The 144,179-nt window shown below is 40.8% G+C and overlaps 1 protein-coding gene across 1 annotated transcript; it reads left to right on the top strand.

The window, feature by feature from the left end:
• The first annotated feature begins 27,031 nt into the window (after nt 1–27,031).
• On the top strand, nt 27,032–83,717 carry LOC117742753 (polypeptide N-acetylgalactosaminyltransferase 10-like). Its single transcript, XM_034550373.1, has 12 exons — nt 27,032–27,190; nt 41,055–41,157; nt 44,840–44,978; nt 47,714–47,880; nt 65,992–66,177; nt 67,526–67,709; nt 71,250–71,367; nt 75,718–75,825; nt 78,664–78,885; nt 81,081–81,197; nt 82,571–82,720; nt 83,553–83,717. The coding sequence occupies exons 1-12, from the start codon at nt 27,032–27,034 to the stop codon at nt 83,715–83,717; spliced, it is 1,818 nt and encodes a 605-aa protein (XP_034406264.1).
• The last annotated feature ends 60,462 nt before the right edge of the window (nt 83,718–144,179 follow it).

Below are 144,179 nucleotides of genomic sequence, written 5' to 3'. Positions count from 1 at the left end.
TTGCCATCTGCGTTTCATTAGGCGCCACAAAGCCTTTTCTCTTTGACTGCAATATGTACAAGATGAAAGAAAGTTATATCAACATGTGGTCATGTGATGTGTAGAGTGGAAGGCAGCTGTTTCCACGGTGCCTCTTATTCACGGTGGCTTGGAAATTGATTGAATTTGCAATGCAACATGTTGTTGAAACAAAGCTGCTAGTTGCCCGGGGACGCACTGGGCTTTCTAACATCAATCAGTGACAAACATGCAGAGACGCTTTAATCTAGTGAACTATAGCACTGACTGAAACCAGACTACAGCACTGTTTTTCAAAAATAATCAAATGTAATTGACGTGTCCAGCTGGCAACTACTGGGAAATGGAAGTCCTCATATGACCTGCAAATAGGTGAAGTATAATCAAACCTAATTTTCTTTTGGAAGTTTGGCTTAACTGGAGATTAAAAAGTACACAGAGAACGAAATTTCAGGGGCCCAAAAAGATAGGATGGCCCAAAGCCAAGCTTTACAAGGTTCAGTCGCTCTGAGAAGCTGAAGGAAGAGCCTTCACATCCATATCAAAAACGTTCACAACAAAGAGAAACATCGTGAAACCTTCAAAGTCAGTCGATATTCTCAGGATGTTGAAGCACTGTGCGTTTTACAGTCTCCATGCAAAATTGGCCCTTCAACTCTTCAAGAAAGGAAGCTTTTTAGGACATCGGTGCCCACATTCTGATTGTGTAATCCATGCAGTGATTTTGCAACTAATCTGCAGCTATAATTGCCTCCACTCTTCAGGTTTCAGACTTTTGACTAGATTTTGGAGCCTAGCTGTGAGGTTTTTCTCCCACTGAACCCCAAGAACATTTACATATATGTTTGATGGCAGTTAACGCAGTTAAAGGTGTTGGATGGGGTTGAAGTCAGGGCTCTGTTCAGGCAAGTCCTCCATACCAAACTGGTATTACCATTTCTTATTGGGCCTGTCTTTGGGCAAGGGGGCATTGTCACATTGAAACAGGAAAGAATCTTTTGCCGCAAAGTTGAAAGGACTTTATTTATATTGTCTAAACTATCATAAGCCAAGTTTCCATTTGCATATTCTTTAACACACTTTGAAGTATTGCATGAGGAAAGTTTTATGGAAACGTGAAAGAAATCTTGCCCAATTGAAACAAGTTCCTGAAGATCTTTCTACATTTTTCAATCGTAGATGGGAGAGATGGACAATCTGACTTGAGGTGCATCCCAAGTCTCTTTATTGCATCAGCGTTTCCCTCATTTGCGTCTTTTCCTTGGGTCCTAGTCCAGAGATGCATTGAGAGACCCGAGTAAAACCATGTGAGGGGAGAGGAAACGAGGAAATATGCTTTAAAGATATGAGACATCTTTTTCTCTGAAGCATCATGTGAAGCAACGTCCGTTTCTGATGACTGTACTTACTAATAAAGACACAGTTATCATCCCTGTATGAATACTAATACAGACAGTTATCATCCCTGCCACAGTAGAGATGTTTTGTCTGTAGCCTGTTATTATTATAGATTATCTTTAACACTGGAATTAATTTATTAGGCTCAATGTTTCGAGGGAAATTGATATGACATAACTTATCAAACCCGACACTCAGGAATTCTGAGCTTCACGTGACTGAATGTAAATGATGATGAATAATGTCAACAACAACAAAAAAGTAGTCTCTCCCGCTTCTCCGACCTTCAGTCCGATCGGCTGCAGTGTCCATTAAAATAACTGATGAACAATAAGGTGGCGTGTCGGTCCATAAAACACTTCCTGGAAGGCTGCTCTTGTGCACTCTCCTCAGAGATCCCTCATCCGTCCTCGTTCCTTGGAGCAGAAATAAGAGCTTTGGGACGGCCGTCAATACGGCGGCGCAGAGCGACTTCAGGTTCGAGCGAGGAAACAACAAATAAGAGACTTTGGAGTGTACCCTTGTTTTGTTTCCTGTTTGCAACCTCCTTTTCTTCTTCCACTCTGTTTTCTGGCAGATTGCATAGCCTACAACCCCAACTTCTGACCAAACCACGATTTCGCTGTGTTTATTGGCTCCAAACAATGAATGGAAACACGCCTATTACACGCGACATTTCAAAAGTTTGCCTCAATGTCTCTTGACGATTGAATGGCAACACATCTATTGTTACTTACTTTCAGGTTCAAGCCCAAACCATGAATAACAGCCCAACCAAAAGTGCATGAATGTGTGTGTGAATAGGGATATCATATGGTCCACTGCTGCTAGTAGATGTGTTATGTTCGGAAGAAAGGGTTTGGCTAAAACATGGGCAGGCTAGCTTTATTGAAGCGGCGATAGCCACTTCATGTTAGATCAAAAGGAAATGTATTAAATTAATAACTTTACTGTAATTTGCATTATCACATCATCTCCTGGGATACACCAGGAACATTACCCATTAAGAATATGTCAGAGAGTCTTCTCACCTACATAAATCCCATATGAAGTCCCATTTCTACCACCTGCGTTTAGACACACAGTCAGTCACACACCACTACAATCACAGCTCACATCTCTGCCAATTTTTACTTCTGCTCTTTTCCCTTTTCTTCCTACTCATGCACTGTCTGTCCTTCCGTCTGTCGGTCTCCCCGAAAGCAGCTTCATCACAAGTTCTGTCCTCCCCCAAATCTGTTGTGATGGTGCAATTTATCATCCCACACACACACTAATGCAGCGAGAGAGATAGACTGGATCCAATTAGCATCACTGTGGCAGACTTAAACCCCAGAGAGTCTCGGGTCGTCTCAGGGTTTCCATTATGCAAGTCGGTCTTGTTCTTTTTCATGGAACTTGATTTAGCGCAATTCATGACAACTCAAAACTTCTTGAAAGAAGAGAAAAATACTGAGAAACTGCAATTTCATACTTTTTCAGTAATGGAGCTTCACTTCACTTCAGTTGTCAATCAGTGCTAGCAAGCTTGAAATGTGTGGTGAATATTTAAAAGTAATGTAAAAGTTTACCAATTGTGTTCCTTTTCAAGGACATTTCATTTGTGTGGGATTTGCTTAGCAACTTTTTAAAATATAAAACGACCATGTTTACTTGCTTGTGTTCAAGGTTCAACTTTCTGACAATATACGATGGAAGAGCAATGCTTTTCAGAAGCAAACTCCTTATTATTGGATGTCGCGGTGTACTTGAACTGAAGTGCAAAGTCTTGCAAGTTGATTTTCAAAGAAATTAAGTAAAATACATGTCTTTCTGTAAAATGCATTGAAATAGTTGGCAATAATGTACAGAAATCTGCTTTAACGTGCAGGAACAACAGATATGGTGAGATTGAAGTTCCTCAGCCAATTTAGCAAATCCTTTTTGCGTTTCTAAACATACAACATGGCAGTTTAAAAAATAATTCAATTCATATTAATTCCCATGAAAGGAACTGCTCATTTAGCCCTCTATAAAAGGGAATCTTGAATTAAATTTGTCAGGTAAGGCTTTTGTCGACACATCTGTGATATATATAAAAAAACATACTGTTGAAATATCTGCAGACTAAAAGTCCTAGAGTGTGCAGCTGAATGTTTCTTACATGATGAGAATAACTTCATGAATAATAACACAAAGCAAGGCAGGTAAACCAGCTGAGCCCCAGCTGCTGACGCTGTTTACATAGAATTGTTGAAAAGATTACAGGGTTGTTTATCAGACCGCCACTGACTGAAAAATAATCCACAATCTTTCCTTCTCCCTGTGGTGAGAAGGGAGGCAGAACACTCCCGCTAGTATCGACTCGAGGAATTAAGCAAAATGTAACGTCCCACAACTAAGTTCATATTTAGCAATCGATGTCTCAATCATAATGCACTTGTTATATATATATATATATATATATATATATATATATATATATATATATATATCATATAAAGAACACATTTTATCATTTAGTTCGAAGGACTTGTTGGCCAGATTTAGGCCTTCATCAGTTTCAAAGTAGATTCGCTGGTGGTGGACCACAGAATTAGCACTGAAGGCAGAAAAAAACAACAACAACAAATCAACAACTGTGGAGAACATTTGTATCAAAGCTGTTGAACTGCGGCTTAACTGCACACAAATAATTGACAGATTGCATATGTAACGACCTCCGGCATCCATCAGAAATAAATAACCCTACACAGCCTGCAAACACAGGCCCGGAGCATTTCATAATCCTTTCATTCTCTCTCAAGCTGTGAAAAGGAAAGAGTTGAATTAATGAAAAACAGCAACAGAGCTAAAAATGGAACGTGACGCACGTGCGAACACTAAGACAGGACGTAACCCTCACAACGAAGTTAACGGGAATATAAAGATCAAAATGAAATGTGCTGGGCTGCAGCCGAGCACATGTTTCTCATGGGCCCGATCTCCCTTTTTTCATTTTACAAATCTTCCCTTCCTCTCAGTTTTGTCCTTTGTTCTAACTTCCGTTCTATTCCCACCCTTTTTCCTTCTTCCTCTCACATTCATTCCTCTCGAGTCTTTTGAATACATTAAATGTTTGCACATTCATGTGTGGTAAAAGTGATTACAAAAATGAAAGCACGCGCTCCAAAACATGTATCTTGTGCACTTGAATCCACCAAAACAACAGCATAAGATATATCTTGCAGACGCCACGATCTCATAAAATAAGTCATGGCTTTGACATTTTTTATGACTTGGAAACCGCCATTCATTTAGCACCTTTCGACTGTTTTAGTGGCTGCGTTTCTACTCCTGTTGCAGTTTATTTTAATGTGGGACACAACTGTCTTTCTTTAGATTCATCTAAAGTGCAGGAAAGTATAGAGACATGTCAGTAAAGTATGAAAGGGTTGACTAATTAAAGTGCTTTGTGCTACATGCATATTTCTTTTTGTCGTTTTTTTTCGGCATTAATGTTATCGTAAACTAAACCAAATATTAAACATGCTGTAAAACCCAAACTATGAACTAAAAATGGCAAAAATACAAATCATTTCTTTTTAACGCTCACCTTGACTCAGTTTAAGAACAGTTTCTCCTTGACACTCTTTTGAAAACTGTCTCCATGCACGATGGTGAAGACTTCAAAGAAAGCTTTTCTCGTTGGCTCCCCGGAAAGCTGAAGCATTTCCGCCCTCGAGGACAACTCCGTTATTTGTATGCAGACCCGAAGGTGACATTGTTTCCACGGTAGAGATAACTCACCAGACCTTATTCTGCCTTTTTAAAAGAGTCGTATACACGTTTGAGAAGGAGAGGAATGGACACAGTGAGGATGTTCTATAACTCTCGCCTGTCGACTCTGTTGATTGTGATTTTTCTAGCCCCAATCCTCCTCTTTCGCTTTCCCCTCTCTCTGCCCCCCCCCCCCCCCACCCCCCACCATCTGTTATTCAGATGAAAAATTGGAGAAACATTGTTCTCACCATTTCCCATAACCCGAAATAGACCTGGCCTACTAAAAATGGCCCGTCTTCACCTTCCCATTGGAATTGAGAAGATAATATCTCCTTGGGAAAAAGTAAATCTCCTTTTCTTTGGGTATTCTTTTTCTTATATATAATTAAATTACTTGTACTTATTCAATTAACTGGAAAATTGTTTAATATTTTCTACGTACGTTTTCACAGGTTTTTCAACCAACTCAATCCATTCTATATACAAAGCCATTAATATTAATAGTCAGTAATCACTGCCACATGGACAATAGACACATTATTATATGTAATAATACATAGCCCTGTAGACAGCTGGGTTTATTAAAGTAGAAGCATATCTGTTCCATCAGAGATAAATGACTTAAATGCACACCTCTTTGTAGGTTTGTTCATGTCCAACTAAACATTATGCCAAAATAATAAAATTCAAGTCAAGTGAAAACATGCAGAAAAACATAATAAGAAAAGAAATGAGGCAACAACTGGCTTGCTGAAAGCAATTAGATAACTCATATAAAATTCCCAAAAAGTAGAAAATTTTGAAAACACAATACCAGCAGCAGATATCACCAACCTCAAGCTAACCACATCCTCAAAAACTGTGTATAAAATCAGCGTTGAATGGAAATAAAACCATACTTTCAAATATTCAATAAAGAAAGTGTCATTTAAATTATTCAATAAATTCTTCTTGAGAACAAGGAGGTAGAATGCCCTCTTAAAAAGTTAATTCCTTACTGTGTCAGACACACATAGACGCACACATATACATGCCCACTCTGGCATACACTCATACATATTCACCACCTGCAGTCGAGAAGCGGCGGACCTAATCTCTGCCACATAGTGTTGGGTTTAACACGGCATGAAAGATGCATGCACGACATTTTGGGGAGAGGTTACACCCCACGAGGGAATGACTTTCATTCTGTTCACTTTGGATTGGTTCGTCATTCTTTCTTTTTCTGAGGTAGGAGGAGGTGTCTCTCTGCAGGGCTGCAGAGTTTGAGTGCGAAGTGAAGGTTGTTCTGTCGGTCCAGAACTGAGCCCTGTGCGGTTTTTAAAAGAACCGAGTCCCATCAGCCGAGCTCTGATGGGTTTTACTGTAGAGGGAAGGTTATTTTGTGGTTTCTAACTAGGTTTTGCAGAGTAATGAAGGTTATTCTATATCTTCTCTGTGTGAAAAGGCAGGGAGCTTTATCTCTGAATGCCAAATGGGAACGACTGCGGAATTAAGGTCACCCTGTGGGTCCGTAATAATGTGCCGTAATGTTAAATTGAGTACTGCTCGGCGGTTGAATCAAGTCCATTGCTTATTTCTAACAGACACGTATCAAAATCAGTCCAAACGTATTTATATGCCAACAGCTGTAAGGAAGATGCTTAACTGTTTTTAGGAGTTTTCCTCTTTTTTTTTTTTTATAATCACAGCTCAGATAAAATGGTCTCAAAATGTATGATGGGGATCACTTACGGCAATGGAGCCCACTTTTTACACCCAGAACTCAATAGGTGGTGTCGTGTTTCACGAATAATTGTCACTTGCAAATTGGTAGATTTTCTGCGACACATTGTAATTGGACCCTGATGAAGACCTGTGTGGGTCGTAACGTGTTTGTCATTTCAAATACATTTTGCCTCACATAGAATAAAAAGTATTATTATTTTGCACAAATGCTCGATGATCCTTGGAAGACATTTATTGAGATCATATTTCACCCTTGCAGTGAGCCCTTCAAAAGAATAAATAAGCACAGTGCACCTGGAGGATCCAAAGAGCACCTTTATGTGATTACAACAAAAACCCAACAGCGCCTCTACTCACTTGTCTTCACATGCTTTTGTTATTCCATTATTTCAGGTATGAACTCAGGTTGACTCTTTTTTTTTTTTACATTAGATTCTCACGCTAGCTAACACGGTAAAAAAACAAAAAAACTTGAAATCTCCTACAGTTCATGCCGTAAGTTCAGGGAATTGGTCGCTGTTATCACTCCTCTTCCTTATAGCCATAAACAATCCATTATCTGCTGTAAGAAATGAGGTACAAAATGTACAGCCCTTGTTGCATGCAAAAATGCTTTCTAAAAAAGGTGAGCCAAAAAAGGTATGAGGATGTTACATTTTTCTTTTATAAAAAAGGTTTTATGATCCGATTCATTCCATAACATTTTACACAAAGGGGCTTTAATAGATTACAATCAAAAGGGTTATTCTCTCTATATATACTGTATATGGTTACATTCAGGTGGTCAGCTGGAAGCCTTACGAAGCATGATCTGCAGTATGTGTTGCCTTTTTAAATTATGCAATAGTTTTCTTTAAAATATTTAAGAATTTGTATTGACATACAAAATGTTTAAAACATGTACAAGTCATTTTAAACCTACTGCAAGACCCATGAGACTTGCCCGAGTAGTAACATGATCACATTACCAGAGGTGATTCTACAATGACAGCAAATATTGAAAATTGACAGTGCAAACTCTCACAGTTCAAAAACCGGCTCAAACTGGCTCATACTAGCAGGTTATTGTGTAATCACAGGTGAAGCACAGGAGGAAATGAATACTCAGCAGTACATTGCTTTTGTGTCCATCAGTTAAATTAACCTTTCTACATGGAAGCTAACATCAGCCATAATTTAGCAGCCACTTGAAACCTGCTCTGAAAAGATGATTCCATCCCATTATTGCAATGGCCAACAGACAAACACGCCCACTCATAGATCTCACTACGATGGTCCAATTAAAGTAATGCTCTCTGGCATAATATGCTTCCCCTACTCTATTGCTAAATTAAACAATAAAACAAGAATAATGTTTTTGCCCAAGACAAACAAATCTCTTGCTTGGCTGTAAAACGCCTTAGCTCGGCCAAGTACTTGTTGACTGCCAGTGAATCTGTAGCTTGAAGGCCAACGTAAACATAACACTTGAAAAACAGAGTCCACCGGCTTGTAACATTTATAGGCCAGTAACCTGGATACCAAAAAAAAAGGTAATGAATAACAAATTCTTGAACAGAGGTACCCTTTGTCCCACGTTTTTACTGCAAGCCTGCAGAGCTGCAGCTGAACTTTCACTCAACACTCAGAGGAGATTGAGACAGTCATCACTGGCCTTCTTTAAGATGTAATACAGTTGATTTGTTCACTACTGACCTGGACACTATGAGTTTTCTTTTACTGTATAGATTTTTTAATTTAAACAATTGCATCTTTGAAAAGGCCTCAAAGATTGGCTTGACATTTTTTTCCTCCTTTCAGCTGTATTACATATTAGCAAACACTTAAGCCTTAGATTTAAGAGGGATGGGTAAGTGTCCTCATAAAAGTGTTTACTGAAAGCAGAAATGCCCATGACTTCCTTACAGCTCATTGCGTGGTGGCGGCACGTAATGTGTTAAAATGACGTGTCAGCACCGGCAGAACAACGGCAATGTAAAGTCAATCAGCATCATATGTGACAGGGTGGACACATAAATGAAACGCATCCACGTGAATATGCAATGCTAAGAGCTAGTGACGTAGAATAAACAGTGAGAACAACTACTTATGGTAGGCAGGAAGGGAGGTTGAGGAGTCAAACAATTACAGGACAAGATCTGTGATCGTGGCCCAAAGGGTTGTTGAGTTAGTGATGAATCATTACGCTTTCATGTAATTTTACATATCGTGTGCCGCCATCATTTTACGTATTTGTGTGAGAACAAACACTGACTGCAAGACATATAAAAACACAGATTAAAGGAAGATATTACCAAAATAATGACGGGTTGGAGGACTGAGTCTCTGAGTGCGTCATTATATCCAGGAGCTATTTTTAATAATTGCAAAAAAATACCTTCAAACTTCAAATAAATGGACTGAAACCTTCAATGAAAAGCTTCCCTGGAATACTTACACAAAGAAATATAAAATGAGTTGGAACATAAATTGCAGTTCACAGTGACCTTCTCTATCTACATAAATCACAAAACAACAAACTTGTGACAGATCTTTCTGTATGTTATCCATCTATACCTCTTGAAACAATCAATGTAAAGATACACAACCACAGAGACCTGCATGGGGATAATAATGTATGGATATCGCAGTGAACAGTATCCATAGCAACAAGCGTCATCATGTTCCCATTAACAGGGCACTAATGATCTATATACGACTTTATATCTGTTGCAAGGTGAAGGCAGGGGAGAGGAAGGGCTGCTACATGTGCTAACACCACACATTTTGGAAAGCAGAAGCTAATAAGCTTAAGAAATCTATAATTTAACTGAAAAGCAAAGCTATTTAAAGCAGGATGATTTGAAGTTATATGACTTTGTTGTTCCAGTGTCCAGTCGTGTGAGTGCGAGTACATTCACGTAAATAAATAACATGGATGGAAGAAGAAGAAATTATCAAACCATTGGGATCTTCTTGTTGAGTGGTCACTCAGGCAATAATACAATTAGCTATGGAGAAAATGTTAATAGATATGAATAGATTGGATGGAAATGATTGACTCACGCTGCCTTCAAATGTAACTGAGGTAAAATTGTATTTTCCAAATGGAAAGTACAATTTTACATAAAAACTGACCTTGCACCTGCAACATTATGAATACTTAAATCAAATGGTGGCTTTATTACTATGATGGTTTAAAACAGGATTTCTTTGAGTGCTGCTAATTGGCACTTCCTTCATCACAGCATGCCACTATGAATAAATTGCAACAGTATATACACCAGTACTTATATATAGGAGCTCCAATTCCAGTCGCTCAGCAAAGAAGGCAGCTGAAAGATATGTTTAGACTGAACCCAATGCCCTTGTTTTTTTCTCATGCCATAGACTTTAATGGCTTTCTGACGATTTAGAAAGTACCATTAGAACATTCTGTGCCCTCCAGTTAAAGAGCCTTTTATACCATTTCTTTTACAAGAACATTGTGGACAATTCTGAATGTTTGAGTTCCTTCTGATGTCCTTAAAGATTGGCTTGTTTGACGTGTTTCAAGTTTATTTGTAGAGCAGATTTACAGAAGGTGACCAAAGTGCTGTACTTATAAGAAATTCTATTTAAAAAGGAGGGCAAAATCCAGGTTAATACAAATGCTAAAGAATAATAGAGAGCTATAAAAACAAACAGGAGGTATAAAAACAAAACTGGAGGTGTCAGAATCGGTAGGCAAAAAGTCGTTGTTGCCCTTCAGAGTTTGGAGGGCGACAACTGGTCAGCTGACCTGAGTTACCTTGATGGGACATGAGGTTGTAAAAGGTCAGTGAGACAGCTTGGAACCAGCCCATTGAATGATCTGTATAGGTAAACAATAAAAATCTTTAAAAACAATCCTAAAATTGCCAGTACGGGGAAAATGTGCTGCCTGCGTGTTGCTGTTAATGAAAGAAGCGTAAGAGGGAACATAAAGGCCATGGTGCATCTCCAAATGATGAAAAGGACTTGAACATAAACAGCCTCTCCTGTAAAAAAAAAAACTGCATGTTTTGGCTGCTCCAATTTACAAATCGCTTGAATATGTCTTCAACTCAGGTAAAATATGTTCCCATTTGAAACCTCCGTCAGCGAATGGAAATGGTAGCGGAGTCAGTGAACATAGCTGTTGCATCAGTCACTCTTTCTGACATCAAAAAGGTTTTTTAGGTTACAGTTGCTGATTGTATTTTTCTTTAAACTATTTATTTACCCAATCTCAAATATTCACTCTGCAGAGTCTGGATTCAGAGTTCCATGAACGCAAATAATGAATCCATTTTCTTGGGTGATCTGGTCTAAATTATTTTTTTTCACACCTGTGTGTAACATGCTATCAAAATTAATTAAGCGATGTTGATTTGACACACAAAAAATGTGCAGGAATCCAGCCACCGTATGCATAATTATGTACTCACAATGCAGTTTTGCTGATGCAATGCGGTCGCAATCGCTGCCTGTCAATTACCTCTCCACTTCTACCTATTTCTCTCTTCAGAGGCTGCGGGTTGTGATTCGCCTCTCTGCTCTCTGAGCCTCTCTGGCTCCCAGTAATCAGTCATTTATTCTCTAATCTCCCTGTCCAGGAGCAGCATTGGTCTGACTCCATATGGCAGAAAGCGGAGGTGGCAGCTGGCCTTTTATCACAGCACAGAACCCGGCCAGGTTACACACAACACACACCAGGGAAACACACACACGCCTGCACACAGAGACAGTGCATCAGCTCCTGCGGGCCCGAGCCAGATTACACACTGCGTGACACACACACACACAAACACACACGCAGCAGTATAAGACGTACATGGAGATGAACATGCAGTGGAATAAAAACACAGGTTGTGCAGGGCGAACACGAGCATTAGTGCACAGACGGATCGACCAGAACCCTGGACTGTAATCAAGATGTAAGCAGAGAGCACACCGGGACATAATTGTACATTTGGACCACAGAATCCTGATTTCATGCACAGTCAGTTCAAAATTTAGATTTCACTCTTCCCCTCCTTCGAAAAAAAAAGGTTTATTTTTTTCGCATTTTGTTGAAGAGGGGCTTCAGCTGTTGAAAGTCGAGTGCCTTCTGTGGTTTAACCCTGCCGTGATTTTGAACAGCTCCACATTGTTCATTCGAAGTGATGCACTGCTCTTGTTGTCTTGGTAAGGAGGCCTAGTTCCTTTGTCAGTCCTGCGCAGCTTGTTGGATCCTACAATGGACATTGTATTCAGGCCCCAAAATACAGCCAATACACGATGCTTAAAATGACCTTGTGACAAAATCCACCTATACGAAGCACCTCTACAACTCAGCAATCAACATATCATCTTTTTTTTTTTTTAATAAAGAAAGAAACTGAGGCGTAAAATCTGACAATTAGCTGATTTACCGGCGGTTGTGTGCGGACTATTTCTTGGCTGTGAGCAGTTGCTAGGCGACCATCGGAGGCTCCAGGAAATTAAGAGAAGAATATATTGTATTGCATGGAAAATCCCAACCCTGCTTTTTAACAGACAAAACAAAAGGGGAAACACATTTCACAAACTCTAACCCATATAAAAATGATTTTACAGTTACATTATTTATTCCAATGCCTCTTTTTGGGGTGTTTCAGCAACTTTTATTTGGACAAGTGCACTTGATATTTATGCTTTTCACTGATAAAAGGTGACAGAGGAATATAACTTTTATAATCATTTAACTTTGTGTGACCTTGAACATTGAAACACTCGTGTGGATACGCCCCCCAACAGTCCATGACAGCTGGTAAAATAGCTCAATGCTGAGGTGTCTACATCCACATCCTCCTGTAGGCTGACATGAATTTTTTCTCCAAGGTGTCAGCTCGCATTAATAATCAATTATCTCGTGAATCTGGCTTGGCCACTGGCTTGGCCCAGTCTTGTCACATTGACTGCTTTGAATAATGGATGGGGCAGAAGCTGAATCATCCTGCGGTCTAATGTATTACCAATTACTTGATTTCTGCCCTGCTCTCCGTCAGATGCATTCATACAGTGTTGGTTGACAGTGAAAGCTCTATAGTCCAGACTGTCAATAAAGCTCAGCCAGAGGCCAGCCGGGCATCACTCATCTACATGATGCATGTGACGAGTTAGGACTGAAGACACACTGTGTAATCATTAATCAGCTCCAATAATCTGCTGTGTTATCAATGAGTTGATAGAGGAATGGCTCGAGCCGAATCGATTGTTACGGCAGTGAGTTTCTTATCCAATGTGTAATATTTGGGGAGCGAGTGCATGTTTACTGGAGCACGAGTAGTCCATATTTGTGCTCATTTGTAACACTGCTCTGGATGTATGCTTAAAAAGGTGATACCGGGAAAAAAGTGTCAAATTGCTTACATTTGACTTAGTTAATGTTTTTCATTTTAAGTCTAACCATGATGCCTTTCCTCAACCCTGACTTAATTTTTTTGTTGGAACTCACAACATTAACCGTTATCTTATTGTTACAATCAAATTTGATTCTGTTTCAAATAATACTCGTGATTGAATAGACCATACGCATTCATTACATGGACCATTAACAATTAAGACCGACAAAAGAAGACAAAACATTCTCGTTCTCTCTTTTTAAAACACAGCATCATAAAATTGGAGCTTTGGAGCTTTGGAGTAAGACATTTTTTTTGCACTGTTCAAAAGCACTGCTTCCTCTCAAATGTCACTGTAGAGTTGGCAGCATTGAAGCTCATTTTAATATGCACAGACAAAAAGGTATCAAAGTAGATACATACATACAAGTTTTAACATGAGTCACACAACAGGATGCATCAACATTCACAGCAAAGGTTATTATAGGGTATTTTAAAAACAGAAGGCATTGTGAAAACGCTTCCACTGGATTCTTGTTTCTACATAAACCATAATGTCGGCTTATCACTCGCACATTAAAAAAAAGGCACTGGAACAAGTAAAAGGAGCAAACTGTATATCTTTCCCTATAATCTTTCCCTATATGGAAAGAGAAATGAAGAGAAATCGCAAAAAGATGGAATGGGTAACAAAATCCACCATTCATGAATTAATATTTACCATATCTCCCCGCGCCTGACTGGTTTATATATCTGCTTAATGTGGTTTCATGCAGGTGAGGATCTGAAGCTGTTAAATGCAAAAAAGAAGCTGCACGACGACAGATACGTTGAGAGTCATTCACAGCCTCAATCTGGAGGAGAAAGGAAATATGTAAAGTCGTCATCTGGAGGGGAATAAAGAAGAAAGAAAGAAGTACTGAACTACTAAATGTCTGAGGATGTCCAACTGAAATCGCCATCCTTTTTTTCCTGCCATTCGTATTAATGGAAACACGTGATTTATGATGATAATTGATGGCCAAGTGAATTTCTTTTGTTCAAATGCACCAGTTTGGATCGATTCAAGCAGCTTTATCTGTAGCTCCCGGAATCCCGGCTGAACCTCGTATTTATTTTACTTTCTAAAAATGTCACAATATCTGTTTTTTTTGTTGTCTGCGAGCCTGTGAGCTCATCGCTGTCGCTTTCATCCGCCCACCGAGGGTTCGCATCATGCGCACAACCGCCTGCCATTTAAAAGCTGTGTTGTCCCAGTTGTTTTGTCAAAACCGTTGACAGCTGGAGAGCAAACATGTGCTCACACCTGCATCCTTAAATCAATATCACTTTGGGTTTTTAAAACGGAGTTGGGAAGTTGAAAGTGTGACAGTGAGGAAATACTTCCCGAGCAGCATTAATAAGGGATATTATATAATATATTAGACAGCAGACTCACTGCGGGGAGAGAGTCTATCTGATCCTTGCTTCTCCTCCTCCCCTGCAGCCACAGGTGGTGATGATTAAAGGTTTAATGATGTTCCTCCCTTCACTTACAGCTCTGCACCTTCGTGATCCGTTATTGGATTAAATGCACAGCGTAGAGAGACGAGGTGTCATTGATCTGAGTTTATTAATTAATTATCGTTGAAAGGCCGACATTCAAAAAGGGGCACTCTGGCTCTTTTACTCTTGAATATCAGACATTAAAAATACCACTCACCACCACAGAATACACGTAAAGCCTTCTTTAAAGCCTGTATCTGCTTCTTGCAAATCTACAGATGTACAAAAGTGCGACACTGAGCAAAACTAAGTTGAGGTGCAGAAGACTGTAACATTTACAACAACCAACCAATCTTTTTTTTCTTCACACACACACACACACACACACACGCACACTACTAATTTGTTGTATCAGCTACGTTTTGCAAGGACACATAATTGCTACTTGAATTATGCACCGTGGCGGTGTGTTCTCATGTGTTCGGAAGTGCATATTTTTTTGCACACCTACAAGGAGAGGGTAGATGGGAAGAATATAAAGTGCATGACAATTGTTGATTCTGAAACAAAACCTCCTCTGCTATCAGAAGTAAAGATAAAGAAAACTTCATGGTTAAAAATCGGCTTTTTAAATGCTTTTCCTTGGAAAAAAAAGTTCTCAAATATCAAACCACGTCTCCGGAATGAATGAGACGGCCTTCTTGTGCAATATAGATGCACTCATTTGCCTCATCTTGATTAAAGCCCAAAAGTAAGCAGCAACAACATTCTATTTACCCTGTTAATGTGTTAGTTTTTTACAGTAATGCAGTTAATTTGATTTAGATAAGCTCACAATTACATTCAGTTCATGTTTTACAGCGTTTCTGCTTACATTTTGTTTGATAGTTGGATGAAATCATAGCTGCTGTACAATAATTCGGCCCCATCGGCACCCTGAGTGTTGGACGAGGTTCTGCATTATTTGACTTTAATGAATAACAGATAGAAGCTCAGGCTGATAACACTCAATTCTCTTTGATTTGAAATATCTAGTATGTCTTTTCGATCAGAAAGACAAGGCACTTGTTGGAAGAGAGGAGCAAGAAGGCACTGAAGCGAAGCTGTATGATCTCATTCATCTCATCTTTTTATTCCCTCAGTCTGCCCCGTCTCACATTCAGACTTTATAACTCATCACGTGGCGAGGCATATGGACACAAAGATGTGGTTGTTTTTTTTAAAAGTGAAATGTACTGTTTTAAAATAAAGCAGGAAGTCAAACAGCTTATGTATTCCCTCAGTCTACCCCGTCTCACATTAAGACTTTATAACTCATCACGTGGCGAGGCATACGGACACAAAGATGAATGAAATGTACTGTTTTAAAATAAAGCAGGAAGTCAAAGAGCTTATGTTGGAACTAATGATCCTTGTCATACACTCCGACTAATCTCCACACCAGTACCGTCTTCTACAGATCATCCGCAAGTGAGGATGTCGACATATAGCTTGGGACGTGCAGTTTCAGCCTCAGTGTTTTAGCACCTTTCGCAGGTTTGTCGTTATAAAATAGGTTAGCTTTCAACAAGCACATGGAGGAATCCTCGATTATCGAGCTAGCTAGAGCTGAATAAATCTAGTCGCGACTGTTGTCATTGCAACTCGCAAAATTGACGTTCACCAGACGGAGAAATGAGAGGTCTGCATTTCTACACCCGTTGTTTTCGAGTGGTGAATCTGCCACTGCAAAAATGCTATGAAATGCATATCTACAATAACTGATTTGTATATCCCGAGTATTGACATTATTAGATTGGCTGTACTGACACCAGAAATACAAAAAAAACTCTTACAGAGTCTAACCGAACTTCCCGATGGCCAATCTGCCCCTGTGCACGGTCAATAAATCTTCAAATGTTTTCTTTCTTTGGAAAAGGGTTGGCAATATGAAATGGTTGGCATAGTCTGTACTAATTTGATCAAATGTTTAAAACCACCGGTTTGGTCGTTAAAATGCTGCATTTTTCTTATTTGAAGGTTGAACTGTTATTCCTGCTTTCATCGCTCCATCTTGGGGGGAAATTCATTTACCATAAGTAGATACATAGGCAGCACCATCTGCCTGACTCATCAAGGCTGCTGTTAGTTAGAGGCTGATCAAAGCTATCAAGGCGGCAGTGGGAAGAAAATAAGTTAGAAAATGAGAAGAAAAGTGGATGGGCGGGCTATGTTGATGAAGGTGGGTATGATGCTCAGAGTGACTGATGAAGCATCAGGAAGATACGACCCGAGAAGACAGAGATGGACAAACAGTGGCAGAGAGATACAGACAAATACTGTAGATGTTAGGGTTGCTGGATAGAAAATACTATATTCTTTTGAATGCATATAATCTTGTAAATGGAGATGGATGGCTGGAGGTGGATCAGCTTGTGGATACTACCAGATACTGAAGAGGAAAGCTGCAAAATGACTGTGAAGAATTATATTGTTAAATGCAGATATTTTCATTTTTGTTCCTATTGGAGGAAGATGAAACTCAACTTTGCCTTGTCAAAGCGTACATATGAGACCCTCATAATGTCAACATTGTGTACATAGCAGTGCATGTGTGAGAAAGCAGGAAAAGCTCTTTGTGTTGCCAGGAGCATGAAATTGCAATGCTGTACCAGAAAGCTCTCAGACACCACTCAGAATTACCTTTTGATGATGATGATGATTATGATGTTTGGTGAGCTCTTTTCTCCCTTCTCATATATCAATGTTATAGGTTTGGAGCACAGCTTACACATAATTCAAACACTCAGAAGGATGATGGTGTTTGAAGCCAACAGTGGCTGTGGATACGTTTTAACAAAACAAAATAGTGAGCAAGTTTACACATAATATTAACAACGCAGCTACAGTATGACCACCATTCATTATCCTGAGATGAAGTGAACTTGATTGGATGTATTAAAATGACAATATATATATATATATAAATATATACGACATTAAAGGGGAAAGCCAGTACACATACTCATCTGTCATTTCTTAATTTCTCTGCATTTAGCATTTACCAGACTCACTCTTTTGTTGAGAAATTACTGTCTAATTTTAGCATGAACACAGGCATTGTTGGATGGATTTTCCAATTTCCGGTAAATAGACCCCGCCATGTTGGGGTGAAGAGCACCGTGTCTGATTTGCATCATTCTTCCCTTTGGTCGCCACAGGGCCTGAAAGAGGGGAGTAATTCTGGTCATGGTCCAGCGGTTGATGATTATTTTCAGTGGTGTGATGGTGTTAAAAATGGTGTCAAGAATCAGAAATGGCTTATTGCAAGTATTATTGCACGTACAAGGACTTTGAAAGGAAAAAAGGAAAATATACCTTTTAGAATATAAAAAAAAAAAAAAAAAAATGTATGAGAGTATGTTAAAATATGTCTGTTATTTAGCAAAGGAAAGAGATTATCCGTTAAGATTTGTCCTGTTTTACACCTAGTGTACAGGCGAGTTAATCTCCAATCAACAATCAACATCAAACTTGTGTATCCAGACAATGAACCAACTCTGAAGAAAACCAGGATATTTGTGCAACTTGTGCAACAGAACATGCATCTGAGGGACATACTGAGCCTCTGGTGTACAGAAGAAAGAATAGAGCAAAAAGTCGACACACTCTCATGCAAGCAAACAACACTTCTTCCAGAAAATCGGAGGTCAACAATTTCACATCAATGGAAGAAAGAGAGGCACATTATGAAGTGCTCGAGACCAGAATTGAAACATTGGGAGAGCAACAAAAAAACAACAAGCAACAAAAGGTCTGACAATGGGTACAGCAGACAATAAACTGGAATGATGGAGCCTATCTATTGTCCCACAGCTGGGAGTTCGTCCCAGACGAGCGTCTCGGCAATGACAGAAATTACTCGGGGAAAGATATGACCACCTGGTTGTCCTTGTGATATTTCTAAGAAAAGGTAGAACATCTACAATGAAAGCTGCCAGAGTATCCAAACAAATACAGAGTTACTATAATAAAATGTGCCAAACACCACAAAATGGAGTGATTGTGTTTTTAAGACGGGTGATACCAGTTCCCCGGAGAGATTGAATGGTGATATCCACTTCTATAACGTTATGCTTCTCCGTAAAAACCTTTAGAGATAACATTAGCACAACAATTATATGCTCCGCTAGCTACTGGAAGTACACTGAATGTAAAAACGTCCTGCTTTTGCTTTTTAATGATTGTAACAGTGAATACAGAACCACTGATGTTCCTTAACGTCGTTGCCAAGTGATGCGGCGGTTCACCGGGATCTGTCGGCTTTAGCTTCACAAAGCCTGTGGAAAGTCAATGAGGAGCTTTTGTTGTGAAGATCACAGAAATGAAATGCGTCCACGTGAAACGCTCAGAACTAGTGACATGGTAAAAAATAAAAGAGTACCTCGAATGGTCGGAAGAGAAAGGTCGATCGGTGAAACAAACACGGGACTTTCATCCAGGAGACCGGTGTTTGTGTCGTCTGTGGCATATGTACGTATTTTACTTAGTTTACATACTTATTTTAAGCCCACCCATGATGTTTTTCCTTTACCTATCTTTGCTTAAGTTGTGATATTGCCAACACTTAACATTAGTTTTGCTGACTAAACCTAACGTTACATTATTTCTGTGGCAGTGGCACGTACTCTTGACACAGAAGTTGTGGTCATTTCGTCCTTTAAATTGAATGGTAACTCTCGCTTAATTGGAAAAGCAATTGCTGATAAAAGCATTGATGAACACTTGTTTTTTTCCCATATTTTAATCTCTTGGCTCTTTAATGACTGTATTTGATTGTATTTGATAATGCATTTATTCAACACTTTGTTTCAATGCTTTTTTTCGTTTATGTAAATCCCTTTGAATGGCCTTGTTGTTGAGATGTGCTACATAACTTCCTAAACTCTCCTGTGCCACATGACAGAATGCGCTGTTACAGATTTAGCCAGAAAAGCTGTGCAATTATAAAGAAAGTGTCAGATGAATATAGTGGCTGCATGAAACAAATCTCTTCCACTCGTCCACTCTGCCCGTGCCTTACATTATTTTGTTCCGTCTTTGCATGCGCGACTGTAATTTCTCCGATGAATTACCACTTCTTGACCTTCCGTGGCATTAAGAAAGGGCACTTTCGCCCATAAATTGTCATGTTCCTCCAGCCTCTTCATCACCAACAGAAAGAGAGCACGGCACACATGGTTCCAGACATATAGGCTATATTAGTGCACTGCCATTCATGTGCTTACCACCAAAAGTAACACATCATTCATTGAAACATAACTGTGTGTGCTGGAAGATTTACACACATCCCAGGCTGCAAATAATGATCAATCAGTAGCACATCCTGCTGACTCAGTGGGTGCTGGTGCATATTAAGTCCTTTTTTAAAAAAACATCCATGACGTGACGCCTTTACTTAATATATTGCTTGCTCTAACTACATACATCCAACCACATTATCTAATCAATAATAGATTAGATTAGATATTACTTTATTCATCCCCAGGGGCTGAATAAAGTGAAGCAGCAGCAAACATGGTTATAAATATACAATACAATAAAATATAATAGCATTTAAGCATTTAAATAATAAAGGAAATGAAAATGTAAAAATAAAATGTATAGTAAAATGTATAGTACTGCTTTATCTGCTGCAATGGTTTTCACTAATAAATTACGGATTGTTTTTTGATTTGTATTAATTGCACGTTCTTTAAATTGGTGAATGATGTCTATTACGATCTCCTAAAGCCCAAAGTAATGTCTCGTTTTGTCCGACCAACGCTCCGAATGTAAAAGGCATCCAGTTTACTATCACATAAGTAAATGCAGCAAAACCTCACAAACGAGCTTGATCAGAGGAACATCTTTGCTTGCAAAGAAATCGATTTTCAATATTTGCTGATTCGCTTTCCATCCTTGATGTGGATCTTCATCCTCCTGTCTATCTCCGTCTGTGTGAATCACATGTTGCCTCTTTTGTATGTGTCGTGTACCATCTTTCCAAGGATTGTGTGGACCCTTTACCTATTTTCCTTTCATTAGATGCAATCCTACCTCATAGATTTGTGCTGAACAGCTGACAAAACGGACAGAGTGTGCAAGCTAAACATTGATGTTGAAATGCCGATGACTCGTCACCCGGAGAAGCAGCTCTTGGAGACATTGGTATTGAGCATTATCCCCCTTATCAAATCCCCACAGATTGTGTGTATTACAGTCATTTTGTGCGACCGCAAGATTCTTGCGTAATTATCCAAAAGGGAGAATTTCAGTTTCTCACTCACAGAAAAGGTGAGATAGGCTAAATTTGCAGAAATAATTGCCCACATTTATCTGTTGTGTCTCCAGGAAAATAGTGCCAACCGTAATGCTTAGCTAATCACAGTTAATCTAAATTAACAGGTTAAGAGCAATATTCTGTTAATAAGGTGTTACGATGATCTCACACACACGGCTATTACACAAAACTGTGTTTGTTGTCTTGTGATGATGTAAACAGCACATACGTCTATTTTAGGGTTTTGTATTATTTTTTTGCTGCAACTCTGCCAGTAAACACTTGTGAATGTTTTAGTCACGCTTATACAAAAAGGAGCTTCTTCATTCTTTGATTACATGCCAGCTTTCAGTCACAGACCTTCAGTAATTCAGGGCAAACAGAAGGAAAGAACACCAGCTGCATCTATAGGCAGTCCAATTGCACCCAATGCAACACATATGTGTACACACACATGCCAATATAATTGTCCAATAATATTTTGGGCTGTATGGACTACAGAAATGTAAAATAATGGATACAATGACACCAGAAACACATTTCTTAATTTAGAGACATTTGAAAGCGTGGACACCACACATGCAGCTTGTTACTTGGCCAAATAAACGACTCCTCATGTGTACAAATCTTATGTTATATTTTCATCTCTTATTGCCACGACAATACACTCTAAACTAAACTTCAAAGAGTGCACTTTTGTTCTGTTATCTCCACTGAAAGGGAAGCCAAGAAGGCATTTCATCATGTTTTCACCCATGGAAGGGCATTGCAGAGGGAACTTTATAATGTTATATCTATCACAGGGATATCCAAGAAGCAAATAAATCACATTGTCTCCACATATTGCATCCGAGATGGCACTTTGTCACATTTGATCTACCTCAGGGGCATCCAAGAAGGCACTTGATCATCTTTTCTCTTCTGGAAAGGCAAGGCACTTCATCATGTTTTCTCCACTGGAAGGACAGCCTAAGTGTCGAGTGTAGGCTCATCCCGAGGACCCGTCACCATGTTTTCTCCACTGGCAGAGGGCACTTTGTCAAGTTTTATCTACCACAGGGGCATCCAAGAGGGCACTTGAGTTCACCAAATTGGGCTAGTACTTTTTCCATAATCCTCACTATTGTCATATTTCTTGTTTCGTTTGTCTTTACCATGTAAAGTGTCTCGAGTACCTTTTTTAAAGCGCTATACAAATACAATGTATTATTATTACAGAACCTCTTTAACAGGTGTAACAAATTGTGGAAACACTTTGCCTTGTTGAATCTATATGTGTGAACACAGCATAAGAGCTGGTGTCGGGAATACGCAACCATTTTTCACTGAGAATGATAGGATAATAATTACTGTAATGTCAACATATACCCTTAAGTGTTCCTTTCCATTCGGTTTGTGCTGTATGTTTAGTTATATATTCCCATGTGAATGTCATTTAGCCAAAGCGTGCTGGACACTTGCACCATCATCATGGCCAAGGCATCATTCGGTTTTGCTTGCTCAGTTAATTTGCTTTATTTAAATGAATTGAATTTTGGAGACACAATTCTCAATTACTTTCCTTGACTGTCACTGATAGCACAGCAGAAATGCTGACCTCCTCTTCTTGACCTCGAACTGCCCCCTGATTCATTATATTCTTCAAGTGGCAGCGGGATCTGCCTGCTCCCTGTAACCTCTGACACACGATGAACAAATCCTGGTTTCTAAACCAGTCTCTCTAATCTCTTCCAACCCTTGCATTTGACACGCATGCATACACAGGAGAAAGAATGAGTGTGGGTTAACTCCAGATTTGACACTGTTTGACAGAGCAGACTTGAACCCAGGATGTGTTGGAGTCTCTCCCTCTGCTAATCCTGATCTGGACACTGAGAGAGAGAGAGAGAGAGATAGAGAGAGAGAGAGAAAGAGAGAGAGAGAGAGAGAACAGCTCATTCCTCTCTTGTTCTCCCTTCATCTGTACCAGCCTGAGTTGTGACAATTCAATCTGTTCAGAGTCTTCCCGCATGAATTATGGATGAACCCTGCAACCTCTGAATGGGGTGGGGATTTACGCTTTATAACTCTTCCTGCTCATGTCACAGGCTCAGTGTGGATTTGGAAGAGTTTCGGGCCGGGGTGGGGGGGGGGGGTGAAACAACAAATAAAATCCAGGTAATTGTCAGTGCATCAAAGCAGAGGAAATGACAGTATTATTGTCCCCTGATGGCAAAGCACTGATTGACTCTTCTCTGCTGAAAGCCATTAGCAGAGCTCATTCAGAAACGGCCGTGCCACGACTTCCCTGAGGAGCATTTACTCAAGCATCATTCTGTTTCAATGAACTGAGCTGTAGAGATCCTGCAGTTCAAATAAACATTAATAACAACGGAAAGACAGTCATGTGAAAATATAAGTTAATGTGTCAGTTGCTTTGTAACTTTACCCCTTATAATATACTGTAGTCTGCAGATGGAAACTTCAGGCTATCAAACTGTGTGAAAAAGTTAAAGTTTCAAAGCGCTTCCAACACAATCACCAAACAGAAGCTCATCACCATTTTGCTTTGCCTCTAACTCTGTCAGGATCCCTGCCTGACCCATTGTGTAACCCCAATCTCCTCTCCTCATGTGTCTGTCATTCCCCTTTGTGTTTTGTGAAGCCATGGGCTCGGTGTTTGTTGTTTGTTGTTTTCTCGGGCCCGCCTCTAGATGACTCCCGTGGCTACATCCCTGGTTGGTGCACAGCTGTGGACAATCTGGCTCGTTACCACCGGCAGCAAATCAACCCTGGTCCTGCAGGCCCGGATCGTCTTCTGCCTCGGTAGTCTGCAAACAGCGTTCCATAAGTTCTTCCTTTTGACTATTCGTGGACCTCTCCGGGTGTAGAGTACCAGTTTCGATCTGCTCGCCTCCAGTGTCGGACCACGGGCTCCACACATTCCTGCCCTCTCGTTTGGGTATCAATAAAATCTGTATAGCAGTAGCATGCTCAAGGTTATAAAACATATTGCAGATGGCCTTTTTTAATGTTATTCTTTCTCTGATTAGGAATGAAGCAAACCACCACTTGAAACAACAGTCTGACGGCAGTGATACACCTTGGTTGCTCGGTGAAAAGAGAAGATCATTCATTCATCGACTCACAATAGCTGTGTTCACTATCTGTAATGCATACACTAAATAGGATAAGAGGCTACAGATAATGGATGGCAAGTGCAATTGGAGTACTCCATTCAAAAGCCTGAATGTGGTATTCACATACATCTTTTCTGAATAACGTTTCAGATGCAGGTGTTCAGATATGTAGTCGGTCATCTGTGCATGTGGGAGAATGAATGTGCTTTGAGGGGCACTGACCCACTGAGACCATGATAGGCCCCTTGCGTTATCAGGGATCAAGTTTTTTGCTCAAGGGCAGAACAGCGGGGCAGACACTTGCTGATGTTTTCACAAGTCACTTGGCAAAAGGACATTCTCACCCGTTGAGCTGACACCTGCTCTGCTCCTTCCACACGCTATTCAGATAGGATGGTATTTCGCAAAAGCTCTGATACGGAGTATCGAGTCGAGCATGGCTGCTGTTAATTAAGTAAGGAGCAACACAGTGACAGTGCATTATAATGCCGTCGTTGTATCCACTGTGTCTGCAAGTGCAGTCTTGAGAAAAAAAATGCTTTAGATATAAGGGAGGCAGTAAAAAAGAGGGCTGCGAGAAATGTAACAAGATTCCTCACATGTAAGCATGAACTGAGAGTATTCAGATGCGTTCTGGCTTTCTATTACGGCACCAAAAAGGAACGGGAGAATTCAACATGACTGTGAGATGAGGACAGAGACAAATACTGGAAAGCTTCAGCAATGAAATGACACAAAGGAACGGTCTCTACTGGTCGGTTTCAGTTTACCTTTCACTGAACACTAGGCAGGGAAGCAGTGTTTCACAGTCCTCTCTGCTTGGAAGTTTACAGTATTTTATTTTTCATTTGTCTCTGTTGGGTGTAGTCGGAAGTTTTATTCATTGAAGTTGACACCACAACAGGCCAACAGTGAAGTTACCGGTACATCGCTGCAAAAAAAAGAAGAAAAAGCAATACTTCAGCTGCTGTTTAACTTTATTGAATGTTCATGTTCTTTTCTTGCTGATTTGTGTCCCGCATGAAAAAAGTCGATGTCGACTTGTTTTTAGTCACCTGGCTCATTAGTTACAGGTTAGTCATGTGACTCACTCTCTAGTCACATGAGCCTGTAGTCTCTAGAGTTCATCACTCAAGTTAAAGTCAACCCCACTCTTTTACTAACCCTAAGTAAGTGGTTTTGTTGCCCAACTCTAACTTCCTGTGAAGGCGGAAGTTTATTTTGAAAGGACAGAATGTCAGAATGTCAATAATGAGAGCACATTGACATGATGACGCTGTGAAGAGTTACATAAAGCATCATAGTTTGAACCTTATGGCCACTGACTGTTGGGAGTGAAAATGTGTTTGGTTTTATTCATAAAAAAGATAAATTCTTCACATTTTGACTTGTGGTTTCATCAAAACCTGACACGTTTTTCATCATGAAGACCTCTAATTTAATGCTGATAAAACATTATTTTACTATACGTAGTAGTAAGTGGGGACTCATTTGAAATGTCTGCAGAGCATTGCAAAATGTATGTAACGTTGGCAGAAATTCACCTGGATGGTAGGAAGTGGCACCTAGCTTTGGAAAAAGGTCAGCAGTCCTCATCTTGAAGGTATTACTGAGCCCAACATAAAGGTGATTGTCTATCCTCTTGTGTTCTGTTGGGATTATCTGATATGCGAGCAGAAAGTAACACTAGACGTCTGTTACTGTCTTTCGTTTCCCTCCTTTTGTTCAGGCTTAAGAACTACATTAGGAGAAGTTTGTCAAGGGTGTTTCTCTATTGATCATTTCTTCAAGTCTTCTTAAAAAATGAACTGGATAAAGTTTGATAGAGCAAATCAGGAAAAACACGGAAGTTATGTGATCTACCCTTCAAAATAAAAGCATCAATGCACAGTTTCAAAATAGATTCAGAATGACAGCTGTGAAAAACCTGGATGGTCTATTCAAATTGTTAGACATACTTCATAACAGCATAACTACACATAGTGCACAGGAGACCGCACAGCTTTGTTTAATGACATGTTGGTCATAGATACGTGGCTCACAAGCGGCCCAGTATATTGTATGTTCATTTATTATGTAGTTGTACATAAATAACTTCCAGAAGTCGACAGGAATTAAGCTTTTTTTCTATACAACAGATGCATAAATATTTTTTGCAAAACTTAAACAATAGTGCCTCTGGTCCGAAATTGATGTACCTTTTTAACAAAGCATCATGTGCACAATGTCAATATCTATATGCATTTTTGTTCCTCTTTGATTTGATATTGAGTGGCATTTTTCTTGTGGCATGTGTTTCCTATGAATATTAGGGGACCATGAACATTATCAATACTATTGGCTTTGCAGACAGGCAATTGAATACAGAATTACTGAAATGAATTAGATTTAATCATGTGCAACTTTAGAGTGACATTATGAAAGAACAAACAATGTTGGGGACATTTTATATTCCTACATGTATTCTCTGCATATTTTTAATGGGTGAGGATATCTATTCCACCAGTTTGAGCTTTTTGATACTTTCAGCGCCTTTATTTAATATAATGATAATAATATTTTTTATCGTGAAACTTAAATCTTCAACCTCACACATACTGGTATTTTACATGTACCGCAGATGCTGATTTCACAGGGAACATAACGAGTCTGTCCTCCTGTTTACATTTTTTTTTTACAGAAAAGTCATAGCAACCTTTTATTGTGAAAGTCACAACAGGACGTTGCGTCCGTCGGGTTTTTTCAACAAGCTTGAAAAGCAGCCCGTCTCCCCGCCCCCCCACTCAGTCAGAGTGAAAGTTGTCTCGGCTTGAAAACCTAAGGGAGTCGGGGACTCGCTAGTTTTTCCCAACGCCGCCGCCGCCGCCGCTGCTTCACTCGCGCTTCCTCCCGGAGAGATGAGGCGGAAGGAGAAGAGGCTGCTGCAGTTCGCCGGGCTGCTCATAGCGGCTCTCCTTTTCCTCCCCAACGTCGGGCTGTGGTCCCTCTACAGGGACCGAGTGTTCGACAACTCGCCCGGCACGGCGGCCGGTCCGGGCGGCACCCTCCGGATACAGGTCGGTGGATTTTCGCTTAGAATACTTCACGTGTTGTTTTCTCAAACTGGGGAGTCTTGAGAAAACACAAGTGCCTGCCATTTGTCTCCACGTTGTCTCTTTTTTCGTTGATCTACTAAATTCAAGGAACATTGCTTAGGACCCGACGAACCGAAACAAAGACCTCACTGATGAAGGCGACTTTGGAAGTGGCTGTGATTGTCAGCTCAGAGCGGTGGAGAGTCGCTGGAAAGGTTCAGTTGCCGACTGCCGGAGTCAGAACCTCGGAGAGCGCGTTGGCACCTCCAGCGCCGCTTGGGTTCAGCACCACGGAGAGCGCGTTGGCACCTCCAGCGCCGCTTGGGTTCAGCACCACGGAGAGCGCGTTGGCACCTCCAGCGCCGCTTGGGTTCAGCACCACGGAGAGCGCCCATAGTTTACGTGTGAATAGTATATATCCAATCCGTCCACACAGTTTAAGATTGCGGTGGTTTTCTTGAGCTTGTGGTGTAATTCTGCACTGATTTTTTTTTTTAAAGCAGTCATTTTCTAGAGACTTTCCAGCAGCCCCTTAAGGCAGCTGCTTAGTTAGGACTGGCACAAGTGGTTTAGGCTGCAAAGTCACTCGTGCTGTCAGTCTTGTTTGCTGCCTGGTGTTATTGATCTTTGCTCAAGACCGGCTGATTTGCTGCAGTTGAATGTCCTGCATTTAAAGGGTGTCATTTCTGATGTCCCTCTTTTTGGTACGAGAAACGACCTTAGATCATGTTTTAATTGCTTCGACATCTTATCCTTAGCTCTTGCCGTGGGGGACAACTATAAGATCACCGCTGGCTATTTGCATTATTGATTAATGTAAGGATTAATGTAAGGATTAATGGATTATGAAGAATAATGAGAAACAGTCACATAATTAAGATTCACGACTCAATTTGGATGTAACAAGTTGGTTGCTCTCTTTTTTTTCTTTTGAAAAGGGTTCTTGGAAACATCCCTCACTTATGCTGTGATAAATCACACATATGTTTTGGTTTGGTTTGTTTTACCCTCAATTGATTTTTATTTAACTCTCCAGTATGAGAGTTCTCAGTCATTCATCCCTCAGTTTGCCTTGTAAAGACTCAATGCAATGCTTTTAAACTATAGTTCTCAGTTGCTTTGTGAGGTGGAACTGATTGCATTTGATATCATCCTGAGAGAACATTTAACACAGATTGCCTTTAATATCCTCCCTGAATTCAACGACATGAAGGCTAATCATACAATATCTTCATTTTGGAGTTGTTTTGAAAACTGCGTTTCAGGCTAAATACTCAGAGTGAGATCATACTTATATTCATTATGTTTCCTAATGACTCCCAAGGCTTTCTAGTTGTCGACTAAAAGAGAAAGAAAAAGTGTGAACCTCATACAATTGTTTTTTAACCCCAGTGAGTAGTTAATTGTTGTTTTTTTTAGCCATATAATGGATAGTGTACACTCATCGTGATAGTTGCCAAACACATTGTCGGAATCCGAAGCTTTAATGCTGCTCTTTGCCGATGTTACGAACCAACAACATCTGCAGTCGAGGTATAGGAGGTAGAGCGAGTCGTCCAGGAATCAAAGGGTTTGCCGTTCGATCCCCGGCTGTGTGCTAATGAGTGAATCAAGGGGGAACATTGTAAAGGGCTTTGGATAAAAGCTTGGTTTTTAAAGTTTTTGTTGGCACCAATTTGTGACAATCCTCCGCTAATGGCATCAGATCTGTAAAATATGTGCCATGAAAATATAATACTTGTTCAGGACATGGTTTAATATCGCTCTCGTCACTCAGGGTTGCATTGCCTCTCGTGTTGCTATGCCTCCACCTCATGCCGATGGCTGTGCGATGGGCTAGTGAGGAAAATGGGATCACACCTGCATAAATTGGTTTCTATGATGATTTTTGCCTGTCCGGGTAACTTTTTGTAGTTCAAAGACATATTGGAGTTGGACTTGGCTGTGAGGTGGCGCACTGATTTAACTCTGACACTAATGAGCCATTATTTCAGTGCCACGTGGGTACTGGTGGCTTTTCTAGCAATCGTCGTGTGAGAAGCGGGGAAACGCATATGCTGCCACATTTACATCAGGCAGCGCTAACATTTGTCTTATTTGAGCTTTTAATACAACACATAACCTCTTTTACACTGCTGGAATGCTGGCTGCAAGCATTCATCTTCCTTTTCTTATTTTTTGGCAAACTTAATAGCAAAAGACAAATGGAACAAATAACAAATGAGGGAAAAGAAAGGAACAATATGTGTTTGAGTGCTCCCTGTGGGCTGGAATGGCTTCACTGAAGTAGATCAAAATCAATACCCTTATCCCGTTCAGCCTTTTCCCACATAAGTCTTGTTAGAGACATCTGTAGAGGATATTTCCTTCCCCTTTGTTGGTTTCCTTCCGCCTTACTTAGATGACATTGTGCTTAAACCATCAGAATAAGAGCAGAGTGAATTACATATATAAAGAATGAGCTGCAGTCTGATTCAGACACGATCTTCCCCCACTGATGTATCCGATAAGATAGAATAGAAATGAACTACATTCCAACATATAGTTTTTACAAAGACTCATTTAACCAGAGAGGAGGAGAAAACTGCTTTTTTCCTTCAGCTGAATACTCGTTTATTTGGTTGCACTTTTTCACGACTAGTTTTATTTCCCCCCTCTTTGCCCTGGAGCATTCCCAGTTTGAGGATTTCACAGTTTGTGATTCTTTCCTGCTCCTCCAAGGGAAACCACAGCAGCAGTGAGCTTGGATTCACAGCAGGTACAATGGATCCCTGGGGGCAACACCCATCCACATCCCTCCTGTAGCTTAATCCCCATTGACCCATGACACGCAGGTTCCGTATTTTTCAGAACCTAATAGTCCATCCATCATTATTGAATACGTCACATCCTTGAAGCTCTAAAGCTACGAGGAGGCCCAACGTATTTGGAAACGTATCGAGGGAGCAGCAGTCGTTTTGACAGCAGATGCCGACCTCTGCGAAGGAGCTTTTCAGAGTCCCTTTAAAGCCTACGGTGGGATCGAACTAGAGATCATGTTACAACGGGATCACAGCCGCCACACCTGGACGCTATTGCATTGACAACATACTGTATATCCACAGGCTATATACAGAAATATAAGAACCTGGGAAAGTAAAGCTTCTGTGTGTGTGGTGGTTCTGTGTCTACAAGACCACATTTGGCCATGATGACACACACACACACACACACACACACACACACTGATTGGCGTATTCCTTTCAGGGCACTGTAGTAGCAGCAGTTGAGGCTGAGCGTGACTGCCTGACACAAAGCTGCTATGTGGAGATTGAAAGTGCAGCGGCAACTCGCTGCGACCAGTTTTCATTGGAACGACTTGCTGCAGAAATGTGTTTCTGTGGATTATCCGGAGTAAAAGGGACACAAGAGGGTTTCCGGAGGTTGCTGATACATTTTTCAAATGCTATTTTCTTTCAATATTTGAAAAATCGTATTTGGGCAAATACAAGCAAACCTATATCTGTGTGGCTGGATACCACAAGGGTTGAATGAGGAATTCCTCCACACTGACTTCCACACGTTATTAAAATCCTGCTTTAATTTTTCTCTGCACTTTGAACATGGCTCCTTTCATAATGTGGCTCCCCATAATTTGCGTCCCTTCATTTGGTCGCGACTCCATCTAACAGGGATACATTTTCTAAACGAGGCATCCTCGCACAGCCCAGCGTCATGTTCCAGATGCACAGCATCTCTACCGACCTAAACTGTTCGAAATAATTAAGTACTGACTGCCGTTCCTGTAGTGATTATAGATATATTCACTGTTTTGGAAGAGTCGGGTGTATTCCATTTGCTGTCCCATCGGATCGCACCGATGACCTCCTTCTTCTTCGTTCCTCATCTCCTGTGACATCCATCGCGTCCTCGATGATGGTGGACCTCAATTGATTTGCGGGTCTCGCTGGAGGACCGAGGAGCGAGGATGGCAGGGAAGAATAATTAGCCGAATGAAAAGCGCCCATTGTAGAGCATGTTGAACACAAACTGTCGGCGATTAAGTTCCTGCCAGAAGAGCAATATGGTTGAATGTTTCAGTCCCAACTGAGCCAAGAAGCAGCAATCTATGTACTGTGTTTGTGAGTTGAGTTTCCATTTTAGTATTAGATTGTAAATGTTAGATATTTTCCTTTTAAATTTTTTTTTTTTACTGTGAAACGAGTTGAAAAGGAAAGAAGCAGTTTTCTGTTATTTGGTCTCGGGGTCGCAGTGTTCACAGGCACACTGACAGGTCCGTGTGTGCAACCAATTTATCTGTGCCTCTTCACCACACTGAGCCTTGATCACTGCAGTGGAGGGAGGGAGGGAGGGAGGGAGGCTCAGCAACACACAGTGCCACTCAGCAGAACAGTGTAAGTTGGCTTCACATGGGGAGTTGCACAGCGGGGCAGTCACATCTGTCCTTTTTAGTAGCCCCGTGTTGATTGGAGCCCAGCACACAAGCAACACGCACAGAGGAAAAAGTCATCCGTTTGGATTCTGCTGACGGAGAGAACATTCACACAGACGGGGAGAGAAAAAGATGCGCAGCTTCATTTGCAGCTCTTGCAGAACGTTGCGCCGAGAGAGGGATGCCTTCATCGCCACAGCAGGGCTCTCGCCTCCAATGACAAACACCACTGCACTGCAGGTTCCGCTGTGTATCTTGGCAGCGACATTACTTTTTAATTTGAACAAATGAGCACGGAGAACGCTGCTTAATGTGAGGTCAAGCACCGAGTCTTCACGACAACAACAAAAACACACAAAATAGGTTGCGCGCTTTTTAGACCTGATCATCTCTTTTTTTTGACATGTAAGCAACAGTCAGTCTGCTGTTAGTCAATGTGAACAAATATAAGCATCCTCTTTTGAACTGAAAGCATTTGGTAGAAGTTTCTTTTTTTCGCCTCTGGCTGAAAAGGGGGGTCAGGGAGATGCTCTTTGAGCTGGCAACACCGCGCGGCTCGGCACTTAATGGCCACCGTTCTGTATTTGTTTGCCGTTATTCCCCTGCCTTCCTCTCCCTCAGACATGATAATAAGGAGCTTATTTGAACGGCTGAAATGTGTTTGGACTGGAGCCAATGGAGGCAGAACCAACACAGCTGTAAATTACCACTGAACCCCACAGCGGGTCCATCGCACCGTGCTTAAAGCTCGCGATGTGTTTTTTTCTTTTTTTGTTGCCACGTTTTCCTCCCATGGCTGTTCACCCAAAGAAAAAAAAAAATATATATTCTAACTTAGCAGTGTAACACACAGCTGTTTTCCTTTTCACGTGCCAAGGTTTTGAGATACGCATCAGTGAAACATCTGCCGCCATCCCAGCACAATAGAGGGGAATTGAATTCTGTGTGTCCCCCTTTCATCTATCAAACATGTAAAAACAAAAACATCATCCTGGTCTCTCTGAATTAGGCTTGGCACAATATCAGATTTTCACAACAAGATTATCATGGCCAAAAGAATTCACAATAATAATATTATTGCATTTTCAAATTCAGTCAAATGCATACAATATATACATGTATATAATAATTGAAGGAGGCTGGACTATTTACACGATGTGTATATATGTGTACTATTAACTAATTCATAATTTTTTTTTATATCTCGGTTATCAATACCGAATGCGACACCACGACTCTGAATAATCCACAATTAGAAGTTTTCATACAGGGTACTACTTCTTTGGTAGAAAGTTGTCCCAATGAAAACTGTTCACGTCGACTATTTACTCAACAAATTGTACATGAAACATAAATATGTGGCTGCAGGCTTATGCCAACATTCGACAACTTGAGTTCCTCTCGGCCCTCCTTGAAGTTCCACAGAGCACCTTGGGAACCAAGAAACCTGCAGCGTTGAGTTTGATCAGCCAGGCCATTCTTATTGTATGTGCTTTAAAACTTTAATTTAGATATTTGTATGTTTCCCAGCTGTATCCGCCAACAGCTGTTAATAATATCCTTTAAGCTGTTTAGAAGACCCTCTGTAGTCGGCTGATAGCAGGGCTGCTTTCAGCTGGAGGTGTTTGTGTACAGTTAAACGTCTGGTCCTTTTCTTTGTGTACGTGCACGTACACAACTGGCTGTGAAGTGTATACCTCTTGAGTGTGTTCTGTCCGAGTGTTTTTTGCTGCTGTTTGTTTACTGTGCGTGTATGTACACGCAGATGTGTACAATTACAAGGCTGCAAGCTTAAAACCGATGATTCTCTATTCCTTGCACGATATGTTGGAACGTGGTTTTCTGGTTGCCCCTCATTACCATTTTTCGTTAAGTTTTTTATTTCTCATTCCTGACTAAATTGTTTTGTATTGCTCAAGGCAAACGTACAAATTGTACAAATGATTTATGTATTTTGACCTTTACACACCGAGGGGGTTTCTTTTTGTGCACATCAATATATATATGTTTTGTTTTCTCAAGAAAATGTTCACACAGAAAGTGAATACAGGCTTCAACCACTCATGTTGTGCTTAATGGACTTTTTCAAAACACACAAAGGCAGCACTTACCACCAGATCCACTCCTTAAATTCTCACCTTTCACAATAAAAGCAGATTGTGTAACTGGAAAGGAACTCAAATTGACTGTCTAAGAAGAAGTATCTTACAGTATAGCTCAGGCTGTACAGCACATTTGTAGTCACCAGCTATAATTTCTTTTTCCGTGAACAGAAAATGAGAGACTGACGGGGTGAGGAAGAAACTGCTTGTGGCTGCCGGTGCTCTTTGTATGAACACACCCGTTTGCAGAATCCCATGTTCCTTGTTCTTTATCCTCCACCTGATCTTTACTTTGATTCAGGAGCGAGAGACGACATTTAGCGGTGCAGGTGATGGAAGCCTTTTGGAAGACCAGTGTTCACATCACAATCCATCAATATCTAAGCAGAATGTCTTAGACCGCGGGGGGGCGGAGGACTCTGTGAGTCCTTGCATCTCTCTGGTCTTCTTCCTGATCTTTCCTGCTCTGCGGGACTCTGGATAATGACTCTTCAGGAGACAACGGACTGTGCTGTGGCCTTCTCTTTGAGGGGGTTTGGAGGGTCTCGCTGCAGGGTCCTCCGACTGAAGGTCCTGTGCCTCAGACTAATGTCTTGCTGTGCCGGCACAGGCAACGGACGTCGAGAGACATTTGCATGTGTATCAAAACCCAAACACCTAATCTACATTTTAATGGTGTCTTTCAAAACTCAAGTGGGATGATAATGTTGCGCTTTCTTTTAGCCAGTGTTACGACTTGTGAAAGGACTTATTTATCTCCCTCTAGCCTGGCCTCTCATTGAACTAAAGCAGGAGTAGGTCAGTTAGTACACGCAGAAGTTTCATGTTCTTAGAAGAGGTAACGGGGGATTTGTGAGCCTCCAGCACAGATTGACTTGCCTATGAAGTGGCTGGAGGTGGAGGAGGAAGAGCAGACAGGTAATTGTGTCTCTGGGGGTCGAGTCAGATCTGTTTCTGATAGAACCGGAAGGGAAGGAAAAAAAAGAGAACAGAAAAGCTTCCTCCTCTCACTCGGGAGAGGAAACAGAAAAAGGAACTATTGACCCAAGGTGGTCGGATTCATCCTCCAGAGAACAAATGGGCAGCTCTGTTCTTATCAGACTTTCTGCTCTGCTGGTAATACCAGCTTTTCCTCTGCGCCAAACAAAGGAAGTTCAATAGCAGTCCTCAATCTCTCCTTGTTTACTTGTGTCTTTGTTCAGTACAACAGACCTGGAAGCAGCTGAAAATGAGCAAAGCTTCAAAAGGGACTGCTCGAAATAACAAAACGTGCAACAACTTTCAAGATCAAGACCGATATTACATTTGAGTCATCAGCTGCTATCATAAAAAAATGATAATAATGGTTGTGAAACTGTCAAAATTCCCACCAATGTGGAGCTTGAACTCCAGGAACACAAATGGTCAATAACTAAATGAATTGAATGTGAACTATGACTGTGATATTCTTAAATCCGAACCATTTGCGGGACAAAAAAATACAAGCAATACGTTTTTTTCCTGTCTTTCGTTTTTGTTCTTTTCTTTCGCTAGTCTTTGCAAATGGAGATGATGCCCTGATGCGTGGTTCAGGTGAGATGGTCAGGGTGTTAAAAGATAATCTGTGTATTCCTCTTTTCACATGCTGGGGGCATGTCATGTATGAAATACATAGCTATATGGAGCGAGAGCAGTACAAACAATACCCCTATTTCAGATTTATTCAGAATAACCACATCATGATGTTTTTTTTTTATACAGAGAAAAAGCATTTACTGCATGTGCTAAAAACCTGACATTCCTTTTCAAAGCAAAGTTTTCCAGTGTGCTGTCAGAGAAAGTTTAGAGGGTGCAAGTGAGACGTCGCTGGCATTTTCTTCCGATTTTGCTGTCGCATATGTCAGGAGAAAAGGTTCTCCCTTGTGCCATAATACTGTACATCCACTGAAGATTAAAGCCACTGCCACAAAGCACGATGAGGTAATGCCTCAGAGGTTAGCGTGGCATTTCCATTCCTTGTGGTGCACCTTTCATTGTTTTTTTTTTGAGGTGTTGAAGACCTTTTCAAGTCTGGTCAGGTGCGACGTGTAAGGCCTTTTCAAAAGCCAGTGGGAGATGGCACAAAATAGTTGGCGGATATCTCAAGAATGGGAGGTAATGTAGAACGATAAAGGGTAAAATAGAGAAGAGTAGAAAAGCTGAAAGACCACTTCGCCCCACCTCAGTTAGCTCTCCATCCTAGAAGGACACGTGTGTAGTTTTACTGGATTTACTTCTCAGACGTTTTGACACAATGGGTCTTTCATTTGACACTGAAGTAAACTAAAGCTGTATGTGTGTGTGCATCCACGAGTGAGTGTACACCTCTGTCTTTCCAAGGCTAATCTTGCATTCTGCTGAAGCAAACTGCATAATGTTTTGGCAGGCCAGGCGGCGACCTCCGGTTCTGCTGAGGAGAGCCGATGCGGAAGTGTCTTAATACCTGCATTCTCTCTCCTGACCAGCGGGCGGCGACTCCTCTGGTGGCAAAAGGAATACAGATTGTATGGAAGTCACTTGATTTATTGCCTGAGTAAACAATGTGAACATGAGTTTATGGTCTCAAACTACGTCCACTTCCTTATATACAGACTATGGTTAAGGTGTATGCTCACTTCTACAATGTTTTGGACACTGCTCACTAGCACTAGTACACACTGCTGAGTACATCACCTCCGGTCAGCCGCTGCTAGGTGGGCAGACAATTTGGTGAACTTTAATTTAGTTTTTGGCAAGATTTGATTTTGCATACATACATGACGTTTTTATGGACAGGCATTATTATTATAGATCTATTGTCTACTGTATGCACCCTTCTAGTTGGAAGTGTGTTTAGCTGACTTTTATAGCTGTGTGTAAAAAGAAAGAAAAGAAAAAAGCTATCATTGAGTGGGGGGTGGTTTCAGTCAATGCTCTACTGCACTGTGAAAATAGAGTATGTATATATTCTTTTTTAATTTTTCATATATATATATGAACTCATAATGTTTATCCCAACCCAGGGACGGATACTTTTGTAAGCCACAAACATTAGATGAACAGTAGACTATTAAGAGGCTACATGAAAGTCAATTAGTGATCACTCAGGCGAAATTGGCCATTTTCTTTCTCTCGCTGCGTTCAACCTGAATGTTTTGCTTGATAAAGTTTGAATTCCATTGCAGCGTGTGCCTTATTCGACACAGTGCTTTGTAATTAATGATTGAATAGTCAGTGGAGATAAAACATGGGCTGCGTGGCTTTTGGCGTAGCTCCTGTCATGCCCTATTAGTCAGTTTGTGCAACACCTTGAATATTGATGGAGTCGAAAAGTGCCCATAGCAAAAAGTGTGTTTGAGTCAGCGTGAAGCCTCGTCCCTGTGATGACGGCCATTAGGGAGGTATCAGCGGAGCACGCAGCAGGTAGGGAGAACACCAGCAGAATACCAATGACGGTTTACTGTTTAATTGTCTTTTTGTGCATTGTGAATGCCATTTGCATCAGCTTTCTATGAAGTGGTGATGTGGTTGATACGACACAATACAGACCCACAGCAGTGTAGGTTTTCACTCCTTTATTGGAAATCCTTCACCCATCTGCCTCACCAGTTGAATTGGATTCATTTTTTTCAAGTGTTGGAGTGGACGAGAAAGGGGACGGGCTGTTTAGTGAGGCTGTGGGAGTGAGACGGAAGAGCAATGATGGTTAAGCCTGCTGTGAGGCTTGCTTGTATCTTTTTGGAAAATGGATTCACAGATTTTTTTGTTGTATATTTAGCCTTGTTATTTTTTAAATTAATATCCAATTGAGACTAAACTAGTGACAATGCCGATTGACCTGGCCTGGTTTTGCAACCTTCCTCGAAATTTAAGAAGAATGCTGGTGAAGAGGCGTTTCTATCGCTGAACAGAATTGCGTAATTTATGTGTTTTTTTTTAGTTAACTAAATGTTAACTAAGTTAGCATTAACTGGTCACTGGGGAGCAGGAATTTGCGATGTGACCACCGTCTCGTGATATGGCCAAAATAATGGCAGAGAAAAACATTACTTCATATTTGTGTGTAGTTACTGAACGCATTCATCGTCTTTTCAGCTCTAGTTTGGTCTCCACCAACTCCTGAGAAAAGAATACCTGGCTAGATGTTCACTCTTTTCATCAGCTAGTTGTTAACTTTGTTTGTCTGCTGTGAGACCAGGTTCAATAAACCCACTTTATTCTACCTGCACGGTATAATAAAGTGGGTTTATTCAACCTGGTCTCACTCCCAACTCTTCAAATGCCTCCGCTTGGTCGGTGAACTTTAAACACATCTGCGACACTATCGGATGGGCAGAGTGAAAATGTTACATAGGCTCAGCAGGAGGGTAGGTTGGATGTCTTAAACAAACACAGGACTTTCACTCTGGTGACCTTCGTTTAACTAAGTCAACGTTTACTTATTTTTCTGTATATACTGTAACTTCTTTACTTTACTGAGTTATTTTACAATGTTTTAACCCCATGCATGATCTTTTTCCTCAACACGTGGTTTTGTTGCGTGAGTAAAAAAAAACTATTTCTTTTAAAGACTGCACGCATGTTGATTGAAAGTGAAAAACTGCAGACCGAAAGGAAACGAGCATCACTGATTGAAGCGCAGGACCACTGACCGAGCTGCGGTACTTGACAAGTGGGGAGTGAGAATATGTTTTTGTTTCGTGTTTGTTGAAAACAGCTGCTGCTGGAAATGATGTTGACGCGATTGCTGAGGAAAAAACTCTGTTGAGCTGCAGAGTTGTGGTTCTGTGCCAGGGATCCACCGGGTTCCTTCTAACCACAGTACTCACTTTGTGCTTTTTCACCACGTTGATTTCCTTTAGTAGAACACTGAAGAGCAAAACTGATGACCAAAAAGTGAGAAGCACGGCTTACTCGTCTCAATCATTCGCAGTACGTTCTTGTCTGTTGGCCTCACTGTGGATGTTGAAATTAATTAATTAATGGCTCTTCTTCAATGGATATTTTCCTTCTCGTAGCTCTTCGAATTCTGAGGGACTGGCACCAAAATTCATCCATCCATCCATCCATTTTCAATACCGCTTATCCTCATTAGGGTCGCGGGGCTCAAATTGCAATATACTATTGCTTGTATTTTACTTTTTTTGTATGGATTTATTAAACTGTATTTATCTATTTATTTTTGTTTGTCATTCATTGACTCTAGTATGGTTTCCACTGTAAACTCAAGAGAAAAGGGAACCCCCTAAACTCTGCACTGGTGTAATGCATTCTCTCAAACTGAAATTAATTAAATTAAAATTAATATGTCTCAAGTGAGGACCGAATGGATGTTCCACGAGAATACTTAGTTAGTGGCGTGTCCAGTTTAATTTCATGTATATTATTGTTATTATATTAGTGTTGAGTGACTTCATTCAGCTTCTCTGGGAGTTAGATTCTCTTGTTTGTTTGCTCTCTGCAAAGTCCTTCATGTCAGGTGACACAATGCATCTCATTCAAGAATATTTGGCCTAACTTTAGATACCTGTGTAAATGACCAGCATGAACATGAATCCCACCGTGCAAAACTGTTCATTATTCAATTAACTCCCAAATATATCCTATATGCATCATGCTCCATAAGTCCTAAATTAAAGTTGTACTATAAAACAAATGAAATATTTGTAATCTGCTAACGGGAATGTTAACGCCATGCCACCCGAAGGTCGTACTGTCACTGTAATAATGAGGACATGGTAAATGATATGAAAAACGTCTTTTTACTGCAAGGCGAACAACCACTGCAATGAATTAAATATACGTATTATGTATACAACGTTGACGTAATTAAGGTGACTCACACTTTTGCCGTGATACAAGTCAAACCATACTGAATAAGCCTCCGTCTTCCTCCTGCAGAATGGGAGCGGTGGGTGCTCCAGTTCAACGACCTCCTCATACAAATCAATCAGAATTCATCGCATCGGTAACGCCACCAATCAGAATAATTAGTCTGTAATTATACTTCAAAGAGGTTGCACTGAACAATGGATGGAGATACTGATTTTACACAATTAATTCAACTTGCCTGCTCTGGTGCCGAGACAAGTCCGAGACAGTTTGTCATTTAATTACACTAATACTAACACAAATATACATAAATAGTAAGTTCTAATTGATTTGAAGTGGAAAAGATTTAGACTTTAGCGATGTCCCAAATCCACACTACATACTAACTCTAGGCATGTTTTCAGAACAGTGTGTTCTTGCTGTAAAAGCGACAGAATTATGTACGCATACTAAACAGGGCTTTATTTCTATTTTATTGACACTATTCTCCCACAATGCAATGCACAGATGCAGTAGACGACGTACACGCAGCGGCAAGCAAATTAAAATGAAATATTTACGATAAGATTTGTGTTCGCTCTAAAGCCGCAGGTTTGACTGACTAACACGTGCATACTGTGCAAAATGTTATTTTAATTTATTGCATACAACAACAAAAAAGTATATTGTTAAGATGAGAATACGGTGTGAGTTTTAATTATGTTTTATACAGTATATCCGCCACCTTGGATAACTCTGAAATGGCGAGCAGACTGGAAGCAGCTGCTGGAGGCACATTTCACTCAACACACACTCCCATTACACCCAGAGCGGTTTGTTTGCCTGTGCTGTGGCATCAGCTAACAGCCTGCTTAATACTATTCCGTGCAGTCAGACGTGTCGTTTGTATTAACAACATTTACTAATTGCATCCTCCCATGGAGCTAATTGATTTATCATTGTGCTGTGATCCTATAATGTCCTCAGAGTCGCGCAAAAGTAATTTCTAAAGCGGAGAACATTTCACAAATGGCTGTGTTGAATTTTAATGCAGAGTAAGAATGATGGCTTCGGTGACGAGGGTGTGTACCGCATGTGTGTGTCTGTCGAATGTCATTTTCTAGGCGTTATAGAAAATGGAAAGAGATTGCCCACCCTGTGTGCAAACTGCCAGCTACCAGCCGCACACTGTAGGGAGAAAAATAAAACTTATAGAGATGTTGGCGTACAGCAAGGAGGAAAATGAAGTAGACAGGAAGTGGGTTCCTTTGTGGAAAAAAAATGGATGTTGCTGTACTTTCTTTTATTCAGGCATACTTTGTTGTTCTTCTTCTTCCTTCTTCACCACCACCAGAACTCCGTTAAAAGTTTCCCAGAAACACTTCTCGGGTTTTTTCAAGGGAACATCTTTCATTTCTAGATCATGGGAATTCATGTGATCCGACTAACTTCAGAAACCGACCAAATGATGGATGTCTAAATGGTTTTCTGTGTGCCCTTGCAGGGGTTGAACCAGATGAGGAAGGTTGCTCAGCTGGGACTCGACGGTGTGCGGCGAACCGACTGGCACGACTACGAAGCAATGAGGAGAGACGCTGCTCGCTCAGGTCGGAGGCCACACACACACACACACACACACACACACAGTAGCAATCTATTTTGACTTCTTTTCTTCCAAGTGTATTATTCTCTCTTAGAGGTGTGAATCAATGCTGCGAGTACAGTTCTGAGTTCGTAAATAAACACCGTTAATCTTCTACGACAAGCATCGATTCAGTCTCAAGTATTAAGTGGAAAACACAACTTATTTTTTTACAAATGTAACAGATAGAATTGGCTTTTATATATTATTAGGTGGTACGCCGACAGGATTATATTTCATCGAACCCACAAGAACTGCCCGTCCGCTTATAGGCTACCTTTAATGTCTAGGTTCCCACGCATGCACATATGCATTCTAGTCAATGAGTGTGTGAGCAAGCATGAGAGAGAGAGAGATTGATTAATCTGTGTTTGCACTAATGTTACCGATCCAGCATACAACACTGATTACCACACGCATTTCAAATAACCGGCCAAGAGGAATGAAAAACAGCCAGCTGACTAACAGGAAGCCTGAAGCACCTCAATATTTACTTTAGGCCGTCTGGCTGCCAAAGCTTTGGAGGCCCTTCCCTCCCTTTCACAATAGCCACGACAACATTAATTCAGCACCCTCCTCAGCATTGTTTTCTTACTTGTGTGATCCAAACCTTTCTAGTAGCTGCAAAGCATTGTTAGGTCCAAAAGACCACATTTACTCAGAAGAAGTTACCATTTCCAAAATTCACAAAATGTTGCTAAATATTCTGCTTCAATCCACAGTTTTTGGCATGTATCCTTTCAAAAACCACATTTTCACTGCTGGGTAAGCCCATTTATTAAGAAGCATGAATATAGCCGTAACGTTATCTCACATTACAGCGGATTGTGTGGAGGTAGCACTGAACAAAACATCTGATGGATTTAGGAAAATAACGTCACAACCCTTGGCACAAATATAACCATATCATCCTGCTTTTTCTGGCTTCTTACGCCCAGCCGAGTAAACGGGCCAAACCATCGGAAAACAATGTGAAAGGGTGGATGGAAGAAGCTACAGCTTCTCTACACGACGTCACCCAGGAGGATTACATCTATCCTGCGGAATATACATCAATATTGAGATCATATATCAGCAAATGTGTTGATGATGTGGTGATCACAAAGACAATAAAACAATTCCTCGACCGGAAAGAACGCATGGATGAATGGAGAGATTAGCGCACGTGTCAGCTGTCAAGTCTGCCCCGCCTCCAGTGGACCGGCCACTGTCAGTATCCACAGTAGACGTGAGGGAAAAAAACCTTGATGAGGGTAAATATGAGTAAAGCTGCTGGTTGTGTGATAACGTCACATAAGAACACGTGCCAATCAGCTAACAGATGTCATCGCTGAGATTTTCAACATGCGACTAGGAAGTGTTCCCAGTTCAGAATGGTAGCCGCATCGTCCTCCTCTAGTGAACACCAGAGCTTCCCGGGACCGTGTGTTCAACCCCCTCCTTTTCACACTGTACACCACCGACTGCTGCCAGGGAGAGAACTCTGTCGGGAAGTTTTTCAAACGACAATACCGGACGGATTACAAACAAAGATGAGACCGCAGAATGGTTCTCAGCAATAACAATCTTTAGAAAATTAAAGAGAAAAAAAAAAGGAGATGAAGACCCCCCCCCCCCCCCCCCCCCCCCCACACCTCTATCTACACCAATGAAGCTGAGGTAGTTTTATGTATCTGGGAATCAGCATCACAAACAACCTGACATGGTCAGCACACATCTCCATCCTGGTAAAAAAAAAAAAGCATTCGAAGGCTGAGTGGAAACATTACTAACTGGCACGGGATGTGCACGGCCCTGGACAGGAGGGCTCTACGGCGGGTAATTCAAACTGCCCAGAACATCCTTGTACCCATCGACTGAGCATCAGCGATATTGGTGACACGAAGTGCCTGCAAAGAGCTCAAAGGATAATAAAAGACAATACCCAATCTAGCCATATAGCCGGTTCACCCTGTTGCTGTCTGGCACAAGTCACAGAAGTATCTTCCATAGCTATTTCCATAGCTATTTCATTTTATCATGTAACAAAATGTTGCGCAACCCCGTAGTATAACGCCTATAAATAAACCTTGCACCTTCTGACACAGAACCTGCAGAGAAATAGGGAGAATGAATGTGGGACACACAGCTTGCATTTGAACATCTCTCAGTGTGCGGTAATGGAGAAAGTCAAATTTGAGAGACTGGGTTTGAATGCCACCGCTGCCTAGAGAGAGATGGAGACACACAGAAAGATAGACAGTGGATGTGTCAATACTCAAACCGGTCTGGAGCACTTCGCATGCCGCCAGCTAAGTGGGAACGTGTGTCGAGTGGAAGTAAAAGCATCGGCGAGTTTGAGTTTGAAGAAAAAGCAGTGAAAGAATCTGAAATTCAATCAAAGGGAATCTTATCGGAAAAATATTTCTCCGGGTTCATATTTGCCCGACGCGGACCTCGAAATAAGTGATGTATGCGAGCGTGTTATGCGAGGAAAAGAAGGGTCGGAAGAGTTTATCTCTGAAATGAGCCGATAAAGTAAGGGGGTTATTTTTCACAGTTATTACCTTCAGGAATGTAGACGGATCATTTCTTCCTAATGAAACAAGGCATCTCACTATTTAATTTGATGCTCTCCTCTGACTATATAGATAAGCCTCCGTGCCATGCGTCGTTGTGTGTGTGGAGCGCATTGATGAGCGGCTAATGAAACGTGCAGCGCAGTGTAATTTGATGCACTCTTGAAAATGAGCGTGAATGTTTGTGTGTGGAGACGCGTTGTACAGGTCGGAGTTCTATACAGTGTATGTATATATTGACTGCCTCAGTCTTGACCTGAAACGATAGGTTGATTATTTAATTACTCAATGGACTGAAAACGTATTGGTACATTTAGTTATTTAAGTCATTTTCCCCCAGCCGGTTCCAGTGTCTCGAATCTGAATATTATATATATGTCTCACTCTTTTATGAGATTATTTTTGGACAAAACAAGCCACTTCCAATTAGGAAAACTTTTTCTTGACTATGTGTAGAACAGACATAGATTCTTTAGGAAAAAAACCAGCAGATTAATCAATCGTGAAAATAATTGTTATTACAGCCCTAAAATAACGTCCTGTGTGCTTGAATGCTTTGATGCCTTGCATGCAGCTAGTTTTCTCCAGATTTCTCTTATGAAAGAAATAGCATCTCAAGAGACTTCCTCTTTCTATGAAGGATACACAAATTAATAAGTTCAGCTTGCTTAAATAACCTGTGGAACAGAAACAGATTGTAATGTTTAATGTGAGTTATCAAATTGAGAACATTTATGAAGCTGACATTTTATTGCTGTATTCATAACTCTCAATCCAACCTTTGTTGCATATTGTATCTGCCTTTTCATCTATATATATATGTCACAAAGGAGGTATCATAAAGGTAATTAAAGATATTTTCCTTGAGTTATGCACAAACATCTGGTCTCCTCCAGCTAGAAACCTTCAACCAAAGTTAATAGATTTTTGGCCACCATGAGCCTCGACTTATTTAAATATTGAGCGGCCACGGAGAAAAATAAGCTTACGTAGTGTCTAAGTCCAAATGTGTGTCTGAGATTTATACAAAGTCTCGGGGGTTCATGGGGAGTCACTGACCTGTACTGCATGTGTGTGTGTTGGATTCAGGTAACGGTGAACAGGGGAAACCGTTTCCTCTGTCAGAAACTGACCAGGTCGACCAGGCTTACAGGGAGAACGGCTTCAACATTTACATCAGCAACCGGATCTCCCTAAATCGCTCCATCCCTGACATCCGGCATGCAAAGTAAGTCCTGTATGTGTGTGTGTGTGGGTGTTTTGTTTACTTGTCTTGGGGGGGACCTAATTATGTTTACACAGTCACATTTTGGGGACTCACCTTCCTTATGGGGACATATTGCACGTCCCTAGGTTTGGTTTAGGTTAAGGTAAGGAAAGGGTTAAGATTAGGCTGGTAGCGGTTATGGTTCGGGTTCGGGTATGTCCTCAAAATGCATAAAAAGACGACTCTGCGTGTGTGCGTTTTCCTCCCGGTAAATGTATGAAAGCACACCTCAAAGTCAGACACGGTCTGCTTGTGAAATGCCAAGATAAAGATCATTCGTAGGAGGAGCACCAATGGACGGACATTGCCTTGAATCGTTTGTGTATTCTATTCTTCATGGGAGCTTTTTTTTTTGGTGTCAATGATTACAGCCACATCAGAAAATGGAGAATAAAAACATGATCTTTAAAGTGATAGAATTTAGAGACCAGGGCCTATTGAGACTCCTGTGTCTCCCCTTCAATCCAAGAGTTTTTTCTTTTGCATGCTTTACTCATGCTTTCTCATTGCCAGTTTTCTGACAAGGACTGATTCTTTTTTTTTAACAAAAGCAGGTCTTCCTTGATCGTACACATCTCTTGTCATGAGTCGTCTGTGCGAACAGGTCCTCTGGAATAAATGCCTCAAACCTCAAATCAACCATGTATTTTTATTTTTTATTTTTTAAAGAGTCAGGCAAATTAGTTGACAGTCAACTGACTGATGTAGATGCATGAGAAAATGTGAATCCTGTTTTTAGAATACGGTAGGCGGCTTAAGCTGCTTACCCATGTTGACCACTCGTACATACTGCAGACAGAGCTGTTTTAAGAAGGGGCAAAAGTGAAAGTCAAGTCTGGAGTTCTTTTTGGTCCATGATAAACCTTCATTAGCAGATAGCAAGTCAAGATGCAAGACAATGACCCAGCATTTCAATACTCAATTTTCAAAGCTGTTAGTAGTGTCATTTTTTCCCATAAATATATATATATATATATATATATATATATATATATATATATATATATATATATATATATATATATTTATTTATTTGTATATATATATATATATATATATATATATATATATATATATGTATATTTATTTATTTATTTGTATTATTTATTTTGCACTTAAAACAAAATCAAAGGAGAATACAAAAATAGGTTTCATCATGTAGTCATTTAATTACGACTATTTAATTGCTGAAATACCAGAAAATGTAAAAAACTTGTGTTATATATCGAGATATGAAATGACCTACCGTGTCGCCCGGCCCTTCAGTCTGGATTAGTGTTCCAGGATTTCAGCCAAAACAAAAGACTTGAACATGTCTGCTGTTACGTCTCAAGTCTCAAGTAAGTCGAGTCCTTCCCTCCATCAATTATCTGCCCCGTGGCTGCCAGACACTTGTCTCCTGTGACCAATCCCATGGACACACCTGCTCCCCCCACACCGACCAGCCGCTGCTCCCCCTGGCTTCATTCACTTTGTCTGCCTTACAGGTAGCGTCTCCCTCTTGGTGATTGGCATGTTGTCGCTGCCTCAGAGGCAGCCGGTCCCAGACCTGCGACTGACACATTCGATTCCTACACGCTGACAAGATTTAATTGAAGCGCACACACACACACACACACACACACACTCACACACACACACACACACACACACACACACACACACACACACACACACACACACACACATATCCCCTGTGGATTTGGACAGGGTTTGTTAAGAGTCACCAGCCGACCGCCTGCCTATCACTCCACCTGCCTGTCTCCCAGCGTTCATATTTGAATAAATAACATGCAGGCTGATGTTCAACATGGACATTGATCGACTGACACAGTTTCTCTCTCTTGCGCACTCTCTCTCTCTCTTTCTCTTTCTCTTTCTCTCTCTCTCTCCCCCTCCTCCCCACCCCCATCACAGAGGAGCCATAACTCTCTTCCCGTGATTAGCTCCTATGCAGGGGTCATGCAGCTCGCTGTGATGATCATGTACGAGGTGATCGCTGTCACCCGTCATCGGAGCACAACGTTAACAGCTGTATGTGCTGCAAATAATCCAATTAAAGCGGTCTCTGATGTCAGTGCTGCACTGACCTCAGAACAGGAAGGACGCAGTAACTATTTTAACCACACCCTGATCACGCACCAAGCTTTTTTTGTACCTAACCTCACCAAATCGTATCCGTATCAGTTCAAAAAACACTAAAATGGTGATTTGTTAGATTGTTGTTGCTAACAATGTTGTCTTGGCAAAAGGGCCTCAGATCAGAAAACAGTATATAATACAAATACGTGGTCGTTTTATGTGGTTGTATTCATTGCTAAGAATTATTTTTTCTTTGTCTTTTTTTTGCCCACTGCAGCCAACAACAGAAATATTTTGTATTTGACGGATGATTTCGATCTGTTTATAGTTCTTCACTGAAAACAGCATATTTTCAAGAATATGATCATCTCTTTTTCATTTTTATTATTGCTATCTTTCTGTAATATGTTGTGCAACACAGACACTTTGGTATGTATATGCAATATAATGGCCTCTTTAGAACCTCTCTCTCTCAGAGGCAAATAAAGGCATTTTTCACAAGATGCTTTCTTCCTTCCCTCAATTCGGTGGATGGAGGAAAACACGAAATGTCCAATGGCCACCCTACATGCATTAAGTGTCATATTTCTGTATTTCATTTTGCCTGTTTGCAGCTGCAAACTGAAGCTGTATGCAGAGCAGCTGCCCAACACCAGCGTCATCATCCCGTTCCACAACGAGGGCTGGTCGTCGCTGCTGAGGACCGTTCACAGCGTGCTCAACCGCTCGCCCCCACAGCTCATCGCCGAGATCATCCTGGTCGACGACTTCAGCGACAAAGGTACAGAGGACACACACTCAGCAGAACACACACCTGCACAGATAACACACCTGTGTGTGTGATTAGTGTGTCTAAATCCTGGAAGGGCGTTTTGAACAGTTAGGACATAGTTTGTCTGATTCCAAACTTATATATATATATATATATATATATATATATATATATATATATATATATATATATATATATATATATATATATATATATATATATATATATTACATAGGCGTTCTAAACTATATTGGTTTACTTTGTGCAGATACTTTTCCTTGTTTTTGTTATTATTTTACAATTTCCCGATCCCCAAATATATGGCAGATATGGGTAAATGTACATATCAAATGTAAAGTTTGAAGTCAGAAGTAAGGGTAAATCCGAAATTTCTATCCACAATGCTGTGCATATTCCTTATTTATTTCGATGGGACGAAAATTCACTTGATGATAAAACTGTGAAGACAGAACGAGTAGGATTTCCCTAAATTAAAACAATCTATGGACTCTCAATCATCATCTATGAACCACTGGGTTTTCTGAAAAGGGAAACACTCTTAACCCTAACCTTAAGCGAAACCTTTATGTATATTCCCTTCTGGTAATACAGAGAGAAATGTGCAGAGAGTTGCGTGAGACTAACCTATGAAAGCCCAGTATTATGTTAAGTGATGTGTTCACGTATCATTGGGCCCAATGAGCCTGCTGACGGGCGACTCAATTTTCTATCTCTGACCTATCGTACTTTTTTAAGATGCCTGTAAATCTCTCCCCCGAGCAAAGAGAAGACACTGAACACTAAACTAAATTAGATGTCAACACTTGCTCGACAGCCTGAGTAGTCAAACCACAGTCTCTGTCTTTTCATGAATCATGCCTTGACCTACGGTCTTAAAAAAGAAAAGAGCATGATCTCAATATTAAGATACAAGTTAAGATTCAAGAGACGTTCATTTCCTCAAGTACACCTATCTGAGTGAGTGTGTGTGTGTGTGTGTGTGTGTGTGTGTGTGTGTTTTGCTGCGGCTCACTTACAAGTACCCCGAAAAACCTTTTGTGCAATCTGTATTTATTGCATTAAGAAGGTCTATGGATATGATACAATATTCAGTAGATACTGTATGTTGAATGCAAAATAAAGATAAAAACTTAATGAATGAAAAGTGCAGATATTTTCCAATAAATAAACATTCGGGGAAAAATAACAAACCTACCTGGTAGCAGAGGACGGCACTATAATTGATCATTTTGCTGCCCACTTATCCACATAAATGATGACGGTATTATCATATCTTACTGAACAAAAGCCTTCTCTACTTCAGTGTGTAGTATTCTGGTCAAATATATTCAGCCCTTGTGGCTTTGCTTTTGTTTGTGTGAAGCATCTCTTTGCCATTTTTCAATTCAGTTTATTTTGTACAGCCCAAAATCACAAATTTGCCTCAGAGGGCTTTACAATCTGTACACATACGACATCCTTACGACATTGTTATATAGCATTGATGTCTCTCTCTCTCTGTGTGTGTGTGTGTGTGTGTGTGTGTGTGTGTGTGTGTGTGCACCTGTCTGTGTGTTGTTTTGTCTCTCACTGTCCCTTCACCAGCCCTCTTAAGAAAGTGTTTAATTCCTTGTTAATTAGTGCTCTCTGTCACGGTGCCTCGTTGAAGGATGTGTTTACCTCCTGTCTCCACTGTAATGAGATGTTCCCGCTGCCTCAGACTCATTTAGAGGTTAACACCCATCAGTGCTCGGAGACCAAACCCTCCCACTGCTGCTGCAGAGCGGAGAGGAACCACAACGTGTCAAAAGTGTGGAGTGCTTTTGGAAGAAATGGCTTGAGGCAGAGTGATCTCTGACAATTTTGCAAAGCGAGTAATCAATTTAATGTCCCACTCCATCGTATAAATAAGCAATTTATCCATGTGACTTCAGAACCTATATAATAACTAGCCGTGTGACCATCTAAACAACCTCATTGGTGCTGGACACAAAAGAAAAATCTATAAGTATGAAACAACAAGTACCCGCACACTGGAATTACAGCTCCCTTTTTAATTGTGTTCTACCAAGGGAAAGGAAACAAGGGATATATTTGGGAAAGTGACATCATAATAATCTATTTGCATTCACATATGTGTCAAGAAATTATTGTCAAAAGGAAATGAAAAAACAAAAAATAGACAAACGAGGACAAATGAGTCTTGTGTAAGCATCCAATCAATAAGTCTCAAGAGATGTAAAGATACAACTATCAACCTCAACTCATGAGCTATTCTTTAGAAAATTAGAATTCAGACCGAGGAAATAGGAAACCTTCTTTACTCACATCATCCCTTCCCCTCCACCGTCACACATCCCAGCGGGTGGGAGGTGAAGAGCGAGTCAGTTGTGTGAAAATAGCCCGGAACCCGCGATGGCTCTGGGCCTTCTGTCGTCGGGACGGACGGGAGAACATTGCAAAGGAGTTGACCTCTGCAGGCCGTCTGCTCCAACGCTCCCTCTCTGCCGCTGCCCTTTGATAAGAAATGAGTCAGGCTGTAATTAAGGCTTTAGAGACACAAGGACAAAGTCAACTTCAATTGGTTCTGGTTACTTGTCAAGTGGCTGCTGTTACAATGTCAGAGAGAATAATCCCAGAATACAACAAATCTATTCTCAGCATTAGTACATTAGGGAGCAAGTGCATTACAGAGGAGATAAAGAGTCACCTGTTTATGAAGTGTGGTTCAGACATCCAGTCGGGTGCTTTCATTTCTGGTCCACACCATTAATTTACAGAGCTGATGAAGAATTCTCCGCGAGAATGTGGAAAAAGCATGATGTGCCCGTGTATTTGCATTTGTGGAGCGAACTTCATTCACTCCTAAAGTATATATTTATTTCCGAAGCTAAAATAAATGTTGGCTTCTAGCTGGGAACAAGGCCCATAACAAGTAACCAAAATGGATTTTTAGTCCGTACACTTAACAAATATCTAGAGAAAACAAAATAAATCCCCAAAACATCAATCGCTTAAACATGAGGAAAACACACTGTCGACAAACAGCTTCCCAATCTGCAGCGTGTTTGTGGTTCCCCGAATCAGGTGATTTGACTTTGTCTGATTAGACCTCATCTCGGGTCTGCTCCGGCGGGTACGAACTGCATTTAATGGACATGTCCCAAACTCTTTTGTTGGATTGTGTGATTCCTGTTAGCGCGGGACCAAGAACACCTTCGTCGTTCAAAAATGATTTCAAGGACTCCCGAGAGAGAGCCCACGTGTAACGCAGCACAGTTTATTTCCCCCCACCTTTATGAAACCTGAGCAGAATTGTTATCGGCTAAAATAAGTGAAATCACCTGTGGGGAGTGCGGTGCATTTAAAGCGTCGCAACAGGAACCACCGAGGCAATAGCTCAAACACAACAACATGTCCACGGGGAGACGGAGGGCAAGAGAGTTGTTTTTAAATGAATTGATAGACAGTGTTAACGTTAGCTCCATTTAGATATTTTGTGGTCTTTTTCAATAGCAATGTGTGTGAACACCAAACTGTCTCAGGCCTTTCTTACTAGCTCGCTACACAATGCTTTAAATCCTCATGAGGTCCCTCCTTGGGTCAGTACACCGTACACCACCTGGCACACTGTCCTAAAATAAACATGCAAGGTAGACACATTCTAATAACGGAGCCAGTCCCTCTATTGAAATGGACAAGGAACACAAGGAACCCTCTAGCGTCAGAATGAGACGCAACAGGCTTTCAATCAATTCTGATGTCAACCAAGCGAGGAGCTGGGGAAGAACAATGGGTTGGGAAGTCCAGATGGTTCATTTAAAAAGGCACAGTTTCTGAATATGAGATGTGTGCGTTTCATCTTGGATGGTTTTGATCAACAAAAGGTGATGAACATGGACGCATAGCTTTTTACACAACCCCACATTTTAATGAGAAATTTAACATTTTACCCTTTGACAACTCATCAAGTCAGGGACGAAGGATATCGATCGCGTTGCCACATGGTCGAACGTCTCGCACACCAGGGGTGGAAGGTCTAAGTGGAGCAATAGAAACATTTAATCCTGCTGTTTCTTTTTTGGCGAACAAGAACACATGTTAGTCATCCAGATCCAGGTTAAAAGCTACCTCGTCAACCTTCCATTGGGTTTGAGCAGTCTTAATTCAATCCTTTTCGTCCAGTTGTACGGGACTTTACAGTTAAAATACGAGCCTATTATTCTCAAGCAGTGTGTGATCTAATTCTCATTCACAAAACAGAATAAATCTGTGTGAATCATTAGCGGCCCGGCCCACCCTGACAAAGGTACTTCTCCTTTCATTACACACACACAGACGGAAAGAAACCCTCCCATTCAGTTCTGCTGACGCTGAGCCACCTCGCTGTGCTTAACAGAGCCTACAGTCATACTAATGCCCTGTTATATTTATAACTTCATTATGCGCCATAACTGCTTGTTGCGGTCACCCTGGGGCAAGTTAACTCACGATGAGGCCGTTTTTTTTTTTTTTTAAACATTGTGAAGTTTGGCTGTAAGTTGAATTACATTACACATGTTGTAATTATAAAAATTACCTCCCAGTTCTATTAATATTAATCTGTCAGCATCTTCACAATTATCCCCATGACACGTGGATGCACGTCTTCATCTCTGGACAGCATGAAGCACGGCCAATCTTCTCATTTTTTTCATCTTCATTTTTTCTTCTTCTTCTTCTTCTTTTTTTTTCTTTTCTTTTCTTTCTTCATTTTTTCTTCTTCTTTTATTTTCTTTCTTCATTTATTATTCTTCTTTTTTTCTCCTTCAAATCTAGATGGATTCGAAGGCCAAGCCGACTAGTTTTCTTTCTTGTTCTCATCCTTTACTTCTACTCTGTTTAGTAGTCGACAACAGCCATGTGTAGCATATAACGCCAACTTCTGACCGAATTACATGGACCCCAGTTTATTCCCTCCAAACCAGTTGATGGAAAAGCACATCGATTGCATTTATTTTGCACGACAATTTAATGAAAACATGGCTACCGTATCGAAATATGAGCTTTGCACAAGAAAAAATTAATCTCATAAATTGATGTTTGCTCTCAGAGTTAATAGTGGCTTTTGGGACATCATCCAACCTTCAGCCGTAACATCCTTCAGTTGAGGCTCAAGAGGCTCTCGATGCTCCATGCCTCATCCTGTGAGCTACATCTTTCTTTCCCTTTATGCCGATGCCAAAAGGTGTCGGCAATCACCATACTGATGCTGCAGTCGACGTCTGTGGGTAACCGCCACGCTTGTTATCCTTTATCTATGCAGTCTTGCACCAGAGGGCAAAGCTTTGAGGCTTGACAACCCTTGTCCCACGGCTCAGTAAGCTCCACCAGAATGTTTGAGGATCACGACACTTAGATCATAGAGACTTGTGGACCACGATGGAAAAAGCTGCATCCTTCTCTTGCTACCATCTGGCTAATGGCAAAAGGACCACATTTTGTTTTTGGATAATTCACCTTCTGCAAGAAAATCCTTTCATGCATGTGTTTACAATATTGAAAGTGACCTTCAAAATCCAAAAGATAACGATGCTGACAACAATAAGTCTTGGTGTCACCACTCAGCGACAACGTTTTCAACAGATTTCTAAAAAATAAACCAGACGTCCAAGTGGCTCTCAGGAGATATGTGCTAACCCAATATTTAGCTGTCATTGCACCACAGATGTTGAATGCTATTTGTCAAGTGGCAGTGATTTTTGGAGAGGTATCATAGCAACAAGAGCGCTGGAGGTATGGTGGGGAAAAATGTCTGTGTGAGAAATCTCTTGGCCACTGAAGAAACGGCTAAGTTTCACAGTTTCCCCCAGGGAATTATTTAGTGAGAGGTGATGAATAAATCCCCTCCTGGACTGAATCAGACCCATCCTTAGGTATCTCATCTCCTCAATTAGTTTATTATCAATTTAATTACTAGATGAGGTTTAAAAAATCTGCCTCACTAAATAAATAAGCACCCCTTTGCTGTCTTGTGTAGGGACACTGCTCATTCTTCTTAAAGCGTAATGTTATGTTTCAAGTGCATTCATTTCTTTCGATGTTACATTTATTTCATCTATTTATTCATAGAGACAACACACACAATCAACGTTTCCTCAGCCCGCTTTTCGACTGCAGTCCATTGGCGAGATGTTTTAAAAAAAACAAAAACAATGAGGTGACGTTAGCAGCAGCGGTGCTCCACACTCAAGGCGATTGTTGGTTGTGTGCAATTTTTGTTCAGGACATCGTAATTCGATTCCCTTCTTTATTTCCCTTTTTTAAATTAAAGAACCATCTTGCAAATGTGTGAGAGAAGCCCACTTTTAAAAATAGTTTGGCCAATAAAATAAAAACCCTTATTCAACCCCACCAGAGATCCTTCCTGCAGGAAGAACTTCAAGCAACTCAGATTTTTAGCATCAGACTTTAATGAAGCATGGTGGAGTTGTCTTTCTCTCATGCACCAGTTCCCTTTTGGTAAGAACATTCAAAGGATTACATCATGATCAGTCTCAATGAAGACTTGGTTGGCTCATGCTTCATTAGTTTTCAATGAACTAATCAAGCAGATGTTTAGCTGGTTATTCTCCATCTTGCATCACCACCATTTCCTGTCCTTGATTGTTTTTGTTTTTTTTAGTGCGATGTGGACCGGAGATTGTCCCATTGGACTTATTACAAGTTTGAATGGTGGAATGGTTTTTCTCGCCTTTTCAAATGACCCAAAAGAAGATTTCCATGTAATTACCCCCTGCTGTCACATAGTCCCATCTTCATTTTCTTTTTATTCTCTCAATTTTCACACGGATTCCACATTTTTCACTAGAGCGTCAGACCTCTCACTCCCATATGTCATTACCCTTCAGTCTTGTCATGTAGTTAATGATAAAACCAACTTATTGCTTCACTACACTGTCTCCTTTTCTCCAGATTTGTACACTTTTTTTCATATTTCCTTTAGTTACATGTTTCAGTTAAAAACATGATCCTATCTATACTTTGCTGCTTAGGTCTAAGCCAGGAACAGCATTTGCATTTGGTTAACATTGTAACACGTGGCTGTAACTAGAGATGCACTGCGACCAATACTGATATCAATCTCTCAAATAGCTAGATTGGGTATCAGTGACAATAGGCGGATCTTGTATCATTATTTTTAAAATAACGACTCAGTATTTGTATATCAAGATATTTTTCTTTGTTCATTTTTGTTTTAGCATACCCCCAAACACTATGTTAAATACTTTGCTGGCTGCTGTTACGCTGGATCTGTCCATCTGTCCCTCAGTAACTCCCTACAAAAACAACAGCAGAAAACAATGGAGAGAATCACATGGTGTTTGCCCAAATTTGACTTAAATTACGTACATCTCATTGAAATTGTCTTCATAGCACTTTATAGTGCATTTTAACGCACTGCTAATTTACCGTAACCTGATCCGCCAGATGGTTTGTTACACAGAACCATCATAGAAGGCGTCATTGGAAACTATTTGGAAAAGCCAGTGGGAAGAAGAGCAAACACATCTTTTACATCGAGAAAAAACCCTTCTGTGCTGTTCTTTTCTGTTCATTCAATGGAGAAATACTATTACAGCATCTACGCTAACTTTTTCAGGAGCCGCCATTGTTGTTTCGAACGAAAAGATGCCTCTGTGTTGTAATACTTTTTTTTTTAAGTGACAATGTGTGTCCCTGTAGACAAAAACAATAGATTGCTAGCCTACATTTCACAAACTGTGTTGTGTGGTGAGGCAGATACTGAATGTACTCTCCAGATTCGCTCGTATAGAGGACCATTGTTTTCATACGGCCTTCAGCAAATTCTTCTTTGGATTAAATATCCTATGAGGTGGTTGCCTTTTAAAGAGATTACCCTAACCCTAACCCTAATATCATCACATTATCATCTACGGTATTGGGTCAATACTTATTGTCATATATGATTATGCCAAGTTTCAAGTGTCCCTGCTGTTTTTGTTAATACTGTCACACTGGATAAATAGCGGCGTGTGTGTCTGGCAGCTTATCGTTGGGGTGTGAGCAAGAACTATGAATTCTGCTGGCGGAGCCCAAGTCATTTCACGGATTTTTGGTCAGACGTGGCAGGAAAAAGTAGCTTTTACTTTTCTCAGAAAGAGTTGAAAGCTGTCTCTAAAAACAAGCGGAAATCGAATATAATTTAAAGTGCACCAGAAGAAATGTATGATTATTTGGTTTGAAAGGCAACAAGAAATAGGAAAGTCTTTTGCCTTTCATTTGAAAAAAAAAAAAAAAAAAAAAAAAAATTGCAATTTATTGCTAGTTTGTTCCAGATGGTGCATAAAAAATCAACACTGATTCTCCATATTCAGTTTTTTCCAGACAACCTAAGGTTCATATTGTAGCAGAAGATAAACATGTTATTTCGCCATAAACCAGTCAGTGCTTTATAAATCAAAGATGGTATTTTGAAACAACTTCGTTGACAAACAGGAAGCCAGTGTAAAGGCCTTAGAAGTGACGTGATACACTTTCTTGGTCTTAGTGAGGACTCGAGCAGCAGCTGTCTAGTGGTTTCTTTTGGGAAAGCTGTAGTCTAGTCGACCGAAGATAACTGGATGTTCACGAAGTTGCAAATGCTTATCACCTTCCCAATCAATTGTTTAATGATACTTTTTCCATACAGTCTGTATATTTGGTCATATAATTGAGTACAATTATATGACCAAATACACAGCTTGCATTTGCCACTGTAATGCAGTTAGTTGTTTATATTTGTTGTTTGCAACCGATAGAAGTAAACACAGTTGCGTTTAGGTAAACAGATGACCAAGATGTGTACAATGTAGCCATATTTCTAACATATTGAATAAAAAAAGAGAACGGATAATTAATGATGTTTAAACATTGCTTATATTGAAAGTATCTGCAAAGTGCCTGGTTCAAAATGTTCACACCAAATTTATAGCAACATTTTCAGCATGGTATAATGTGTAGTATGGTAAAGATTTTCTTTTCCCCAGATACATTACAACCACTCTGACCGAGGTAGTACAGAAAATAGGTGCCGGGAAGAGGCCTAATTGGTCTCAGCTGCAGGGGATCAAGTTATGAGTGGCGCTGGCCTATATGAGGTGGATACGGATGGAGGCACGGGAGGGGAGAGCAGAGGCACAGTCTGCAGTCGAATAAAGAATATTTCGAAATATGCTCATCCTTTGGTGCTGGGGAGGGGAGAAACCCGCATGTGACAGCCAGGAACCTGTTACAACCACAGATTAATTATCCATTTAAACACTGTAATAACGTGAGCCTCCGAAGCAGCCGGCTAATCAGGGTATTAAAGACATCTCTCTCTCTTCCAAACGAACTCTAAGGACATAATTCACCATCATCTGTAACGGTTGAGCTCAAAGGCTAGTTTAGTGATGGGAAACAAAAGACATGTACTTTTGAGTGTTGTCAATGGTAGACGTAGTTTGTCACTACATACTTCTAACTTCTACAATATTAGTATTTATCTTCCTTTCAGGACGTTCTGACCGCTACATTGTCACATCCGGGGTTTTTAAACTGCATAAACACTCAATTTGGAACTTTAAAGGTTTAATGAAATTATCTATCATTAAATCAAGTTGCTTGAAAAAATTCAAAAGTATTCACAGCCATAGTTGTGGCGTGATCCTTGTACATATTCACACCCTGACACCTGGGGGCCGGCCAGTACCAACACAGCCCGTACAAACAGCACCGGTGGAGCTTTGAGCTTTAACAGGAGTTAATGATGCAGGGAAAGGTGTTATTCATTTATTTCCCATGGCCACGTCACAGTGGCGTTGCAAAGGGGTGAAGTGAGTTCCAAAGTATTTGGTTGGTGTTTTGTGTTGAAACGTTTATTCTCTGAAATCTATGGAGCGATGAAAACATTGCTTCACTGTTTTATTTTCTGAATTCTTTACGAAAAAGATCACACTGGTGTGTTTTTGCATTCTTCATCCCTTTTACCGTTGGATTTGCTTCAGATTGTTGGCTACGTGGTCAGCTGACATATGGTATTGGTCTGTGGTGCGTTTACATGCGATTTAGAAACTACGAAATCTTTGCACCATTCTGATCGCTGATGTGTTTTTCTTCTCTTGGTCCTAGTTTTTTTTAATAGTTCTAAAACAAAGTGATGTCTTCACATGACTCGTACGACAGGACTAGACCGTTCTAGGAATCGTACTGCAACCGTACTTAAGATGAACACAAATGGAAATCTCTTAAATCACATGCAAGTGCGAGTTACTAATTAATTAATTTGTAAAAGTGGTTCCTAAATTAGGTCTAATTTTCCCTCGGGAGACATTACCATGAATCTCCCACCAATGCTTTATAATGCATAAGCCCTTTCCTTTTAAAACTACCATGTTAAAACAATTGTTCTCCCATATGATATAAAATTGACAACCTTTTTTTGTAAACGTCATCACTGCAACAGCAATGAATGTATGCTGATCAAACAGTTGCTTCAGTGGAAAGCTCCTCAGTCAAACTGTGCTAAACTGTTCAATCCAGGTTATTTTTTAACCATGGTATTAAAGTGTGGATAATGTTGGATTTGGATGAAAACTCTCCAACTTTATTTTGTTAAATTTGTCAATAACATCAATTTTCTTTTTCTTCTACAAAAGAAAAGACTGTTTTCATAGCCAGTAACAAAGCCTGTATTTACTTAGTAAATCAGACCGCATAGACACACTTTACTAACCGCTACTGTGATTTTAAACTTGCCATTGGCAGCTTGATTTATTGCTTTCCTATTTTCTGCTCCCCATTTGGGATCAGTTGGGCAAATGGCTGCCATACTTCATTTCAAATAAGGAGGTGCAGAGTCACTTTTGATGTATTTCCAGTCAGATGTACGTAGAGGCTGTTTGGCGGTCGGACAGCCCGGCTCCCAGCAGGTGTCGGCACAGCCTCCAAACCTGACGCAACCGCAGGGTCTGCTGCTAATTGTGCAGAAATAATGTCCCACATTCTGTAAGAATTTTTCCATTATGTTGTGAAAGAGAATGATTGTAACCTCGGCCAGTGCTGGTGCACAGTGCTGTTAACCCCATGTGCCTGTGCTGGCGATAGCAATGGCTGGAGGCATTACGCTTTTTAAAGTTTTTATTCGTCAGGCCATTCAATTGTGACAATTTCACAAGGGTAATTCTAGTTCTCAGTGAATATCATTGCAATTTGTCATATTGGAGAGATGTGAGATATACCGTGTGCAAATGTAATACATTGGCTTTACAGAAAAGATCATGGAGTGACTACATTGTTAACGGGTCAACACTGGGGATAACTATTGAATTGGAAATGTTGTCCCAATAAGAAAAGGTAATAAAAATACCAAAAGCATTAGGGTGCCCTCTCTGGAGACCAAGAATGACCAAGGCAAGATATCTTGATAAATTAAATATCTGGAGTCACATCATAAGGAGTCATCCCCCCCTGTGGTTCAATAATCACGGCAAATGTCAAAGCAGTCTGAGCCAGCAGTTGTCCAGATAGATAATCTTGCTCTGGGGCAAAGTGTTTGTGATTGATGGACGACATGACTGACATGCCTATTGACCAAGTCCCATCACTATCTGTTGGTAATTCCCATTAGCAGACAAAAACCGAGGCATCTGCTCGGGGGCCGTAAACACAGTTTCAAATTGGTACTTAATGGAATGATTTAAATGTAAGAAAGTTTTAATAATGATTGAGTTGCTCTGGCTGTCAGCAGTGTAGAGCTACTTTGAAAAAATCTTATCAACACAGGCAGCCTAACCATCTGCATGATGGATAGGTTTAGGGAGGATGCGGCGTTTATGAGGAGATGAGAGACAATTTGTGGATCGGAATACGAGAGAGGAAGCTATGCGGAAAGAGACTGAACAAAGTTCAGCATGTTTATTCATTAATGCCTGTGTGTGTGTGTGTGTGTGTGTGTGTGTGTGTGTGTGTGTGTTTGTGTATGTGACTGAGGGTGTAGCGAGATAATGAGATGATGGCGCTCGGTGAAGTGTGACGGAGAGAGACGAGGGAGAGAGTGATATGAAGAGGGAGGTTGAGAGGGAGACAGAAGACAAGAGGACAAAAGGAGCTAATTAAGTGTTTCCCATTTAGAGATGTTGAGCCATCAGTGGGAGCTGGCTGATCGATCCAAACTCGTTCTGAGGAGGAGAGCACTAGATGAGTCACGTTTACTGTGTGAGGACAAGGTAAACGTTGTCTTCCGTAGCCTTGGCGATGCATTTAGTAGCCTCTGCATCGAGCTATAAACCAGAACAATTTAGCGATGGAGGTTCATTTAAAAGCAACTGAGCAAATTCACTAGTCTCTGATTCGGACTGATTTGTGTTTATCTTTTAATGTATTTGTGACGAGCTAATCGGCCCCCACGTCGGGCCCAAAGGCTCTTTGCCGGTGCCCAGAAACGTCCCGAACACAGCAAAATCAGGAAAGAGGAAATACAGCACAGAGAGCAGAGCCTCTGTGGATACAGACAATGAGTGATGATTCAGAGGGATTCTTTTTGTATTAGTCTTGTTTCGCATATCATACATTTCTAATAAACCTCGCAGCAATTCTTCTGAATTTAATGAACACATTTTTGCTAAACTAGGGTCACAAAGAAAACTTCCTTTGTCAGACAGCGCAGACCACAACTAAGACTCCATCATCTGTTCCTTTTTTTAAATGTTTCGACACAATGTTTTTGAAATCATCTGCAATAACAAGTTCTCACTCATACGAGGATGATGTTTCTGTACGTTTATTTCTGGTTGCGCAACTAACTCTTTAATATTAAACTCCAGCCACAAGAGCATGTCTCAATCATATGCCACGAAAAAAAACATCCAAGCCAGAAAAAAATGAGATGTATATCTGGTTACAGTCTGCCCAAAACATTTGCACAGCTATCAAAACAACATTGGCCCACACTACCACAACATTTGTGGCGTCCAACACAAAAAAAACAAGCACACAAGGTTATGAAAGAAATAACAAACTACACAATTGTCACAGAAACCAACGTATTCTCATACAACGGTTCGTATGATATTTAAGTTATTCCTAATTCTTCGTGCGATTTCCAGAAGAAAAGCCAGCAACACGCACTTTCCGCTCGTTAAAATGCAAACAGTCTTTTCAAAAATAAATTTCATGTCTTCACAGGAAACAACTCCGTTAGGTTAATGCAACACAAAAAACTACTTAGTGAGTTTTTGGAGAAGATCGTAAGTAAGCTACTAGACAAAAAAAAAATCTACATTGACTTCTCCTGAGGAACAAACAGCCTGACAGAAAAACTGTAATAACAAAAACAGTCTAACCCATGTTGGGGAAAAATTAAGAAATTTAATCAAAAACTCAAAGACCGGCCTTTTCACACACAAAGACCTCCTCCGCCTCCTTCTCCCTGATGATTCACTCCTCTCAGGTGCTCCTCTCCTAAAGACAAAAGTAGGTATGGAGGATGGAGAGCACCAAAAGGAGAGAAGGAAAAGAGAGAGAGAGAGAGAGAGATACAACCTAAAACATGCAGCGGTGTCCATTTATGCATCGGCATTACCTTATTTTCCAAAAGTAACCCGTGGATATTTTCTCAGCTTCATCCCCTGAAAGCACAGCATCAAAGAGAGAAGTCAGAGACAGATCACGCATCCTGAGCTTCGACAGTAAACACACACTGGAGAAGCAAAGGCCATACATTCTCGGGGGCATCTTAAGTGCTTTTATCCAAGTCCACCACATACATATATATAAATATTTGTTGTGCAGTTTTAGAAGGAGATTATATTTAGAAAACCTGCAAAAAATAGGGATTTAATTCTCCCTACTGGTCTGCACTTTCGTCTCAGTAAAACTCTGTAATAGACGTGCTAAAAGACACACTATCCAGGTGGCACAACTGGTGTTCATCACACAACAGGAGAGCTCAGTGGAAACCTTTTTGAAAGGTGGAGAACACAATCTGACCGACTGCCTTCACAGGCCGTCAGGGCCTGCAGCTCTATGGAGTTTAAAGCCCGCAGGAGACACCCTCCCTCTGCCGTAAGTGTGATGTTGAATATGTCGAGGTTGTGGCCGCAAACGCCTTTTCAAACAGAACTGGATCCTCCAAATCAGACCCAAATCTACTTTTGTTTCCTTTTTCCATCTTCCCAACCAACTGCTTAGTTTAGACGTTCACATGCATCAAGACATATTTTAATATTTAGCGTTTCTTTTTTCCTCAACCCGGGTTTCTCAGTTCCTCTCCTTTGCAATATATAATCCATAATGACAGCATTTTCACGTTGAAACAGAGGTTTAATTTCGATCTGATGAACCACAAAACATGACATGTCTCATTGTGCACCACCATAGTGTCCCAGGTTGTGCCCTTGAACGTGTCTCTTGTCTCCTGTTGGTTCCGTTGTTGGTTTTCTTTTTTTAAATTTTAAACCTATTGGCAGTTTTTAATGTGAGAAAAGTCTACATATTTCTGGATATTAATGTCAAAAAGGTGTCCTATTTAATCAGATGATGGGATTCTACTGTCTTCATCAACCAGTAACCTCGAGGACAGACTGGGTTGTTTTTGCCGCAAGGGGAGCTTGAGTATCTCAGGGTCTTGGTCATGACAAGACGATGTGACACTGATCAAATGCAACATTCGCAGTGATGCAATGCTACTGGGCTGCATGTGGTGAAGGAATGAACAATATAAAAATTGAGATTGATGTACAAGAATGCTAACGCTTGTCATTATTGGTTCGTCATGTCCTTCCCTGACCCTCCCCGCGTTTCCTGTTGCTCACAAAGCAGCAAACACTGACTCGCAACACGCTCAGTCACTTCCCCTGAAAAGCCTTTTTTTTAACGAAGAATGAATGCAAGCTGCTGCAGGAGTTGACAGAGTGGGATGGAGTTCACAAGGGCATTGGAATATTTTGCTGAGGGAATAAACGAGCGGCTCCAGTCTTTGGTGGTGTGCCAACGCATCATGGGATTAATCCACCACCCTGGAAACAAAACACAGAACTCAGTGGGCCACGTTGGAGCCATTAACATTTTTTTTTTTAAAGCATTTTGGAGGATGTATTTTTTTGTGTTGGAAATATGTGGACACTCATTTGATGGTGTGTTGACCTTAATTCATAACGTTGAAAGCGTTTCATACATTCGCCCATGTAAAGGATTATTTTGAAATGTACTTACAGATATCACAATTCAAAAATATATATACAGAAAACGTAGTAGTACAGCATGGAAGAACAGAATATGCAAAAAAATAATTTCTAGAAAATAATAACCATTATTATTAAACCACAACGGTACTTCAATTTGGGCTTTACATGTGTTGGGTAGCCATTTTTCTTTGGGCACTCTGAAGGGGTTTAAACTGTGATTTGTCAGTCAATCGTATGTTTAGTTCAATAGTGCAAGACATTCTATTTCTATTGGGACATTAGGAAAAAAGGGCTTTTCTAAAGCAACACACCTGTTAATATTCCATATTGTTATAGGCATAAATGTGCACTTGACACTGAAACAGCAACGTGTTCATATTTCATTCTCCACGTTTTTTATGCTTAGCTTCCAGTTTCTTTTCTCAATGACTGGTGATTTATTCTATTATTATGCAACTGTTGCTCCGAGAAATCTTTGTCTGTCTGCCCTTTTCAATTTCAGTCTGGTTTAAACCATTGTGGAGCCTTTTGTTGTCCATGTACAAGACCAACTAACTGTAAAAAAGAACCTATTTGTAACGTCAAAGCATGAAAGACAACGGTTGGTAAAGAATCAAGTTTTCTTTCAACCTATGAACAGCTGACTATGACACCTTTGGAGCTTTCAACCACTGTTTTTCTTTTAGGTAAGAGGACTTGCTTTTTCCAAAAGGGTCGCGTTGTTGTAGCGATGCCTACAGATGACCCTGAATGACATTAACGTTGAGTCGTGAGTTTTAAAATGAATTTTTCTTTTGCAACTGGAAAACACAAGTGTGGCGTCAGCTGGCGTGATTTCAGTTCACGTGACATGCATAAGCTAAAATCACATTTTATCAATGACATTCTTTAGAAGGAACACAGACAATTTGACAAACTGCCTTGCCTTTCATCCGCGAACCGGTTCGAGTAATTCCCGTGTGAGCAGATGAAAGAAGGCCGCGAACGCACCGTCCACGAGGGGGATGGATGGGATGCTGGGAGTTAAGGTGGAGTCTGAATACATTTAGCTTGACGTTTTATCACTGACCTGGTGTGTGATGAGCGATTCATCCCTCTGATCCACGCTGGGAAATGACCTCGACATCCACGACGCCTCAACCCCCCAATCTCCTCCGCTTCACGTTCTAATAAAGACTAATGTGTTTGCCGACATCAGCTCGCTCTCATTAGCGTGATTAATTGCCTCCTTGCTTTTGGTAAACATTGTGAGCGGTATTCCAATTTATTCAGCGAAAATTAAACCAATCATAATTAAATGCTCTGATCTCTTTCGCTCACCTCTCCGTACAAGCTCTCTTCACACGCGGGGTGAATTCCCGTTGATTAAGTCTGCCTCGCTTCTTGCCATTAGCCGGATGATGTAAGCGTCGCCCGTGTGTAGGGTGAGCGTTAACAAAGAGCCGGAGTCAGGCTCGTAATGGTCAGTTTTTAATAGGTTGATTTATTGCACACGGGAAGGAAGGCTCGCCTTTTCCACACAGTTTGGTGCCGACCTTTCCGTGCCCCCCCCCCACCCACGTTTCAATGTCACACTTTACAGCGTGTAGGTCAGCTGCTGTGCAACACAAAGAAACACGGCAATGGAAAATAAAGATGGTTGACCTTCACAGGACTCAGTGGAAATATGTGAGGGAGAGACAGGGCTCACATATCAGACAATTGGCAATGGAGGGCTTAGATGTGGGATTCGTTTTTTGATGGAGTTGCCATAGAAAATAGTGAAAACTGCATCATAAACACTCAAGGTTAGAGTTGGTTATTTGCAGAACTGATTGCTGTTTTTGAGGCCTTGTTTTTGTGTCCAACACTGAACCGGCATGCAGTATCGGTGCCACAGCCCAACCAGAGAAGAAAAAAAGACAATTGAACAACTGAGACAAGCGCAGTGTCAATACATGGGAAAAGAAAGGCTTACATCATCACTTCTTAACTGAGGTAAAGCAGAGAAATATGGACAAGAGAAGGAATGATTCATCTCACATCCTCCCTTTTGCCCTTGTAGATCCTCCCTCGTCTCTGAAGATGCTTTATGTTTCTCTGAGACAAAAACTAGAGCTGTATTCGTATAGTGGGTTAAGTCAGAAAGGTGAAACAGAGAAAAACAAAGGGGGAAGAAATCAGGAAGGATACACAGGAAGTCATGGCTCTGTGGGGTTTGGAGAATAATCATTTGTGTCAGTCTCTTTCCTGCAATTCTTTAAACAATTTTCATCTATTTTTTTGGCAGTGGCTTGGTGTTAATGGGTCAATAAGTGCCACTTCCACAGGGGGCACAACCCTCTGCTAACTGCCGCAAAGTTTCATTTGATGTAAATGCATGTAAAATAGAAATAGCTACTTTGCTTATATTGGGCTATTTACAGGGCTTTTCTTTACAGCCATGCTCACTTTATGCTAATCCCATGCAGTCTGGGGCATGCAGTATCCTGAATCTGTCCTTCACTTTTACTGCGGTATACATCCATCTTGTTGCAGAGGGCTGGAGCCTCTCCCAACTGTCAGCATGCAGTGGGCAAGAACCAAGGTACACCCTGGACAAGTTGCCAGTCTACCACAGGGAACTGCAGTAACCACCGCACATGAACATATATGCAGTGAATACAACATCCCTATAACAACAATTGGGAAATCACCGAAAACAAGAGAATGAATCAGTCAAAAACTGTGGAAGTGGCACTTATTGGCCCATTAACGCCAAGCCACTGTCAAAAAAATAGATGAAAATTGTTTAATGAATTGCAGGAAAGAGACTGAAAAAAATGATATATACCGTATATACATACATATATCTCTACATCTACCAAACATGACACTGGTGATGATCCCACCCTCTTCCTGTATCCCCCTCCTTCCTCCCCTCCCCTCTGTGCAGAGCACCTGAAGGTGGCACTGGAGGAGTACATGAAGCGGATGCCAAAGGTCCGCATCCTGAGGACCAAGAAGAGGGAGGGGCTGATCAGGACTCGCCTGCTGGGCGCCGCCTCGGCCAAAGGAGAGGTCATCACCTTCCTGGACTCCCACTGCGAGGCCAACGTCAACTGGCTGCCTCCGCTGCTGGGTGAGGAACACGAAAGGACGCACTGAAACACGCATGTACATTTCCTGTCAAGCTATGTAACAATGTAAAGCTTATCCATGCCTCACAAAAACCGCAAAAGAATCTCCTCCACCTGTTGTCACAAAGGTATTTTCCTGTAAATGGATGAAACATCATGGATGTGGTTCACCTCCTTCTCTGCTACCAGGCCCCTAAATGTCCTCTCTTTTTCCCAACAAATGTCAATATCTTAGAAAGCTTTAATTATCATTAGTCATTTGCCACGCAATTAAATTTCTTCTTTCAAAAAATGTCAATTGTCTTTTAAAATCTCTTGCAAAAATGTCCTCACTTTTCCAAACGCTTTCCTCTTCGTATGTGTCCTCTCTTTAAGAATAATGTCCAATTTTAAGGTCCCCGCCGCAGATTGAAGTAACCAACACACATACACACACACACTCACTCACACACACCACCCCCACTGTGAGACTAAACGCTTCCTCTTCTGCTTGATGGACCTGCTCACAAACACTCTCTTTCTCAATTACCTTTTTTCTTTTTCTTTTTTACATTAATGACGCATGTTTGGCTCCGTTTCCCAGCACGGCGCCGTCCCACATCAAACCTTTTTAACAACAAACGTTATGACCCGCGCCACCTCCGTGTCACGCTGTTACTACAATACTCGAGGAAAGGAATGCGTGTCTGCCAGTGTGTGACGTAAACAGGCGGCCGTTTGTGCTCGTTTACAGACATTGGATAATGGAGGGAGAGGGTAAAGGAGGCTGTGACAAAATGACGAGTACAATTTCCTTTTACGTGCACCGTGTGTGGCAACCGTATACTAGTTGGTAATGGTTTATAATTATGAGGTGAGAAAAACAAAACCACGTTACAGGACCACTCACCTAAAGTACTGCACTTAATCCAAATTTCATCCAGTCAAAACCCTCACTCACGAGTTACCTTCTTAAAAAGTTGACACGTTGTCACAGATGAGCTTAGAAATGGGACTTGATGAAATAAATGATTCAAATAGATTTAAAGCTGTACTTTTCCAAATTATATATATTATTTCTTGACTGAGTCAACACCCTGGAGACCCTTTTCCAGTGGCCATCGATGTGCATCTGACGCGTCGAGAGCTCAGTGGTAAAAAGGAGCATTGCACAAACGAACAACACACACATTATTTCTTCTCTGGCTTCCTCCTTTACCACTGTGGATGAAGGACCCACAATACTCAAACACAGACAGACACGTAAACACAGCTCTAAACACCAAGACCTTGTTTCTGGTTTGCTTCACTGAAAAGTGGTGGAACAACTTCTTTTGGACTGAACCGTCCGCCTGCGTCTGTGTCTCTCAGATCGAATCGCCCAGAACAGGAAGACCATCGTGTGTCCGATGATCGACGTCATCGACCACGACAACTTTGGCTACGACACGCAGGCGGGGGACGCCATGCGAGGGGCGTTCGACTGGGAAATGTACTACAAACGGATCCCCATCCCTCCGGAGCTGCAGAGCGACGACCCCAGCGAGTCCTTCGAGTGAGTGACAGCACACTCTAAAACACCATGGTGTCTTTGTTTTCATACTCCTGGAACAACCTTTACTCCTGATTATGGGATGTTTCATACATCATCCATCCTTGGACTACTCGGCACTTATCTACTCAAAAGTCAGGTAAACATTGCTGCCCTGTGGGCATCATCACTCTCAGTCGGTACAGATTTTGAAATGCTGATTTTTGCATATAGTTCTGCTGTTAAACCTTGACCACATTTATTTAAATCAATCAATTTAAATACATTTTTCAGACTCTCCGCTTTCCTCAAGAATTCAATGTACTGCGTGCCGATTGACATCGAGAGCACTTATATGATAAACTGTATAGAGGAAGTTGTCAAGTAATACCCCACCTCATTTAGATTAGATGTTTTTGATTTATAGGCGCTGTGCACCGGCTGAAAGCCAGTCTTTCATTTTCTCATTTTCTTTTGTTTGACTGTTCTACTGGCCGAGCAGGAGGGGGGGGATCCATGTGTTCGTACAACAAGGCAGTACAGTGGAAGTCAAACACCCCCTGAGCAGCCACTTTACTGGTGCACTGCAGACACTGTCAACACATGAATTAAACATTGTGCTCCGTGGTTATCCTACTCACAGCCACACTGTTGTACCACATCCCTTCACACGAGGAACACAGGCGAACAGGTGCCAAATGCCCATTCGTGAATCTATTTTTTTCACATCAATATTGGATAAGCTACATCCTAGACTTGGGTCACTTTATTATCAACATCAGACCGTTGCTTTGCTGCAGACAGCTAATTAAATCCATGTGGCGTTCTGCCCCTTATTGCCTCTGGGGGGGGGGGGGCACGCTTACTCTAAAAAACAAAGTATCATCAGTTGAGTGTGAATTCGATTTTCTCCATGCACAATGGAGAATAATATAATAATTATAGTAATTATAGCTGCCCAATGTGTCCTTTTTTGTAACTGCAATATCAGCTTTCTTAATCAACACACAAAAGCTGGAGTTTCTAAAGCTGTTTGCTTCATCTACTCCTTTGCTTCACTGTGTCTCAGCGGTAATTAAGTCCATTCCCCTGCAATGATTCAAACTGGTCCCTTTGTGCTCAAATCTATACTAATATAGATTAAGACCAATTTTTAGAGTGATGGTTTATTATTCCAGGCAAAATCAAACAGTTTCATAAAAAAATCAAACAGTTTCATACTACTTTCTTTCAGCCAGTGGGAATCAGGCTCACTGTCCACACACTTAAATTAGTATTAATACAAAGTTAATTTTCCTCGAATTCAATTATTTTACTTATAACTTGTTGCTTGCCCAAAGTATGTGGACATTGTGTTCAATATAGTCAATGGTATTTGATTAAAATGCGTAACTGCTATACCCCATCCTGCACCTTCAGAATAAATTGGAACACCCCCTGAGACCCGGGCCGTATCGTTCGATCATTGTTTAAACTCATTACTTTCCCTGCGGCTGAATGGGAACAATATTTGGTGGAAAGCGATTTTCCAAAAGACATCGAATAATTTCCCCACAATATTTATAATGATTTTGGAAAATGCCTGTAAACATGGCAATATTGAATAAAGGACATTATTGTCATTGAATGTAATTGGAGAAATTACGCAGCAAACAAACTTAAATCCAACAAATAGCAGGCACGACTATTCTCACCAATAGTCTTTACATCTATGAAATAGAACAAGGCGGTTTGGCCCGAGTGACACAGATATGTAAAAAGATGTCAGAGGGAAGTAAAGAGGTGTTTGTTCAGTTATCGCCGCGAGTAGATTTGTTTCATCCTTTTCACCCTTGGAGAAGAACAACTGCTGAAACCTGTCTGTTATCACCACGGGACTCGTGTCTGTGCTCACAGCTCATGAGGCGTGGGAAGCCCCGGAGTGTTTCTCACTGCTGACAGTACAGTAGCCGCCCCGTTTGCCATTTAATTGATCCTCCTCGGGGACGACTTTGGCGAGAGCAGAACACCTGCTGGCTGCCTGCCTCCTCCGTGATGAAAAGCGTCTAACTATGACAACCCTGTGTATCTGCAAGCACGCATTGTGATAGGTCTGCACCAAAGATGAGGTATTTGTGGGGGTGGATGAAGGTGATTGTTAACATCATGACATGAATTGGCTTAAAGGAAGGCACGCGGTGTCGGGGATTCCTAACGAGAAATCAAATATAGCCGTGTTTCTGCACCTGCCGCCCCAATTTGTCTGCCTCAGGTGTGCTGCCGCTACAATCAAGTGCTGTGCAGCGGCAATGCCACGCGGCTAACAAGCCTCGCACTCGGCAGTGCAGAGCTTGTCACGGCAGACAGAAGCCACGGTGCTCTGCAGCGGGTTAATTGGTTCCGCACTCTTCAGCGCATCTTCATTATCTGCTGAGAAATAGTGCCACCGGAAATAACATGAACTCTGACTGGTCGGGCCGCGACTCGTCGGGCCACGACTCGTCTCGCCGCGTTGCTTTCTCGCTCTCGGACGGCAGCTGCAGTCAGCTTGGATTTCGAGCGGTTACAGTGGATTCCAACTGAGAGCCGGGGTCACAGTGAAGAACACGCACGCGTGCAGAGATACCAAAAAAAAAACACCAAACAAACACTCAAACAAACACCTGCAGCACAATCTGCTGTTGTGCCAGCCATCCGTAGGTTCAGTTGGTTTCAAGCTCTCAGCGCTTCGCCATTATATTGCTCATGCAGCTTCAGGTGAACATATTGATAACATATTGAACTTATTAATCTCACAGGAATAGATTTTTCTGCCACAGTGATTTGAAAAATCTCTGCCAATTCATTTTTGACCCTTTTCTTGCTGCTGGTTTTGTTTGCTGTCGGCTTTCAGTTTAAATTCGGTACATGATGGGATATGGAATCTAGTTACGGTGAAACCTGCACATTGGAGGAGAAGATATTGGATATCATGTTTCATTGTCATCTGGAAAACATCCATAGCTCCCCGCCCATTTATATTCATATGTTCAAACAAAAGACCACAACATTTATTTGATTTTGATTTTGAACACAACAAGACTTTTCTAGACATTTTCTTTTTAACTGATTGTTAGACATAACTTTCAGCAAAATAATCCCTTTTGATGTCACAATAATTATCCATGCAGTTTTGGTTTATTCATCAGCTGTCAGTCTGATGACAGATAAGCGTCTGGAGGTGAGAGGCTGTAATTCTGGTTTCCGTGCAGCCGGCAGATATTCCAGCAAAGACTTCCTTCTAGCATTAAGGGAAAAAGTTTTTAAAGTGCATTACAAATCAATATGCATCCGCTCATGTCTGCCTCTATTTTGTTTCTCTTGAGAAGTTCCACTTGTAGACATCTTGATATTTCAGTTGTTAGAAGTGATGCTTTCTGATATTCTCCTCTCTTTCTCTGCCCATTTTGTTCCTTTGACTCAAAAGAAGTGCTGAGTTCAAGGATCTGCCGCTCTGCATTCAAATGTTGTGGTTTTTGGCTGCAGCTGTTAGTACAAAATGTACGGCAAGTCGTGAGTGTGTGTTGTGTGTTGTGTGTCCCGCAGGTCACCGGTGATGGCAGGTGGACTTTTTGCTGTAGACAGGAAGTGGTTCTGGGAGCTGGGAGGATACGACACCGGTCTGGAGATCTGGGGAGGAGAACAGTACGAGATCTCCTTCAAGGTAAAAAAAAAATGATGATGTGAATTCCAGTTAAAGACAGTGTTCCTCGTTTTGTGGACGGGATGGTGAAATAATTGTCTTTAATGTTCATAAACCACTGGCTAATTGAATGCACATTTATTGTGCACATTGACAGATGATATTTGGGGAATTTACACTGCATCCCTTTCTGCCATCAGGGTCATACACGTCATTTTAATGAAACATGTCTTTTTGGAAATGAATGCCATCACCCTCTTTTGTTTTGTTTTCTGTCACATATTTGATGAAAGCTTCAGTTCACTTTGGACTTAATTTGCTTCAAAACCTTGTGTCTTTGAGAGCCCCCCTCTATTTATAATGTTCCCCCTCAAATTCAGTAGAATTGATCCGTGGCCGCTCTTTTTTCCACATTTTATTCTTTTCACCTCCCCTTTTGTAATCATGTTTTCTCTATCAAACTAAATCAATAGCACAACTAAAAGAAGAACAATATGTGTTGAAAAACTGCTAAAAAGCACTTAACATCACTTTTTGGTTATGCTGAAGACGAGTAAAGAAAGCAGAGATTTGTCCACGCATTTATAAGATTGGCAGTGTTTCCATGACATCCCACTCCAACTTAAAGCGTGCTCATTGGAGCGTGTTATGTTGCTGACCTCTGACATTCATGTTTTGGGGTGCAGGAGAGAAGAACATTCCCCAATGTCCATCATAAACATTTATATTCTTATTGGTACAAGAGAGCCTATTGGTACATGATATCTGTTTCATTTCCTGTTTCCTACCAGTTCTTTTTAATCATGATAACAATCTTTTCCTAACTTTTCACCAATTTGTTTTTGGGCCATACCCCAACCAAACCGTTGCCAAAGCAGTGGACATTCATATGAATTATATTTAAACAGACGCTTGTAACCGTAACATTGACATATTTTGCATTTGTCCTTTCGCTGTACATGTTCAGATGCCAGTGGTGGATGTTTCTAGTCCAGACATCATTGAGTTATCTGAAGAATTTAGGACTCTTCTTTTCAGCGACACAATTTCTTGGAGGTATAGAATGTAACTACACAGCCTCTTGTGTGAGGCCGGTGGCGGTTTCAACATTGGAAATCTGAGTCTAAATTCCCCAAACCTGATGCACCTACAGTTTGACCACTGTGCACCTTGACGCAGGATTATAATTCCAATGTAAAGGATAACTCTGCGCTTGAGCAAAAGGTGAGGATTTCCTTCATTTAAAGCTGGAACGATAGGCCTCAACTAACAGCATCCGTGACCCAGGGCTGAGCCTTATGTGAAAAGCTCTTACATTTTAATACTGTTATGAAGCTTTTCATCATATTTAAGTAATTACTGAGATAATATCCTCAAACCAAGGTTATTATTTTGGCCAAGATTATCATACCATTCCTAGCTGTGCCTCTTACCCTACTTTGTGCCCACAGATATTCAATTTGGTATCCTTTTTTAATAAGATCCCCATTAGCTGATACGGAGCGGACAGCCCATCTCCTGAGTAGCAGGCTCTCATACTAATCCTTACAACCACACTGCTGCTCCCAAAGACTGCCCGGCCCAGCTCTCATGTGGAACACAATCACTTCATTCACTGGTACAGTTAATCTAAAGCTTCATCTTGGTCACACAAGCATGGGAATATCAAGCATTTCCAACTCACACAGGGAAATAATCTCAACACACACAGGCACACGGTGCACAGAGGCAACATGACCTCACATGCCAAACAAGAAGATGGAGCCAGGCACATAACTGAGGTTGGATTTTTTTTAATACCGCTCCCGGTAGATTGGAGTTTCAGTTATGCTAACATTTCTCAGAGGCAGCTGCTCTGGTGGCGGAAATAATTACACACAAAGTAGGTATGCTGTGTAAAATGTAAGCTAACTGGCAAACAGTTGGCAGAGGAAAACCTACAAATCATAGATTTTTATTTATTTTTTTAGCAATATGGATTTTGGATGGGTAGTAGGCTACTTACATACACTTCCACATATACAATCATAATATAATGCACCAGCTTTTTGGGGCTTGATCCCAAAAATCAACACCACTAAAAAACAGTCCTTGCTTGCCAAAGAAAACATCAACTTAATTATTCATGACATGAAATATGTTTGCATCAAGTTAATGACCGACTGTCGTTATTGCCATCTGGACCAGATGTCAAACCAGGCAAACACACACAAAACAATGTAAAGCATCTGTTATCTAAAACAGCATATAGAGTCAGTCATTCAGATTGGTGTGGCAGCCGGTACTAGACAGTTTTGTCTTCTTCTTTTTCTTCTGACTTTTCATTTATTACTGCCAGCCTTGGTTAGGTCATCATTATTCATGCAGTGGAAGGAAACGTAAAACAAGAGCCACTGACATGCAGTATATACTGAACTTATGTTTTATTTATCCAAAGACACCAACAGAGACAACGCAAGTTTTAGTTGCACTTTTAGTCAATGCTGGATTTTTGTCTTGCGGCAATATGTTTTATTCATGCGGTCGGAGTGAATTATGTTGTTCTGTCGATCAACTGATCTGGTTCACTGGTAGTTGAACTTTATTAGACCAGAGAGAGAGACTGGTCGGGCTGCAGTGACAACGATGTCCACACGGGGCAATGAGGACTCCTGTTATATCGGTATGGTTCAATGTCAGTTTGGGTTTAAAATCATTCCCAGGTGGTAATTCAAACTCAATCCAAGTTAGAAACAATGAAATTACAGTTTGAGTTAGAAAGCGTGTTTTATAGGTTGAACATGTTATTAGTATTACACTACTAATAACATTGGTGTAGACTGATCTTTATTTGCTGCTCAGAAACTGTGTTTCAAATGTTGATTTGGATTGTCAATGTTATGAATGAAGCTTTATTATGTACAGGCCTGGATAGTTTCTCATTTTTTATTTCGAGATTCATTATTCCGGAAGGACATTGTTGTACCAGAAATTGCTCAGAAATTACAACAACATACGAATAAAGAGAGTAACAATAATACGTGTATTAGAAATAATACTAATAAAAGTGTCCAATGGGATAACAATAAACAAAGAAATATGATGAATAAGATGCGCATATTAAAATGATATACTGTATATTTCTTTACCCCATATCATTTTTATACCTAAGGCTGCCATCCGATTAGATTAGGCCACATTTTTAAATGCACATCTTTTTCATATGAGTTTTGCTCTGCCGTCAGGTTAATCTTTTTAAATGTACAGCAGGAACACAGTGGGCGAGGCCATCTGTTCTCAGCTATAAATGCACTGGACAGGAGTTTGACGACTGCCTTTACACCCTCTCTGAACGAGCGTAACACCTTGAAATCATATGTAAAATATGTATATTTCATGTTCCATTATTCCTGTCCATGTTCTTGAACTCCCAGTAGTTTCAACCCGCCTCTAGCCTTCAAATAGCATACATCTTAACATATTAAAGGACTTTACTCTGCAGAAACAATTTGGGCGCCCTACACGCTCGTACTTAGCTTGTTTGTTTTCATGTTTTAAATCCAGCTTTTCAATTCCCTACTTTTCATTTTGCTATTGTCGTTAAAACAAAACCCTTTTTCCATCGTCCCTGCTGTCGCTAAGTCTCCCTTTCATCGTGATCCTCTCTTCATTGCCTCCCTTTATTTCTCAAGGTTTATTTTCAACGTTGCAAGCCAAGACAGAGAAATCATGGCTGTTGTCTTCATTATAGTTGGAGGATTAAAATGCGGGAGCCGCTGCTGGATGTGTCGGTTATGGGAGACAGACAAGGGAAAGGAAAATAAAAGAGATAAAATAACACTAAAGAAAGGTTTTTTTTTTCAAGGTGCATGTGGAAATCTCATTGTATGATTTCAATATTTCAAAGAAACAGCACGCCTTCTTTACCTGGAAAGCCTTTGCAGGCAACAGTTTTTGCAACCGCCATTGTTTCCCCCGTATCAGCTAATTTTAAACATTGTCATCGCATACTGCACCAATGAGTCTTTCTCTAATCTGAACCTGCTGCTCAGGTGATTTCAGGTCACCATCACATTTATAATTTAGTTTTGGCGTCTTCTCTTCTTCCTCCGTTATCCTGCAATTTCATCTTTATTGCCCTCCCTCCGAATACCCTCCTCTCTCCTCTTGGTCTCCCAGGATTTATAAGCCTGTTAGAATCACTGTACTTCATGCCTCCTTTATTCTTAGCCATCACTCTCCTGCTCATCTCCTTGATCGTCTCCTTCCTTCACCTTCCTCCTACCTTTCCACAACTTTCTGTCTTTGAAACTTAGGTATGGACAAAGCTTCTATACACAATCGAGATCTGTCTGATGAAAGAGATTCCTCTCTTTCTGTGTGTCTCTGTAGGTGTGGATGTGTGGTGGTCGAATGGAGGACATTCCTTGCTCCAGGGTAGGACACATCTATAGGAAGTACGTCCCCTACAAGGTCCCCGGTGGGATCAGCTTGGCGAAGGTAATTCTTCACACTGTGCCCACAGTTCATAAGAACATACAATTCAGCAGATCAGACTTTCTGTGTACCATAAAAGTCTGATGCAGGGGTCGCATCACCTCTTTTACATCTGAGACACAACACAACAATGGAGTACATTATAGTTTAAGTAGGATTGCAGGGCTAATCAAAGCAAAATGGATCAGGGTTGGCTGTTGACAGGCTGATCCACTCCAGGTAGCATAACCCACAGGGTACACTAGATGTTAAACAGGCATGTGGACAGACAGACAGGCAGGCATGTAGAAAGACAGGCAGGCATGTAAACAGACAGGCAGACATGTAAACAGACAGGCATGCATGTAGACAGACAGGCAGACATGTAGACAGACAGGCAGACATGTAGACAGGCAGGCATGCATGTAGACAGACAGGCATGCATGTAGACAGACAGGCAGACATGTAGACAGACAGGCAGACATGTAGACAGACAGGCAGACATGTAGACAGGCAGGCATGCATGTAGACAGACATGCAGACATGTAGACAGACAGGCAGACATGTAGACAGGCAGACATGTAGACAGACAGGCAGACATGTAGACAGACAGGCAGGTAGGTAGACAGACAGGCAGGCATGCATGTAGACAGGCACATGTAGACTGTAGACAGATTGCAAGAGTATTTGATTCAATGATTGTTGACGGGATGTAATGATAATTTTGACAAATGTTTTTGAAGAGGACAAACCAACCATTCCTTTTAATTAAGTTCACAAAACTGTGGGCGGGGGGGGGGGGTGGGGGGGGATTGCTTTCTGCTGGCATATGTTATGTGCACATGCATGATGGCATATGTTATGTGCACATGCAGGCATGCATGTAGACAGACAGGCAGACATGTAGACAGACAGGCAGACATGTAGACAGGCAGGCATGCATGTAGACAGACAGGCATGCATGTAGACAGACAGGCAGACATGTAGACAGACAGGCATGCATGTAGACAGGCAGGCATGCATGTAGACAGACAGGCAGACATGTAGACAGACAGGCAGACATGTAGACAGGCAGGCAGACATGTAGACAGACAGGCAGACATGTAGACAGGCAGGCAGACATGTAGACAGACAGGCAGACATGTAGACAGACAGGCAGACATGTAGACAGGCAGGCATGCATGTAGACAGACAGGCAGACATGTAGACAGGCAGGCAGACATGTAGACAGACAGGCATGCATGTAGACAGACAGGCAGACATGTAGACAGACAGGCATGCATGTAGACAGGCAGGCATGCATGTAGACAGACAGGCAGACATGTAGACAGACAGGCATGCATGTAGACAGGCAGGCATGCATGTAGACAGACAGGCAGACATGTAGACAGACAGGCATGCATGTAGACAGGCAGGCATGCATGTAGACAGACAGGCAGACATGTAGACAGACAGGCAGGTAGGTAGACAGACAGGCAGGCATGCATGTAGACAGGCACATGTAGACTGTAGACAGATTGCAAGAGTATTTGATTCAATGATTGTTGACGGGATGTAATGAGAATTTTGACAAATGTTTTTGAAGAGGACAAACCAACCATTCCTTTTAATTAAGTTCACAAAACTGTGGGCGGGGGGGGTGGGGGGGGGATTGCTTTCTGCTGGCATATGTTATGTGCACATACATTTCAGTATAGGAACTATTGGAGTACAGGGATTTGGAAATGTAATCTTTTCTCAAGCAAATACACCCATTACAAGAACAATATGTGTCCTTGAACTGCTCGGAACAGTGAAGCTGGACTAAAGTTCTGCATAACTGAAATCGCAAGCTTACGAAAAGGGCAAAGGAACCTTTGTCTAATTAGGTCCAAGTGCAAAAACATGAACAAACACCATAATGTGAGCTTGTCTTTAGGCTGGTTAGGGTATGTTTTACGTTCATATGTCCTCCACTAAGTAGTCTCCTCCTTCCCTTGCCAAAAGCACTTAAAAGTCAGCTCAGCATCTACGACCAAAAGACCACCAGATGAGAGGTAGCAGTATGCCGTGTATCCACTATCTACGGCTTATAGCGTTTGCAGGTGTTGCTGTGAAGAATGAGCTTACGTTTCTTTGTTCCTTGTACGCTTCTTAGTACCTCCACAGAATGAGAAACTGTCTAAAAGCGAGTGTTGCCTAAAACTGTTCATTACGTATGCGTCAGCTGCAGCTTGGAACTTGGCTCAGTATGCAACACAAAAGGCACCGGCCTTTGTTTTGACATTTTATTCTGACCAGCAGCCTTTAAACTGAGTCCTCCGGGGAGCGCTGATGGTCCTAAATGTGCCTGACCTTGCAGATGAAGGAGAAAATGTATATAAAAGGTACTCAGAAAATGAACTCGCTGCTTGCCTGAATCTCAATTTGATCATCAGTTTTTTCCCCTCCTTAAATTCTGATCATACTTCAAAACGGCTTCTTTTTTTATTTATTGATGTGCTACAATATTTCAACTTAAACTGCATTCACGGAGACCGACGTATCGGGTGAGCTTTAACTCAGTTGGCCCAAAGTGGTATTCAATGGATGACGGTTTTAAAAAGCTACAGCAAGGTATCAAAATGTTGCCATTGAATAAACGGATGCCATTGGCGGAGACTCCCTGAGAGCAATCTGCAGTACTAACAGCAAACATTTATGTTCACAAAACAGTCCAATGTGGTTCCACAAGATCATCCTCACTGCCAAGGACTGTGGGATTTGGTGTTTATTTGTGAGAGGCTCATAGCCATTCTGGCATACTTGAGATGCCTGCTAAGAAAAGCAGGCTGCTTAGCGAAAGAATTTCCCCGCCTGAGTCTCTCTATGATTTGATTTCAGAACCTCAAACGCGTGGCAGAGGTGTGGATGGACGAATACGCAGAGTACGTCTACCAGCGCCGGCCCGAGTACCGCCACCTGTCCGCGGGCAACATGACGGCCCAGAAGGACCTGAGGAACCGGCTCAACTGCAAGAGCTTCAAGTGGTTCATGAGCAAGGTGGCCTGGGATTTACCCAAGCACTACCCGATGGTGGAGCCTCCTGCCGCCGCATGGGGGGAGGTGAGGGTTACGCCGCGACGTTGCTTTGATACGTGTGGTCCGAGACAGATGTTTCACAGAATGCGTGGAGAAGCAAACGTACAGAGAAATACACAACATTGGAAATGTTTACGCTTGCACGCCCGCCAACAATACACCAGCAGAGCACAAAGTTATCCTCTTATCTTAACTCATTATCTAAACTCACTCTTAATGTATCAATACAAAAAATGCAACAACTCTAGTTCTTCAGTAAATCAAAATGTATCAATATTTTCAGAGATGTACTATATATGCTCTAATACACACATGGCCGACAGGTAGATGGGAGAAAGAAGTCATCTGACGTCGAGGTGGTGCACTGCCTTCCAGCCCTAATTGTTGACGTGTGCCACCTGCTCTGAGCACCCGAGTTTAAAAGCCCCCCTTCCCCCCACTAGCCTCTCTCTCAGCTCTACAGGAGCAGAGTCTCACCTCAAAACCTAATTGAGTTCTTTATTTTCTTTCAAATTTCACCCTTTTATATAGCTTCCCTTGGCCCGAGGGACATACACATACATGCAATGGTCTCAGCCAGGCGAGTAAATAAAGAGAGGAACAATGCGTAATCCGTAGAAGATACAAAAATCATCAGTCAACGAAACACGTGTGAATCACAACAGCACTCGGAGGTCCTTAAGCAACATGAGTGAGCACAGAAAAATAAGGCTGATGGGTCCAGAGCAATATGCGAGATTAGCCTTGAAAAGACAGACAGGCACACAGCTATACAGACACACACACACACACCCACACACACACACACACACACACACACACACACACACACACACACACACACACACACACAAATACATAATCTCCCGGTGGGGATAGTAATAAGGCAATTAGCTCCCACCCACTGTCAGCATTAACAACCTTATTTAAAGTTGGTACATGACTGGTGAAGGTCCTCTCCCTTCCTTTATTTCAGATATAAAAAGACAATCTGCAGTAACAAAAGTAGGAGGAATAACAATATCAAAGGAATGAGGACATGAGTATAAACCGCTCCATAGCTAAAAGCAAAGTTAAAGCAGTGTTTTTATCTCTTGGTTTGAAAATGTCAGCTGTTTCTACCTTTCGTTAAATCATCTTTAGATAAAAGAAAAAAAACGTTTTTTAATGCCTCGAGGCTCGTCCCCAACTACGGTTCTCAGAAAGAAAGTTATTGAATTCATCGTGACAATACTTTTTGAGCTCATCATTTATACATTCAGAATCAGGTCATGGAAGTACAATGTTTACACATCTGTGAATCCCTTCCCTTAGTCGTGGTGTTGACTAAAACAGAGATAGACTTCATACATTGTTGTTCAACTGAGGTAGGCGGAGGCATGCACCTCATGCTGGAGACGCATGCAAGAGAACAATGAATATATTAATTATAATGTTGCAGAATTACATTAATTGCTGTGTGGTTGGAGTGGGCTATAGAGTAATCTTAATCATAAACACTGCATGATGCCATAAAGTGTGGTGGAGAGGCAAATGTCATGTTCAATTCAACACAGGAGCTTTTACTTACCTGGAATGTAACACTAGTGGGAGTTGTCTGAGTTAAAAGAGCTGGAGATAGCGATGGTAATAATTCCCAGTGGTAACAACAGACAAGAAACAGTGATGAAACATTTTTGCAATCAAACCAGATGGTTTCTTTCTCTTCCTGCCTGATGCAACTATCAACAGAGCATCGTGGGTCCACACCAAGGGGCCAAACATGCCTTTAGGCCCTTCCAAGTGTTAAAGAAAACAAAAAAAAAATTGCATTTATGTGGGCACAAATGGCAACCCAACGAACGGCACAGTCCCTCTGGAATGGAGGTACATGTTAAGATGTGTATACAAAAAGTGTGATCAAAACAAAAAGAAAGCAAAACTGAAATAGTATGAAATTATTTTAGGCAGATCCAAAGTCAGTATTGCCAACATGTGTTTTTTGTAAGTTGTACAAGAAATGTGTGATGAAATACAGTGATCCATGTTCACCAAATAAAGCCACAACACAGGCTTGGACCTAAAAAACCCAGGGGCCCATGAAGGCCTAAATCCAGACCTGACTTTGCTGGATTAAAAACAATATCTGATGGGATCTCTGCTGTGAAATTCCATAACTAAAGATCAAGCAGTGCCTGTTCCTTTGACTGTGACCGCGTTTGTCTGTGTGTGTTTCGTAGATACGGAACGTGGGCAGCGGCATGTGCATGGAGATCAAACACTTTGTGTCGGGGAGCCCCATCCGCCTGGAGAGCTGCGTGAAAGGGCGGGGCGAGGTGGCCTGGAGTCACGGACAGGTGAGGGTCGTTTGTCACACCTTGGTCTAGTAAAACATCTCATGAGGTCTCTTGACCTCGGACCGTGACCATCATGCAGGGGTTACTGAGGAGGTGACCTCATTGGCCAGTTGTTTCACAATCGAACGGAGGCACACAAGCTTGTGTGTCCTCGTTAATTTATTGTATATTTAGCCGCTCAAGCGTGGCTCTAAAGATGGCAATGTCGTTCTGTTGGTGTGACGCTTTGTTTAAAATGGAAAATGCAGAGTATATGGACTGTTCACAAATTCATGGGCCAGCAGACGCATCCTAATTAATTGTTATGTAGCTGCTAATGTTAGCATGCCAATATGCTAGCAAGCTAACATGCTAAACAATACTGTACATGGGCGATTTAACATCCCTGCAAATGTTAGCATGCCAATATGCTAGCAAGCTAACATGCTAAACATAACTGTACATGGGCGACTTATAATCCCTGCAAATGTTAGCATGCCAATATGCTAGCAAGCTAACATGCTAAACATTACTGTACATGGGCGACTTAACATCCCTGCTAATGTTTGCATGGGCATATGCTAATATGTTCAGGCTGTTCTCATCCAGCATAGCTATGCCTAGAAACAACGATGTGTTGTAACTCGTAGATATCCCACAAAGACAAATTGTATGTAGTCCATGTAATCATGAACCACATCATAAAAGCCCACCATGAGTGGGCAGGAGAGGAGGTGGATGGGCAATCTTTCCCCCAGGAGACCACTGTTCATGCCCCATGTGAAACAAGAACTTTGATTTATTTGTCCCATACCTTGCAGTAACTTCAGTAACGGCACTTCTGTTGTTATTTTATCACCAAAGAACGATCTTTTCCTAAACCTGACGTTTCCTGTGAAGACGGAAGTTGATTTTGAAAAGACTGTAACGATTGGAATGAGGGGAAAATGACATGTTTCTTCTGGCTTTTTGTAGGAAAACATTTTGAAAAATGAGAAACGGGAAAATATCACGTTACATGCTTCATCTGGGGTTGCAAGTGATGACGTGCATATCATACAAAGTCTAAAATACTTATTAATAAAAAAATTAAATAGCCCCATAATTTCATCCCAACATCAAAGCCCCCTTGAGACTGCAGCCTCATTCACCTTCTGTCTCCTTTTGAACAGAGATGCACAAACAGGATGATCTGAATGAATCATATTCTGAACCCCGTAATCACAGGTTTGATTCAGATGGACACTCTCCTCATCCATTTAATTCCAACCTGGTAAACTCCACATAGAAACACTCTCATAGAGTAGTAAAAAAACACAAAAACCTCCGGAAGAGCAACAGAGGAGCGAAACGGTGTGCTGTTTATTTACAGTTGAGGTGTTGTTCCCTCCCAGGTGTTAACGTTTGGTTGGAGGGAGGATATTCGCGTGGGTGACCCCGTTCACACGAGGAAGGTCTGCTTCGACGCCGTTTCCCACAACAGCCCCGTCACCCTGTACGACTGTCACGGCATGAAGGGCAACCAGCTGTGGCGCTACAGAGAGGTAACGGCAGAAGAAAATGGAACGTGGAAGTTTTGAGTTTGTTGGTTTTCACAGCTGGATCCTCTTTTTGGGCCTTCCGACTGTGCTGCTGCAGCAATTTCTTTGGTCAGCTACGCATCACTTAAGTCAATTAATGAATAATTTCAACATAATGATGACCATCTGTTAAACATCTAATTAAATGGATCTGAAGGATGCATAAACAACAGATGTTACACTTAGCTTGATAATGTTTCTTGAAAGTCACAATGTGACGTGAGTCTCGCATCCTTCGGCTCAACGAGAACAATCCTGAAGGATGTGTTGCTTTTCAGCCACAGTGGCACTTTCTTTTGATTGGGCCTAGAATTGTCGGTCATTTTCAAAACACAGAGTGGCTTTTAAAGCTTCAATAGACCATATATGTTATTATACGGTAACATTTAGAGAACATATCAAAGAGACAATTATTTACCTGAGGAGTTGATGGAGATCAAATTAAAAGCTAAAGGAAGTGGAACGTATCGAGTCATTTCATGTCATGTCTTTCTGGTCAAATTTGAAATAATCCGTAAAGTTAAATATTAGTCATTATAATTATTTTTCCGTCTGTTTTATTTGTTGAACCATCTCAAGGAGCACCATGGGGCAACCAGTTGGAGAAAAAAAAACGATAACATTCTGTTTAAGAGATAAGTCTGGGCTGAGTGGTAGATCATGTTTTGGTGGGAATGTAATGCAAAGTATGTTATTTCATCTTTCACCAAAATGCCGCCAAAGTCATGTCAGGAAGGGAATAAACGCCTTGTGGGAATGTTTAGGACTGACATGAATATGTTCCCTTTCCTTCCAGGATAAGAGTCTGTATCACCCCGTCAGCAACAGCTGCATCGACAGCAGCCCCAGCGAGCGGCGAGTCTTCATGAACACGTGCGACCCATCTTCTCTCAGCCAGCAGTGGATGTTTGAGAAAACCAACGCCACCGTGCTGGAGCGCTTCAACCGGGGCCCCAACTGAGGCCCCTGGACGCTGAGATGAGGCGTCTTCTGCAGGGAAAAAGACCACGAAACAGCGATCGCATTTGATCAGGTGAATATCTTCCGTTTCCCTCAGGAACCCCCAAAAAAATGGCGCTCTCGTTCAAGTCACATATTGGTGCCATTTGTTGACGATAAGAAAAACAGAGTAACGCCGGCGTCGTTCTTTGAACTGTCTCCCTGTTGTCCAGAAAAGAATGGAAGCTACATGTGAATACCGCGCTGCTTTCGGAAAAATCGCCCCGCGGCACAGAAGCGATCCAGTGTGGCGGCTGAGAGCAGATGAGCTGCTCGGACCACACACACACAACAACAACATCAACAAAAAACAACAACAGCAGGATACAATCATACAGCATGAGCTTGTGAAGGGGAGGAAGGTAAAAGAATGTCACACTTGCCTGAGCACCATTGACACAATTCATCATTCACTGCACTTACTTAAAAATACAGATAAAAACTGATTAAAAAAACTAATTTAATTCCCTGTTTGTATTCTGGTCTTCCCCAGGGTGGAAGAACCACGGTGGAACGTGATTGTCCTGTGGAAACACGGAAAACACAGATCTTACTCTGACCTTTTTTTCGTGTTTCCGAGAGTCAAAAACACAAACGGGAACTCTGCTGGATTTATTGGATCGTCTAATCTCTTTTCCCCTCGTCTTTTTTCAAATGTTGCCTTAACACTTTCAGCGATGGGGAAAACCTTCTTCCCATGTTTTCATCCGAGGTACCACAACAGCATTTTCGGGAAGCATGTGGGACTTTTGCGAGCCAAAACTCTACAAAGGAAACTGAACAATTTGAAACTGGTATATGTATATGAACTGCCAGAATCTCTTTGATAGAAGGAACACCATCATGTACAGACTCATCTTTGAAGTGCAATTTTTTTTATATGCTGAGCAATAAAGCAAAAAAAAAATTACATCCATTTCTGCAATGTATTTTTTTTAAATTTAAATCCTTATAATATTCTGTGCTGTCTGGCTGTTTACCGCATGTCTCATAAATGCATATGTGAAATACCTATTGGATATATTTCAGCTCATCAATAAGCTGTCAGGCTCACAACTTTACTGTGTTGGTTCACTCTCCTTGCTCTGATGGTATTTTCAGCTTCAGAAGACAGCTGTTTTGGCCAAAATGCAATCTCGTAACCTGACTACTTTCATCTGACGGTGCTTTAGCTCCTTATTGGTTTACAATTAACTGGTAAGTTATTAACCAGACTGTAAACAATCAACATGAATGATCACATAGAAGAGGAGGTCTTGGCCTGGATATCCGCTGGCTACACCAGAACTCCAGAAATGTAGCCCCTTTCCCCCAAAGGTTTATCCGTCATCAGACCAAAAACCAATGGGTTCAGAGATTTGTAACATTACTGAAGAATATGTTCCTTTTTTCATATAAAAAGGTTAGGTCAGCAAATGAAAGTACTGAGAACAACTTAAAACATAAATTTGTCACAATGTCACCCATAGTTTTCTATACATTTACGCTTGGAGGTTGGAAACTGGGAAAAATCCGACCTCTGAGTTGTCTGAAACTCAGTTTAAGGTAATCGGAGCTGAAGATAATAGTCACACACAGTGAATACATTAAGACGATAACACTCCTGTAACGTTAATTTGACCCTGCCGTTCCTTGACGCTGCACCTGTAGATGAGCAAAGACATAAAATAATAAAAACCAAGGTCACACAAAGTCATCATCTCTCTTCAGGCCGGGAAGGAAACCTGCACAGCAAGCAAACAGCAGCTGCAGAGAGGCCCAAAACATAATTTTCCACTTTCACTTTTTTTTTCTTGACTCATCAACCTGAGAAGCAATTCCAACAACGCGAGTATGAGTCTGAGGATCTTATTGGCTGTCCGATGCCACCGAGATTAAACAAGCAAACAGTGGAAGCCGCTGCGTATAATGTGGTCGCTTTGCACGTTAGTCCTCTGAGGAATCCAGATGACAGTCTGTGTCTCCGTCATTCAGTTCTCTCTCCACTATTTCATTTGTATACTATAATTTGGGACAAAAATAGTAATCAAGACTAATATTAATACTCACTGATATTCACCCAATACTCAATTGAAAATATTGATAACATGTAGACCTTTTTTTCCAGTCAATTACTTAGTTGATGGAAAAAACTAATGTGAAACTTCTATTGTGAATAAAAGGAGTTCAGTATCAGATTCCCAGCATTGCACAGTGACATTAGATTGTTAAACCGATCTTTTTTTATTTGTGTGGTCTCATTTTACTTTTGTATAGCAGTTTTTTTTTCGAAGATACAATATTAATTGTTAAATATCTTCCCAGTGCTGTGCTACAAAGCGTCTATTTATATCCTCACCACACAGGTCAGAATGATGCATCCCACGCTAACAACCCCCAATGAATAAACAATACAAGTCAGAACAAGTGTTTCTGCTCATTTACACATTTTGCATTCTGCCATTTAAATCCAAGATTGAGCATCTTCTCAGTTCTTAAAATATTGTCGATAAACATCAAGGAAAACTGTCATCCGTCAGTTTTCTTTCTATATAAATCTGAATAGTGTTTGTTTTGATGATCACTGAAATTAACTATTCATGCAGACGCTTTGTGTCTGAAATAATGTTTAAAAATAACATTCCAAGGGTCTTTTCCACACAATCAATCCAAGCTTAAAGAAATCATGGAGAAACACTGGTTGCGCTGCTCGCAAGTGAAATGAGTTTGAAGTAACAAGACGGGAAACGTTATGATTAAATATAATATTGTCATTCGCTCTTTGTGAGTGCGGTTTGAAAAGACGAGAGATTGAAACTGTGACATCTCAAGCTCTAAACAAATGCAGAGACCAGATCAGAAGTGCATGGGGGGTAATCTTCCCGGTTACAGACTCTGCTGTTTGCGTAATGCATTTTGTCAAGTCAATTTTACAAAGGCGGAGAGACCTATGGTACTGTTACTTTAATTCCATTTCTACACATTCGAGAATACGACCCTGAAAATTGCACGCTATCTTTTTGATGATGTGCTATGTGAACATCAGGCAGCATGAAATGAAAAGATAGATGTGAGCCAGAGACAAAAACTGAAAAAAAGAAGAAAAGAAAATATCACTGAATCATGCAGTCAACTTTTATCTTTAATGTCCAGAAAGTATACTTTGCAGAAATAGGTCAGGATGAAAAGCAACTTTTTTTTATGAGCATCTGTGTTAATCAGGCTAATGGTCCCACAAAAGGAGTCGCATGTCGAAGATTAGACTGAAAGAGTTCACAAATTAAATATGAAATGAATACTAGAGAAAGTACAGTTTCTCTCTTTGAGGGAATGCTTGCTGCGAGCCTGACTAATAACCAACCGCCCCCCCCCCCCCTTTCTTTTTAATTTGCTCAGTCCGGGGAGCCAAGGAGAGGTGTGACAGGCCTCATGACCTATCCGCTGAATAATTACAGCTAACCTGCTTCTCCACAGGGCTTCGCTGCTATTAGCGGCCCGCTGTCACGCGCTAATGGGAAATCACGGCCGCCGCAGTCGCCGGGTAGACGTATTCGGGTCAAATCCTTTAACGCTCCTCGCTGTTGGAAAACAGACTTTGTTTTCATGATGCTATTTTCAGTCTGGACGTTGTTGTTTTTCTGTTCACGCTGACAAAGAGCTAACGCACATCGAATGGTTTAATACTTTGTGAAACAGGTGACACTGAAGGCCCGACTGTAGCCTGAGACATAGCACCCAAAGAAAAAAAAAAAGCCTCAGACTTTGGCTCGCTGGCGTTTTGCTGATCTAAAGTGGAAGCGTTCATCAGGGGGAAAAACGCTGCGAGCATCACTTTGCAGGCTACATTGCTAATTAGCTGATCAGCTAGCATTTTGAACAGCTAAAAATAAAACCGCAAATCTTTTATTTATTCCGCTGCTAACAAAACGCTGTCTGTTCTTATCCAAAGCTAAATTTACCATCGCAACTTCTTTTCATGTCATCTCTGTGGCCCTGCCGGCAAAACTTCAAACACAGACACCAGCCCGCCCACTCGCAGGCTTCAAGGCTAAAATAGTGATTTTTCTCTCAAAACTTTTTTTCTTCAATTAGATTTTCTTGTTGTTTTTTGTTTCAAGAAAAGAAAAAAAGTTTGTTTTTCTTAATGCTTCGCGTCAGTAAATGTTGTTTTTTTCGCTCTGGGGAAAACAACTCCTTTCAAGAGTTAACTATGTAACTACACTTCCTCCTTGAGGTAACCTGTTGACCTGTTGACATGAAGCTCAAGGTATCCCCCATACAACAGTTTGTGGGATATCTTATCAAAAAAGTTACTCCTCGTTTTTAATGCGTTTCCCTCCGTATGTCCAGCAGCACATGAATTTCCACACATTGCATTTACATTCTTATGAAATTAACTTTGCGTTCGTTGCTTAAGTACGGAAGTTATGTGACAACAGCGGCCTCCTGGTCAAAAGAGCAATTTTTTGCTTCACGATTCACGTCGTCGCGGTGTTTACAGTCTTCACTGTATCCTTCCTCCCATTCAACATAACATCTCATACCTCCCTCTGCATATTTTTCTTAGCATCACTCTTCTGGCTGTGAAGACGAATACCTATTTTTTTTCTTCTCTTCTCCGAGACTCAGTGACTTCGTTAAATACCTGTTGTTATATTTACATAAACCCATTCAGCCTGGGTGAGCAAATCACACGCTGGAGATGCAGAATAACAGGCGTGTTTTGACAGCGACGAGCAGAAACCGCAACGCATTGTACGATTGTACGGCAGTCAGTCGCTCGCTGTTGCTGGCGACACACGCGCGCCGCTGTCACCTGCGTCTTTGAGCGGATTTATACAGCGTGCTATGTCTTCGGTTCAGGTTGTCTACAGCAGGCACGCGTCCAAAAGCAGCACGAGCGCGGCAGCCAAACTGCTCTTCGGCTGAGAGGAAACCAGAAAGAATGTCAGCCGGTTTAGAGTTTACATCATAAAGCAAGGTAATACCATGGCAATATCCTCTTTTATGTTGTTTAGAAGTGTGGCATCATTGCATGCTGATGACGTTTTGAAGTGCAGATAGAGTTAACACAGCGTAGCCACGTAATTTAGACACAAATAATCACAGTGATGAATCAACTATCTCGAGCAAGTTTGATGTCTCTGCAAGTATATTTTCTTAGTGTACATAAATTAGCATAAACATCAAAGACTGCATAGAGGGAAGTAAAGAAACTCTATGTTAGAGATGGTCAGCATTGATATAAGTTGTACATGATTTGAAGTACATGCGTTAAAACCATAGACTATAAATAAGAAGTGGACGTAGTCATTGTGGCGTCACTTATTGGTTTGTGGACGTGGTCGTTTTGGAGCCTCGGGTTCGCCGTCGCCATCTTGGATTATGGCCGTTGCCATTTTTATTTTTTTTGCATCCGATGAACTTAAGTTACCATTTTTGGTTGAGTGAAATGGTGACACCGGATATGGCTGTGGTAGCGGCAGCAACCTGTCAATGACAGAAAGGCGGCCCAAAAGCATACTCCGCTTTATGGTCTGTTTTACTTTAAGTGTACCATAATTTACTGAATGGTGTATTGAAGAAGACTTAAAACTAGCGATTGAGACCCATTTTTTCATAGACGTCCATACAATCTGACTTATTTTTGCAACCGTAGGAGTCGCCCCCTGGTGGTCAGTTGACATAATGTAACTTTTAAGTCGGCTTCACTCGGCAGAACTGGTGGTTGCTGCCTGGGTAAAACTGGTATGATCCCTCAAATATACTAAAGGCCAAACAACTTTCATTTGCGTGACAATTTTATCATTTGACAATAAGATAAAACAATAATAATAATAATAATGATAACTTCCCTGAAATATATACATCTCTCGGTTCCTCTGCAGCCACCTACTAGAATTTCCAAATCTGCATGTCAGCCAACTTTCCAGAGGATGAACCCTGAACATACTGTATTTCTCTCTGCAGAAGTTCACCTCGAGAAACCAAAAACATCCCACGATCTTTCTTGAGCAAATTCATGCTACCCAGAGGATGAACGCCCTGTGATTGTGAATGTTGTAAGCGTGTATCAAAATTGGATGCCTGGCAGAGCCTTCGGAAGAATTCAGCCAACGACTTCTCTCGTTCTGGTAGATTTATTTCTCTGATCACAAGCAAAGTACAAGCGCTGCGATTGCAATCACAGTGGATTCACAACAACTCTTTTCTCGAACCAGAAGGCCGGCCCTTACATACACAGATTTCGTCACAGGTTTGTGTGCATCATCCTAACTTCTAATTGGAGCTGAACTATCAAGGAGGGGGATCATTTCATCTCCTCCTCTCTTCTCACAGGACTGAGCCCTGCAAGGCCAGTCCACTTTTCTCATGAGACTATTCCGATAACATGCGTGAGTGTTGTGGTACGAGGCGCGTATGTATTCTTGAGAAGCAGACAGCCAGACATTCCTAGACACAAATTTCACCTGCTATGTGTTATTCTGAACTTGAGTAACCTGACAAAAGCATAACATTATAATTTATATTTGAGATAATGTGTTATTCCTTTAAATACCATGCAGGAGACATTAAACTCTTCAAAAGTATACGTGGGAGTGAGATTGAGAACCGTACTTTTGAATCCTCCAAGTTGTGGAATGACATCTGCAAAATAAGGACAATCCTCAAAAACAGAAGCTGCACCATTCTTCACCGAACTGACAGCTGCGGGGCGGGAGGAGTTGAGATGGATGTCAACTTTCCAAGGTCGCACTGAAGTGCTTGCTTTAAAGTCACAAGGCTGAAAAGGAAACCCTTTTCTTTCTGTACCCCCAAGATGGCCTGTCATTTTAATTCCATTTCATCGTCTTTAAAGTGGCATCTCACGGCACGCGCCGTGCTCCATCCTAAATTTGAAGCATTTATTTAAAAGCTCAAGGTTTTTCTTTTTTTCTGTTAAGGATGATGACAACTGAACAAAAATGTACCTTCTCCCTTTGGTATGTTTCACACTCCAGGAGGCATTTGTGTCTGATACGTTGGTGTCATTTCATCTCTGAACTCTCTGTAATCTCTCCATGTCTAATACACTTGGTAACTTCCTACATTCCCTTTCAACAGTTCCCATACACATGAGAACGCTTTCAGCAACACACATGGCCACATACAGTGGTGACACGGGAAAGGGGGTAATTCTGGTCTTTTTCAAATCTACAAATTATAATTATTTAATCTTACATGCATGTGCTTTTTCTGCAATAGTAATGCTTGAACATTGGTACAATATGGAAGGTCTGAAAGAAGGACTCAATAAGTATGACTTTTCCTCTTGATTAAGCCTCCTTTCACTTCATCCCTTATTTAAATACATTTTTAGGATCATTGTGTTTTTTGTATTGATCTCCGTAATCTACAGGGTGACATTTTAATGTGCTGTAACCCCGGCAACCCCAAGCCAATTTTGATCAATCCACACGTTGGCTTTCATTAAACCACAGTGGCCTTTCAGACCCTTTTTTTTTTCAGTCTCCAAACACCATGACGCCCACATCCTCTCATTTTTATCCTCTCATTCATCTACAGAGGTGTTCACCCCCCCACCCCCCCCCCACACACACACAATAGAATCAATCACTAGTAGGAAATGAGAAAGAATTAAGTCAAATATGCTGATTAATTCTTTTTAAAAAAAAAGAAGGTCATCACGGACAATGTTATAAAAGGGTCAGATAAATCCTGTACAGAAAAGAAGACAAAAAAAGTATATTGTCTTCATTTTCTCTCGCCAGGGTATATGATGAACGAGTTTTGCCCAAACAAGAAAGAAGAGAAATTGCTAGATTAAAAAAAGCAATACAAATTGGGACATTAGACGGGGAACTGACAATCAGAGCAATGCATTATAGATGAATCATTAGCCATCTGACAAGGAGGTATAAAATAAAGACCAAAGCCCAACTACTGCAATGTTCAACACACAAGTTGAACAGAACTAGCATGCAAGATAAAGATATGGTTATCTGAATTGCTGCGTGCATAAAATATCAAAATCATGTTGATTGGGAACATTGATTTGCTGAATACATTTTATTTAAAAAAATCTTCCTATTAGTGTAAATATAAGGCTGTTGATGGTAGAAAAGTTTTAAGCATCAATTTTAGCAGACTCAAAACCATTCAGTGTTTTTTTTTTTTTTTTTCATCCAAAAGTAGGAAAACAGTGCAAAGATCTGAGGATGAGGGAGAGGCTGCTGGTTTGCTGCATTGCATGGGAAGCATGAACAGTCTACAGTTCTTGCAGGGCTTTATGATTATTTTGTACAGTAGGGGAAAGGTCAAAGAAATTAACATTATTCCGCTGGCAGCCATGAATATTAAAAGAAGATTGTGTGGAAATCTGGCCATTAATTTCCGAGTGACCTCACATGGCAAGTTTAGGTCAATGGGAATCTTTTTGTCTGACAGTAGCGCCAGATGAAAGGTCGAGGCGTCACCAAAATCATTCAGATGCATCTTCTGATGGCTACAAATGTGCCAACACTAATTTCACGGCAGTCAGATTTGTGAATTGGAGTTGGTTGGACGATAACTAAGGCAAACATTGTTTAATTATGCCGACACTTACCGTAATCTGTATCACCAGGCGTATCCAGATAAACTTAGACAGCTAGAAACCACATGTGATGAACAAAAACAACTGCAAATTATCCTTGTGCATAGTGGGTGGATGGTAAGAATTCCTCAAAGAACCAGCTCCTGCTGAAGCATAAGGATTTGGAGAAGAAACAATTACACCCTGCAATTTCAAATGGGATTTGGCAGGGATGAAATGACCGTTTCATCTGCCAACCGCTTTGTTACGTTGCTTTCCCTTTAAATTAAAAGCAGCTGCAGGAAACCAAACACATTTACTACTCGGAAGAAACTCATCCTCTGGACTCTTATTCAAGGGACTAAAGCTAAACTCAAGCTTCCCTCGAACACACACCTTTCACTCTGAGGGCCAATTGCCTGGATGTGTTTTAAAAAGAGCGGCCATGACGATGATTTGATGACGAATATTGCATTACATTAGTATATGATCTACAATATCTATTTAAAGGGGAACTTCACCTATTTTACTCATTCGAAGTGTGTTTACGAGGCTCGTGAACTATTCCTGTAACTTTTCCGAAACGGGACAATCCGACATTCCCACCCACTTCGCGCTGTGTTTTGCCTTCGGACAGATTTTCTCCAAATTTTGCATCCTCATATGAACTCCTGCTTTTCACTTATAACAAAAATCCCTTTGCATTCAAATCCTTACTCCGAGACAACAGCTGCCTGATGAGTGTGCCGTGAAACTAAAACTACGAGTCAAATGAGACTAAAAAAGCTCCGTAAACTGGGCAGAGGCTGACAATTTTCTCTATGATTTCAGCCCTATGAGCTTTTCTTTTTATATTAAATATTGATATCAAAGTATTGATACATGTAGGTTCAAGTTTCCAAATCTGAGCCGAATTCTTTTCCCATCACCAATGTATCTGTAAGTCATTGGAAATGTTGTACTGTGTGTAAATCTTCAGACTTTACGTTGTAAACATGACCTACTTAGTTCAGTTTCTTTCAGCCCATAACATTCATTAATCCTTCATGGAGAAATTTCCATTGCAAACATTAAATCAAATACTAAAACACACACACACACACACACGCTCAGAAACTTGCTCCGTGTTCGGCAGCATGAATGTGTCACATAAAGAAGCGTGAAGAGTGAAGAGCCTCTCTAATGCGCCCGCCTCGCCTCCATTCAGTGTCCAAAAAACCCTCCAACTTGTCAGAGTAATTTTCTTCACTTGAAATTAGCTGCTTCTAATAAAATTATAATTCAGTTATTACAAGCACAGTAACGCCTCAAGTCCTGCCCCTGAGCCCTGTCTGGCTTATGGAAATGTATCCGCCAGATGCACTTAAGCCTCGTGCAAATGGATTTTAATTTGGTGGAAATTGGTTCTGTTCATTAACGCGACATTAGCCGAGCCGGGAATGGAATCTCACCATTCGTCAACGCACGTCGACATCCGTTCAAGTTGGCTGAAGGAGTTCTCCAAAGGACGATGAGGTCGCTACATTTGGCGATACTCAATGGGGTTCCTATGAAGTCAATAACTACATTTACACCAAATGACTTCTGCAGTTCCCTTTCGTTTCCAGCTGCTCCAGCCGTAGCCTGATTTCTATTTCAAGAAGGAGAGGAGCTGTGTGCTAGTGCATCTTTAGAGTGTTTAGGTGATCCTCTCTTTGATGAAAAATAGATGCCAACTAGGTGCAAGTAGATGTATCTCATGACAGCCTGACAGCTTGTTTAATAATCTGTCACATCCAGGCTTTTCTTTCCATCAACTGTAAGTGTTTACAAATAAACAAACAGCTCGCAGCACAAGCTGTCTTGTTTTTGTTTTTTTTTACACTCTGAAATATTAAATATTAGCACTGGTCCTCATGAATTTAAGATGTTTTTTCTCACATTGCTGCTGCTTTCCTGGAAGCCGTCAGCATGTTTATTGAGGAAGGGGCTGAGTGAGAGATCATTACTGCAACCTGATTCTGTCGACGCGTGAGTCCTGTTCAAGTGTTCTTGAGCGAACCCCCGTGATATTATTCATAGTAACTATGAAAATCAAAGTGTAGCCGGGCATTTTCTGCTAATACATTTCTGTCGCATCTCTGCACCAGTGTTCTTCCCTTTGAACCATTCCAAGGATTTCAGGAGATTCATTTTATGTCAAAGCAGTTACAATAGGCTCTCAAGAGTGTGAGTCAAGAAATATGCATGTAAGTGACCTTAACTCTGTCGGTGGCTACATGTTCTCTTTACAGAAAGAATGACATCATTGTTTCTAAACAAAACAAAAATGCATTTTACAGTCAAAAGGCAAAGTCTGAAGAAGATATTTTTATCCCTGACCCTCTTCAAGTGGAGGCTTGCCGTATTGAAAAAGAACAGTTTGTGGTCGCTGTGATAACAGCAATCGCTGCAGGTAATTGCGTGGCATACTGCAGGCGAGGGCTGGACCAAAGATTCAATCTGTGTCAGACTGCACAATATCAGTTTTGAGGCATGTCAGATTGTGAGATGGAGGCCCGGGATGACACAGCATTAACTCGCATCACCCACCTGCACCACTCTCATTTGTTTGTAGATCACAAAAGAAAAAACCCACGAGCACAAGCATGTAACCCAGGCGGCGACCTCCGGTTCGGCATTCTTAAAACTTGCATTCTCTCTCCTGACCAGCAGGGGGCGACTCCTCAGGTTGCAAACATGTGTCTGATTGTATGAAAGTCTCTGAACAAAAAAATGACTCGACTTTTCACCTGATTTATTACAGTCAACATTGTGAGAATGAGTTTATGGTCTCAATCGCAAGTTTCAAGTCTTTTTTAATACAGCATGATGTTCAGTTCGTAAATTATGGTCCAGTTTAAAGTTAAATAGACCATTGAGCGGGAGCTTTAGGGCGGGCTTCCTGTGATTGACAGGTTGCTGCTGCTACCAGAGAAGTATACGCCGTCTCTACGTCGGTCCTCTGCGTTCCAAATATAGTAACATCCATTCATTGGCTGCAACAAAAACAACATGTCATCGGCCGTATACCCAGATGGCAACGGCTAAATAGCCATCAGCATAATTTTAATTACATAAACTTATCCCCGGCTGTGGAGCACTGCATTTTGCTTTTTAAGGGAAAGTGCTTGTGCCGTGCCAATCATTCATATGTAGATTATTCCATCAACCTGGGCTGATGTATTCCCTCCTGGGCACCCTTGATCAGAATTGTTTTGCTTTTGACACCAGCTAATACATTAAATGTTGGTGTGATGCATCGACCTGAAGAAAACAAATATGTAAAGTCTTTTGAAGGAAGTTTATAATTTTATGGATTAATCCACAAAACTATTTGCAACTATGTCAGTGCCAATGCTGTGTAGTCAGTTTCTTTAATCCACAAGGCAGCTGTGAGGACATGCGTTGGTGGATGACCAGCTGGAGGACAATACAGACCAGACTCTTCTACGCCACATGAATTGGTGGCATTTCTAAACTTGAATATCTAACTTATTAAAAAAGACACAAACAAATAGCAGACCGAGTTTTATCTGTGAATTCTGTGTGTCCCCCGTGAGCCGAAACAATCCCGTGAAATGTCTTTTGTCTTTTATTCACGGGCCGTACAAAGAGCTGAGGTTCGTGGTCTTGCCCCCGAAGCCCTCGCGCTGTCATCGCGCGTACCGACGCGCTTCCTAGCCCTCGCTGTTACAGTCGCACAATGCATTTGCCCTCCTTGTCAGAGTCTTTGGCTCAGAACTGACAGAATTAATAGCTCCTGTCACATGTTGCCATTCAATACATTTTCATTCCGTCATTGACATTTGAACTCGTTTCGTGAAGCGCTTTTCTTCACTTCCGCGCCGATAAACCTTTTCATTTTTCAGATTATGTAACTTTCTGCCATTTCCAAAAGGCTGGTGGAACTGACAGGGCTAGTTATAATTCATAAAGAATTTCCCTACTGTGAATCAAGCCGTGCACATACTTTCACATGGAAGTACAAAAAAAAATGTATAGTGCATAGTGTATTCTTTTCCTATTCCGTCTTTTGGATAGATTGATAATAAATTGATTCAATGTTTTAATCCAATGTAAAGCAAATGTTTATATATGTATGTTTATGTTTGTGTAAATTATGGCTGTAATGCTTACTGGTGGAAGCACCTGTGGTGGAAGTTTTGATGGTCCTTTTGCTGGATGTTAGGAGGTAAGATGTGCTACGACGATGATTTCCAGAATTAAAAAGAACAGACTCACACTCGAATAATAATGTAATCAAATTTAAACTAAATTTAGATTTGTTTAGATTTTGATATTGAAAACTAAAAATCAGGAGGATTTTTGGCAACACGTGAAGAATCTAAAGACTGTAAATACAACATTGTCGGTAGAAGCGTATTAGGACGCCGACAGCTGCAGACTTACAGGTGCTGGTTTTCCACCTCGCGGGCAATGTCCTCTCTCCACTCTGGTCTTTCGCTGCGTTTCCATTCTGGTTGGAAAAAGAATACCTGAAAAGTGACAGAACCTCTAATGACTTTCTCATGCAGAGCCGTGCCGCCATGAGTCGGTCTCCGACCTCGACAGCAAAGTCATTCATTACATGGAGAGCACAAGCAAGAAACCAGAAACAGGAAAATGCATCATCTTCCATGTGGTCATAGATACAGATCCATTGTCTAATGTATAATGCATTCATGGGCCTGTGAATCAATGTGAGGCTCTGTTCAGTCCGTGGCAACAAATGTCCAGGAAGCTTCTGCTTTCACCTAAAAAATGTTGGTGTATGAATACAATAATCATCGTCAGAGAGTTAGAAGCAGTAGGAATTCCTTTGAGCTCACATTTGGTGATTCCAGCTGTTTATGGTCGGGTTTATTCGACAATAAATATTCTTAATTGTTCACGTAGGGCACTGTTAGGTCCATACTCTCAGACACATGGGTTATTACGTACGATTGGATATCATTTTAGATTTTGATGTTTTGACATTTTAAATCTCTAAAATCTACATTTTTTGTAATGTTCATTAAGTGGTAAAGGCAAACAGCACCAACGTTGAGGCTATAATAAGGCATTTTACTCATTGTATTTCTTGTGTTTGTCTCCCAAAGTATGGCACAGGTGCATCTATATTGGCAAGTGTGTAGCAATATATTATGTACCATGACACAAGTTTTATGATTTTATGACATTTATTTAAGTTGCATTAAATAAAATGTGACTGGAAAACGATCGCAATATAACTTGTTTTTTTAACCCAGCTCTGAAAGAGTGGGTGATGTCATAATCTAGTTTTTGTCCTTACAGTTAAATATAATTATACAAACTGAAAATCAATCTTTGTGATTTACTACAGACGCAGTGGTCTGGGAATTTCCACCAGGAGACAATTAGTGGGTGGTATTAAACCAAAAGCCAACCAAGGTGCTATCGCTAAAAATACTGGATTGGACCTTTTTCTGTTTCTTTCGCTTGTTCTGCATTTTGTCAGGTAGTTCAAAATCTGATATTGCAGCTTAATTAGGTGTAGTTTGTTTTCTTCTTTAAATACAAGAGGATGCAACTGTAAACATGTAAGGCTTTAGGCATTTGTACGATATATTGCACTGTAGGTACATATGTATTAAAATATTATATATGTAACATGTGTATCTATGTAGCTTTATACAGAATATGTTCATATATATATATATATATATATATATATATATATATATATATATATATATATATATATATATATATATATATACATACACACATACGAATAAATGTTATATGTATTTATTATTATGTATGTGAACATGTAATATACATATAAATATATATATTTGTATGGGCTAAATACGTCATATAATAAATTGTTCATATTTCTAATATGTTCTATATGTAGTTTGTACATATACTATATATATATATTTAATGGAAATTCAAAATATGTACATGTGTGACTCTTCCACACTCACTCAAAGACGCCGCCGATTATTGTGCATAAATAATAGACTGCAGCGGAACGTAAACACAGCCTGCCAGTTTTGGTGAACTTGAAAAGAAGCTGCGAGCGAGGAGGAGAGTGACTAAATAATAAATGAGGAAAGGGTTCTTGTTTTTTCGAGTTTTATGGATGCTTCACATTCCAGCGAATCTTGATCCAGAAATACGATGTTCTGGCTTGGAAAGGCACGATTCTCTGCACGACGCCGGTGAACATTATGGAAGAAAATATCACAGCCTGATGAACTTTTCACTCTGAAAGACTTCTTGGAATAAAAATGATTTCATCTTTGTCACACTTTGCCCGAGAACAACAGGGAAACCCAATCAATGACTGAAGAGCAGTGCTCTGTCACTCATTTTCTTTTAGCCTACAGCGAGACTTTTCTGTCGGCAATGAGGACGGATGAGTGAAGACACCTGTCAGTCAAGCACACACTCCGTGAAAACAACTTTATTTTATTTCAGTACATTATATGATGTTTTCCTAAAACTCATTTTCAAACAAGGACTTTAAGTTACAGATGTAAAAATAGGTTGTTTTTTTGTCTTTGTTCTTAGAGTAAATGCATTTTTAAAACAACAACACCCAAAACCTTCTGTAAGCTTGAAAGGTGGATAGTGAATATGCAACAATTACCATGGATTCAAAAGGCAAACCAGAGTAAGCTTGAAAGGATCTAAAAAAATATTTGCCCAAAAAGTAGTTAATCACACCTGCAGCCTAGTCCATTGATCCTCTGCCTATGTGAATCCTGTTGGTTCTCTGGCATCAACAGCCCCCCTAACAAGGGAAGTGGTGTGATGAAAGAGCATAAGCTATTATATCAAATGGGTTTGAGACCCAGCGGTTGCTTTTTTGCTTTCCTGAGCAAAGAAGAAGGTGAAGAAGAAAGTCACTGTAGGTTTCTTTCTTCTCTTTCATTTTTTTTTTTTTTTAAATTACAGTAAGAAATCCTTGCAGTAGCAGATTATGAACCCCAAAGACTGCGGCAGAAGGTGCCTTCAGGGATAATGATGCAGCCTCACATCATTATGCTCCCGGCTCTGCACTCTATATAGCCTGCTGTAGTAAAATGGATGCCCTCTGTGTGTGTGTGTGTGTGTGTGTGTGTGTGTGTGTGTGTGTGTGTGTGTGTGTTTGTGAGAGAGAGTGTATGCCTGACCTCCGGGCAATTGCCATGTAAAGACACAGAGGTCAGATAGGTCACACAGAAGTCACCTGTGAGTGTGGGTGGGATCTATCTGGGACCATTTGTGTGTATGTATACACACTTATTATATAACAAAGTATGGAACACTATAATAATCATACACACAGCCAGCAGCCATTTAGTGTCATCTATTCCTCATCAAGTAATTTTTAATCCTATACAGCTCAGGAAAATATTAGAATGGATTTCCACAATAAAGTCAAAGCCTAAAATTGCAATGAGAGTTTCTGGTTTTTAATGCAATATATATATATATATATATATATATATATATATATATATAGAGAGAGAGAGATGGGGAATTAAAACTAGTTCCACTCTCAACATCTATTTGCTCTGATTCGAAAACCAAGAGCCATTTAACACCATTTTCCCCAGGTGCAGAGGGAACCTTTAATACACTTTGATCAATTAACTTTTCTTAATTGAAAAAAAACAACAGATTAATGGATGGAGAAATTTAATTGGGCGTGAATACATCAACTCACAAGCGCAGTACGTGACTACGTTCTGATGTACTGAATGTACCACACACACAAGTTTGAAATTCAACCTGCATCAAAGATTCTATTCAGCAGTGGCTGCAAAACTAGACTTATCAGTCATAAAGCAATTGGAATCTGAATTTAATTAATCAAATTGTCTGCTCAACATTAAGGATGGAAAGCTTGTCTTCTGATTGATTTCCTCAGTCACTCCCTTTTAAAGCTGCTGAGGTTTACTTAAGGGGCACAAAGCTGATGCCTTTCAATGCAGAATACTTAATGAAGCTATTTTCTGGCACCAGAGTTACAGTTTTTGTTTTATGTGACAGTAACAAATAGGGGGGGCTTAGCAGGCGGCAACCTCCAGTTCAAGAAAAGTGAAACCAATGTGTAAGCATTATTCATAATGACCAGCATGAGGCGACCCCTGTGATTGCAAAAGAAAAGTCTACGAGAAAATGACCCTACTTACCTAAGAAAATTATCGTAAATGTGCATTTATGGTCTCCGTTTCAAGTCTTCTTCAATACAGCTGTTCAGTTAAATTATTTTACATTTGAAGTCAAATAGACCATAACGCAGGGTATACTTTAGGTTGCGGCTACCTTTGGATTTACGCATAGCTACAATGTTGTTGTCCGGTCTCAGAGTTTTCTGTGTTTTTGTCTGTATTTAAACATGTTCACAATATGTGTTCAGCAGATGAGAGTTTCTAGTAACACTTCTAATATGCGGTCTACGCTGGACAACTTTGGAGTTGATAACAATATTCAATACATCCTGACGAGCTGGTAACAGATTTCAGAACACTGCATTGAATGAAAGCAGAACAAAGCAGAAAAATAATGCAGGGTTCCACTCATTTACAAGAACAATATGGTCAGACTGAGCTCTGTGACTGGATAACATCGGGTCACTCATATCCCTGTAACTACAATAAACACCGTTACTGATCACGGCCTGACAGCCTCCTCCACAAGCTTTGTCGAAGCGATCTCGTATTGTAAAAGCCCACGGAGAGCTGAGAGTGGGCACGGTTGCATTCGAACCAATCGCAACATCAGGTGATTTGCCTAATAAATCCTCCCCTCTGTGATTAAAAGTGTGCTTATCGGTGAAATCTCGAGCTGAAGCCTTTCCTTCTGCCAGCTCCTGCTCAGTGTTTCACAGCAGGAGGACACAGCTGGCCGTACTCGTAAAAAAAACCAGCAAAAATAAATAACGTTCTTTTTACTTGTAAATTGCTCGATTGAGCAAATAAGATGTTGCATCTCAAAGTGCTATTACTCTTCTCTCTGTGGACTTAAGAAAGCCTCCAATCATGTTTGCATGTTTGTCTTTGCAAACACAGATACTGGAACATCAGAGCTTGGGCCTTACAGATATATTTAACTGGACAGATTGTTCTTAATCTTGCTATATGATTCATACCAAGGCCTTACTTGATTCATGTAACTATGATAATATACAATGGACTGAAAGATGCTTGCCTTTGTGCTATGTATGCATCATTGTACATGCAGGTGTCATGTTACATGGAATAATGGAGCAGGCTAAAAACATGTTTCCTTGCACGGCAGATGGATTGCAATATCCCAAAATCACAGGAGAATCCTTAATGTAGACTTCAAATAATGTGTTTTTGTCCAGACCAAATCAGGGTCCTCTGAGGAGCAACCGTCCGCTACGCACGCGGCTTGGGTGCGTGTGAGATGACACGGGGTGGCGACTGTTCACGGCCTCCAGATGTTTTTGATGGCAGCTTTACGTCTTCAACTTTCATCATATTTGTGGAAGAGCGGAGCTCGCAAAACTTGTTCCAACTTGATCTCTAATGTATTCCATTTTCCCCAAGATGCAGAGTGCAATCCATCATTAAAACAATGGGCCCTATGAAAAGTGCATTCATTCATTGTGCTGGAGAAATAATGTTAGAGGAAAAATGATTGTCTCATCAGAATTCTTGGTGAATACCCAATTTGAAAAGGAGGACCACATTAATCAAGTAGCAGAACCCAAATGAGATGTATCGAGCCCTCTGCCCATCGCTCTCATCTTACTATGTAAAACGTCTTCAGTTGGATTCTTTTACGTCGCCATAACTTAAAAATAACTCAACAACACTTTGGGATCCGAACACCGGTCGTCACATATTTTAATTTGCTTCGTCGATGTATTTCATTTGTTTTCCGATAGCGACTAGAGCATGATATGTATGGCGTTGATGCTTGGGAGTGTCGTTCAAATATTAAAAGCATGAATTGAAAGCCTGAAAAAGGGTTTGTTTGGGAAAGAAAACATGCCTTTTTACATCATAAAGCACAGATGAATTAGTGAATTAAAGGTCTACTAATAGATGTTTAACATTGGTGTTCCCAATGTTAAACATGGAAGGTGTGCAGGCGTACGAAAGGGGGCTCTCTTCTTCGCAGGAGCAACAATTTAAGAAGAATTCAACTACATTTCCTGAGCTCTATACTTTCCAAAGCACAACATTCTGAAAAACTTGATAGCTCCCTGTGGCCTTCTCTCCAGTCAACCTCTCATTTACTTTTGTGCTTTAGAATTCTGAATATCTAAAAATGTACATGTGAGGAAACTGCCAATTTGATTCCCTTTGGGCTTTTATTTTCGGTCATTTTTTAATTTTGGCAAACAGCAGAGTACAGCCTGGAAACAGTCTGAAAAAGCAGAACATTTAAATCATAACAATTTCATGCACTTTCCTTCACTTGGTGGGCATTGCATGCACTGTAAGTGTCTTTCAGAGTGGCTGTGGATTGATATTTCTAGAAATAGAATAACTCGAGACAGACGGGTGATTGACGTCTCAGACAATACAAAAGCTTTTCAAAACCTTGGATTGCCCTTAAGTCCGATATAATGACAGGCACAGAATGATAACAGGCTAATGATCACTGGTGTCTGTGGCCTGCAGGGGCGGGCTACTGCATTTAGATGCAGGTCACAGCGCTAATCAGTGTGTACAGAGAGAGTGTTCATCTTGTCGAGGGGAGAGGGTAAGAGGGCCGTGGCCCTAATTGGCGGTGAACCACAGAGCAGCATGCCAGGACTTGTAATAAAACACATCAGATTCAATCAGCTCAGCTGCACCACAGCTGGAGGACACCTTGTTTTGTCTTGAAAGGCTTCTATCAGATTATCGATTCCCCTCTGTCCTCCGGCAGCACCCCGTGGTGCTTATTAACCCCGCTGATTTAACCACACTGAAACAAGTGAATCTGAGACCTCCAGAGGCACAGAACTCCTCGCTGCTTTCTCTCCGTCTGCAGGGTCCAAACTACAGGAGAGCCGGGGGGGAGCTCGGCATCCTCTCACAAAATTTGTATCGAGCGTGTGAGATTTTTTCGCCATCCATTTGTATTTTTAGATGAATGGGGCGGTTTTCATTGATGTAAGATTCCTGCATGAGGGTGATTTATCACTTGTTCACTTTAAAAGAGATAGTGGCATGCATGCTATTCTTGCAATCACCTGCACACCAAATAGCCATTATTAATTTCTCCATTTCTGTTATGTGTAGCCACAGGAACTGAACCCAAACGCCGACAACTTATGGCAAAGGCAACTTTATTGCTCACTCCAAGAATAATTCCAAGCAGAAGAATAAAAAAAGACGGCCTCACACACGTGATCATAACCAGACGAACCGACAAAGGGGAATACACACGAACAGGGTTTAAATACACAGGGCTGGTGCAGGTGATTAGACACAGGAGGAAACAATCAGGGACATGGCAGACAATCACAGGGACAGGAAGTGCAGGGAAACACGAGAGACGGGGACTTCAAAATAAAACAGGAAACACGACACACAACTACAGATCCTGACAGTTTCGTAGTCAGCAGTATACAGATATGTCAACAAGAAGGGACCCGTAGACAGGAGGGGGGCTGCAACCAAAACGCTGTTTTTCTCGAGCGCTCAAATCCGATCAACCGACCAATGGTCACCATTTCATTACAAATTACAGAGACTTGAAACTTGTTACAGTTGGATCATATTTGTCATTTTTTTAAATATTTATTGTTAAAAATGGGTGGAAGAACCATAATAATACAAAATTAATCTAAGCGCCAGTAGTTACTGGCAGTCACGCAGGATGTCTGCAAAGTGAGGCTCACCATGATGCCTCCTGGCTCCGATTTTTCGCTCACACTGATTTATTCTTTGCCATCGGAGGCATCTTTTTGTTGCCAGGCAACGCTGCACAGCTGTCCGTCACGTGCGTGTCCGTCACGTGCGTGTCCGTCACGTGCGTGTCCGTCACGTGCGTGTCAGTGACGTAACGGTCAACAGCAGCTATGTTAAGGATAAATAAATAAATAAACACAGGAATAAGAGACAAACTGTGACACGGTGCTGTGCGGTCTGCGACCCCTTTTGTCCCAGAGGAACCGTAACAGAGGAACCGTAACAACCGTAAACTGGGGGGGGGATGATGTTTCCTGCAGCAGCAATTAAAAATAATGATCAAAAATCAGGTGAAAACAAGTTTAAAGGTATCTGCTCAACGAAAGAAAATGATTCCGTGAATATAGGTATTGCTTTTCGTTATGTTATCATTGGTAAATTGAGTAAAATGTCCATTTAATTCCAGAGCTTGCAACGCAATCCTCGAGAACAAATGCAGTTTAAACCTTCATTTAAAATGGTTTCACGGTGGGCTGCATCAACATGCACATCAGCGTTACACTTCATCGCAAGCTTTCTCCACTATTGATTCATGCAGAGTGAGTGCAAACACATCCCCATACGTAATGCAAAGTGAATGAGCGGAGGTATCTTCAAAGGAATTCTGAGTGTCTCCAGAGGATCTTCGCCCGAGCTCACTCCCAATGAACCCTTCTCATCGCCAACATCTTGCACACTCACACACAAACCCACACTGTATGTATATTAAGACCCAGTGGAACGTGTGTTAGGAATTATATATAATATTCCAGTTATAGGACAGGGCGGCTGTACCGCAGGGAAATCCATCATCTCTTGCTGCAGCTTGAGGCTTTTGGTTGATCAAGTTAAATTCCTCCTGCATTGTCTGTTTCTTTGTAGTTTTCCAATACCTTTGGAGAAAATAAAGGAAACCCCTAAAAACACCCGGAGTTACAGTTTCACTCATGTCCTTTGGGATTATTACAAGATACCTAATAAGAAAATAATAACTTCAGTGTTTCTATGCGCTGAAGTAAACAGATGTTTCTTTCTGACAAGAATGTTTCATTTTCCCAAGAATTGAAGGTGGAATTGTTTTTTGTTCCACTGATGTGATTGATCTATTTTAAGGAGACATTTAATATACAATCTGAAAATGTGTCACATTGGTAAAAGTTTTCTCTTGTTTCCAAGACAATTCATTTGATACACAAATATATTATTTGTTTGCCTCCATTAGTAGTTGTTTGACAAAGTATAAAGAACAGAGATAACCTACCAGATTTATGTGAGCTAAATTGCATTGCGGCGCCATCATACTTATGCGTGGGTTTACTGCTTTATATCATTGTATTGCATCATTTGCATTACTTTCTAACTTTTTCATATAATATGGAGTATGGGTGGAGCCAAATCCGGTATTCGGCAAAGCACAAATTACAGTTGCCCCTAAACATTTAAATCACAACGACATTTCATAAAACACGACAGAAAAGGAGAAAACACAACTTCATAATCTAAAATTAAAAGTGTAATAAACACAAAAAAACATAATTCTTAAACATTTTTCCACGTTAATGCAAATACGCATACACATAATTTCACCGCCTAAACCAATACAAACTCTCTCTCTCTCTCTCTCTCTCTGCATAGCCTCATTAAGGGGGAAACCATTAATATATTGGCCGAGAAAGATAATGTCAGTAATAAATTTCACCCTTCATCGTGAGCATGATTTAAACACCATTAAAATGAATGTAGTGCAGTTGTGGTGCAGATTGTAGTTGTCAGAGCTACAATAAGCTGCAGCCCACGCCTCTCTCAGTTCTCTCCAGGCTGTGGGTGAGTTGAGGTGACACTCGGCCTCTAGGTCTCGGGTTTTAGTTAATTTCATACCAGGCTGCGAGCTACAGACATCTATTTTAAAGATGTCAGGCAGGGTGCAGCGTGGCAAGATGATGTATTATCCCTGTGTGCCAGAGATCGGGCCCTTTTTGGCTAGCTAACACAAATGACCTCATTATACCTAAAGGTGCTCCTTGCAGGTCGTGACCCTCCAATGTCTTTACCTGTTAAACTGTGATTAAAGAAGAAGAGAAACTGAACCGCGCTTGCTGCCGAGCTGTAATGAGTTCTGTAATTGGCGTTGTATTTCAAGTGGGATTTACATTTTGAATATGAACCCAAGGCTAACTTATTAAAATGTGATGCATGCGGCTTTTCCTTTCAAACTAAGACAAACATGTTGCTTTCACTGATTAGTACAACTTCTGCCAGAGAGCGAGAAATCTAATTAGTGACATTTTCTGAGAGCTTGATTAAATGGAATGACAACCTGCATCCTCTCAACCCTCTCTTGACATCCTGCACGCTGACGTTGAGTAAACACAGATGTTAGTTTCAGCTGGCTCAGTTTTGTGGTATCTACCACTGAAATCATTTGTATCCTCTAGTGAAATTTAAGGTTGCAAATATCATCATATTGTATATCATATATTATGCAAAGTAAGCTTCAATGATTTTTCTTAAAAAAAAAATCATTTGTCAATTTCCTTGATGTTTGGTTAAAATATGCTCCAAATGTGGATGTAAACATTACTATTTTGTATGAAATGGTCTGAAATTAAAGGGAACTACGGATATAAAACATAACCAGAAACCCCACTATACACACTTATGTTTTAATAGGCCAAGTCACAAAGTAATACAAAATGCAGGTCGGAAGAAGAATGCTAGCTAGCTAACATGGAAGTAAACAATGCAGGTCTCAACCACGGTTTCCAAGGTTGGAAATACATACCGTATTTTCCGCACTATAAGGCGCATTTAAAAGCCTTTAATTTTCTCAAAAAACGACAGTGCGCCTTATAATCTGGAGCGCTTTATATATGGATTAATTCTGGTTGTGTTTACTGACCTCGAAGCGATTTTGTGTGGTACACGGCGCTCTTTTAAAATGTTTTAGTACGACTTTGGTAAACTACAAAGCCGCACCGCTTGCAGCATTATGGTGCGTTCACACCAAACTGCTTTATAACTCGCGTCAGTTTATTCGCCAGTCAAGTTGTGTTCATTTGTGTCTTTCGCAACCAGTTGCGAAAAGGGGGCGTGGCTTATCTCCGTGGCTTGTCTCAAGGCTATCAGTCACGCAGTAGAACATGGGAATAGAGCAGCTGCGAGAGAATTCAACATTAATGAATCAATGGTACGGAAGTGGAGAAAGCAAAAAGATGACCTGCGCCAAGTAAAGAAAACCACACAGAGTTACGCTAATGTTTGATTTAGCGTTATCAGACTGTTTTTTTTACGTGTTACAACTGAACAAGTTTGGGAGTTATTGTGAATACGCTTATTAACGTGTTTTTTCTGCTTTCCAAATGTTTTATAAAGATGTAAATGCATGTGTGTATGTGATTTGTTGAGGAATGCTAAATGTAAACAAATGCGTTCCTGCAGTTTAGGGAAATTACTTTTTGGACCACTTGCTTCTGTAGTATTTCGGCATATGCCTAAAAAGTGTTTTTGGTATAAAAAAAATGACAGCCTAAATTGTACTTGTTTATTCAATCTGCGAGGTTTTCTTATTATACAATATATAGCTATTCAGTGCAGCCTGGATTTTTGGGCGTGTTTAAAAAAAGTTTAACTATGTACTGCAATCAGGAGTTGGAGGAACAGGCTTCCAAAATGGGGGTAATGCGAGTCAGTAATATTGCAGAAAGCAGATGTGCTTTTTCTTGACTGAGTGAAGATGACAGAATTGAATAGCTTAAGCCACATTCACTGATGGTAATTTCACAGTCTGGAGATTTCTAAGAGCTTGTTCTATTAGCTCCGGGCACGTTGGACATGTTCAAGATCCATTGGCCAGCAGCTGCTAGCTTCACAGTTCTTCCAACCTTTATCTACCCAGGACAAATATTTAAAGGTTATTATACATGCCATTTTTCAGCAACAGCCTGCTTGACATAGTTACGATCACACCTGGGACATGCTTAGTTGAGCTAAAGTCCCCTTCTGCTCAGCAATGACCATCTGAGCAAATGGCGCCTCCTAAGCCTGAAGTGGGGATGCACCGATCAGACCTTTTCTCTACAGATACTGATTCTCATACCTCTAATATAGGTGTCAGTTGGTTCTGATCCAATACCAATATACCTCTCTTTAAAACGTAAAGTTTATGTGCAACACTCCAGCCGTTGGCATCATTTTCATATAAGGTAACAAGAGGCCATGCAATTCACAAGACTGCATTTGGAAGGCAGCATATGAAGCACAAAGCAAGCTGAAATCTACTATACAGCCAATATAGACTACTGTATAGACAATACAGACTACTAATCAATACAGACTACTATAAAGCCAAATAGACTACTGTATATACAACACATACTACCACATAGACAATATATACTACTATATAGACAACATATGCTACTATATAGACAACATATACTTATATATAGATAACATAGACTTATCTATAGACAATACAGACTACTAGTCAATACAGACTACTATTTAGACAACATAGGCTACTATATAGACAACATAGGCTACTATATAGACAATATAGACTTATCTATAGACAATACGGACTACTACTCAATACAGACTACTATATAGACAACACAGACTACTATATAGACAATACAGGCTACTATATAGATAATATAGATTACTATATAGTCAATACAGGCTACTATATAGTCAATAAAGACTACTATATAGTCAATAAAGACTATTATATAGTCAATACAGGCTACTATATAGTCAATAAAGACTACTATATAGTCAATACAGACTACTGTATAGAAAAGTAACTAATGAGTCATTATTCAATCACCATAAAATACCAGCCATTAAAAGAATCAAACGTTGGTTTGATGTGATGAAAATCTTTAGGGTTATAAACTAAATCAAAGTGGAAAATATCAAAGTTGTTAAAATTGTAATTGGATTTCTCTGGCAAGGTGTCGTGTGCAGATTGTCCAGAGCCTGGGAGCATGCTGCGCTGTTACCAGAATAAATCACTGATCAATAAACGGATACTACATTATCTGGTTAACTCCCAACACAGACTCGAGAGTGACTGAGGCAGCAAACTCCTTTCATCCGTTCATCCTCGGGCGGTTCAGTCACACAAATCCTTTTGACAGTTTGACTTCTTTGCAGAGTGTCCATCCGGTTTAATTGTCGTCACAGACACAAGACGGACTAGAGCCAGATGTTTTATTGAGCTGCTCCCGAACACAACAACAATAAGTCCTGTTGATTTACACTGAAAATGTGTCAAGATTGAAACAAGATTACAATTAGTCCAGAATATGTTGTGAAAACCAAAGATGTTTTGACACAAGTAACATGATGAATTCATAAAAGTTGGACTCTTACATATTCCCAGAAAGGATGTGCCAGGAGGATACATTCCAATTTTACCTGTTCATGTTGCTAAAGAGATTATGCATCATGGGTTCCCAGATGGTTCTCTTGTCGCACTCTGCCTATAAATGCACAAAGCTCCATATTAAACACAGCTAAAGAGAGGAAAAGGCATCGCAGACATATTTTCTGCACATCCTACTCGGTCTCCACCAAAGAGGGTTTTTGTTCTGGTTTTTGTTTCCAAAATGCAGGTTTTCCACTGTTTTTTTTATTTTTATTAAGGCGGTATGATTCTTTCAACTCACACCTCGCATCCTCGTGTTGTTTTTTGTGGAAACAAAATCCCCCCGTGGCTGACGAGCATCTGTTTGCATGGATAAGATATGAGCGAGGTGCAACAGTCAACATCGCTTAAGGAATCATTTCATATTTAACTCATTCGAAAAGACAGCCAGAGGACGGCAGCAGCCCACGTGCCCACCAACGAGCCCGGTGAGACCCTGCAGCCAACCTGCAGTCCCTGAGATAGGAAATGACAGCTACGCAAATTATTTTTGATTTGGGGATTTTAATTTTTATTCTATTTTTGTCTGGAAGCCACAACTGAAACCTTACAGGAATATAATACAATAAAAGAAAACACACTGTGGTCTGCTGATTATTCCCTCAAAAACTCTTTAATATTTTACTGGTTGCTGTTGGAGGTACTTTCTGTTTTTCGCCTGCACAAAAAATATCTCTGATTTTTCAAAGCTAAAATTTAGAAACTGACCTGAACTTATCAATACTTTAAGGTTAAAAAATTATATTTCTGTAACTAATTATTATTATTTTTTTTACTTGTAAAGTCTAAAGGTTACAAAGATGATTTGGGGAAAGACAGATAAGTCAAATAAAAAGTGACGAGAACATAGTTAAAATGTAAATATATTTTTTAAAAAAAAGGTAATTCACATTAAATTAACAAGAAGCTTGATTATACAGATTTAGCAAAATACAATTAGCCAAATCTGATGATTGTACAAATGCAGGACGGTGCAGCGGAAATGCAGGAGCACCTGTTGGGGAAAACAGTAAATATGTAAAATAGTAAGAACACAGAGGGTTTTTACCTCTGACACGATGTCTAGATATTTGACTGCATTTGTAAAAATAGTATAATATGAAAAATAAAAATGAAGCTTTTGCTCTCTGCAGTCACAGCTTATGATTTAAGACGGCAGAAATGTGTCTCCTAAGAGCGCATAAATATTTGTCTCTATTACTAATGCAGCACACATGCATGACAGGGGACGTCTGCCACCATTTTACACCAAATTTAGATCGAGTGCCAAATTACCAGATCGCTGTACCGTGGGCAGCTGACACATATCTTTGCAGCGAGATAAGTGGTACTTCGCGAGAAAGCCATTTTTTTTTGTGTGTGTGTGTGTACGAAACCTTTCAAATACTGCAGGGCCAGTCTTCCCTGTTCTCTCTGAAAATGGTATTGCTGTCTGGGGACTTCACTGTGGACAGCATCATGTTGGGGAATGTGGTGGGGGAGCATTAAGAAAGTGACACGTAGTGCATGGTTTGGAGATGAGATTCATCAAAACTGTTCCGAGAGGAGAATATTTGACCGATGCTACGTGATTGTGGATGGATAATGTTGCACAGCAGATTTCATCAAACATCTTGTGTGTTTCCTTACTTATTTTACATTCTATTAACATATAAGTATTAAAATATAAGCTTTGCTGTGCAGATGATATTATAATGACACGCTAAATGTTCCTTAATATATGAAATGTTCTTTTGTGCGAGTTAAGTAAAGCATGACCTTTCATAGGTGACCTGACTTTATACACAAATAGAGAGGTGTCTTAGATACGGGTAACTGGGTCAGTGATGTCAGTTTCACATGAATATATATCCAAATTCTGCCGACTTTAATTTTTGTATTGATTCAAATGCGATTCAAAAGACCTGCCCTTTCCTATCCTCTTCCAAGTTAATTTCTATCAACTGTGAGTTACATCCACACTGCCCTGAGAAAAATAAGGATGTAAGGACTGAATTGTAGAAAAACACAACTTAATGAGATTGAATATTACATAAGTATCTAAATCTAATGAGTCAGCCAGCACTACACGCCTTCATGTGCTAATAATGTGTTTAGATTAATTTTTTCACATTTTTTTTTCTGCTTCTTTTTCGCTTCTTCCAAAAACCCACCGATTTTATTCACACAATGTGCATTGTGCGTTGAGATACCAGTTCAGGAGAGCTGTGGAAAGTTGAACAACTTTTCTCCCTCTGCACTGTGCACAGTTCTTCCAGCAGAACGCTCTGATATGTGTGCCATTGAGATTCCACATTCCTGTGTGCAGATATGCTCATTGAACCCACGCACGCTGCTCGGTTTCAAGCAGAAACTGCTGACGACTAAAAGCTCGCCGCGCTTCCTCCCACGTCAGCCCGAGCTGCGAAGTCCCCCCCCCCCCCCGGTTTCCAAGAACGTGCACAGACAGCGCAGTGACGCCGTTCACTCGGGCACACACACACACTTCTGCACGGTGGTGGGAAAGTGTCAACGGGGGATTTTTTTTCGATAACAAGAGTCAACAAGAGTCGGAAGTTGAAAGATAAGGGAGCGAAAAGGAAAGGTTCCACCCCGGAAACGGCAGCGTCGTGCACGAAGCGGCGCTGCGGCCGGACGGACGCGCAGAGCTGCGCTTCACTCACTGCTAATGAGGAAGACTGTCTGTCAGCGGCCTCGCTGCCGACGCACGCCGACCTGCATCCATCCATATTCAACAGCCTGCCCATCCTTCATAACGCATTAACCCCGCTCTCACCATCTGCCCGACACCGCTGAGAGCTGTGCGTTGAGCGCGGAGAGGGTAAAGGTCAAAGGTTAAAGCAGGGTTTGCTCGTGTGCCTTGTGTGCGTTTGCCTGCGAGCGCTCACACTGTACACCACAAACAATGTCGTGTAGATTTTGCCCATGCAAATGTATTTTAGGACAATATTTTTTTAATTTAGAAAGTAATGTCATATTTTCAGTTCATGCACTGGACATTTGTATGGAAGCCCATTTCTGGCACTGTGATGAAAAATATAAGAGCCTTTAAGTTTTTATGACTTAACTATCTCATAATTTCGATTTAGCATATACTATACCATAATTTCAAAATCATGAGATAGTATCTTATGATAATGAGATACTAAATCATCATTAGTATCTCATAATTATGAATTATTTTCATCACAGTGGCGGAATGGGATTTTTATACCTTTGGACACCATCCAACACTGTAAAATGAAAGTGAGGTGGTCAAAGGCTAAATAAAAGCTGATTGGAGAACACATTCATGAATCATTTCAAGCGATTAATAAACCACAAACAATGGACACAATAACAGGAACTGGACATTGACCCCTTTAATATTCTCATTTATTTATTATTTTTATTGATTGTTAATTGTTTCCTTTATTCACCTGGCATGTGTGTATCTGCAATGGAGGCTTAAATTGTGTGAGAGGTTAATGCTGGGTTTACGATGAGGAAAGCTCATGCGGGCACTTGGGTCAGCTCAGGGGTCCTTGGGGAAGAAAGCGAGGAAAAACATTACCCTTGTTTAATTCAGAAGTTGACTCAAACAGCCTGCAGCATGCAGTTGCGTTGCTGATCTCAATGTATTCCTGTGCTTTCAGTAAAACCCGTTCTTAAACCCGTGCACGCCTGGATGTCCTGTGTGTCCAAGTGTGCAACATGTGGGGAAGTTTGCTGTTGTTTAAAGATGGAGCAGCAGACGGGAAAAGCAATAAAAGGAAGGCTGATGCGTTCTGCAGTGCAGTCTGACACCGATAAACCCCCGAGGACATGCGGTGCCTCGCTTCCCTGCTCTCTGTCTGACCGACTGTCTGCAGGTCGAAGCCGACCAGCTGATTACTCACTTTATTATTTGATTTTTTGGGGTCGTAGTCAAATTCATTTTAATTATGAGCTTCATAATTCCATAACAAACTTACAGTAATAAGTCAATATCTTCCCCACAATATTCAGTGTGCACATTGTGGTATTATTCAGAACGGTCTCTGGCGTATTCGTCTCAGACGCCATCTGCATGTTTCTATTCACTGTCTTTACTGCACACTCTCATATCTCGTCTTTTCTTCTCATATTTCTCCATCTGATGACCCTCGTGTCAGTCTCCTAAAGAGAGGAGTCTTGTCATCCGTTTCATTTCTATTTCTCAGTGTAACACTCCACAGGATCAATATCTAATTTTGCCTTCTTCCATCTGGAGAAATATTCTTTAACACGGCTCCTTCCAATACGTCTGATTAGATACTTTGAGTGTAAGTTGACGCTCATGTCCCCTCATACCTCTTAACTCATTTCTCTTAACTTTACATACAGAGAGAGCTTCAGGTTGTTTAAACTGTGGTGATGGCAACACAACTATTGGATGCATGAGCTCCATACAGGTACAAATCTAGATATTAGTAAAGAAAATGTGTAAAAACAATTGAGACTCCAGTAGGACGCGTCATTTCAAAAGTTTGCTCATAATTTACTTCGACAGTCGAATGTAAACACGCTGATGGAGTTTAATTAGCTCGACGTGGCCTCACGCGTCTTGTGTTGACGGCTCCCTGTGGTAACCTTTCTGTTGGGGGCAGAACATTTCCTTCTTAAATGAGTTGTGAAGGTGTTAGTGCCACTGGCTTGTTCTGATACAATTGCCCATTTAGAAGACTTTAAGGGTGTGAAGCAACACACACACACACGCACACATACACGCACACACACACACACACACATACACGCACACACGCACGCACACACACACACACATACACGCACACACGCACACAGGCACGCACACATGCACACACACACACATACACGCACACACACACACACATGCACACACACACACACACATACACGCACACACTCACGCACACATGCACACACACACACACATACACGCACACACACACGCACACACACACACATACACGCACACACTCACGCACACATGCACACACACACACACACACACACACACACGCGCACACACACATGCACACACACACACATACACACACATACACGCACACACGCAAGCACACACGCACACATGCACGCACACACACACACACATACACGCACACACACACACACACACATACACGCACACACGCAAGCACACACGCACACATACACACACACACACACACATACACGCACACATGCACACACACACACACACACGCACACAGGAAGAGGGTTATTTGTTTTGTGGCAGCTTTATCAAATTTCGTTTCTCCAATTTTCATGCATAATTTGGGTCAAATCCTTAGTTGTCTATTAATATAACTGTACCTGTCATTACTATCTCAGTTTTCCAAAAAGTATGACACCCCTTTAATTGAGTATAAAGAAATACTGTTGATAGCAATTCTGATTCATGATTTATTTTAACCAAACATCAATTGTTCTTAAAACTGAGCGCACTCACTCAAAATGACCTGTTTAATCACACTGTGAATTATTTTCAGAACATTTCTTTGGTTTGCAAAATTAAATGTTAACTGTAAAGAGCAAATGTCTCAAATGTGTTAATTGCTGTTCGTATTCGCTCTTAAATTGTTAATATTACAGTCGATTACAGGTGAATATTAGACAAAAGCACATTTCTTTTTCTCCCCTCAACATTCACTAAGCCCTGACAAAAAATGTCCTTATTCACAAATTCAATTCATGCATTTCTTCTTTTTTGTTTGTTCTCGTGGGTCATATCACATGAAGGCAGTTATAGCAGTGGTGCAGCTCAAGGGGTTGTATTTGCTACCAGCTGAATGCAGAGGAAGCGCGCTGGTTAGTGATACCATTAGTTGTCCGCTGGCCTTTTTTTTCTTGCGGTATGAAAGTGCCGGCAGAACTCTGGGGATGTACTGAAGTGCCGTGGAGAGGCTGAGTTTCTTTGACTGCAACCCACTGAACATCCCGCAATTTTGATATATTTCACGAGTAGATGGTTGAGTTAAAATAGGGAGAAAAAGCAGAGTTCTCGATCCCTTCCTGTTTATTATCTCAGTGTTTATTGGTGAATCTATATTCTACCCACACACCAGAATACATTGTGTAAAAAGGCAGTTTATAATATTTCTTTCACGTTACGTGTGTTACCCTGTGAATCTAGAAAATTAATTAACAGAATTTATCCAAAAATGTAAATGTATTTTATGATAATCAGATATTTTATTCAATGTATGATGATTTTAAAATTAAACTCTTCACTCGACGATGCAATTCTAATTCTATCATGTTGAATGACCCAACGGGTTCAATTTATGTAATATTTATGTAACTGGAATTAGAATAAGATGTGAAAACACGGTTTGTCCTGATCATATACATTTCTGATGATATTGAACAGTTATATATGAAGTCATAAAACACAAATACTAACATGACCGGGCACTTCTACACCGACTCTTGTGTCCAACTGATTCGAAGCTCTTCGTTGTTATGCAAATGTTCAATATGTGTAAGGCATGTTTAAAGATTTAAATAGCAGCCATGTGTTGGAGGCTGAGTGCTACAGGCTGAGTCAGGAAATCATAAAATATTGAGACACGGACCGTTGTTGGTTTTGGTCTTTTCGTGGGATTTGTTGAAATTCAGAAGAAGAAAATAACGCCCAGCCTTATTCTTTAAACACGCCTGCTGGAAAGAGTTACACTTCACCAATCCCCGCATCTTTGGATTCTTCAGTTTCTTCTTGAAATGTGAAGAGAAGACGCGTATAAAAAATTCAGGATAAGAACCTGTTTTCTTTACTGCATGCCACGAGACATCTGCCAAGGTAGCAGCACTCAGTGAAAAAGATATGAAGGGTGGACACAAGGCTTTAGTTTATCTTTTATCACCTGGCTTTGATGACAACGTTTTATTCACACAAAGTCGTGTGCTTCCACGCACACGCATGCAAAACACACGGAAAATATATACTGTCGGAGCATTTGGCCCTGCAGGCATTAAGACTGGTGGATGTGCATCTACATCCTTTGGCTTTGATGAATAAAAGATGAGAACTCAGTTTATACCGCTTTCTATTTGACTTGAAATATTTATACCTTTTTCCTATTGCAAAGACAAGCAGGTACCACAAGAGAGCCAGGTCAAGGAGACTCGGAGATCTAATCTATATGATTTCCCCTTTTTTCCGGCTTTCTTCTTTATTCCTTTCTGTCCCCGGCCTCTATCTCTCTCTGCCTGGCATAATTAATCACCCCAGACTGATGTTTACATAGGCTGATAGCCTAAAGAAAGGTCTCAGAGGGAAAACTCTAATGCTCTGGCTCAGCACAAACGGAAAAGAGCATTAGAGATGAGATGGAAAAGTTTAACTCATGGCTGCAAGGGGGAGTGCATTCTTACATTTTTCATCCACTCTAAAGCCCTTCGGAAAATTGACATCATCCAACAGGCTGTGATAGTCCGGCCATACTGTATCTGACAAATGGTCCCCCGAAAAAATGACCACACTGACCCCAACAAATGATGCTTCCCGTGGGCCAGTCAGTAAACAGGACTCAGGGGTCTTGGTGTTCGTTGGACCACATGGTAGAAATTGTTGGACTGAACAGCACGGATGACTTTGCATTATGAGATATTGTTTATTTAGTTTAAAGTGTTGAAAGAACATAAGGTATCCGAACAACCCGGTCTCACCCAAATGCCTTCCACCAACACACTGGCAAATATTTTTCATGGAATCGTACGTTCATGGTAGATTTAAGTGCTTTTTGTAGCAAAATCATTTGTCCTGAGATGGAAAAAACACGAGACCATTGAAATTCAAAAGATTGTTAATTTGAAGTCATTGAAATCCAAAGGAAAATACATAAAATGGAAAAATGTACTCATTTACTAAGGTTAAAATCAGGGACCCATGAGCAGCGCTGGGAGAAGTGGATAGCATTCAAGGTATTAAGTGACCAGAAATAAATGATCCCAAAATAGTGTAAAGAGCGATTGTTGACCCCCTATTGTTTTTCATTTTCTTCTTTTTTCTATTTATTTATTTTAATCTTATTTTTTGTCATTTACAATGTCTTGTCGCGGTCTTTGTTACTCGAAAAAAATCTATAAATAAAAAAAAAAGAAAAAGAAAAAAAAGAAATCCAAAAGAGTCATTGAAATCCAGAAGATTGTTAATTTGAATGTGAATATGCTTCATTATTGTATTTTTTTTTTCTTCATTATGAGATATTGTGTATTTAGTTTAAAGTGTTGCAAGAAAAAGGTGTCCTAACAACCCCCAAATGCATTCGACACACCAGGCTTTCAACTAACTCCAAATGTAAACCCATCTGCATCATTAGAAGCTTACAGCAACTGATGTCGTATGCAATGTGCGATTGTCCACTTAGGGCATGTGGGACACTTGGTGGATGGCTAAAAAAACAAAAAATAGGACTTTCACCCAGGAGACGGCTGTTACTGTACCGGGCAAAGTCAACGTAGACTTACTTTGTCACGTTAGTCATGTGACTACGTGACATGTAGTTATTCAATTATCCAATTGAATCCCTAGTCAGTTGGCTCATTGGCACTAGTAACAAGTAAAATCAACTTCTATATTATTGTAACCCTAACTAAGGGTCCTAAATGGGAAGGAGTCGTCCTCTCGGGAGCATTGACCATGACCACGAATGTCATTGCAATCTGACTAGAAATTGCTTGTGTGCAACGAGAAAGTTTGGGATGATAGTGCCACAGTACGAATGGTTTGGGCTGTTCGCGGGAATCATTGGGAATATGACCTCTAGCAATCATGAATATCCACCGCAACCTTTTGTCATTTTATCCGGTCCGTCCAGGCAACTGACTGATATGGCCAGTTGCAGGGCTGCATCCGGGCTTTTTTTTTCAGTCGTGAAACAGTTTGGGTCTTTGAAAGTTATAAATGATATCCATCACTACCATCAGAGTGGCTGTGTGCTCAGACCAACATATGTACAAAGACTCAGCCTCCTCATTCATTTGGAGGTGTGGTTGCTGCCACAAGGGGGGTCAGACAGAGAACACTGGGTCATCAATCAAAAAAGTTGGACCCGGCTCAACCTTTGCTGCAATGCAATGCCGTCCGCCAACACACTGGCAAATCAATTTCATGGAATCGTACGTTCATGGTAGATTTAGTTGTAAAATGAATGCTTTAAATCTCTGGTTTAACTCATTTTCATGGTGACAAAAGATCTAAATAACTTTGAAATTAATTATATCTTTCCATTGTTGTTAAATACCTGTTTAATTGTATTATGAAGCGCAGTGCATAGTTTTGCTGCCTGATAAACCTTCAAAGTCACAGATGTATTACTTAAACTAGATTTATGTTCACGGTTACTCAATGCAACAGACCCAAACCAACAAAGCCTTGTGTGTGTTTTAGAAATCTATTTGACGAGTATGCTGCAAATTAAGCAGTCTGTGTATCCTGTTAATGAGAATCCCAGAGTAAAAAAAAATTTACACTTAAAAATTGTTTTCTACAATCCGGGTTTTACATAATGTAAATTACGAGGAAATCTAGAAGGGCACTTTGATAGAGCAGAACTCAGCCAAGGCCAAGTAAGAAATAAGGTGTGAATGATGCTTACCCACTCCAGACTTGTACAGATTCTTACTTGTTCAATGATACACCCTTCCACCAACTTTCATTAAAATATTTTCCGTAACCCTGCTATTTAGACAAAGAACAAATCCAAGTGAAAACATAACCTCATCCTTGGTGGAGGTAATAATTAATTGCTTCCTCCCTACCCCAGTTCCACTTGGTACAGTCCAGATTGCCAACACACGGTCGAGCCAATGGCATTCATGGGTGGACGTTGACTGCAAATGAAGCTCTCCCTCACAGGCAGCAATACTATTTTTCTTCAACAAGAGAAAAAACGTTTTGTATCTGAACGTCTAAAAACACGTCCTGGGGGGACCACCATAACTGTGACTCATATAATACTTTAAAAAGCACTCAGTACATTTTGCTGACTGACAAACTAAACTGATGAAATAGAGAAAGTATCTGCAACTTCAACAGAGTAAGAATGTCTGAAAGCGATTTGACAAGTACAATTACCCCATTACCCACAACTTAAACATGTATTGCTTATTTATGTTTGTCCGCTAGCTTGTGGTGTACCTTTTGGTAAATGAATAACGACATGGTACTTCTTTAAATGACATTTACCTAATCTAGCATGTGGCAAATAACAGATATTCTGTTACATTTGCATACATATTAAACCAAAGACGGCGTGTGTACATTCTTTGTGGTTGACGATGGGAAGACTGGTTAGTAAACCAGTTCATCTCAGCAAAACACCTGAGATTGAGATTCAGATTGACGATCCTCAAACAGCCGCACCATCTGCTGAAGCCATTAAGGCTATTTGGAGGCTGATGAAGGAAATAGGTTAGAAAATGAGAGAAAAGCTGAACGGGGCCGGCTGTGCTCAGGATTATGAGAGAGCGATTCATAAAGGTGTTACTGTAGGAATTTGGGAGGAAAATGAGCAGCAAACAGGAATCTGGAAGAGAGAAGAGAAGGACGTATGCACACAGTTCAGCCAGGTAGACTCCACTGCTGCATGCTTATAGTCCTGTAGTCTGCTGCTCAGGGCAGATGCCCCTAGATTACGAATCCCCCTGTGGAGTCGAAGCTCCAAGGAGTCTGTTAAAACTTTGTCATCACACTTCATCTGTTATAACAAAATTGTCTTTTTATTAATTCACTTACTTCTCCTTGGATATTAGTGGCTGAGGACTGAACCTTTCCAATAACAGACTTCGCCCGTACACCTCGCCTGACTGGAGGGGCCATGAATTGATTTGAAGGAAATCAAGATTTTACTAGAGCACACTAATATTGCCAAGTAAGAATTGTAACCAAGTATAAGAACATCTTGCATGTGTGAGTGTTATGTAGTTTAATTCTTATCAGTTACATAGTACATGTTTTACATTGTTGGCGACTGTTTTTAGTTGTTTTAGGCAAGTAATTATCAGTTGGACTTGACTAGATTCATTGTTCAGCTGTGGTTCTTATGTTATCTCTGTGTTTCTTAGCTCTGGTGTTTGCTTGACATTGGCTTTGCTTCCTCATTGCTTGTGAGCCCACTGACTGCACTGCTGGAAATGGTACATTCTCTTGCAACGAGCTGACAAAAATGTTCAATGTTCACTTCTAGTTTGGCGCGGGACACTAACAGCGGTCTCCTGAATGAATGTCCTGCGTTTGTTTGATCCATCCACCAATCAGAAGAAGGGTCGAAAGTTCCAGAACCAACAAGATGCTGAGTTGAGATTAATTTGCCTCGAGGATTAAGAGTGAACTGAGGAGCTCAACCCAAACGATTATTGAAGTTAAAGTTTTGTTGTTCCCTTTAAATGTAATCAATCAAGTATACATGAACGTAGACTTCAATGTTTGGTGCTTCACTGTAAATAAATAGAGCTTAACTCGGTACATTGCGCTTGCTTCATCTTCTTTCTACATTTTTCATCACTGACTTTGAAACCACATCTGTAAGTAACACATTTGAGTGAGTCGCTCGATGAGGAATTGTTTACTTTGACAGCAATCTTGCATGAAGTGTTTTACAAAGAAAACACTTAGAGAAAAATGGGACTGGCTTGAAGAGGAGTAGTCCGTAAACAATACGGCATCTTTCTGGTGACCGATGTTTGTGCCGCGTGTGAAACAATAAGTCAACGTGGATTTAATTATCATCTAACTGCTGTACTTAAGTAAGGTCATTGGCATAGTTATTTTAACCCAACGAACACTCATTGTGTTGCCGAAATCGAGTTGTTTCATGTGAAGATGGAAGTTTATTTTGATATAAAACCACATGCATGTAAACGAGTGGAAATTGACACGTATTGCTGGCTTTCCTAGGAAAATGCACGAGAAATTTGATTGCAATGTTCATACACTTCGTGCAATATCATACAATCTCTTGTATGAGGATGCGTTGCATTTGCTGAACATGTAAAATCTGTACTTTTAGATGTATGACAAGCGGAAATGCAGGTAGTTACGAATCCACAAGTTAAAGCCTTTATTTAATAGGACTGTGTTGGAGCCCGGTGGAGGGTTTGATGTCTGGTCCGGAGGCAGAAGAGAGGCAGAGCGGCGGGCCGTCTTCTGGCTGAAATGACTCCGTCTCTGATTGCCACCGCGGAGCGACGGCTCCAGAAGATCACAGGCATAGCGCCCTCACCACTCACTCTCTGCTGGCAAGTGATGAACAGAAGGTGCCACTTACCTGCTCCTATCTGACCGGCTTGCTGTCAGCCTCCAGAGCACTTTGTCTTTTTGAACTGTCAAACTTGGGGGAAAAAAAAGAAGAAAAAAGAAAAAAGCTCTCCCCGGGCAGCCATCAGTAGCTATAGTGACTTGAGCAGATAAAGGAGTGACTGATGGACGGATGTGTGGTTGAGTGGACAGATATTACAGTGAGGAATGGATCGGTAGGTGGGCAGGGAGAGTGGTAGTTGTTCACGTATGTGGATGACAGGATGAAGTTTAAAATGAAAGCTAGGGTAATGGAAGAGTAGATTGTATGGTTATATGAAAGTTTATGTTTCAAAACTTTTACTGGGGTCAAATTGTGTAACACAATTATGTCCATCTGTATGATGGTAAATGGCCAATTCCACCAAATGTGTGTTCATCTGTTGGATGTCAAGTGGCTGGCTGGCTGGCATGTTGTTTGCGTTCATAACTTCTAAAAATAATACATAACCGTGGCAATAATGGAGGGGATGGAGACAAATATGACACCTGACTGTATAATCACACTCATGGCATCTTCTTAAAGAATGAGGTTTGAATTCAAACGTTCTGCTTGTTTCTGGTCACTGAGAAGTCCTCGGTTTCCAGGAAACAAGACTAAAACGACTACATTTTTGAAGAATTTTTATAACATAAGGGTGTGGGATCTAGTGTCCAATCTAATGGTGGAATCAGATGGTTTAACCACAAACCCAGGGATTTATGGATGATCCCCATGTTGGTTTACACTGGTAGAACTACAGAACCACAGCAGTTGATTGCCTCGGCTGCCTCTTCTTCAGATTATCAGAATCACATTTCTGCAGCGTTATGGCCCCTGGGAGCTATTCTCCGGGAGGAACCCAAAAGAACCCAAGTCCCCAAAATAAAAACGAATATCTTGTAAAACAGCAGTCGTAATGCCTACGGCTGAAAGTCAGAAGGAGAAACGTACAGAAGAGAAGGAAAAGTATTTAGAATTGTAGTGTCTGGATTAGGTTAACAAAACATAAAATGCATAAAGAAAGCACACAACACGAGGGTACTCTAAATTAAAAGCATATACCTATGTAATAACTCTAAAGGGCCAGAAACCTTACACACACACATGCCGTTCACTGTGAGCAATGCTCTTTACATTGAATGCCCACTTTTTTCTTGACACCCAACAAAGAGAACATATATCTGGTATTGTTATATATTTAAGCTACTTTCACATAAAACATCTGAAAACAGAGATCAGTCCGACTCGTCACGTTGCATTTTGCTTTGGACATTCTGCAGAAGAACATTCACTTGATTCTACAGATTTTGCCTCGGTACACAACAAACTTGCCATCACGGTCATCAAGATGATAAACCAAAAATATTTGTGAATGAGAATTGCCTGGCAAGACAATTCAATGTGGGCACATTCAGCTCTAAAGAGAGAGAGAAAAAAAATCCCACATTTCCATAATGTTTATCGTGGCATGAAATTAAAGTACATTGGCAAAAAAAGACTTGTGAAGGGAACTGAATTTGGGTAGTTAATTGTGTTTACACATGAAATAGTGCTACGTAGATGTAAACATATATTAAATATGATCAATAACATTGTGAACAATTATATATTTCCTGGCGGCTCCTTCTTTCCAAACCAGCCTTCAAAAAGAAGCATAAAAAAAGTTTTTTTTTTGATCTTACATTGGCGGCCATGATGGTCGAGCACATAACAGCGTGAGTAATTATTTCTGCATGTGCTACTTACGTGCAGCGATTATTCAGGGTTCTGGTTGACGTGCACGGTGAGAGCTGCGTGGAGCACTTCCTTTCTCACGCGAACTGCAGAGGCTTACGCCTTTCAACTGAACTTTGCTCATCATAATCTAATAACTGTAATTTCTAAAAAAACATCCCAGATTTACTTTGCTCTGGTGCAAGTGTGTAATTGGAAAGAAAACTCTGGCTTTGCATTCAAATGAGCTGATTTAGGGGGATAATCCATGTCGCCGTGTAGTTAGGAGAGTGTGTGTGTGTATGTCTTTCAATATTATAAGTATCCATGCCTGAGTTATTTTAAGTAGTTTATTGATTTGGTTTTCAACCCCCTAAGAATTCAATAGCTCTTCAGCCTCCAGATGTTCCACTTACTCCATCGCCGAGTAACAAGCGTAGCCTGTCTGTCAATTAATGGTAAAGTATAGATATAAAGTATAGACATATTAGGTGACTATATTGCTAATCTCTGTCGCGCTCGCTCTCTGTTTAAACACAACTGAAGAATATTAGGAATAAGTACTGGATATTGAAATGTGAGAGGAGAATCAGGGGAAATTGAACAGGGAGAGAGGGTCAAAAGCGTGGGATGCATATTTTGTATCATTGAGATCAGACACCATTTATATTATGTAGAATATATCATTTTTTGTAGAATAGCAGTTTGTTTCACAGCCAGATTTGCTTGCAGTACTATGATCTCATTCTTATAATATTACCAAAAATATGCATCCCCCCCACCCTTTTGAGTTTCCTCCCCTCCACCCATGCTGCTTTTCTGGAGTTTAATAAATTCCCCCCGATTTCCCTCCCACATGATTTAAATAATTATTTCTGGTTTATTCAAACGGCCATATTGTCTTTCTGTTTGTGGTGGTGGTTTTTAAAATGACGTTCCTACGCCATGCATTTCTCAGCTGTTTCTAGACACACACACAAAATAAATTACCAAATAAAAAAGCCGATGTGTGCAACAACTTTTCTTAACTCCTCACGTGCCACTTGTGATGTGTGTTTTAAATTTAAACTTTCGAGCCCCACATGTTCATGGGGTTTGCTCTGCACGTACTAAACAATATCAAATCCAAACCCAAGATCGAGGAGAATAAAAAATAAAACCCGTCAACATTTAAAGCCTGAAAGCAGTGATTCATTCCAGTGACTCCCTGCAATTTCTTCCATGTCACTTTAATGGCCCTTCAAGAGGCCGACCGGCTTCTTGCCTGACGCCAATTTCACCCTGTCTGCTTCCTGTTGTCGCCTTTTCTAACTTTACACACATTTATGCCATCGCTTACGTTCACATTTGTCCAAAACAACACACGCGCGCCGACGTATACCGACAAACCACACTCGCTCAATCAAACCACAATGAGCTACAGTGTTTATTTAATATTTTTTTATAATGAGACAAAACAAAACACCCACTATTCTTCCTTTAACTGAATCCTCATTATCTGGTGGCTAAGCATGCACTTTCCTTCAAAGCTTCCACATAACAGAACTCTAAATGATTAAATACGGCAATCTTTAGTCAAAGTGTGGGTGTATTTAATGTCTGTGAAGAGGTGTACATGCAGCGGTGTGCATGACCTTAGTTTGCATAAGAGTTTGGCTCTAAATGTTTCTTTTGTTTTGTTTGATCATTGTAATCAAACTATTAGTTAACACTAATCGTTTCTTACATTGTCAGCATGAATAATACAATCAATAGCTCCTTCTTAATTTGCTGATGGAAAAAAAATATGAGTCACTTGACCGCTGCTGTTTTGGGTTTATCTTCTTTCTTTCTTTTGAGCACGGCAGCCTTTCATATTTCACTTGAGTCTCCATTGTGTTGCTTGTTAGTTTGTTTTGAAGTCAGGGTTAATGGGCAATATATTCTGTCTTCACACTGGAGCGTCGATGTCCTCCACTGACCAAAGGCTGAGATAACGAGACTCTGGAGGAGAGACGGACCCGCAGACGGACTTGCTTTGAAGAACCAGAGCGTTTACGCTTCAGTCTTTTCAACATGGGTCTGACGTTCATATTGACATATTGTTGTTGGTCCACGAGCCTTTTGGTAAGTGTTTGCAGCCGACTGAGAACCATGAGTTAAATAAAAGCTGGACTGAGCATGAAAAAAAAGTGACTAAAAACCAAAATACGGGTCTCTAAAATTCTATTAAAGACAAATATGTGTATTTATAGTTTTATTTATATCAACAGTAAACAAAAAAAATATTGTAGTACCAGAACTATTGAAAATAAATTATATTTGAGCCCACATTAAGCAAATTGTACAGTCTGCACTCTCCCCCCGAGGGCCACATTTATGGATTCAGCTCAGCCAACTTCGACCACGGACATCTAATTTGAACCATTAATAAACCCCCATGAGGCCGAATGGGAGATGGCTGCTGATAACTCTGGACATGGGAGCATTACGAAGATATGAAAGGCAACAAAGTGGGGAAAAAAACTTCACTAAAACGGTGATTCAACATGTCATCCTGCATCCTGCATAGTTAATAGAAACTTTGACATTCCCCAACTGATAAATATAAATATACTGATATAATATTTTGCAATGTGAAAGCAGGATTCACTGTCTGGACCAACGTTTTTTTCAATTAGTTGACCGGTGCCAACAGTCTATAGAGGGATCGACAGGTGCAGTCGACTCTTATCACCGAATACGCGGCTCAGCAAAACCCTGAAAGGGATCAATTATATTGATTACTCAATCTGTTCTGGGGACTTGGGAATCTTTTCAGAGCGGAAGGCCTCCACCCTAGCAGAGATGAAGTTTGAATACTGATGGAAGTTTGTTTCAGTCTGTAAAGCTTATTGTCCAGAATGAGTTGAAATCACCCTGACGAACAATGTCGACGAGCAGCTCATGGATCCATCCCCTAATTCCTCCACCTTTGTCTCCTCCCCCCTAGCCTCCCTCGTTTTGGGAGTCATGAATTAAATAGAAGCGTTGGATCACGTTGATATAAGATGCGCCCCGATATTTGCTAAAGAAAAAAGATCTACAAACAGGCGCCGACACCACAAACGGCGAAGAGGTTAAGTTTCGTGACTCAGACTCCCACCTGTCACTCAAAGATTAAACACCCTTAATTATGCATAACTTTAAGCCTTAATACAAATGTTCTAGGGTTGAGTTTTATTTAAATCCCCTCCCCTGACTGGGATATCGTCTATAGAGACACAACTTTGGTTGTAAACGCGTCTATTTCTGCTGTAAAGTTGGGGTTTTAAACACTGTGGGGATTGACTCTCTGTTGGAGAACATTCAAAGAACAGCAGTTGGCGTCACTTCCACATTGGCTTGTCATCACCAGAAGCCGCCACGTGGATATCTCTGACAAACGGATCCGAGATAAAGGAACTGGATGTGATAATGGGGGCCACTAAGCTGATATCTGGAATCGTCGAACCATTCAAACCAAACACGAAGCAACCCTCCCCGGCGTCACCGGAGACGGGAGACATCATGGTCCCAAGGACAGACGGGGGTCCCGGCCCCACTGCCACAACCTCTTTATTATAATCTCTTCTGTCGCAGAAGACCGAGCAAAACGTAGTCAACCGAATCGGACGATTTATCACATTTGACATCAAATTACTCTTCAGCCTCACAAAGGAAAAAAAAGAAGGATACATTGTCAGGGAATGCTTTTAAACACTACATTTAACTTAATTAAACGTCAGATGTTTGGCAGGCAAATTATTTCGTATAAATTATTTGATTATTAAGCACAATCTTGATTTCCTGGTTTCAACTGAAACTTGGTGAGACCGACACAACAGTGCTGTCCACCTCTCTCAACTTCAGACTATTAGCTCACTATTAGTTCATTAAGTATCTTGCACTTTGCACTTTACATGCAATTACATTTTTGTTCTACCGTTTAGTTTGTTTCATTCTATTTTATCTTAATGCAGTCTCCTATTTGACTTTGTTTTAATTCTTTCAAATCCATTGAGGTGTACTTTATATTGACTTGTGTCTCCGTTCTGAAAGCAATGGTTTGGTCATCTCGTGAAAGTAACAAGAGTACGCTAGTACGCTAGATTTAAAATAATCATCCGACAGCGATGATCGGGCGAGCTCATGACAATCCCGCGACGGAGATTCCGTTTTTTGATCATTTTTATTTCTTTATTATGACTTTTGATTTGATTGCTGTCTTGATTTAAAGCTAATTTCAATGAATACAACCAAAACGCTCGTCCAAGGAATATCACAAAACCTTTAATGCCTTCATGACTTGTCCGTGCTGCCGACAATGGAAGGCTTTTTTTGTCCTAATGTTTTCCCCCAAAAAAATATTTGACTCCTCTTAATCCTCAATGTCGTACGTAGGCCTTGAACACAGCGACTAGCAGGACTGTGGCTTCATTCGTTATTTTAGAAGGTGAATCAAACTGAATTGCGTGACGCCGCCACGCAATAGAGCAGCCTACGCGGCATTTTGCTTTTGTTTGTTTCATGGAAGTCAGTAGTAATTCCCAAAGAAAGGGAAACAACACCCCGAAAGCCTGTGGCGACCGTCACACTGGCGGATTCTGCTGAACAGCATGTCCCAAAAAACATGGATCCTGACTCACTTCTGGCTGAAGTCGCTCTGTAGACCCAGATCGGCACGCGTAGCCAAAAGAGGGACAGGTGCAGCAGACTGCCTCTGGATATGGGCTTTTAATTACAAATATGTGGGTTATGAAGAGCCTTTTCTTTGAAGGCAGACATTTGAAGCTTCTCTTCATGTCAGAGAATGTAAAAATAAGTATATTGAATGTCGTAAATATTCAAGTTATTTGTGTCACGAATTCCCCGTCATATTGGTTGTTTTCACCTTGTGTGCCTGGTTAATTAACTCTCAGGTCATTTCAGATCCTGCCCATCACACCTGATCATCCCTCATTCCCTTCAGCTGGTCCTCATGCCCGTCTCACCTGGAACCCATTCGTCCCTCACTACTTAGGTCCCCTCACTTGCACTTGTCGTCTGGCAGATTGTCTTGTGTGTTAGTGCCTAACATGCCTGTTCTGACCCAGTTTAGTCGACCCTGGATTTTGCCTGCGCCTTCTCGATTTGTTTGCCTGTTTCGACTGACCTCCGGGTTTTGAAGTAAAAGTATTTTGCTTGTCCATCTGCCTCCGAGTCATGCTTGTGAGTTCCAGTACCTGTAACCCATACAATGTGTTTGCTGGGTGACAGGCAACCACCACCAAAACCAGGTCCAATGTAGGACCTGGTTTTGGTGGTGGTTGCCCGGTGCCTCAGCACTTCATGTGCCGCCACACACGTTATTACTGCGCTGTTATCTCCACAGAAACTAGCAATAAGTTTGAGAGCAACCGCTTATTTTAATTCTTTTCCCCCACGAGAGGGGTTTGAAATAAATCCCCCAGTTTAATTCAGTTTTAAAGCCGAGGGTTAATGATATTTGGAGCACTTACCGTACTTCTGCATCCGCACGGTTTTACAACTTTGTGTTTGACATTATCGAAGGACAAAAGTGTGAAAATAAGAGTGCATAACAAGGCGGAAGTTTTTTTAATTTAATCTATGGTCTATATATGGTCTATACTGGAACTGCTGAATCCCTGAATTAAATATTATTCTCTGATGTCGGAACACCAGTTAAATTTTGTGATTGATTAAAGCTCAATCAATAAGAGCCAGAAGAACAATCCAGCTGATCCTTAACAGCGAGTGACAGTAAGTATACAATACACACACACACGCGTGCACACACACACACACACACACACACCCACGCACACACACAACACATTCCTACGTTACCAACAGTGGACTATTCCACTACACCAACAAAGTCTGGACTTCTGTTTTTGGTAATACAACAATATAAATGAATACGCACACACCGCTACACTGCAGGTAAAAACGCACTCTTAACAAACAAAACAAAATAAAAAGCTGAATGGGTGACTGCGTCAATGAGCTGTGACTCACAATATGCCGAATAACACCCTTCAAAGACTAAATGCTGCAGTGATAGAAAGCCAACAGGCATGGGGAGATAAAATAAAATGAATGAATAAAGGAAAAAAAAACATTAGATTTTATTTAATTTCTTTTCCAAAAACTGTAAGCCTCAATGAGTTTGGAGAACAAAATATTTCTCAGGCAGCAGAAGTAAATGTCAGCTTTTGGTGCCAGTGCTATTTTGCACCAATGTTCAATCAAAGGGAGAGAATCATCAAAGAAGGGGCACGAACATCAATTTCTACATCCATAGAAGTATGTATTGGACTAATATGCACCTGAAGCCAGGTCTGTTGAAAGCACCAGACTTAAAAGACATTTGACATGACGTCTCCTTCCTTTACCAGACAAGACACATTTTAACTCAGTGACTCAGCTTCGAAATCAAAGTCAAGGTTTTCTAAATGAATGGACAGAACAAAAATTGTATTCTCACTCCCAGGGCGTCAGACACAGGACTTTCACCCAGGAGACCCCCCACACACACACACACACACACACACACACACACGCACGGGGAAGCCAACATCCACCCAGCTGCTGCAGCATCAGCAACGTATACATTACTGTCATTCAAAGTGTATTTGGTGCTCCTCGCCTTAAACACACAGACTTTACAACACTGAGGAAGATAATATAATAAGCTTGCAGTCTCAGACGCCACTAACATTTTTATTTTTAAGTTTTTGTGCAGTCCTGAGTGGAGCGGGCCAAGACTCTTTTTAATAACTACGAACTGATCGTCACTTAAGTGCATCTAATAAATATACTCTTCAGTACAAAAGTGAGTGTTGCAAATGTCAATATATGTATTTCACTCGCATTTTAAAAAGCATTCGATCGCCATATCTAGCACAAGTGGCCATTCAACACACCTTCCAATAAACTTCAAGGAGCTTTAATTTCACATTGTTGCATTACATTTTCATTGGAAACAAACAGGAACACAATTAGAAGCAGCAACCCTCACAGGAATCGACTATTACAAGAAAACGTCAAAGTTAATTCAAGATTACTCATTTCATGTAAAATTGTCCTCCAATCGCTCAGTGTCCCTCTCAGCCGCTTGGTGTTTTCCTCTGAATTATTACCTGAATTAAGATGCTTTACATGCCACTCGTAAGACGTTGTCAGTAAATGAGCGCTCGGAGACGAAATCGGTTGTGTGGCTTGTTGCAAAGTGCCCGCCCCGAATGCCCTGCTGGAGTGTTTTTGTGCTGCACCTTGAATATTAAGAAGGTGGAAAAGAACTCAGAGTGGAATGATTTTGTGCCAGCGCAGTGGCTCGGCCTTCAGCGGAGCGTCAGACCGTGGTTGTGATTATGTCCGAAATACACCACGGCGTGTGTCCCGCGATGCACGAATTCCACAGCGAGTGTTCAGAGGGAAACCTGAAGAAACATCTTTCATTAGCAGTAAACATGTCCTCTGCTACTCGTGGCCAGTACATTGCTTTTTCTGTCAGTGAACAGTGCCTCTGTCAGCCACCAGAAGATCAATTGCTGTAATTATACTTGAAAGTTGGTGGAGATGGTTTTGGGGCCGCTTTAAAGGGAAACAAAATCAACCTTTTAACTCTTTTACTCATCATCAATCTGTGAGCAAGGCTACTTTGAGAGGAACCATTTTTCCCCCTATTCACTTCACCTCACCTTGCATTGACTTACTTCTGCGTCAGTGATTAACTGATCAACAGGAATGTGAATAGGTTGCCTTTTTCTCATTACTCACTCGGCCCTATTCACATATTGTGCCATCACTGGGATGATCATCCTGTAAGGGCCTTGTTTTTTAGGCGAAACCTTTAAATTGTGGTGTGTGTGTGTGTGTGTGTGTGCCATCTTCATTTACTCTTAACCAGTGGTATTAACACGTCTGAACAATATCTCACAAGTGTTACTGTTTATTTTAAGACCAAATGTATTCGAATATACCTTGTGGTTGTGGTCCTTTTTAGTTTGGGTATGCTATTAAATTAAGTTTATTAATCGAATTTTAAAGGGTTAAGTGTATGCATGTCACACACTTGTTTATTTTGTTTGTTTTTATGGTTTCATAGGGATTAGTCGTTGTCGTTTAGCCTGGGATGTCGTGGTAGCTCGGCTGTGCTGGGCACTGTTAAGAGAAAGAAAGATCGGTCAGATAGTTCTGCAGTAAATGTCCAAAAATAGGTTTGAGTTATTCTGCAAAATGTCATCGACTGTGGGGGGGGGGGGGGCACAAGGGAGTTTCAGCTTTCGGTTGTGTGGTGTTGTTCCCATAGTTGCCCCCTTTTGATTCTGTAAAACATTTTCAGAATAAAACATCCTTCAACATCCCTTTATAAAAAGGGACAAACAACCTCAACTGCCCTTTTTATATGGAATGGTGGTACAACAAAACTGTATTCTGGTAGTAAATAATCACCTGGGAAGGCGTCATGGTGATATCTGTTAATATGTGTTATCCTTTCTGAATGCGCGAGTGCCTTCTGAATGTTTGGAATTATACAATGCATATCCTAAAAGGCCGTATTTTCTTTTTATAAGGAAATCCCCACACATGCCCTTACATACACCAAACTTTCCAGTTGCATGTCTTTCTTTATTTCCAAGGTATTTAGAGACGGGGATTTTTTTTCACATCACATTCAAGTTTTTGACATTTAGTTATGCTCCTGACAGTATTTTCTGATTTATGGAGAGAAATAAAGAGATTTTTTTTAATACAAAAAGTAATTGTCTTAATATATATATATATATATATATATATATATATATATATATATATATATATATATATATATATATATATATATTTTACTAATACACTGGGGAACTTTAATTGTGACATCTATCAGTTACATTCTTTACCCCATTCACCTGTAGTGTCTCACCTTAAAGGCAGGTGTAATGTGTGTTCATGTACGTGTGTTCATATTTGTGTACATGCAAACATCTGTGCGTTTGTGTTAGAGACAATCTGTGCAGTGATTTTGTGGCAACTAGCTTTTGTTATTTAATGTCTGCGATGTCTCAGCCAACAGCAGCTTGATTAATAATTAATGGCCTCTAGGCAATGACTCCTGCTATTTGTATTTATGTTGTTCCACTCGTAGAGATTAGGAGTTTAAGCTGATTTCAATCTCTTCGATTCCGCTAATTGCATCCTCTCACGTGAGAGGTAATTATGTCTGCATTGTGTGGAGCTACTGTAGAGCTGCTGAAACTCGTGTCTGCAATGTGATAGAATTTGTCGAAGGAAATGACCGTATCTGCACTTTCCTGATTAGTAGCTCAAAAGAAAGATAACGCAGGAAACGCGTACACCTGCGTGCACGTGCAACGGCGCAGAATTGATATTCTCTTCACAATGCCGTCACAGTGAAATAGAACAGTGCGTTTTCTTTGTGTAAACGTGCAGCTCTCAGCAGCGCACAGTTGGCCATTCAAGGAGGAAAATTACGTGAGAAAGGGATCTGCTGAAAATCAGGGAATGAATTGAATTGAATCTAAAAGCCATTTTATTCTTTTAACGTATAATCTCTCAATAGAATCAGAACTAAGGGAGGGCGAGTGGCCTTTCGCAGAGCTCTGTGGGTACGTGTACTCTGTCGCTTTGTGGGAACGAACACAGATTGACTAATTATGGGGACTCTCCTGCTATTTGGGTCGAAGAAATACTGGTCCCCGCAAAACACTGGTCCCCACAAGGTACATCTAACGGGTAAAACATGACCCTCAATGTGCCACCAGCACAACCGTTGTGCAAGTGTGTGCTTTTAATTATAGACACATTGAAAAGTTCTTTGTCTAGTAAGGGCGATAAAAGTGCAACATAAATGCAGTCCATTTATTAATAAAGAAAAGAAAAGAAAATGAAGTCCAGTAAGTCCTATGTGTGTTTCACTGCCACTAATATCTGAGAGGGAGTTATGTAGACTAATGCCCGGCCCCCACTGAGTAGTGTCCACACAGACAGCATTGCTTATGCTATCGCCAGCCCTTCTTTCTACCTTTAAAAAATGGCCAGAATGTTTCATTTTATTTCATTATAAATGTAATTTGGATTTATTTTATCCAGAAAAAGTTAAGGGACGTGTGTTCGTTTGTAAATAATACTAACAATCCACATTTAAAAGCGGGTACTCTATTAATTTATTGAGCCGTACAAGCATGTCCGACAAATATTTCAGAATAAAAGCCTTGCGCTAACAATGAACGTATTCTCTCCACAGAAAGAGTAGATGGGTTTTTAAATATTTATTTATTTATTTTGTCATGTGACATGTTGCTGGTATATGTAACATTATATGTGGTTGTCAGAGAGCTTTTTATTTAAGTAGCACATCATAAACCATAGGAAAAGTTTCACCCCAAAAGCTAGATCGGCTTAGAATGTGGTACTTTACACAGTCTCAGAATAAGACATGGAATATTAACTGTGTATTTCTGCAAGTAAAACAGTAGTTACAGAATACTGAAAGATATTTAAGTGTAGTTGAAGCAAGGTATGCGCAATACAAATTAAATATCTCCCTTTTATGAGATAACCCAAAAATGTGATGGCCGGTGGATCGTTGCCGTGCAGCATTTGAATATTGTATGAGTCTTGCACATTTATTTTTCATGTCAAGTCTCAATACCGTCGCATATACTCTGCTATACTGTGGGTCGACACATGCTTTGAAATAAAGATCACCATTTGGTGGACACTGTTTTCACAACAACAACAACCTAATCTTATCCAGTGTTATTGGACGCGGGAGCCAAAACTCATTAAAATCAGTGGGAATTAAATCTGACAATGTATTAAAGTCCACATACCAAAGTTGATTTAATTTAACACTTAAGGTCATTTTGTACTGCCAATCTCGAAATGTATGTGATTGGATAAACAAGTCTCCTATTGCAATTTGCCATACCTTTAAAAAAAAGAAGACAATACACTCATTAATACTTAATGTGGTACCAGTAATTTGTGTTGTCTGACAATATATGAAAAACTGACAATATATAAAAAAGGTATACTTATAATTCACCCAGCACGGTCAGAATAAATCATGTTTTTGTTATTCTATGTTTTATGCTTTACATTGTTAAACATATCCCTCCCTCCAGCAAGTCCCCAACTTCCAGTTCATTTTGAGTGAATGTCTGACAATTCTGAACTCCCTTGGAAATAAATTATATAAGACTGTGCTATGTTTCCCAGGATAAGTACTTACCGTAGATCACACCTGGTGGAAGCACAAAGCACAATATACCCAGAAGCACTGGCAAGAATCTAAATTATACCCATTAAATCTCAGTAACCATAATATCTTCGCAACACCTACAACTCTATTTGTTCAGGCTGTCTGGCAGCAGCTGAGAGAAGTTTACTAAACCACAGAGAGCTCAAGTTGGCTCTATATAACTTTTATTTTGCTCAATGCTATTGCTCATTATCTGTTTTCATCAAAAGTTATGGGTCTGGACATAATTTGTCTCCAGGCTTTACACCAGCCTCTGGTGTTCTCTGATCTGATGGATTTCCTTTGAGACTCGTTGTTGCCTGGCTATGTGCTTTGTTTCTCACATGTCAGGCCTGCATGAACCTATACGGCGTTTTGATATTCTCAGGCAGAGGTTTTGCATTCTTTTTTATTTGTTTTACTGGACTTTGGTTTCCCTACACCCATAACTTTTACTGTTTGCTTCATCATAATATTTGCCCGTTAACCACGAGCGCCATGGCTCAGGAGAAGAAAATCATCAGTTCTATCTGTCATCATTTGGCCCCAAAAATGTTTGCCTTTTCGAAATTCTTTAAATCTCCTTATGAAAACATACCTTTTATCAGGTAAACATAGCGTGTACATGTGTGTTATATGTTACTGCTTAAGCTATCTCTGTCAATAGATTTTAACCTAGAAGGGATTTGGGAAATAACATTATATAACATATGTAGAGTTTTACCAATCACAGTGATTTAAACTATGAGGGTAAAGCTGACAAAATGTATCTAAAACTCCACATTTTTTCAATCAAAAATAGGCTATAACAAATGTATAACTCTGATGAATTGCACAACTCTTGAACCCACCTGAAACCAGCTGGGAAAGGAAATGAGATTGATGAAATACAGCCCAAGTAGAGAGGCAGGGAGGTATTTTTAACATGAAATCGCATTCAACCTCAATAATCCATATCTGCCATGTTTTGGAACCTGAAGCTCCTCTGTTATTGCCTCTTCTACCCTTCACGGCGGACAGTAAAACATTACATAAAAGGAAGGGAATCAATCGTCGATGGCTCCTACTTGGGTCGTATTGAGACTCATGAGACATAACATAAATGAGCATGACCTATATGATGCAGATTAAGTGCTGTGAACATAATTTTTTTCCAACATTATGTTCCTCCACTGTGCAAAGGTCATGAATTCCAACAAATACATTTTTCACAATGAAGAATCTGCTTCGACATTGACAAACTACTGTATATGTAATCGTCCTAAAGTTACACTAATTAATACCTGAATGAATCAATGAAGTGCATGTGACACGTGATTCTTTAGCCTCATATTTGCAGCAGGTACTGAGTCTCGGTGTTCAACTTGGGTTTTCCAGCAGCAGAAGCTGGCTGTTTTTCCCAAAACAAGCCCCACGAAAGCCAACGTACGCTACGGGGCTCCTGAAATACTTAGTAGGGAAACTTTATTGGCTCTTTCCTCGCATACAGAATAACTTTTCTTTTAAAAGACTTCGGAATATTAAGAAACACGGAGACCACAAACCAAAAGCTGATTGCTTTGCCGTGTTGCAGCAGGAACATTACACACAATAGCTGTCTTCTCACAGAGGCAGCGTAATCAGTTTGAACTATGGAGTCAATGCATGACTTCGGACCCTTGCGTAATAAATCAGGGGACAAGTGCAATATCATCACTGGAATTTTAGAGGTGGGAGGAAGGGGAGATTCATCGTAAAGCGTGGTTTTGAACCAGTGTACGATGCATCATTTCCTGTTCACATTTCCATTTCCCGAGGTGTTAAATAATGCACTAAAAGTATATGGAGAGAGGAGGCAAAAGAGATGAGTCCACATACTGTATAAGTGTGTGCGTGTATGGGTAATTCTGTGCCCCGCAGCTATTGTAGCTTCTCTCAGATCCAGAGGAGTTTATTGTGTGTGTGTGTGTGTGCGTTGAAGGAACTGTATACCATTTTTTATTTCTTTATTTCCCTAAACTTAACTAAGTACAATTAGATTTAGGCAACAACACATGTGCTTGTGAAGGATCTGGGAACCACAGGGAACAGGACTCAAAAGCAGACACAAGGCTCGGTAGTCGGGTGCAAAACAATGTTTTACCTGAGCACAGTTCGGTACACAGGTAGGCAGTCAAGACAGGCAGAGGAATCTGGATCAAAGGGCAAAGACTCATGAAGACTCATGAGGAAGGCTCACCGGGATGAGGACGAGGCACACAAGGGAGGTGTCTGAAACGAGAGACAAGGTGAGTGACAGAAAACTCAACAGAAACAGACAGTAACAACAAAACTAGCCAGAAGGTCGGGACGCTACAGTGATAATACCACTTAGGTTTAAGAGAACTGTCACATACGTTGTTAGGGTTGAGGCAACAATACCAAAACAGCCTTTTGGGTCTAGGGGTGTTGAGCACCCGTCTGATATTGGGCTGGCATTCAATTCAGTGTATTTTGTACAGCACAGAATCACAAATTTGCCTCAGAGGGCTTTACAATCTGTACACATACGACATCCCTGTCCCAGGACCTCACATTGTTCCTTTTTCTTCCTAAACCTTCAGGAGCGCAACAGAGGATGATCCTTCTCACCGGATGGACAGAAGCAATAGATGTCATGTGTACAGAATGAACAGCGTTACAGAGTTACAACAGATTCAATGAATGACAGAGATGTATGAATAATTAGTAGGCATGGACCACGATCCAGATAATAACGATCCATGTAAACAGAAGAAGGTAGAGAGGAGGGGCATCAGCAGGGCCATGGAGGCAGGAGGCCGGGCCCACGAGGCAGGAAGCGTGGCGAAGGAGGCTGGGCCAATGAGGCGGGAGCCCAGGCCAGGGCCAAGGGAAAGGAAGCAGGGGCTAGTGGGTATTGATTTTTATTTTATTTTTTAAACTTTGGAATAAGGGCTCCATTTACCAAGGGTTCACTGTTTTTATTAGCCTCACGATCCCTCACAGGCTTCCCATGTACAACCACAGTCGGTTGTATTTGTAAGAACGTATCACTAAGTTGGAGGTCATGTGATATCACTTGATCAGGCGTCAGTTGATCAGGCCATGTAACAGTTCAATAGGGGTGTTGTGAAGGGACCATCTACAATTTTGAATAACGAGACCTTTACATTGTGAATATTGAGGCTTACAGTTGGCTGTGTGTTGGGAAACGGTAACTCTACTTTTGTTGTTGGTTCTCAATAGGCTGATATTTCTGTTTTACAGTGTAAGGACGGCACCGAGTGTCTTTTGTGCCATTCTTCACCCAACTGTAGTGCTTAATTTCCCCAGTTCCCCATGAGCTTGATGAGTTGCATCTAAAAGATAAGATTTAAAACGATACCGAGGCTCACCTTAAAAGACTGCAAGTTCTTCATATCCTCAAGCTCAATAAACAAGAGCAGTTCTCAGAAGAAACATTATTCTTATCGTGGGCCACAGTAAATTGTCTGGGAACGAATTAATAAATATTGATTAATAAGGTACCTTAAAAGGAAATTGCTCACTTGACGCTTTGGACATAAAACCCAAACATGATGTACAACAGTCCATAAAAGTGATGAAGATCTGTATCTCAAATAAGCACTGCGTGTTTGTATGAATATAAGCACTCAACAAGAGCATCATCCACTTGATGAAAAAAAAAAAAAATCAATTAGCTCAACATAGCGGACCCGTTATGGCCTCCTAAGCTTGTCTTTCCAAGGTGTTGGATGAATTCCCAGATACCTTGGCACAGCACCAAAGACTGAAACTGCTAATTTATTGCTTCAACAAAATACCCCACTGCCCTTGTGAACTCCATCACATCCTTCCAATCTCCCAGTGCGCTAGGAATATTTTAAGTTGCTTTTCTGCAGTATAGGCATTAAAAGGCTGAGGACGATTATTCTTCAATGGATGATTTATAAGTCTTTGTAAAGTAAATTTCAAGTATCTCCCGTCAGTCTTCTTATTTCTATTAGTCGTGTTTTGTCATGTTTTTCTCACAATATCATCTCAAAGTAGACGAGTCACATTAATGCTACATTTCCATTCATTCTATTCTTAAATTATTTCTCTAGGTCACAATGTACCAACGCTATTGTTCTATGAACTGGGTGACAAATGAACTAAATGTGGTACTTCTTTTGGTCAATGGTCTGCAACTGTGCCTGAAGTCAATTTTAATGTGATTATTAACAATCCAAAGCCCTACTTTTTAAGTGAAGCAATAGTCTGCAAATAAACTGGGAAATAACAGAATAAAATGGGTAAACAAAAAGGACAACTGACCCTTCACTAAGACCCGCCCATCGAACACAGACCGGCCAATCATAGTGTAGCGTTGGCCAGCTCTGACATTTTCAGGATAGTTTCGTAGATTTGGAGCTAGTCATGGTTAATCGTTGTGTAATAGTGAATTGTAATTGTTACTCGGAGAGTAACCAGTTTGTACACCCTTACGTTACTACGTTCAACAATCCAATTAGCAGAGCATGTTACAGCATTGACTAGTGTTAGTGCTTCTATGCCACGCTAGCTACTAAAGGTATATACCAAATGTATACGCATGCTGCTTTTGCTTTTTAACGATAGTAAGTGTAGTAAATATTTACCTACCCGGCTTTAGAGGAACAGTGTTTCATTATCTTCTGCCAGGTGATGTGGAGGTTTACCTTTACACCAGAACCTGTAGTCTTTAGATTCTGTCTTTATCTTTTTAACCTGTTTTTGCTGCTGAGTCACTTTGACATTCTTGATAAATTCTTCAAACATGTATATATTGTAGACTTTTCAGTGATCTTCTCAAGTTATATGCGAGGAGTGCAGTTATTGACCGTGTACGAAGTGGCTTTGCGATGCAGGGTGTAGTGAAGCGTCTATTGGACGAGAGGTTAGATACCGTTGTGTTGACATAGAGCTCCAGCAATCGCACAAAAACACATGTTCCTCGACCGACGCATAATCAGACATGAAAGGGAAGTACTGCAGAGAGCTGGAGGAAGAGCACTTCATGGGGTCAAAAGAGAACTTAACCTGAGTGGAAGATTTGCTTTGAATCAAATCAAGTAATAAACATATTCAAAACCATAAGGTGTGAGCCTGAAGCAGTGTGCTTGACAATCCGTGTGGAAAAATTGCATTATTCCCTTTTGTCTACTCGTAAACTTATAAACAGCTCAAATCTTCACCAACACATTTCATGAAGCCTTTCCTTCGTGCTCACTGCAAGTTTGTTACCTAACAATGGTTGGAGGAGAGCACCGATCACATTTAGGAGCTGTTCTGTGGAGTTCAATTCTGTTCAGATAATCAAATCCCTGTTGTTTGCTCATTTTAAAAATATAATTTCCCACTTACAGTAAAAGAGAAAAAAAAGTCTGAATTATGCATGAGCTTAGGAGTGAGACATGGCTGCACGCTGAGAGTAGGAAGAGAAGGGAAAGAGTATACAGTTTTACCCTCCAGAATCATTGGCACCCTTGGTGAGGATGAGCCAAAGAGCTGTGAAAGTAATGAGCTATTCTTTATAAAGGCCACTAATAATTCTGGAGGGCACAGTAAAAACTACCGTAACGCGCTGAATTGAAGCTTTGCTGTCATGGATATTTTTTTTTATTTTTTTTTTTTGTCAGTCGGAATCATTTTCAGCAAAGCCAGGCGGTGCGAGAGCGACGAGGAGAAACGGAGGGTGTGTGTGTGTGTGTGTGTGTGTGAGTGAGAACAGAAGGGTGAAAGGCTGAGAAGACATTATTAACATGGGTTTTAACCATGGTAGCTTTGTTAACACGTCCAATGTCAGGCCAGTAAAAGGTACTGAATTGAACGGAATCGATGAATAGAATAAGAGCGGAGAGAGCGAGCGGTGAATGAAGTATAAAGTGCAGCTCCAGCTGTTGTGTCTTTGAGCTTTCAGATGTTGCCGAGCCCGAGGCAGCGATCACACTGCAAGCAAGGGGCGAGTGCAGTTATTCATGATTTAGAGCCGTTTTACCGTTATTTTTTATTTGTTTAATATTATTTTCCCTACAGTAAATTCAGATTTCAGAAACGTTCTTTTAACTAACATTCTTCCTCAGTTTTACATCACGGGGTTGTTCAAAATCACCTCAACTTGGATATTATCCAAGCATGTTTGACCTCTAGGTGACATTCAGTCCTTGTGTTGAATAAATACTTTTTTTTTACAATATTGAATAGGCTCTGGATTAACCGCAGACATGATGAATTTCATCGGTCACGTCAGAACATATCAAAATGCCACGGGGTGGGTGTATTTTATACTCAAAAACAACACGAAGAATCTGCAGCCAGGGGAAATGCCCTGGAAGTGTAATGACAATGTATGACAGGTCCGCACTTTCAACCAGGAGGCCGATGTCGGAGTCCGGTGTTGAGCTACAAAGAAGTTACTTCAGTCTTACGTTGTTTATATCTTGCCTAGTTTTCTTAATTATTTTCAACCCCAACCGTGCAGTTTTTCCTCATCTATCTCAGTGGTTTTGCATGTCTAAACCTAAGCATGTGTTTTTGATTTGAATTCTCAACTTTATCCGCACGTTTACTGCGACCTCTGGCTGGGAAATCCCCGTGTATTAGAAAGTGACTCCAAGTGGCGGTGATGATATCAATGACGATGACGAGTTGGGATGAGAACATGTTGTAGCGCAATGTCGCTTCAGCATGGCTGAAAATCGCTCCACAGATTTTTAGTGGAGCGTTCCTTTAAAGTACAGTATTCAGTTCACCTACCAACAAACTGATAATGCAACAGTTTAACACTAATGGGGTGCTAATTGACCTTTAGCTGACACACAGCATTGCTGATACACTAAGTACACACTAAGTATTTAGTATGTACACACTAAGTATACCACATAAAGGAATACCTACATGGTGGTCCTATAAGCTCAAGCACACAATCATGCTGGTGAAATCAGGACCGGTCCTCTTTTCCTCTGTCCGTGACTCCTCATCACCCCACCATCCTCTGTCCTTTTCATTCTCACCCTTTTTCTCACTTCAACGCCGTCGCCCGCGCTCCGCTCGTTCCCTTCATTAGCTGAGCAGGAAATGGGCCCTCCGCTCCCCGGGGAAAAGCTATTAAAACATAATAACTCACCTCTTCTCTCCCTCGTCAGACGTCGCCCTCCCTCCAGCACTTCCTCTCCTTCTGCAGGTGATAAATAATTCGCTGGGAGACGACGACGTTGATAACGACAATGTTAACAATGACCTCGTCAAGAAGATGCAAAGCTTCAACGTGTATTCGTGCTATTACAGATGCAAATGAAGCTGCATTCCTCGAGGGGCAACAGCTCCGTCGCCGAAAATAAAAGTCAAATTAAAGAGAAATGATAATTATCGCCACTTTGTGATCAAGAGGCCAGACAAAGAGAACAATTCAATTCTACGAGGCTTTTGAGTATATCATTAAAAAAAAAAAGAAAAGCCAAGTAACAATTTGTAATGACAGCCCTCTCTTAAGTAATTATGCAAAAGTGCATTGAGGGAGCTCGCCGCAGCAGCAGCCTCGGCTCCTCTCTCTGCCGCAGCGGATACAGATGGCATGCCTGAATATGTAAACAGCACCTTGTACCCCGCGGCCCCATAAACACATAAACACAGTTCCACTAAGAAACACAAAAGGTAATGAGTTAGCAGACGGCGCACGAGCCAGCCGCAGACAAATCAAGGCAGAGGTAATGATGCCGAACGCTCGGCCCGCGTCCCCTCCCGACTGTAATTAATCAAACGATGTAAATTTGAATGTGAACATGACGCAGGCTGCACGCACACGCAGCTGTGTGCCACGGGGTGGGAAGTTGACCGCCTCGCTTTTTCTATTTGTCCCCCAATGCGTTGCATGCAGTTGAGGTTGAGGGCTCTCGAACCAGACTGTTGGAATCGTTTCTTAATGCCCTCGGCTTTGGGCTTTGTCCTGTTGGAACAGGAAAAGGGTCAAAACTCTTGACACAAATTAGAAAACACACTCCGGTCTGAAATTCCAGAGCGTGCTATTGTCCGGGGAAAAAAAATGCCTAAATTGTAGGGATGTACTGATTTCAAGATAACGACAACTTGGGCACAACAAAACAAATGTACAACATGATGCAGTTGCTGTGATTTTTAACAAGCAATTTTGTGTTTGCCGATACAAACAAAGTATAGTTTTGCAGAAGGGATAACAACCATTGAAGCGCTAGCTGGTGTAGTGGCTAGCATTGTTACCTCGCAGCAAGAAGGGCACAGGTTCGAACACCGAACCCGGCTTAGGCGGTCCTAACCCAGTGTGGGTTCTCTCCGGCTTCCTCCCAGAGTCCTGAGATGTGAAAGCTCAGGTTAATTAGAGACTCTAAAATTGCCCGTAGGTGTGAATGTGACCGATAAATGCTACCAGTTAAACAAACAATTTTGCTTTAGCTCAGACAAAACTAATGTACGAAATGTAAAGTCGCTAGTAACGGGACTCAAATAGTCACGTGAGTCGTTTGTCAGTGATGTCAACATTGCCTAAACCTAACTTTCTGTAAAGATGGATTGTAGTTACGAGCATATATTTTAAAACGCCGTCACTGACACATGCAAACTTGATGCGAGAGGCATATCGGACCGCTACCGGATACTGCTAGCCGGGGGAGAAAAATTGTGCATGGTGAAATGCAGAAAAAAAGGGTGCCGATGATGATAAATGATATGCAAAGAGGTTAGGACTTGTTTACGGCAGAGATGAATCTGACCTTTTGAATACTTGTTGTGGCAGGAACATTTGTCTCTCTCCCCCCCCCCCTGCCCTCACTTGCCTTTAGCTAACTTATCATTAGCTGTGGCCAGCCAGACACCAGACAAGGCAGGTTTCTTTACGACTGGTGCTCACCCCCCACCCCCTCCCCCTTAAGCCGCCTCATCCACATTCCATCTCCCCCTGCATCTTCTCCCTCGCCTAACTAAGCCTCATCATTAGCTGAAGGCTGCCAGACATCAGACAGAACCGGCATTGTTAAGACAGGAGATTGGCCTTCGCTGTCCACAGGGCATTGCTTCCTTTTCTATTTATCTCTCTCTGTCTATTTTATTTATCTACAGGCAGCTAAACCTTAGCTCAAAGCACTCACTGATGAATGGTTTCTGCCCAAAACATGGCGGTATACAGATGTAGCCATTATTATAACGGTTGTCACTGCTTCGCTTACTTGCTGTACGATTGCTGCATCACGGCTCCAAAAGATATTGTAAAAGAAGAGCCAGGTTTTGTTTTTTCGGCTGCCATATAAG

The sequence above is a fragment of the Cyclopterus lumpus genome, chromosome 14 (assembly GCF_009769545.1).
Source record: "Cyclopterus lumpus isolate fCycLum1 chromosome 14, fCycLum1.pri, whole genome shotgun sequence".
In the NCBI taxonomy this organism is placed as follows: domain Eukaryota; kingdom Metazoa; phylum Chordata; class Actinopteri; order Perciformes; family Cyclopteridae; genus Cyclopterus; species Cyclopterus lumpus.
The sequence above is the reverse complement of the archived record's forward strand: the minus strand, read 5'-3'. Positions and strand labels throughout refer to the sequence as shown.

Bases quoted from the DNA above. Each gene is read 5' to 3' on its own strand.
- LOC117742753 (XM_034550373.1), top strand. From the start codon at position 27,032: ATGAGGCGGAAGGAGAAGAGGCTGCTGCAGTTCGCCGGGCTGCTCATA. The intron at 66,178-67,525 runs GTGAGGAACACG...TGTGTCTCTCAG, and splicing joins CTGGCTGCCTCCGCTGCTGG to ATCGAATCGCCCAGAACAGG. The intron at 67,710-71,249 runs GTGAGTGACAGC...TGTGTCCCGCAG, and splicing joins GACCCCAGCGAGTCCTTCGA to GTCACCGGTGATGGCAGGTG.